The sequence below is a fragment of the Pogoniulus pusillus genome, chromosome 23 (genome assembly GCF_015220805.1).
Source record: "Pogoniulus pusillus isolate bPogPus1 chromosome 23, bPogPus1.pri, whole genome shotgun sequence".
NCBI classification, from domain to species: Eukaryota; Metazoa; Chordata; class Aves; order Piciformes; family Lybiidae; genus Pogoniulus; species Pogoniulus pusillus.
The window spans coordinates 15,063,244-15,205,978 of record NC_087286.1 but is presented as its reverse complement, the minus strand read 5'-3'; the positions used below and the strand labels follow the sequence as shown (position 1 = coordinate 15,205,978).

Below are 142,735 nucleotides of genomic sequence, written 5' to 3'. Positions count from 1 at the left end.
ACAATAGTTTAGGTTGGAAGGGACCTCAAAGATCATCCAGTTCCAACCCCTTGCCATAGACAGGGACACCTCCCACTAAAACAGGTTGCTCAAGGCCTCATCCAACCTGGCCTTGAACATCTCCAGGGAGGGAGCAGCCACAACCTCCCTGGGCAACCTGTGCCAGTGTCTCACCACCCTCACTGCAGAGAACTTCCTAACATCTAGTTTAAATCTCCCCTCTGCCAGTTTAAACCCACTATCCCTCATCGTGTCATTACAAGACCTTGTCAGTAGTCCCTCCCCATCCCTCCTGTAGACTCCCTTCAGATACTGGAAGGCTGCTCCAAGGTCTCCTCAAAGCCTTCTCTTCTCCAGGCTGAAGGGCCTCAACTGTTGTAACCTGTCCTCGTGGCAGAGCTGCTGCAGCCCTCTGAGCATCTTCGTGGCCCTCATGAGAGAACTTTCTGGAATCTCTTAAATGGCAGCCTGTTGGTCTGAAGAAAGTGTTGGTGTAAACTGGTGGTGGTAAAGCAGCAGCAGTTTGGAAAGCTCTGTGACCCTAACCCAGACCTGTAACTTCTAGTACGGACTCTATACGGTTTAGTCCAGTTGGAGGGCCAGCTGTCTGCTCTGGACGTCAGGCTGCTGCCTTTGGAGATGAAAGCCATAGTTTCACCAATATGAACTCTTTTGTATCTGCTTGCTGTGCCTGGTCTGAGGGAAGGAGCAGCTGTAGTGCGTTGGCCAGACCTGCGTTTGGCTGTTGCTGCCATTGTGTTGTGTGTAAACATGTAGCATTATTTTGGATCACATAGCAGCCTGTTCAAAAGGGTCTCACATTCCCCAGCTGTTCTGCAACTTTTCCATCTCTGAGCTTGCCAGCTGCTTAATACAGGCAACTGTAGCTGCATTTGTTTCTCTGGTGTTAAGTATTAGTGGAGATAAAATTGACTTGTTAAATGCTAGCTGCTGCAAGCCCCTTTCCTGCTTCTAGTGTGTTTAAATCAGAAGTAGACTGTTCTCACGGTATCAAAATTGTCAGAAGTTTCCTTTGCCACTGATTGGACAGGTTGAATAAAAATCTGGTTTTAGGTTTGGCATAGATATGAACTACGACTGTGTTTGCTTATATGTGTACATCCCTAGCCCGTGGTGATGACTAATCCAAAGAACTGGGGTATGAAAAGGTGCCCCTTAAAGCCATGCCAGCATCTCTTGTTTCACCCCTTCTCTGAACAATGCTGTTTAAGGAGGCATCCTCAGCTCTCTTGTCAACCAACCTTTCATTGGCCAAGATTTGAAGCAGTCTTATTTCAGTGGCAACACTGCTCAGATGGGATGTTGAAGAAAGAAGATGGGCTCTGGAGTGCCTTGTATCTGCAGTGAGTGCTCAGTCCAGGTGAGGGATTATAGACTGTGGCCTGCCTTCTGGATTTTTCCATCCAGCTTGCTGCCTTTGCTATGAAAGCAGCAGGAAACATCCAGAAAATGTTTTGCGTGGCTGAACATCTCTTTTCTGCAGCAATAAATGCATAACTGTCTCCTTGGAGATACACAAGTTAAAAGGAAGAGTGTCTTCATATGGTAAACTTCAGTGGAAGTTTTGAACTGATTAAGTTCAAGCACCTTTGGAAAAAGGAGGTAATTCCCTTAATGACTAAAGTTACTGTTCCAGACACTTAACCTGTTCTACAATCTCAGTTTAACACTTTGGGTGAGAAGGAGCTTGGGTGCTGCAGGAGGTTGCTAAAGACAGTGATAAAGCAAAATTTTCAGAGGCTTGAGCTGCTTTCATTAGTCAGTATTCCATAATCCTGTACAAAGGGACAGATCAGGCATTTTCTATTTATTGCAGTTTGTAGTTGAAGAATGTAAATTTGAATTTTCCTGGCTGTGTGAATCATTTCATAGTGAAGGAGATGGGAAGGGAATGACTTCTTGTGTATATTCTTGTGTAGATGGCAGAAAAGGCTGCCCCTGCTCCAGACTGATCTGAAAATCCTGTTATTCAAAAAGAAAAAAATCAGGTGACTGTAGATATATTTTTCTTCCCCCGCCCCTTTCACCAGGCCTACTTTATCCTAACTTTATGTTAAGCATCAATACTACCTAAATTATGCAGTAAGGATATGACTGGTGCTTAATAGGAGATCCTTGCCCTGCAAAAACAAAACCATAACAAGAAGTCTCTTGGTTTGAGGTAGCATATTTTGGGATCTGTTTTCCCTATCTCCAGATAGCTGAGAATTTTGACTTTTCCACTTTAATGCTTCTTAACAGAGGTTGAAAGACTGACTTTGGCTAGCTGCTTGCTTCTGTCTTCTGGAAAATTACTCTTGTGTTGGAGTACTAAATCAGTACTTGTCTGAAATCATAGCAGAAATGCCAGCTTAGGGTTTGAAGTGTTCATATGGGATACTTGGGTTAGCTGAGCAAAGTCATGGCTATTAGCTTAAACTGTGTAATTAATACAGAAGATGTAGAAATGAATGGGTATTCCAAATTTGCTAATTACATGTTGGAAAGGCTCTTCAGAAAACTGGTGACAGGAGACCTGTGCTTCAGAGATAGAAGAATACAACCAAGTGTGATACTGAGAGCAGGGAAAGAGAAGGAACATTTGTCATAGAGAACATTAAGGAGGGCATCTTAATTACTGTGGGGTTTGTTTGGTGTTTTTTGTTTGGTTCCCCCCCCCCCTTCTTTAAGTGTCACTGACTAATTCATAAACCCCTCTGGAGTGAGCCTAGGGAATGCAACGTATAGGAGACTGAGGGAGTGGAATTTGAGAAGTGTGAAAGTAAGGAGGTGTTTGCTCAGCTGAGCAGAGGATGATGGTATCTGATTAATAAGAGGTATTAAATAATTAAATGCTTTGGATGAAGCAAATATTTATTTCTCTTGGAAGATTGTGGGGATCATAGAACAGTTTGAGTTGGAAAGGACCTTTAAAGACACTTAAAATCAAGTGGTAAGACTAAATGGCACTAAATTGCTAAACATGTTTAAAAGCCAGGGAGGCCAGGGGAAGAAAGGGTTACTCCTTCACCCACTTCCAAACATTGTTTTTAACTGAGTTGGTGGAAGTTCTAAAACTAGAGCACTGGATAAAGCTTTTTGTTTGGGGATTTTGTTCTTTCTTTCAAACAAAAGGTTCTGACAGTGTTCTTAACTTGGCTTAAATTTGCTCCATCCCCTACAGGGGAAAATATTTATTTTAAAGTTTCCTTTAAAATTAAATTGGCTTCTCAAGCAATTTAAAGGCATGTCTGTATGTAATGCCTTCCAGCTCCAGGAAAACTGACAACTGTAAGGGTTAGTGGAAGAGGAGACCTTGTGGATTGCACAGGAGAGTAGCATTTCCAGCTGCAGGGAAATGGCTGTTCTGAAAATGTAACTCAAATTAATCCCTCCAACCTTTGTTTCCTTTTGCTGTTGTTAATGATTTCCTCTGCGCTGCTCCTGGTTAAGTGCTGCTTTGCCTGCCTGACTTCATTGACTCTTCCACTGCTCTCTGAAACAAAACAAAATTACAGTCTGTGTTAAGTGAAAAGCAGAAATGAAGCAGCAGGTAGAGTTGCTTCCCCAAGCCACAGGTTGATATGTGGTGAGATCTGGCAGCTCTAACTCGGGCAATTTAAGTTGTTTCTTTGCAGATTGGTCATTGCAGCTCTTAGCATGGATTGCCCTGCACACCGGTGAGCTTGGGTGGCTGTTGTCTGGTGGGGTGTGGGGCTGCTGACTCTGCCCTGGTTATGACAGATCAGCTGGGTGTGTGGTACCCCAGAGCCTACATGCACATGGTGCTGTCTCACTGGAAAGTTTCATGGGTTTGAAAGAAGCTTACTTAAGCAAAACTTGCAATAATCAATAAAATTACTGAAGGAAAACAATTTATCTTTACTGAGGTAGTATCTGTCAGTAAGGATCTGGCTTAGGCTGCTGTTATTGTTCTGGATGCTTTGCCTTGTTTGTGTGGTGCATGTGAAGCTGTAATCAGTGACAACTGCCAAAAAATAGCTGCTACTGCTTCTCTCACCTTATTCCACAGGACTGCTTAGATGAGGCACTTGGTGCCATGCTCTAGTTGACTGGTAGGGCTGGGTGATAGGTTGGACTGGATGATCTTGGAGGTCTCTTCCAACCTGGTTGATTCTATGATTCTCTGTGTTCCTAATGAGACCACACTGTTTGCTATAGGCTTAAATTACTTCAGTGGTCTATTGTCTGTGGTTTAAAGCATGTACTCTAGCAAATATTGCTTAAGAGGAGTTAGTACAAAACTTGATCCTTGCAAGGCCTGGAGAGTGAAGCCTCCCCAGAACTCTTATCATAAACACTCTGACCATAGGTTTGCACCAGACCCTTCCTGGATGCTCCTCCCAGTGCTTGTTCTCTTCCTTCCTGTTGCACTGTAGTGGCAATAGCTGCCAGGCAAAGGATTTGTTTCTTCTTAAATGCACTTGTTTGTCTTGTCTCCATAATGTTTGGTGCCTGCCTGACTTTGCAAACTGCACACAGATGCCTATTTTTGTATTGTTTTTGTGGGTTGGCAACAAAGTAGTTCTGGCTTCCTACTGCAGGCGAAAGCCTGGAGTATGGAAATAAGTTGTTTATATGGATTGCTGGTATGGAATGCAAGTTTCATTCTTCTAGCCTGAAATTAAGTTACATTGAATAAAATGAACTTTGAATTCAAGTGGCACAGAACTCAGCTAAACAACTTTTTAGGACTTAGATTAATAAAATCTAACTGTAGCACAGCTTGTGCTAGGTATGCATTTCAGGTTCTTAAAACTTGTGGGTTAAGAGGGGAGTGTTCAGCTAATACTTCTGTAAGAAACTCCATGTCTGAAAGGCACTGTGTAGTGTATCCTGCTGGGATACCACAGCCACAGACAAGAAGGGATCTGTGTGGGCAGGGAGATGGCAGATGAAGCATTCCAGGTGAGATATAAATTTCCATTCCCGGATTTGGGAACCTAATCTGCCTTCCAGTAAGTAGCTAGGGAGCTGTGAAAAAGAGGTTACCAGTGGTTTTGTTTCATCTGACCTACTATTGGAGTCTTGACCTAGTAGCCTTTTGAAAGAAATCTTCAAAGCAGTATTTGGTTGGACATGTTCTTTCTGACCTCCTAGGAGGTCCTTGCCAGCAACAAGCTGTTGAAATCAAAAGCAAAGCTCAAAAGACCCATATATGTGTGAAGCAAGGAAGCAGAGGACCAGAGTGGTTTTGTGCTGGACTTCAGCCTGACCAAAAGATTCTTTTCAAATGCAATAAAGAGAGTGAACACCTTAAATACTGCCTTGGGAATCAGGATTGCTTGTGAAATTCCTAGAGTGACGTACAAATGCACCTTCAGGGTGCAGTGCTAGACGCTGTCTTTCCAATGAAACAAACACTACTACATTAAATATCTCTTATGCAAAGAGTGACACAAGAACTTACAAACATGCCCGTCTCCACTGAAAGAAGGCAACTAATCTTAGTGCTACAGATGTTAGCTTCTTCAGGAAGCCCTGAAAAAACCTTTTTTCCATGAACAAGTTGGTATGAGTTGGCATTCTTGCTTGCACAGGAAACCGCAAATGCTTATTGTGGAAAACTTGTAACTTTTCTAAACCAGCCATTAGTTTTGTCTGTTAAAGTTGTTCAGAATGTTCTAGTTGTGTTTGCTGTTTGTTGTTTTGGGTTGTTTTTTTTTTGCTGTGGCCTCTAGAGAGCTGCTGTAAGAAACACAACTCTGCTGATAAACAGAAGATCACTTGCCCGAATGTTTCCAGGCACTTGTATTCACTGTGCGTGCTGCTGGGACTTGGATTCTTGTCAAATACCTTCAAGCCTGAGACTGCCTTTTTTCTTCAATTATTTTTACCCCCGTCAGGTCTCTGACAATTGTAGCAACTGAAAATGATGCCTGTATTAGAATCAGCAATGTGTTTGCTAAGTTGCTTTGTTAGCATTTCCGAAGCTCGGGGTACAAGTGCCACTGATGTGTGATGCCTGTGCTACGGGCTGGGAGCTTCAGGTTATGTGACTTGAAGAGTTATTTATTCTCTCACTTACCTGAGACTGTTGAGCATCCTTCTTTTTCTTTATACTAATCTCTTTCTTTATCACCTGGTCTTCTCAATCTCTCTTTAAAAAGAACTGGGTTTAATCCCTTATATGGATTTTCAGGTTTTCAGACTTCACTTGAGGTAAACCTCTCTAAACTGAGAACTACATCCTTGATTTGTTCCTTTCAAATACACTTTTGATAGCATAACTCAAATTGCACAGCACATTCTAGTTTTTCTTTTTAGTGAAAGAATTGTCAGTGTGAAACTAATGATTGGGCTCAATGTTCTTGAAGGTCTTTTCCAATCTAAGAAATCCTATGATTCTGTGAATAGAGTGGGTGGGGATATAGCAAATTATCTCAGGTAGCAGTGATGAAAGGTATTTTATTTTTTAATTACTTTGTTTGCAGAGCAGGCAATTTATTTGAAACAGATTTATCATGTTATTTACATTAATGGTTTATACTTTCTACTATTTTGGAGTGTTAACTGGGCTCCCAAGTACTGGAACGTTGCTGCTGCTATTTAAGGCAGGACATCTGTCATGATGTGTCTAGAATCTGATTTCCCCAAGCCTGAACAATTCTTGCCTTTATGCTCTACCTATATAGCTCTTGCTCTTTCTACAACCTAAAAGTACTGCAAATAAAGAAAGCTGCAGAGGGTGAATTGACTCTGAGAGCAGGAGCTTGCCAGCAGCTAAGTTCTTGTGTTGTCTGGACAATGCTTTGGCACAGTTTTAAGAATCTGCTAAACTAGGACAAATTAACTTTCCTTTCTGGTCAGGCATAACTTTCTGTGCTGAAGGGTGCACACAAAGTGACTTTGTGCTTCTCACAACCATGGTTGGCACTGCCTTGTGCTGTGCACACCAAGCTTCTGGGATCCAGCATCCTGTTGGTGTGCACCCCTTTGCTTGCTCCCTTCTGGAAACCATGCCTTGCATGCCAAGCTCCTTGAGCTTTGGGAATTTTCCCTTGCAGTAGCTTCAGTGTTGACTGCCCTCTCAGTCATGATTTATGTCCCAGCAGCTGTTCAGTTTGCACACTTTGATTGTAAATATTATTTACAGTATGATTAGAGTATTATTGGATATTCCTTGCACAGGATAGTGAAGGTACTCTGTGGGGCCTGAGAACTCATTTCTAGAAGGGACAGACTCTGCAGGATAACCCAGAGAAATTGTATCCTGCCTCCACTGAAACCTTTCTCTGAAAACTTTGGTTTAGAAGCAACTTTAATGAGCTTTGAAACCTGTATTGCACTTTTCAGACCCACTCTTTACATGTGGGTGGCTTTGCAATAATACCATTTTGGAGGTGAAGTTTTATGAGTCTTAACAGCTCCCCATTCCTCCCACATGCCTCTTTCCTTCCTGCTCCCAGCTATATGGCTGTGTTGGTTACTCTGGGATGGCTTCAGTCTGCTCCTTCAACTTCGTAAGATGCTTTGCTTGCTGGGTCAGCACATCTGTGTTCTACTATGTTAGTCAACCAAGGAAGCTCTCAGACCTCCAGTGCAGGAGGGAGCTGGTGGAGTGGGGATGGAGAAGGAAGTAAGAGCTGGTGGCACAAGGCCCCTCGGTCAGCATCTGGCTTTAGAGCCGTGGTCTTTGTGTTGATGGGGCAAGGTGTGTCAGGCTGGAACAACAAAAGATATGTTCTTCAATATGAATATGGAAGCCTGTATGAACATGGGTTATCTCACACAGTTGTGAGGACTGGAAGGGACCACAGGGATCATCTAGCTCCAACTCCCCCTGCCATAGGCAGGGACATCGCACACTAGATCAGGTTGCTCAGAGTCACATCCAGCCTGGCCTTAAAAACTTCCAGGGATGAGGCTTCTGCCACCTCCCTGGGCAACCTGTTCCAGTGTCACACCACCTTCATGGTGAACAACTTCCTAGCATCCAATCTGAATCTACCCACTTCTAGTTTTGCTCCACTCCCCCCGGTCCTATCACTACCTGACACCCTAAAAATTCCCTCAGCAGCTTTCCTGTAGCCCACTTCCAACACTGGAAGGCCACTATGAGGTCTCCTTGGAGCCTTCTCCTCTCCAGACTGAACAGCTCCAACTCTCTGTCTCTCCATAGGAGAGCAGCTCCATGCCTCTGATCAGTTTTGTGGCCCTTCTCTGGGCATGTTCCAGCATGTCCATATCCTTCCTGTAATTCTTGGAATTACTTTTTTTTCTTGATATTTGTGCTCTTTCTCACCACTATTTTTTAAACAGTTGTTTGGACAAAGAAAACTTTGTATTTTTCAGGGAAGATGACAGCTGGGAAAGGCCAGAAGCTATTGTAGTTTTATGATGTCATTTGGTTCTGTTGGATTGTAGCTGTGTGTGACTGCTACTATTCTAAAATTGCCTGATCATCAGATTGTAAAGATGCTATGAGAGCATCTAGCATCTTTTGAAGACAGCATGAGCTGCTGTGTTTTGGGTTTACAATAGTCATGGTGACAGCATTGTCTATTCTGTATTGATGGAGCCAATTAGAGTGGGAAGAGATGCTAGGGAAGAAAGAGCTTGCAAGTAACTGTATTTGGGTCAACACAAACAGCACAGTAGTTTGGGGAGGCTTTATGAAACTCAAGCTGAGTACTTGAAAGTGTACTAGAGAGTAATCCATAGCATTGAACCTCATTGCTTTGGCTTGTGGTCATCAGTGAAGGTTTGCTTTTTCACCTAGCCTTGCGTTTGGGGGTTTGCTTTGGCACAACAGAGACAAGTGTCTTGTTTGAGTTAGCAGAATGCAAGTGTCTGGTTGGAAAGGTTCCCAGCAGCGATCTTTTTCCTTGCCTTTCCTCCCACTGCTCAGTAGTGCCACCAAACCATATTTGGCAGCAAAATGAGTTATGACAACCTGCATAAACTCTGGGATTTTTGAATGTCTCCAAACCACTTGAGTATAGGGTAAAAGCTGGCTGTTTATAAACATTAACTTGAAACAGAGTAATTGAATTTAACGTGACAGCTTGCTGGTTGTCAGTTCCAAGTGTGTTGGCTTCCTAGCAGCTGCCTGCTGAGTTCAACAAAAACTCTTCCTCCTGCCTGCTGACTTTGTGGCATTGCAGGTGCAGCTTGGTGAGCTGGCCTTGCACTCCAGCTTCACAGTATAGGAGTCTTATATCTTAAGATGTCATCTTCCAGACCAGGATCTGCTAGGCTTTCATTTGATAGGGCACCAGAGTTTGCTCCCTTCAGCTGCTCCAGTGTTGTAGAGAAGGTTTCATTATACTGTCCCAGGATAATTCTTATATATATATGTATTTTTTTAGGCCAAAATTAAAAAGGCCTCATCTTCTACATCTTAACAATGGTTTTGTTCACTATAAAGTAGATTGGAGTAATTAACTTAAAGCCAAAAAAACCCCTCCAAACCCAAATCAAAGCTATGATTCCCCATGCACTCTGGCAGTAGATGTACATCCATGGTGCAACTAATGGTTGTGTTAAGCTGCAGAGGTGGGAGGCTGGTCTGCACTGCAGGTGGGTGAAATCAGTTTTGGAGCCATCTGGCAATGAGCAGAGCTCCAGTGCTTGACTGCCTTGAGCTTCACTTGTATGAGCAGACCTCATTCACAGTTTTCATTTTGGGGAGTATGCTGAATACATTCCAGTAATTAAACAAAAAAAAAAAGTATTGTCTGGTGATCTTCTTGTCCAAACTATTATGTAATTTGGATCTGAGATTTAAACTCAGTGAAGATCTGTCCATAGCAAAGTCCGCATTGCTAAGGGACATTCCACTGTTAATTGTTAACAGAAGTACCCTCACTGCTTAGCTGAGCTGCAAGGCTCACTTACTGCAAGCACTGCTTACAGCACTCTAACTGTTCAAGTACTATTTCCAACAGAATCATGGATTTTTTTTTGGTTGGAATAGACCTCTAGGATCATCAACTCCAACTGTGGCCTTTAAACCACATCCCAAAGTGCCATTTCTTGAACAGCTCTGGGGAGGGTGACTCCAGTACAGTACACCTCACAGCACTAGCATACCTAACAAATGTGACACAGAGGAGCCTTATCCCAAAATATGCTCCTGGGATGTAGCTGGGACTGTTTGGACTGTGCTCAGAAACGTGACTTCATCTTTTCTCCAGATTTAATTGCACATCTATTTGCTTCATTCTGTTTGAATGGTGTGCTTGAATGAAAATAAGGGGAAGATACCAAACTTGCTTTGATCTTTGGGTACAAGAGCTGATGTTGTTTGGTTGCTCTTGGCAACCTGAGTATTGTGGGGATTTTACTTCAATTCTTTTAATAGCTCTTGTATTGAATGCTGCTGTTTGGAACAAGGATGTGTTTGTGTCTGTACCTGATTCACAAGAATCACTCCTACATCTCAGTTATCTTTGGCACTTGACAGTCTTGCTTCATCTTCTCTACTGCCTTTGCCTCATTTCTGTTTCCCCAAAACTTTGGGGAGGAGTTTTTGACTACAGTTCTTGCTCAGAGTCAGTCTTGGCTCTTGTTCTGTAACTGCTCAGTGAAGAGAGCTCTCTTGATTGTTGTTGAGGAAGCTGAGATGCTTTGAGGCATTTCAGATCAGAAGATGACTGTAGTTCTGTAAGACTCCTTCTGTTCTCCGATGTAACATAATCTTGTTGCTAACAGATTGAGCATCTCTGAAAACTCCTATAGGTGAGCAGAAGTGCAGTGGGCTACATGCATCCAATACGCCCTTAATTGTGGTGTTTTGTTAGAAAAAGATCTTTTAGATAAATTGTGATAGTTCTTAACATTTATTGAATGTATTTGTACTGAAATGACTTTCATTGATAAGGGTGATTTGGTTTTCTCAGTTGTGCTGTCACAAGCTGCTTAAGCCCAGGAGATAAATCTAAATATATAGACTGTGCCTTGAATATGTTGTGGGGAGGGACTCTTTATCAGGGAGAGTGGTGATAGGACAAGGGGTAATGGTTTCAGGTTGAAAGAGAGTAGATTTAGGCTGAATATTGGGAAGAAACTCTTTACTTTGCATGTGGTGTTGCTTGCGATGAGCTGGAATTCCACTCCTGACACTGCTGTTGCCTCCCTTGCTACCTGCTGCTTTCTGTGCTTGATGCAGTAAGCCTGTTCGTCTGCCATCCTGTGGTAGGCAGTTGTGGTAACTGCCACATCTCAGTGTGTGAGAAGTTCGGCGTCTCTAACACAGGGAATCCATTATGCTTCTGATGTCTTTGGACTAACTAAATTAAATGGAAACAGAGCAGATACTCACTTAAAATGTGGTCAAGGTCTTGCTTGTAAACCCTCTTAGAGATGGATGTTGCATGATTTTCATCATTTATCCTATATTTAAGTGCTGAGTGAGACAGTGAAGTAACAAAATGGATGAAAGCAGGTGAAAGCTGATTTGTTTTGGAGAAAGGGAATGCACTCTGGATGGAAGGAAGGTTTCTTTAGACCTGGGAGGCATTAACACTGAACTGTAATGAGCTTTGAATGGCACAGGTGAGTTACAGTGAGGAGGAAACACAGGAGCAAAGGAAGTTGGAGAAATGAGAGAAACAAGGCAAATCAAAGGAAAGTTACCTTGTGGTCATGTAGTCTTGAAGATGTGTTTCTCTGTGAAGAAGTGGTTAAAAACTTTTGTCTGTAGCACAATTGAATGTGTTTGCTGAAGTAAAAAACTTGCTCGTGTTACAAAATCAGAACATGCAGATGACTCTGAGCCTGAAGGAGTGTTTTGAGAACTTGGAAGACAATCTAACGAGCATATGTGGAAATCTGCTCCATAGTACTGATTAGATTGGCAGCAGTCATCAGTTTACATGCTGATATCTCTTTCAGAAGTGTTGCTTCTTGACAAGTCTAAGAACATTGTAATTTGGTTTTGCAGCCCCTTCAGAAGAGGTCGTAAATAATTGATGCCTCTGTCAAAGAAGCTACATATTCTGCAGTGTAGTGGAACCACCTCTGATCTCACAATTTAGTGGCATGGGAAATTATTAAATAACAATTTTGACTAAGGTTGACATTTATTGAATTGTGAATGTGCTCTATTGCCAGGGCTTTTATGGGAAAGTGTTGAAAGTTGGCAATGTTCTTACTCAGAGAATCAGTTGAGCATGGCAGTTTACTGTGAGTCTCTGCTGGGATACCACTTCAGCATGGACTACTTTGACTTGAGTCAGTGGCAGCTGGTTTACAGATAGGAAAGGAATCTTCTGTTTGCCAGGTGTGTCTTAGGCAAAGCTGCTGAACTGGTGTCAGTGCAGTGTCAGTGAAACTGTACACAGGGTCCTGTGTAGAATTTGGGTTGTCACTGGGATAGCCACGCTTGTACTGTCTAGAGCCTATGGTAGTCACTGGACTTTCTTCTGTGATAGGCTTTGGAGGCTTAACTATCTTTTATTTTGGTATATCTAATCAATATGTGAAAGATGAGGAAGGAATTGAAGCTGAAGGCTGAGTCTGCTTAAGAGAGCTTGAGCAATGTGATTTGCCCTCTGACCTCTTGCCTGAAGCTCTAACTATTAAAGTACAGTTTTTGTCTTGGGGTGCTCTGTCAGCAGGGATTTCCGCTGCTGTAACTTTCACATGTCAGAGGTAACTCTTCAGTGAGAGTGCACATTGCAAATGTGTGTGTGACCAGAGTCTGGCTGAGCAGGGCTGTGCAAGTGCAGGTTAGAAGTCACTCAGATAACATAAATCCAGAGCACTTGGCTCTGCCAGTTGGCTGATAGATGAAGTGGGTATTTCAGCACACAGATTCTTTAAACTGCAAGGAAGAGATTGAAAGCAGTAGTTGATATCTAGGCCTGCAGTAAACCCAGTTTTAATCTGCTTGTTTCTATGGTTGGGTTGATGTTTGGTTTTTTTCCTGACTATTTATTTAAGCCTGTAGGTAGGAAAATTCCCTTGAACTTAGATGAAACTCAGAGATGATGCAGAATTAACTTTTTGCATTCACTGTGGTTCTTGCCCTTCCACATTCAGCACAGGGGGTTACCTAGCCAGGAGGGAATTGGCTTTCTATAGTGTGTCTGGCTTTTCAGAAGCTTGTTACCAGCCTAAAAACCCCACCTTGGTCTCAGTCATTTCAAGTAGCACATGGCAGCCTGGATCTCGGTTCAAACCAGAGATTAAGTTTATCCTGTATGTTGTAGTCCTCTCTGCATGTTTCAGAAAGTGCACAGAGCTGCTGCTGGCTAACTGGCAAAAGGAACATCTGCCCTAAGCGTGCAGGTCATGAATTTACATGGGGCTTGGGAAAAGCAAGAGAGCAGAGCTCTGCAGGGCAGGACCGAGCTGGTGTTTCTCGTGTGTCTTAAACAGGGAGATCTGCTCTTGCTCAGATTCTTCCCCAGCCGTGAGGCAGAAGAGGAGTGCTGGCTGAGCTTGCCAGCAGTGATAAGGCCTCCAGGTGGTGATTGCAGTAAACATGCTGTGAGAATCCCAGCCCTGCTTTCCCAGGACTTAGAGGAGGGAAGGATGTGCTTCTGTCACTTGTTCTGTTGGAAGCCTCTTGCCGCTGGCAGCTGAACAACACGCAAAGCCATCGAACTGGGGCTCCTCCAGTGCTCCTGGTGTCCAGGCTTATGGTGCTGGCTTCCACTTTCAAAGCTGAGTTTGCCAGCACAGACTACTTCACTCTGAACATGTCAGATCTTATCACAACTGCTTCTTGTGTAGTAATAAACACACAGAGCTTTCCTCTGCAACAAGAGCTGCGTATCATGCTTGCTTTTCCCCCCTGCTGTCTATTCAGCAGCCTGCCAAACAGGATGGATGTCTTCCGAGCAGACTTATGCAAAACTGGCAAACCAAGTGGCAGTGACATTGCTTCCATTGCATTCAGAGCATGGTACCCTACATGGAGTATCCATGGCTGCCTTACTGACTAACGAGGCTGCTCTTGGCTACAGAGTACACCACAAAATTGCTCTGATCTTAGACTTAATCTATAATTTGAGGCAGCTACCTTAACACAGAAGAACTTAAGTCTGTAAATAAACAAGGAACACAAACCTTTTAATAACAGAGACAGTTAGCAGGGAACTATGTGAATCCCACAGGGCTAGATAATCTCTACCATAATTATGCAGTCCACTGAGTAAGATTTCCAAGGCTTAGCTCATGAATAAGACCAGATTGTTTGTGATGTGATTTCATAATGCAAACAAGGAGACTAAAGGCTCCAGGGGCTACTTAAGGTTTTGCAGATGGGTTAATGGCTACTACTTGATTGTTTAAAGGATGCATGAGGAGATACATGGCAGTTGTAGAAGGAATGTCTAAGAAAGAAACTTGGCATTAGGTATGTGCTGGATTCCTTTAGCAATATAACTCTGTTTCCAACAGTATCACAGTATCAGCAAGGTTGGAAGAGACCTCACAGATCATCAAGTCCAACCCTTTAGCACAGAGCTCAAGGCTAGACCATGGCACCAAGTGCCACGTCCAATCCTGCCTTGAACAGCCCCAGGGACGGCGACTCCACCACCTCCCCAGGCAGCCCATTCCAGTAGCCAATGACTCTCTCAGTGAAGAACTTTCTCCTCACCTCAAGCCTAAATTTCCCCTGGTGTAGCTTGAGGCTGTGTCCTCTCCTTCTGCTGCTGGCCACCTGAGAGAAGAGAGCAACCTCCTCCTGGCCACAACCACCCCTCAGGTAGTTGTAGACAGCAATAAGGTCACCCCTGAGCCTCCTCTTCTCCAGGCTAACCAATCCCAGCTCCCTCAGCCTCTCCTCGTAGGGTTGTGCTCAAGGCCTCTCACCAGCCTCGTCGCCCTTCTCTGGACATGCTCAAGCATCTCAATGTCCTTCCTAAACTGGGGGGCCCAGAACTGAACACAGTACTCAGGTCACTTTTATGCTCTTCTGTTTGAAATGTAGCCTTTAAATGTCGAGTGAGGTGTTTTGCTGCTTGTTCTGGTAGGTAATAGATGTTGCTAAATATTTGCTGACTGCTGTATTTTAGTTGTGTTAAGGAAGTGAACATTTCAACAGGCTGCCCAGGGAGGCTGTGAAGTCTTTCTCTGGAGACTTTCAAGCCCTGTCTGGATGTGTTCCTGTGTGACCTGCACTAGATTCTATGGCCCTGCTCTGGAAGACGTTTTGGACTGAAAGATCTCTTCCAACCCCTAATATCCTGTGATCCTGTGATTTGCTGTGACGTTTCTGGTTCTACTTTGGTCCTGTTAACACAGGCTGTTCTGATCCCATACATCCTCATCATCCCACCAAAGACAGCTGTGCCGATGGAAGAACTGGGAAGAAAACAACACTTGCAGCAGTCTAGAAAAAATGCTTCCCAGATTACAGATGTTAGAGAGAGAGACCTGAGATGCTCTACCATGAGGTTGATGGTCTTCATGAGGAATTGTCTTACTTAGCCTTTGTTAGCCAGCCTGGAACAGCAACAGGGTACAGCCACTGCAGCTTCCCTTTTGGGGTGTTTTAAGAATGGATTTGGTCTCCTCCCCTTCTTGAAAGAGGAGACATAAGATTCATCTTTTTGGGACATCCTGAAGACTACATCTTGCCTTTTCTGTTTTTCTTCTTTTTTTTTTTCTTTTTTTTTTCTTTTTTTTTTTGTTGTTGTTGGCTAAATAATCAAGATAAAGCAGCAGACATGCTGCTGATACAGGAGTTTGCACTTGAGATAAATGTGCTGTGTGATGCCTCACTCCCAAATATAAGCATTGCAGGAAGAGCAGCAAATGGTGATCTTGTTTAGTATGCAGACTTATGAAGCTCTCCTATCTCCTTGCATCCCTTGTACTGAAGCTTCCTGCAGAATGGAGGCTTGTCTTGGAGCCTCCTGCCTCAGCATGGATCTCTCTGCAACCTTTATTGTACCTCAGTTAAGTCTGACTCAAAAGTCCCTGGAGAATGTAGAAATGTGGGTGGGGGGAGTCACAAATGTGTCCAAAATGACCCTTTCTTAGGCACATAGTCTGAAAAATTGCTCCAGTGAGTTAACATAAATCTCAGTGCCTTTTTCACCTTTAGTTGTTCATCCTCACCAGACTCCTGTGAAATTGAAGAGTTCATCTTGAATGATGGACTGGGAGCAGGGTTACAGGGCCTAACTACCATGTTCTCACCCACATGTACCAGCTTCCCCCTTTGCATCTCACCACTGTTCTGACCCCATACTGAGTCATCTGTTGTATGGAAGCAGTTGAATTATTTTTATGGTTGCTCTTCTGAAATTAATCAGTGCAGGGTCAAACAAGTTGTGGAGCAGGGATGGGACAGACTCATGAAGTCGGGAGAGAGGAGTGGGAATCTGGCAGCCAGTAGCTTGTTGAGGTTGCTGTGGAGCCACAGACCAACCCCAGAGACTTACCCACAGTTGCACAAGCTTCTGTCAAGAAGAAACCTAAACCATCTCTCTCTTGTGAGTGGAGTGAAGACCACAGGTCTGTGACATGGAATAACTGGTAGGAAGTGGCTGTAGATGTGATCTACTTGAATTTGTTGTTTGCTTGCACATAAAGAAGTATGAATTAATAAATGCTTTCTAATCTTTGCCCAAATCCAGATGAGCTGATCGTAACGGTAGCTCATCATGTGTAAGCTGAGTGCATTCCATGAGGAACACACAGTTAACTTTGGGTAACTTCCCCTTTAGAAAGGTGAGGTTTTTATCAAAGATGATCATAGAATGGTTTGGGTTGGAAGGAACCTCCCAAGGTCATATAGTTCAGGCCTCCTGCAGTCAGTAGGGACATCCTCCACTAGAACAGGTTGCTCAGAGCCTTGTCAAGCCTGACCTTGAATATCTCCAGGAATGGGGTCTCAGCTACCTCCCATGGCAGCCTGTTCCAGTGTTCTACTACCCTCATGGTGCAGAATTTGTTCCTAACATCCAATCTAAAGCTGCTCTTCTCTCATTTCAAACCATTGTCCTCTTTCCTATCACTGCAGGTCTTTGCAAGCAGTCCCTTTGCAGCTTCTTGTAGCCCCTTTGAGGTACTGGAAGGCTGCTATTAGGTCCCCCTGGAGCCAGTTCTTCTGCAGGCTGAACCCCAGCTCCTGTCCTCAGAGCAGAGGTGTTCCAGCCTCACACATTTTTGTGCTCCTCCTCTGGACCCACTTCGTCAGGTCCATGTCCTTCCTGTGTTGAGAGTTCCAGATGTGTTGACTACAGTGTGTTTAATTTTAGGACTACTGCCTTTTAATAAAGGTAGCTCAGGAATTAGCATCTGGAACAAATCCTGATGTGATATTGTCATAGAATGTCAGGGACTGGAAGGGACCTCGAAAGATCATCTGGTCCAGCCCCCCTGCCAGGGTAGGATCACCTAGAGCAGATCACACTGGAGCACATCCAGATGGTTCTTGAAAATCTACAGAGAGAGAGACTCCACAACCCCCCCTGGGCAGCCTGTTCCAGTGTTCTGTCACCCTCACAGTGAAAATAATTCCTCCTCAGGTTCACATGGAACCTCCTAAGCCTCAACTTGCACCCATTGCTCCTTGTCCTGTCACTGGGCATCACGCAGCAGAGCCTGACTGCATCCTCCTGGCACTCGCTCCTTACATACTTATAAACATTAATGAGGTCACCCCTTAGTCTCCTCCTCTCCAAGCTAACAAGCCCCAGCTCCCTCAGGCTCTCCTCACAAGGAAGATGTTCAGCTGCCTTAATCACCGTTGTGGCTCTGCACTGGACTCTCTCAAGCAGCTCCCTCTCCTTCTTGAACTTATGTTGCCAACTGGGTAAAGAAGAAAACAGTCAATATGCAACTGCCTGACAACTCACACGAGATCTACTACAAAATCTTAAATGCAGCACTTCACTAATCCAGGACACACAAATTTCTTAAGAGGCACAGTATTTTGAGACAGGCACCTTAACTTCAAGGCAGCGCTGAAGGAAAGAGTCTGAGGGCAGAGCTTAGGTCCTGTATTCCAGCAGCAATTTTTATGCCACGTTTTTCATTTGGGAAAGAACAAACATGGAAGCTTATTTTGAGTGAAGAGTTTAGAGCTGTGTGCTGGTTATGAAGCTGTCTGCTTCACACCTGTGGTTTCTACAGTTCCAAAGATGATTATATGTAGTGTGCCTTTTCACAACACTACAGCTAATTCCTTTTGAAGGGCTTTCTCCCAGCTCTGGCAGATTTTGTCAAGCTACTATTTGACTTGATTTCTCTGCTGGCTTTTTTGACTTGTTTTTCTTTCCTTCAAACTAAGGAAAGGTTATTGGATATTTAGAAACAAACAAACAAACAAAAGTTTTAAAAAAAGGGGTAATATTGGAGAAATGTCTCCTGTACTGCCTGATGTTCTTCTAGGAGCAATGCATCATGTGGATTTTTATGTAGGATGATTTTTAGCCTTTTAATGCTTGGGTGTTAGCCACAAGGTTCATGTGACATGACAAATGGGGAACATCTGTGTATTGATGCACATCACTGCTCTGAAAGTCATTCCCACTACCACATGTGTTGAATTAAATACAAGAATTTAGGGGGAAAGGGTTGGAAGAAAACATTCTGTCAAATGCAGTGGCAAGGATCTGTTGTGCAAGCTCTCTGAGCTCAGTCATGCACTTCTCTGCCTCTTATTCGGATGTCTGCTGTGCTCAGTGCTTTAACTTCTTGCCCCCTTTGGATTGGGAAAGGGGAGTCAGTGGCAAACTGTTTTCTAGATAGGAAGTATAGTTCAGCATGAGGGGTTCTTGTCTGAGTGATGTTTGGACTGTATGTGAGCTAAGTAGCTGGACTGAGTTGGCATACTTGAATTGGAAATGAAGTGTGGCTGAGTGGCTTTGACCAGGATCTCTCATATTAAACCAGGAATGTTATTCATAACTCTGCCTGAAGTGACCTTACTTAGCAAGTGCTACCCTGGTAAATCCTGGATGCTACCATTTAACTTCATGCTAGGAAACCTGTTTCTTCCAGACTGCTTACCAAACTGCAGGGAGGATCCTGTACTTTGTTAGGATTTGTGTGCTTGGTGCCATTACCTCGGTCTGCCAAGAGAGGCTGCCAGATGTAGGTTGCAGGACACAACACATCCAAAAGGTGGACTTCAGGATGTATGTTGGGGTGGCAAGAAACTCACTGCTATGCAGAAGGGAAGTCTAGCAGACAATAATAGTTGTGCTGTTAATGATTCACCTGTATTTCAGAAGTGGCCTGGAGCTTCGTGTTTGGGTTTGAACATAAGATGAATTAGTAGGATTTCTACACAATGCAAAGCTCTTCTGTCAGAGGCTGTCATTACAGGTAGGGATTTGTTCAGTTCTGGTTCCCAGCTAGAAACCAGTCTTAAGAGCTCAGACCTTGCTTTCTAGGCTGTCTTCCCAGGCTGGAACCTGGGATTGCAGACATTAAGGACCATCTTGAGTTGACTTAATTTTGATCAGCTATCTCTGAAATATGTTGAAATTCTGATAGCTGCTTTCATGCTATGCTTAGCTCCTTTTGGACTTAATGCTTCTGAAGCATTTAATATCTTATTCAAAAGAAATTTCAGTTTAGAAGAACTTCTACTCCAGAGGGCATGTAAAAGCTCTCATTCCAACATAGCTGTGTACACCTGCTTTTCAGGGGCAGTGTGTGCAGACATTTAAAGGGTCGCTTCACTGAGAAGCAGCTTCTGAATGGTGCCTTGATTTTAAAGGAGGCATAAGAAATGGTCTAATGTGAAGGGAACATCTCTGGGATTTGTGGTCCATAAACAGGTATTTAAGGAGTGGGTGGAAGTGGTGTACAAGCCCCTAATAATTAGGGCATCTGTTTCAATTGTCCTGTTCAGCAATGCTGTCATAGACTTTGCTGCACCTTTCAGTAAATCATTTGTAATCATAAAATCACATTTAGCTCATAGGGAAATTAAAACTGGGGGGAGGGGGGAAACGTTTTTGCTTAGGTTTTATGTTGATAGTTGTGAAACAAATCTTTTCAAAAGCTGCTGGTCAAAACCAAGAAGACACCCATCTCCCCAGGGCTTCCTGGGCTCTCAAAGAGCTCTGTGAGCTCTATGTCTTTAGTGTGCAAGTACCCAAGTGCATTTTTGTGCCCCATTTCCAGCAGACTTCTTGCCTTGAGTGCTGGCTGCAGTATTTATATGCAAGTCAGCAGCTCTGTCCACACACCTGCCGGAAATCTTAACACAGAACCTGGGCTGATCTAATTGGGATCTCTCTGGTACTGGACTCCCCCAAGCCAAATGTTTCTATTTGAAATGCTTTTCAATTGAGCTTTGTAAAACTGTAGTTAGGAAACAATTTTGTGTGTCCAGACTATTTAGGTGTGAAGTTAAGCTGGTGTTCAAAGTAGTTCAGTGCAGCTTTGATGTAAATTTATGTAAGCACAGCAGTAGCTTCACATCCTTCACATGATTTATGTAGCTTCTTTTACCTGTGCTGTAGTTTTGCTACACAGTTGAGGCCTTTTCTTGCTTCAGTCTGTTTTATAGCAAGAAAATGTCCTTCAGAGGACTGGGAGAAGAATTTGATAATTTTTTTAAGCTTTGAAGAGACTTCTCATGTCTTGAGTCTTTATTACACTAGAGGTCAGTGTATGACGGGAGCTGCTGTGAGCTGGTGTAGAGTTTCCTGCAGAATCCTATTTCATCAAGTTTGAAACCAGATTCTAAGAGAATTTGTCGCCTACTACTGTGGAAAAAACTTCACATTAACGTGTCTTATGACTTTCTTGGCTAAAGGGCTTTCCTGAGCTTCCTGCATTGAATTCTTCTTGCTTAGGGAGTGTTTGGGCAAGTATCAGCAACAGCACTTTAACGTGGTAAGCATGAATATAATATGCACGCTCAGTTGTTCCAACCTGCACCTCAGACATTCATCTTGCATTGCAATACCGTGACTTTTGGGTTCAGGTATATTCCTATTTGCCAGGCTATTTATAGGAGACAGCCTTAACTTGGGCACTGTGCTTGTTAAGGGCACAGAGGGAGAATTGCACAGTCACTTCTTATTCTTAGTGGAGATAGCAACCTCCTGGGCACTGAGCCGGTGCCTCCCAGGTGCGTGGCTTCGCTTTTGGGTGTCGAGGGAAGCACAGTCAGGCATGACTCTATCATGATACGTGGAGAGGTTGTCTTCTCAGCAGGCCTTCTTCAGTTCTCCAGAAAAGTGATTTCTTTAAACATCTGGAATGTGCCAAAGCAGATTCTTTCTGGAAAAAAAAAGTAACCCTAAGGCAGAGAGGGACTGGAACAGATGGTGAAGCTGTGGCAGTGCTATGTGAGGTCAGATGGGAGAGATGTGCTGAAGAGAGACCTGCTGACTGGAGTGGATTTCATCACAAATGACAATGTGAGGAAGGTAGTGGAATAAGAAATAACAACAGGGTGGATTTATCATAGAATCATAGAATCAACCAGGTTGGAAGAGACCTCCAAGATCATCCAGTCCAACCTATCACCCAGCCCTATCCAATCAACTAGACCATGGCACTAAGTGCCTCATCCAGTCTTTTCTTGAAGACCCCCAGGGACGGTGCCTCCACCACCTCCCTGGGCAGAATGTGTTTTTTAAGAGACCTGGCTAAACCCAAAAGTGGCTCTTGTCTAGGGCTCTTCTGAAGCACCAGGAAAGCAAGAAAAATAAGGACATGGGATATTAAGAGTTTACAGACTAGTACCACTGTAAAGCCACAGGCATAGAAATGATTTTTACTGTTCTTAAATGATTTGTTCAAGAGAGACCTGGACCAGTGAAGGTCTTTGTGGCCTTTCTTTTTAGTGGAGTGGAAAGGGAAGGGGATGCTAAAAGCATTACCAGCAGCCTGAAAATCTTCATTGTGCTTGGCTGCTACCCAGTATGGTTTGTTACATGCCTCTGGAGTGTTAAGAAAGTGACACCTCAGCTGAGATAGTGTGAAGGTGTTAGACTCTGCTTCAATTGAACTTACCTCTGAGGATTCCTGGCTTCACAGGAAAGTTTTTGTGTCTCTCTACCTCTTCCCCAGATTTTGCAGGTTGCATTTTTGTATTCTTTGTAAGAAGATGTACCAAAACTTTGCAGAATGGGTCATTAACAGAGTATCTTAAAGGCTTGTGGTGTCAGGCATCGCTGAGTTTGGGTTTGGGAGATGGAGGCTTTGCAGAACTGATGTGGTGTAAGCCATTAAGCAGCAAGTAAAACAGCCTAAAAATTTCTTTCCTTCTCCAGTCATTTTGCTGCTGGAGGGATACAAACAATTTCTTTCAGTGTGACTTTTTAAAAGCTGTTCTGCACATAAAGTTTCAGAACTTTGGGGCTTATCTTAAAGAAGAGAAGCTGTCACAGCTGTCCTGTAGCCAGGCTAGTGAATAACCTGATGGGTCACTGATAATTGTCTCATCTGCACATGGTGACAGTCTTTCCTGGTTTAACTGTCAGGTGATAAGTTAATCCAAATATTTGGTATTATCTGGATCCAGAAAAATCTGTTTAAAAAACAAATACTAAGTTTTATTATTATATTTATTATTCTAGCACTGGAGCCTTCAACACAGGAAGGACACAGAGCTGATGGAGCATGTCCACAGCAGGGACACAAAAATGATCAGGGGGCTGGAGCAGCTCTCCTGCAAGGACAGGCTGAAGGAGTTGAGGCTGTTCAACCTGGAGAAGACAAGGCTCCAGGGGGACCTAATAGCAGCCTTTCAGTACCTGAATGGGGCTACAAGAAGGCTACAGAGGGACTGTTTGCAAAGGTCTGCAGTGATAGCAGTGGTTTGAAATGAGAAGAGCAGAGTTAAATGAGATGTTAGGAACAAGTTCTGCACTACGAGGGTAGTGGAACACTGGAACAGTCTGCCTGGGGGAGATAGTTGAGACCCCATCCCTGGAGATATTCAAGGTGAGGCTTGACAAGGCTCTGAGCAACCTGATCTAGTGGAGGATCTTTCTGACTGCAGGGGGCTTGAACTAGATGACATTTGGACATCCCTTCCAACCCAGACCACTCTGTGACTGTAGGATTATCCTCCTGGATTAAAAATACAGATCTTTGTGGCAGAGCAAAAATGATTATTCAGTTGCCCCTCTTTTCAATTCACAATACCCACTATCCAAATGATGTTTTGATGCCTGTCTTTCCTTTGTGCTGATTCCAGCATCCCTCTCATGTATAATAAAGCAAAGACCATGAAAACCACAAAAAATAATCTTTGGATTGTCTTTTCCTGCTTTTGTTGTAAACTGTCAGTGTGTGAGCCCTATCAGATACAGGGTTCAAGTGGTTTGCCAGATAATTCTTCGATGAACTGGAGAAAGAGTGCAAAAAATGACAGCCAAGGTCAAGCTTTAGACGGTTGTGATAAAATGCAAGAGCTGGCAATTGTGATTTTGACCTCAAACATTTCCTGATGGGTGCTCTGTATTTGCTAGGCCTTATGTTTGTCTCCTCATCTGTTCTTGCCAAAGCTTCTTATAAGACTTCTAACACTAACAAGGATGTGTAGAATATAATGACATAGAATCACAGAATCATAGAATCACTCAGGGTTGGAAGGGACCACAAGGATCATCTAGTTCCAAGTCCTCTGCCATGGGCAGGGACACCCTACTCTAGATCAGGCTGGCCAGAACCTCATCCAGCCTGGCCTTAAACACCTCCAGGGATGGGGCCTCAGCCACCTCCCTGGGCAACCCATTCCAGCCTCTCACCACTCTCATGAAGAACTTTCTTCTCATGTCCAGTCTGAACCTCCCCATCTCCAGCTTCACTCCATTCCTCCCATGTCCTGTCACTCCCTGATAGCCTGAAAAGTCCTTCCCCAGCTTTTTTGTAGGCCCCCTTCACATCCTGGAAGGCCACAATAAGGTCACCTCAGAGCCTCCTCTTCTCCAGACTGAACAGCCCCAGCTCTTTCAGTCTCTCCTTGGAGAGGTACTTCAGCCCTCTGAGCAGCCCAGTGGCCCTTCTCTGGGCATGCTCCAGCACATCCACATATTTCTTCATCTCCAGAACTGGATGCAGTACTCCAGATGGGGTCTCAGCAGAGCGCAGCAGAAGGGGCAAATCACTTCCCTGGCCCTGCTGGCCACACTTCTCCTGATGCAGCCCAGCCTCTGGTTGGCCCTGCAGGCTGCAAGTGCACACTGCTGGCTCCTGTTGAGCTTCTCATCCACCAGCACCCCCAAGTCCCTCTCCTCAGGGCTGCTGCCCAGCCTGGATTTATGCTTGAGATTGCCTCGACCCAGATGCAGGACACTGCACTTGGTCTTGTTGAACCTCCTGAGCTTGGCTTGTGCCCACCTGTCCAGCTCCCTCTGGATGGCATTCCTGCCCTCCAGCCTGTCTTCTGCTGCACCACACAGCTTGGTGTGGTCAGCAAACTTGCTGAGGCTGCACTCAGTGCCTCTGTCCATGACACCAGCAAAGATGTTAAACAAGACTGGTCCCAGGACTGATCCCTGAGGAACTCTGCTTGTCACTGCCTCTGCTTGGCCATGAAGCCACTGACAGCCACTCTTTGGGTGTGGCCATCAAGCCAGTTCTCTGTCCATCTCGTGGTCCACCCATCAAACCCATGTGTCACCAGCTTGGAGACCAGGATGTGGTGTGGGACAGTGTCAAAGGCCTTGCTCAGGGCCAGGTCAATGCCATCAGTTGCTCACCCCTCATCTATTCATGTTGTGACCTGTTCATAGAAGGCCACCAGGTTTGTCAGACAGGATTTGCTCTTGGTGAAGCCATGCTGATTGTAGCCAATCGCCTCTCCACTATTCTTCTGTCTCAGTAGTGCCTCCAGGAGGATCTGCTCCATGATCTTACTGGGCTCAGAGGTGATGCTGCCTGGCCTGGAGTTCCCTGGCTCATCCTTCCTACCCTTTTTGAAAATGGGATATAGTATAATATGTATTATAGGCAAATAGGGGGGAAAAAATCACCCTTCTGTCAGGATAGTTCAACTCACACAAGATATTCAGAGTTGCTTCAACTCTGACAGACCTTCAAAACTGCATCATTGTGGTCTTGTCTCTCCTGTTCCAATGCACAAATGTAGCATTTGCCAAAGAAAAAAAAAAGGAAGAAATAATGAAATATGCTCGGGAGGTCCTGGCACTGTGCAGCAGGTTTAATGTGTGCTCTGCATTTCAAATGTCACTTTTTCCAGCCTCTCAAGTAGTTGAGTAAAACTGTAAGTGGATTTCAAACCCTTCCTTTTCTCTATAAAAGGCTGAGACAAAAGAGGAAGAAGGTAGCAATAGTAGAAGTCATCTGGCAGGCAGACAATGCAGTATGAAGGGACTGAGGAACTGAGCATTATGTAAAGATGGAGAAAAGAGTTTAGCTTCCTTTCAGCTATCCTTGCTGACCATCTCTTTTTTTTCTTCAACTTTCCCACCAGGCTGAAGTGAATCCTCACTCATTTACCCTTTTTAAGTGAAGGAATTCTTACTCGAGGTGAATGAAAGTTGGAAACAGAAACAACAGCTTGAGGTTCACTCTGTTCTGGGAACCTTAGTGTAGTTCCTACCTGAAATACAAAGATAAGTGTGGGTAGACCATAAGAACTGGCTTAGTTGAAATGTGTCAGCAGTTGCATAACATCAGGGAGAAGACTGAAGTGATGGATTGTAGGGTAGTCTTTGTTTGAAGGTAAAATTCCTGTTGTATCTGGCTTTCTGTCTTTTCAATGAATTATTTTTGTTCTGACCTCTTCTCTAGATGCTGTTATTAGTGTCTGACATGTTCAGCAGCTGCAGTGGAAGCAGAGCAGTGACCTGACTGCTCTTAACAGTTGTTGCTCTGATCATGTAGGATATCATAGCTTCATTTTGTGCCTCTTTAATAGATTTTTTTTTTTCAAAGAAAGGAAGTTTAATAAAGCAGCTGTGAAATTGAAAGCACTGTATTTCATTAAAGCACTGTATTGGCACCTAAAAATGTATGCAGGTTAGCTGAATCTCACCCCCTACTCTCCCCAAGAGTAGAAACTGTTGGTTTAGTTTCCAGATGTATTACAGTAGGCAGAAAATCTGCTCAGCAGCACAGATTGTTAGTGGAGTTCAGATCTGCACTGCAGGAGTCTTCATTGCCCAGTGGAAGGAAAGAACTGCATTGGTGGTATGGAATGGAGCAACAGGGACGGAGCAGTTGATTACTGTGGGGTTTTATTAGTTCAGGGGATTGGCATCCTTAAGGACAAGGTGGTGATGGGATAGTTCAGCTAGTTTGAAACAACTGACCTTGGGTACTGGAACAGTGTGAATCTCCACATGGGATAAACCATCTGGTAGGACAGCAGTTGGCTTTAGGGAGAGCCAGAGGAAAATAAAAGCAGCTGTGGTTCCAGGTATGGGGATCAAAACTCATGCCAAAAGAAAGGTTTTGTCCACAGAGCTGGACTTGTTTGATTAGGGCAATTGCTCTGCACTGGGAGATGTCTCAAGTGCTAGTCCCTGACTACTGTGGCTGTAGGAAGAGAGCTGGCTCTTCCACTTGTGTCCACTCATCTTCAAAATTAAAGATCTGCAGGGTCTTTGGTTAGCTGCTGTTGTGTTGTCTTGACCTTATCAAAAGGTGTAATCCAGACTGCTATTTGTGGAGTGGTTAAGGAAGGCTTGCTATTTCTAGAGAATGTGGTAGTTCAAGATGGTCTCTCATGTTAAAGGCTTACACTGTAGTAACCCAAGGGTCTAGTGCCTTGGGGTTCCTAGCAAACCTGCAAGACTTCTCTTTCCCTGTCCATATAGCTCCCATGAGTAGCTGGGTTTAGCAAAATGCTGTTGCTTGCCAAGATGCTCTTGCCTATGTGAATGGACAGCACAGCAAAACAAACTGCTTCACTCCCTGTGTTCGATCAGGTCATCCCTTTTGTGTGGCTGCCTGATAGTTCTCAGCTTGTTTTTCTACCTTGGGATGTGCATTTGTGATTCTTACTCACCCTGGTTTATTTCTTGTAGGAAGAGGACTGGCTTTTGGATTGTGAGCCACTTGGACACAGGGATGCAGATCTGCCTAGAGAGTCAGGCCTGGATGGTTGGGATTTAAAGGTGAGCCTGTGGTGAGAAATGGATGCAGATGAGAACCATAAACTGTGGGTGATTGGTATTGTTCTAGAGTTGTTTGTGCCAAACACCTGGAGAAGAATCTGTGTGCCTCCCACTACATGGTGTAGTAAAATGCAGTGAAATAATAGGACCTTCTCAGAAGCCACATCTCTTGCTGACCCAGAAATGATTATTTTTTTGTGTGTGTGTGTGCTGTTTTGAGAACAGTTTGCTTGAACTTTTGTGCTTTACTACTACAGAGCTGCAGTACCAGAATTCATGGAAAAGCCAAGCTTGCAAGGAATCTATTGAAAGTGATTTGATTGTATGGTAATGCTTCTTTGAAGATGGTTTTGGCTTAGTACCTGTTGTGCTGTACCTGGGTTGTTTGGCAAGTCACGCTCATTTCACCTGAGGGTGGGAGTGTTAGTGTTGGAATTAGCCTGGTGTCCTGTGTTGAGATCCTCAGTTGTGCCCAAAGCTGTACCCACTCTTCACCTTCTTACCCTATTGGCAAAACCTCAAAACTCTCTGTTTTGTTTTTTGTTATTGATTAGAATATTGGGGATGTTTAGTAAAGATGTTACCAGGTTAAAGAAGGGTGATACAGGGACAGTGCATCTCCCTTATTGCTGCATCTCTCGTCAGATCCCTGATTATTAACAAGAATGGAAGTTATTCCAGTTAGTTCACTGGAGCAGATTGCCCAGGGAGGGTTATGGATGCTCCCTCCCTGGAGGTGTTCAAGGCCAGGTTGGATGAGGCCTTGAACAACTTTTTCTAGTGGGAGATGTCCCTGCCTATGGTGGGGGCTTGGAACTGGATGAACTTTGAGGTCCCTTCCCACCTAAACCATTCTATGATTATGCCAAATGTCACTCTAAGAAGTTGCACATGGCCTGGGCTATTGCTGAATCTCCTTAGCTATTTATTGTGGTCAACAAAATAGCATCCTGGCTATATTAGAGATGTAAACCCTGAGCGAAGCTACTAATCCATTCAGTCTGACATCCTTTCTGACACTGCCTGCTTCTTCAAGCAGTAAGACTGTGGAGCAGACTCTCTACCTGGGTCATTTCTTCCTAATTTCCATTCAGTGAAAGATTTCAGTTTGTTTCTTCCCTAGGATCTGAGTTACTTGTGCCTCTTTCCAAAGCTTTTGTTGCAGTAACCTACTGAATGTCAGGAATTTTCATCTTCAGGGATGTTTTGCTTCCTCCAGATTGTAATGACTTGAGTGTAAGTGTGAAGCTGTGCAAAGCAAGAGGTCAAGAAATCTGAGAAGTGATAAAAGTACTGCTTTTACTAATTGCTAATTTCTTTCAATTGTGGATTCTCATTTCCATTAGTGACTCTAGGAATCCTGGTGTTTGAGACTTGCAACTGATACCTCTTCTAAAAACAGAGGGAGGAAGGAGAGGGAAGCTCTCTGTTTATTTCAACAACCACAAGCAACACTTCCAAAATACACTTGTGGTTGTATCACAGAGCTATGAATCTTAGGTTATCTAGCAGTGACTAACATGGTGAGACAGTAGCCTAATATGTCCATGCTTTATTTAGAAAAGGTAGTTCTTATCTGAGACAGGGAGCACCAGGGAGCTTGCTGTATCCCCAAGTACATGCATCAAATCTGTGGCAGCTCAGGCTGTGAGATACAGAAGCTTGCTGCAAGTTCTTAAGGCTTATTTTTTCAGTACAGAAAGAAACAAATTCCTCTCCCCCTCCACCTTCTTTGCTTCTAAATATATTTTCTTTTAGATCCAAGTTAGCAAAGGGTGATGGTATCTCTCAGTTAGATTTTTCACATGTATTTAGAATTTTTCTAACACTATTATCTCACTGGAGTGGTGGTTCACAAATCATAGAACCAACCAGGTTGGAAGAGACCTCCAAGATGATCCAGTCCAACCTTTCACCCAGCTCTGTCCAATCAACTAGACCATGGCACTAAGTGCCTCATCCAGGCTTTTACTGAACACCTCCAGGGGCGGCGACTCCACCACCTCTCTGGGCAGCCCATTCCAATGCCAATCACTCTCTCTGCCAACAGCTTCCTCCTAACATCCAGCCTAGACCTCTCCTGCCACAACTTGAGGCTGTGTCCCCTTCTTCTGTTGCTGCTTGCCTGGAAGAAAAGCCCAACCCCACCTGGCTACAGCCTCCCTTCAGGTAGCTGTAGACAGCAATGAGCTCTGCCCTGAGCCTCCTCTGCTGCAGGCTGCACACCCCCAGCTCCCTCAGCCTCTCCTCACAGGGCTGTGCTCCAGGCCCCTCACCAGCTTCATCGCCCTTCTTTGGGCATTAAGACAGCAATCACAGTCGTTTACTGTTCTGCTTATTTAAGAATCAAATGGAAGGGCAAATCCTATCTGGCAAACAGAGAAATCCTCAGTTTTGGTGTTCTGTGTTTTGCATGGTTGCAGGGTACAGACTTTGACACAAGTTTACTCCCACAGACAGACAGTGCAGCCAGACTGAGGATTGCTGAAGGCTGTGGGGCTGCCCTCCCTGACTTGCTACCTTCTCATTCATTCTGAGCACAGGGAATTGTTTGTCCCTGTGGCAGCAACACCAGCTGTAACGTGTCTTGGTGAAAGAATGAACAGCCTGATCTCCCAGAAAGACAAAGAGAGTGTGGTTTGGGTTTTATTGTTGTTTTGTTTGTGGTTGGGTTGTTTTGGTGTGGGTTTTTCCTGCCTGGTTGGTTTGTTTGTTTGGGGCTTTTAAAGAGAAATAAATAAATAAATAAAATCCTCTGTGGGTAATTTTAGGCTCTCACAGAAACTTGAATATGCTAATTGAGTGTGACTCCCTAGCTGAGCCAATAGGGATGGCCAGGCACAGGCAACACTTTTATCCTGGGAGAGGGAGGAGGGGTGAATGAGCTGGAAGATATAAGCTGAAACAAAGCCATGCTGTGGTTCTGAGTCATTCGCATGCACTGGATGGGTAAGGCTTCCTGCTTCCTGGGACACAGAAGTGGGGCCATGATTCTGACAATGGATGCTGGTAAGCCACTTTTTATTAGCTTGGAGTTTTGGTTTTCCTGGGCACTTTCTCCTTCCCCCCACAGCTGTCAACTGCGAAGCTGAATTGCTAAATGAATACAGGCTCGCTCCAGACTGGAGTGCACTTTGCTGTGTATTAGGCTGGAGTTGTTTCCTGACTACTGCAAATCCTCTGTTGCAGTGCCAAGACCTTGGTATCATTAAGTGTGGCTGTTAATTTGTACTTCTGTCTTAACAACAGAACCTGTGGTCTGAGAAGTACTTGATGTGTTGCTCTCTGATGGCAGAGGTGATAGTCTCTGGAAGGTACATGCTAGATCTTAACGGTGTTTGCAAAGGGCTAACAGTGAACTTGTGCATTGGCTGTGGCTCCTTTTCTCTGTGTACTGAGGAGGAAGAGGGAGAATCTGCTGCATTTCTGTGGTAGTCAGTTCTCTTTACGTGTTCATAGCCAAGGAAGTCTCTGTCAAAAGGGCACAGGGAGAAATTTCATTCTTTTATCTTTTAAAGCTGGTTGTGAAAGTGAAATCTTGAACACATTTCCCTCTGTGCTGAGGAGAACAAATGCAAACAGTCAGATGTAGAGTGGTTTCTATAAAAGAAACAAGCAGCCCCAGTCCTGCTTGTCGAGAGGGGGTGTGTTCCCATGTCATAACTTGCATCCTTCAAATTCCACAGTAATAAAAAGACCTCAGATTTTAAATGGTTATGGGTAGGGCATAAAGCAGCAGTGGTTGTGTTCTGGCAGCATGAGCACGACTGCACTTTCTCTTGCCAGTTGCAAGCATGCCTGCTGCATTTTTAAGAGCTCTGTTGAACTTCTCTTAGCAGTTGGTTCAGCTGCTTGCTTTTTTTTTCACCCCAGTGCAGAAGCTTAATATGACAAGTTCTCCAAGCCATGTTCAGAGTGATAAACTTACTTGGGCAGATCTTGCTGGTCTGTTTTATCTCCTTGTCACATGCTCAGTTTATTCCATGCTAATGAAAAGCTCACTGTCCCCTCTGCAATAGGATTGATATGCTTAGGCATTTGCTAGGGCCTAAAGGGAAAACTCTCTGTGACTTCTTCCAGCTCTTTGACTTCTCTGAGAATGCCAGAAGGTTACCCAGCTGTTTCCTTCATGCACAATTCAGAGGAGATAGCAAACCACTTCATTGCACCCACCCCACACTTAGGTAAAGATGATTTTGTCATCATCCGTGTAGGCAAGACCGAAACCAGTTCCTCTTTTTGTGTTTGTTGTATGTTGTGTGCTTTGCAGAGCAGTTCAGAGCCAGGCCTGGTAACAGAGATGAGGGAATGCAATGAGCAGGATGGCATATGGCTGGCAGTTTTCCATCAGGGTGAGCTTTGTATTTGGATGCTTTTAATTGAGTTATTTCTAGAGGAGCCCAATTCTCGGCCCTTCTTAAAGCATTTTGAATACTAGGAATTGGCAAACTCCTTCTCTTGCCACTTGTACAGTCAGGAGTGATGCCTAGATGGTAGTTGGCATGGCCACAATCATAGGAGGATGCCCTGGCAATGTTCTGGCTTTACCTGCTTATGGGAGGTACAGGTCCAGACTTTGCACACCAGACCCTTTTCCCTTTGAAGTGCCAGAGTTCCTACACTGGTATATTTAATCTCTTTGTTTTGGGAAGACTGTGGAGAGCTTAGTGTTAGACAGTTTAAAAAAAGAGGAAATCTTTAATTTCCATACCCTTACATACTCACATGGTGTGGCTGCTTTGTACTGTGAGGTGAACCCTAAAGATAATGCTGCTCACTTGTGCGTCTCTGGATCCAAGAGGGAATGATTGGAATCTGAGGGAGAGTAAGTTTGAACTGGATCTTAGGAAGAAGTTCTTCAGTAGGAGGGTGGTGACACCCTAGAATAGGCTGCTGTGGATGCCTCCTCCCTGGGGATGTTCAAGACCAGGTTGGATGAGGCCTTGGGCAGCTGAGTGTAGTTGAGAGGCTTCCTTGCCCATGGCAGGGAGGTTGGAGTAGATGAGCTCTTAGGTCCCTTCCAACCTGAGCCATTCCATGATTCTATAATCTTTTCCAACTAATTCCTCAGCAGTTGCTGTGCTGTAGTGTTTCTCCTGGTAATCTTCAGAGTCACACTGATGTGCACCATTATTCAACACACATTTTGGAAGCTGCCAGTTCCTTAAGAATTATGAAACTATAATTTTCATCTCTTTTTTTGTGGGGTGGGAATTCTAACTACCTGAAAGGAAACGTTGTCATACAAGGGTTTGTCACTGAGTTCTAGTAGTTCTCAAGTGTATTTAAATTACAGGGAAAAAAATGTGCAAGCAATTTGATTCCTTCTGCCTTAATCTGGGACACAGATAGTTTATCTGCTTGGGTTTGCCTCCCTTTTAAAGCTGCACTTGGTGTTTTTGCAACTCTTCACTTATTTCGAGTTGCATGTTTGCATCACAAGACAGGGTTGATGAGAACTTGATGCCCTTTAAAACAAAAAAAAAACCTCAAATTCAGCTGTTTTTTTAACAGAACAAAGCTTCTGTTCCTTCTGATAATCATCAGGCCATGCTTTCAGATTTTTATTAAATGCATTTTGTTTTGCTGCGTTTGTCTTTGCAGCTTTTAATTTCTCCCAGGAGCAGGACTATAAAAGTTTTGGATGGGGGAAGTAAGAAGGAGGGCTGCAAGATGGAGCTGGCAGTATAATTGGATTTGAGGCAGCTACAGGCTGGGACTGTTGCAACAGCTGATTTGATCCTTCTGAGTTTCAAGAGCTATTTATGGTAGATTAGCTGTATCGAAGCTCTACTGTTCCAACCATAAAAGGTTGGTCCTATGTGAAGTTGCCACACTGCATTTGGCTTAGTTCTCTGAGGTTGGAGAGCCTATAGCTTTTTATGTGGATAAATCCAGTCATGGATGGAAATACTAAAGGCAGATCAAGGAATAACATTGTTGAGGACTTCAGATGGCAGCGAACTCTTAAAAGGAGATTTCCTCTATTAAATTTTTGCCTCTAATGTTTGGAATCAACACTTGGATATAGCTCCTGCATATTTACTGCATTTGGTGAACGCATGCTTTTAGGAAAGCTCTGTTCTAAATTTATCAGACTTATCTGAATCATCTTGACTGCACATGTACTTGCCAGCCTTGCATGTTGATGTTTGGTAACTTTTGTGAAGTCAGTTTTCTGTTCGCTTAGCGAGTGAGTGTTAGGTGCTTTGGAAAGGAACCGTAGCTGGAGTGAGAAGCTTCTCTAAAAGAAGAATGATGAAATTCCTGGCTAGAGAGAGCTACACACCTTATCACTAACTACTCTGAGAAGACTTTGACCCCTTCTGCTGCATCATTCTCTTCTCCCTTGTGTAAAGGCAGACAAGTGGATTTTTAGCAGGACTCTGAAGTAAGTAGCACCTCATTCGGAGAGCTTGCACACAGTCGCTCAAAACAGTTGCTTGAAAGTATTAGCAGCTTTGTCAGGTTGAAATAGGAGTGCATTTATTCCAGCCTGTGCATGCCACTCATTCAGCCTTCCTTAAGGCATTTTGTGATTTTAGTCTTGTGGTTTTGCTGGGGTGGGGGGGATGAGTTCATTCTGCTATGAATGGAAAGTCCTCTGGCTGTCTGGTTTGTGTGAGAGGTGTCGCTCTGTTCTTTTTCTGTTTAAATGAGTTAACCTCAGTTAACAAGCAGCTGTAAGAACACTTTGGTGCAAACAATGTTTGTTAGCACTGATGTTCTCTTGTGTTGGAGAAGTTCCATAAGCAGGGGTGAATACAGTTGCATTGGATAACTCCTGTTGTGTTCTGAAGAAAGCTTTCTCCACCTTTCCATTCTCTTCTTTTTGAACATTCCTAGCACACCACTGGTGAAAGTTACTGGCACTTCCCTACCTTCCTTTCCTCCAGCAATATCAGCTGTAAAAGGAGGGGAGCACAAGGGGCAGGAGGGTGGGAAGAGGAGGTTTCTTACTTTGAGGATATTTCAAGTGTTGTTTGCTAATCTCCAGAAACACAAGAATAGTGCCCTTGCCAAAGAAAGACATTTTCAGGCTTTCAATTTCCCTTTCAGGAGCTAGCAGTTCAAGGCCATCTTCCATTTTCTTTGGCTTAGAAATCTCCATTTTTTTTCCAAATGGATCTAGAATTTTTATTCTGAAGTATGTAAACCTGTGTTTTAACCTAGAGTATACCAGGAGCCAGAAAATAACTGAGAGTTACCATTTAAAAGCTACTTCATCAGTTTAGGGGCAGGAATATTTTACTGGAATAACTTCCCCCCCTATATTTAATTCTGCTCACACAGACCTTGTTATAGATTTAAATACTCACCTTTATTTGCCTTTTTTTGTGGGAAATTGAATCCTGCCTTTAGAGGCAGTGAGGATGAGGAAGAGACTCTGATCAATACCCTCTTTCAGATAGCCTGTTGATTTTTGTCTTGGATTAGCAGATGTATACTTCAATTTGATAACTGACTTCAAAATGGTTTTACATTCCTAGCAGTAAAATATTAATAGGTATCCTGGTCTATATGATCAATTTAATTTTTTTTTCTCCTTTGCTACTTGCATCTTAAAAAGCAGGTTGACAGAAACTGCTCCACCATTTTAGCATGGCTGTGTTGTGCTCTTATAAATCTGTTAGATGTCAACGCCTTAAAAGCCTTAAAACAGACCATAAATACATCAGATGGGGAAGTTAGGTACCCCAGAGTCTGCACAAGAGCAGGAAGAGCTCTTGAGTTTCAGGCTCAAATGCACTAAGAATGTAACGCAGGAAACATTTTGATTGATGAGAAGTTAGCAATATCAGCTCCTCTTTGTGCAGCAGATGCCTAAACTTGTTGAAACAGGTAAACTTTCTTCCCTGCTATCTCTGGGGGATTAGTTAGTCAGTTTGAGGTTTAATTCTACTGTTTCCAAAGCTGCTTTGTGCTGACTGCATTAGTAAACTACATTCTTGGCAAAAATTTCCAGTGGTAAGGAGGAGTTGACCTTTCTAGGAGTTTAAATCAGACAGGCTGTAGCTTTGTTATTGGCATTTCTTTGCTCAATTCCATGTATTTGATGTTTTCTGTGGGATAAGGGTAGTGAGGGCAGGCAAGCAGTTTTAATCTGAGAGAAGAGAGATTACACTGAGAGCTCCCCCAGACAGTCAGACTGAAGAAAAGTGAAGTGTCAGTACAGAATTCTCCACAGCAAGTCCAGGGTAGGCTTGGAATTGAAGTTGAGTTGTTTGAGTTGAACTATTTGTGACCCAAGACATTTCTAGTCAGGTCTAAGGATTCTCTTGCCCACATTCTGTGTGGAAAGGGCACATCCATTCTCCTGCAAGCATCACTGCACATACCAAGCTGAGGTTTCCTCTTGTATAGATTTGGATTGGTGAAGAGGTCTTTTTTTATAGTCTCAGTATATTCTGTTTATGCAAAACATGATTAAGAATGTGTAGAATTTGTGGTTTGTGAGTTCATTGCTCTTCTTTTAAATGCAACATTGGAATTTTCCTTTCTTAGAACACCTTCACAAGACCTGTTCTTGTCTGTGAAGCTTTTCATATAATGAACATAGGTGAAAATTGCACGGGTTTGTTTAGCTTAAATTGCCATTGGGTTAGTTCCCTGGTGTTCTCCCCACTCATTAATTGACTGGTTTTGCTACTTCTCCAGCTAGTCACTTTGGCAGCATGGAGGGAATGGTGTGCTGCTCTCAAAGGAAGCAGCAGGCAAAATGCTCCCCACTAATTAATTCACTGTTTTTTGCTGCTTTCCCAACTAGTCAGTTTAGAGTTAACAGGCACATGGAGAGTCTTGATTTTTAATGAGCAAAACATGTCCTAGTTGGAATCTGCCTTGAGTAGATAAGAATGCATTGGGTGATTGGTGATAAAAATGCTTCTGATGTCATTTACACATGGTGGTGTGTTGAAGGGAGCCTTTCAGTAGGGCACTTATTCATCAATTATTCAGTCTTTGCTAATGTCTTTGAATGCAGTTGATGAGATGGTCTCTTTTTGCTTCCATGGTGCCAGTTTTCAGTGTTAAAAAAGTAAATAAAATGTAAAGCTAAGACCTCAAAGACACAGATTAAAAAAATTCACGTTTCTGGGGTTGCCTCTCTTAAGGCATACAGAAAAACCACTCTGATGGGCATAAAGCATCATTTGTGCTGACTGCATTAGTAAACTACACTCTAAAGGTACATTTCTAATGCAAGCTAAGTCTCTATCAGACCATTACACAGAGGTGTGTAGTTCCCAGCAGAAGTCAGCTGGTTGACACTGTTGGCTGCTGTGCTGTTACTGGTGAGCTGCTACAAGGAACTGGTTTCAAGTGCTAGCCCTGAGATTGCCTGCCAAAGTACTGTGAGAAGTTAGTAAGACTTGCCTGGAGTTAATGACTGCCAAATGTGCTCCTCATGGCTTATACCTATAACACCCTTGGCAGTCAGCTAAGAGCTGCAGCATTTTGTTCTTGTCCCATCATATCAGCCTTAGCTTTAACCAAAATGCCTGTCTCTTCTCTAAATAGAACAAAGCTACCACTGTCTCCTGGCAGAAGGAAGGGGGAGTGTGGATTAGTGCTTCAAACCAGTTGCACGAAATGATAGAGGCGATGTGCAAGTCAGATGTTCTTCACGTGAGACACTTTCAGTCTTGCTTTTTCTGACTAGAAGCCCAGTTAAGCCTCAGAGACAGCCAAAAGGGCTCTCTTAGGGTGCTGGCCACACTTCCTTGGCTGCATCAAGAGAAGTGTGGCCAGCAGGGCAAGGGAGGTGATTCTGTCCCTTTACTCTGCTTTCATCAGACCCCACCTGGAGCAGTGTGTGCAGTCCCCAACACAGGGACATGGAACTGTTGGAGCAAGGCCAGAGGAGACCACGAAGATGCTCAGAGGGCTGCAGCAGCTCTGCTACAAGGACAGGCTACAAGAGTTGGGGCTGTGCAGCCTGGAGAAGAGAAGGCTTTGAGGAGACCTTGTAGTAGCCTTCCAGTATATGAAGGGTACCTACAGGAGGGCTGAGGAGGGACTAATTACAAACTCTTGTAATGACAGAATGAGTAATGGACTTAAAGTGGCAGAAGGGAGATTTAAACTGGATGTTAGGAAGACATTCTTTCCAGTGAGGATGGTGAGACATTGGCACAGGTTGCCCAGGGATGCTCCCTCCCTGGAGGTGTTCAAGGCCAGGTTGGATGAGGCCTTGAGCAACCTGTTCTAGTGGGAGGTATCCCTGCCTATGGTGGAGGGTCTGGAACTGGTTGATCTTTGAGGTCCCTTCCATCCCAAACCATTGTGTGATTAACTCTCAGGAAATATTTGTCCCAGCTGTTTACATTACAGTGGAAACTATTGAAATTTTTCAAATGATTCCAAAATCATTTCCCATTAAGTGTGAACCAGCCTCAAAACCAAGGTGTGACCCTACTGGAAGCAACATTTGAGGCAACTGTTGGCAGCCCAGTGGCGACTAGGTGCCGGTAATCCTAACTCTGTAGCCACAAGTTAGCTCTGGGAGTTGAGACACCTGGGCTTACTGGGTGTCAGCCATTGTAACCCCTGCTTGCCTTTGGTTTCCAACAGGTTCTCTGAAGGAGTTGCAGAGAATAGGTTGTCTTAAGCATCTTTGAACTGAAGAGATTTGATGATCATGTGTTCACATGTAGGATCTTGTGCTGGATAAGAGATATAGGTGTTCAGGATCACAGAATGTTAGGTGTTGGAAGGGAACTCTGCAGATCTTCCAGTCCAACCCCCCCATCAGAGCAGAACCAGAGAATCTAGGTCAAGTCACACAGAGACATGTCCAGACAGGGCTTGAAAGTCTCCAGAGAAGGAGACTTCACAAACTCTCTGGGGAGACTGTTCCAGTGCTCTGTGACCCTTAAACTGAAGAAGTTCTTCCTCATCCTCATGTTGAGGTTCAGCTCAGAGTTGCTCTGGTGACAAATAGTCAGGAAGTTGAAACAGCTGCCATCCATGCTGGTATTGCTCTTCTGACCAGAAGCTGGGAGCCTTTGCTGATCAGTCATTAGGTTTGCAATCAGCCACAAATTGTCAGATTGCGTTTGGTTTCACAGGACTCAGAGGTCATCTTGTCCAGGGGCACCTTCAACTAGATCAGGCTGCCCAGAGCCACATCCACTCTGATCTTGCATGCCTCCAATGATGAGGTCTTAACCACATCCATGGGCAACCTGTTCAGTATCATATCACTCACGTTGTAAAGAACTTCTTCCTTATGTCCAACCCGAATCTTTTCTGCTCCAGATTCAAACCATTGCCCCTCATCCTATTGCTACAAGCCCTTCTAAACAGTCCCTCCCCAGCCTTCCTGTAGGTCCTCTTCAGACACTGAAATGTAGCTAAAAGGCCTCTCCCTTATATGTAAGAGTTCTGTGTAGGTGGGCACAGGAAAAATAATGAATCTTGTCACTTACTCAGAGCTGTGAAAGCTTAGTTTTTTCCAGTGTTAATCATGTTTCTGGCAGTTTGGATTAGGAATATTTGCTGGCCATAAGGATTTGTAGTGGTCAAGTCAAAGGAGAAAACATCATTGACACACTTCAGCCCAACATGTTGGCTGAGCTAGCAATGTGTGTCAGACCTATTCACTAGGAGGATTGAGAGCAATTAGTAATTGCAGGAAAACATAACCATCATCAGTAAGACTTGGGCTCTTCACAGCTGCCCTGCTTTAAACAAGGGAAGTCAAGAGCAGCCTTGCTGTTTGCTTGCTTGTACACTGGTGTTTAGTGGGCTCAAACTCAAGGCTGAGGAGTTTCAGATTCAAGTCTCCTTCTTTTGGAAGTACCTAGGCAATCTGAACATCATTTGATGAGGCCAATTGCATTCTTTTCTGCTGCTCTCAGGAATGCTGGTTGTTGTCCTCCTGTGATTAAATATTCAAGCACAGGTACTGGAACATATGTTTAAGGCTGGGGTACCAGCTTCTCCTGACTGCTTTAGGCCAGCTGATGGTTCATATTGGCAGATGATAACAGCAGAAGTGACAGCCTCACTTTAAAATACTGGTTTAGGTATTCCTCTCACTTGGCCTCCTGTTCCCAGTTTGCTTCCAAACCACTCTGTCTGTGTACATCAGTTGGTTACATGGCCACACAGATTGGAGAACTGCTCTGAGAACTTCTCCTGCCTTCTTCTCTGGCCCTGTGGGTTCCCCAGACTGGCTCACCATGGCTGTGCCAGTGTGGGTACTGATTTACAGGAGGTGGGAAGAGTGGCATTTGAAAAGAGATGCTCAGTGTGGGAGTGAGAATGAAAGACAGGTGAGCAGAGAACACTGTGTTGGCTCTCGTTAGGTGGCAGAGAAGGGACAAATGAGAGGAAAGGGAACTTGTGTTAAATGACAGAGGCTTATAATACTGCCTGTGCTGGGGTGCTGGATTTAAGTAAAGCTAGAGCATAATTCTGAAGTGCAGCTGTGGAAGACTCATGTTTGCTATCACAGGAACTTTACAGCTTGATGGAGGCCAGCACACAAGCAACCAGCTTATAGTGAAACATTAAAAGGATTAATGGAATTAAACCTCAGGCCAGTAATTGAGCAGAGTTTTATGAGACACTTGCAATTGCCTGTGATGATGTGAGCCTGAATGTAGACAATGAAATGTCATGACAACACAGCTCCGTGGAAGTAATTGTCAGGAAAAAAAGTGACTCCACACACATTCTTCCTGGCAGACACTTAAGATAAATCAAAAGCTATTATGCTCAGTTGCCCCAGCTTGTTTTCCTGGCATTGCAAGCAGCCACCCACAGCAGGTGACTTGCTCCTTGTGCAAGACCTTGGGAGGGAGAAAGAGAGAGGGAGAAAGGAGTGAAAGCAATTGAGGGAGTTCAAAGGTTATAGACCAGGATTTGAGACTGAAACATAGAGCTGGTTTTAAGGAGAACCAAGGAAAGTACTCAGAGAAGAGGAGCTCCCTCATGCTTTGTTTTTTCTCTCTTGATTGGATAAATGGACTAGTTTAAACAGGATCTTTGGGTCACCTGTCTAAGAACAGACAGAGTTGATATGCTGGGATAATAGCCTAAGATTTAATCTGAGTATTGCATCACAGGATTACACCCCAGGAGGTGTAAATGACTAGTTCTCAACATGACTTCACTTACATGTCGTGTACCCTGGTCTGTACTTTGACATAGCTCCCATTCAGTGGCTGTGACATGCAACCTGCTGCCCCACTGCAGAATGGAACAAATTGTTTAGGCTGAAATCACCTCTGGATTGAGTAGCACTCATACAGTTTTTCTTGCAGTGTGTGGTCATTAGTTGAGTTCTTGAGGGCTTGCACTGCTCCCACAAAGCTGTATTTTTGTTTCCCCTGTTAATATGGGAGCAAAACTTAAGAGCAGCCATTGCATATCCCAGGACTGGTAACTGAAACACTGAAATCTAACCAGGCAAGCTAATGCAGCCGAGACTCATCCTCCTGCCTGCAAAGGGATGCTTTCCTGCAGGGCAGAAGGGAGTGGATCTTCTGGTGCAGAGGAATCATTTTGTCCGTTCACTGGGAGTTAAGTGTATTCAGCAGAGTGCAGCTAAAGCAATGGAGCTGATGGGAATGTTCCCATGGCCAAGCTGTGTACTCCCTGTGGGTGGTCTGGCCAGGCAGGCAAACTCTAAACGTTTTGACATATTTACATAATTCAGGACCCCGACCCTGGCCAATGGGGATGTGTATCCTGGGAGACTATAAGATGCCAAAAACACTGGGCAGTCAGCTTTACCCAGCCTATCATATTTTCCCTTGTACCTAGAAGTCCTTCCCACAACCACCTGCCAAGTGTGGCTCTGTAGCTGAAGGGTTGACAGCTTCCCAAACCTGGTTTTATTGCAGGCTACTGACTTAGCTTGCAAACCACTATAAATAAATAGGGGAGTGGGAGTAGAGTTTTTCAGGGCTGACTTGGTCAGGGGGTTTTCCCCATATTTTGGATCTCTTCGAAAAGCAGAAATGGAGCTTTTTAGCTCAGAGGTTCTTGAAGCAAATTTTAATCTTCTGTCATTTTTAACAATGATAATAACAACAAACCCCCATCCTGCTGCTAAAGGAAATCTCTTACGAGTGAAAGGTTCTCCTTCCCCCTCCACCACAAAGGATCTATCTGTCCCTGTTAGGGCAAACGGACAGCTTCTGCCTTTGACAATAGGTCTTTGTGTTCTGAAGACAGAGCATAAACCAATCCCCCTGCTTGCCAAAGAAGGCTGGGAGAGAACAAAGCAAGATCAAACAGCCTGGTTTCTCTACAGAAGCAAAGTAGAGGTCCTGTAACTGAAGCGCAGTGATGCTGTGCTTGCTGTACCCTGCCCAGTGTCCAGGACTGCCTGTAGTGCTGAGCTTTTCACCAGGTTTTGGTAAGAATACACAGTTCTGTTCCCAAAGACCAGTCTCTGGTGTTCCTGGTGGAGGAAGCATCAAGTGAAGAACTATGAATGCTGATGGTCTGTAGTTCTGTTTTATGGTGCATCAAACTTTCTGAGCTGGCCAACAGCTCAGAAAGTCACAGTTTTTACCCTTGCCACTTTTAAAACAGGATCATGATCACATCCTTCAGAACATCTGACCTTTCTTCTTCACTCTCTGAGTTGTTGGTCTCTAATTTCCCTTCCCTTTCCCTTTAAGGATTATACTCTTTTATCTTACTTATTCTTTGTTGGCCTTTTTCTCTCCCTTTTCTCCTAGCTTCAGGTATTCCTTTAAATACCTAATTCCTTAAATACCTAAAATCCTTTGGGATGCCTTTAAATTTTGCATTAGCCAAGTGGTACTTTGTCATTGCTTTGGAAATATTTGGAGCAGAAACAGAAAGCAGAAACTTTGCTCAGTTATGATAAATCAGATCTCTTATCAAGCTTGTTCTGAAGTGGTGGTAGTGAGAGGAAAAAGCACAGAACTGTTTCAGTTGTTCTGAGGTAGGGGTTGGTGATGCCCTCAGAAAGATCTATTCAAATCCATTTTGTTGGGAAATGACAAAAGTAGTTCTGAGCTTTTTTGCCTCCGTGCTGCCAAAGGAGAAGGAAAACCGAGGCACAGGTGAGAGAGATGACAAACACTGTTTGGCTTTGCAGTTTGCCTCAATATTGGGAGGAAGCTTCTAAATAATTAACTAAAAATACACCTAGCTTAATCAATTTAATGTAGCCTTAAATTTCCAGTGCCTGGCAAACTGTGCTCTAAACATTTGTTGCCCAGTTCGAGCTTAAGAACGCTTTTGACCTGCCTGCACTATGAACTTCTGCTGAGTGCTTCTTTCAGAACCACAGGATCACAGGGTGTCAGGGACTGGAAGAGACCCAAAGAGATCATTGAGTCCAACCCCCCTGCCATAGCAGGACCACACAATCTAGCTCAGGTCACAGAGGAACGCATCCAGACAGGCCTTGAAAACCTCCAGAGAAGGAGACTCCACAACCTCTCTGGGGAGCCTGTGCCAGTGCTCTGTAACCCTCACAATAAAGAAACTCCCCCTTGTGTTGAGCTGGAACCTCCTGTGCTGCAGCTTCCACCCATTGCTCCTTGTCCTATCCCAGGGCACAAGTGACCAGAGTTTGTCCCCCACTCCTGACTCCCAGCCCTCAGATATTTATAAACATTCATTAAATCCCCTCTCAGCCTTCTCTTCTTCAAACTAAACAGCCCCAGGTCCCTCATCCTCTCCTCATCAGGGAGTGTTCCAGATCACTAATCATCCTCGTAGCCCTCTGCTAGACCCTCTCCAGCAGATCCCTTTCCCTCTTAACCTGGGGAGCCCAAAACTGAATGCAGTACTCAAGATGAGGTGTCACCAGGGCAGAGTAGAGGTGAAGGAAAATCTCCCTTGATCTGCTGGACACACTCTTTAATGCACCCCAGGATCCCATTAGCCTTCTTGGCCACAAGGGCACATTGCTGTCCCATGGGCATCTTGCTATCCATCAGGACTCCCAGGTCCCTCTCCATGCAGCTGCTCTCCAAACCAAAGATGCTTTACATCCAGGGATGGAAAGGCAGCCATGTCTAAAGCAATGGTTTAAAGCTGCAGCACTCTCACACTTCTGGAAAAACAAACAAAAACCAGCTGTCAAGCAGCCATCCACTTTGGTACTGAAGAGTTGCTTGTGCTTCTTGGTAATGGAATAATGTGTCATGAAGTTTATTTAGCTGTTGTAGTGTGTGAGGTTTGTCTGACTTGTGTCACTTGCTGAAGCAAGCTTACTGCATGTAGTTGTCTGTGCAGGCTTCAGAAAGCCCTTGTGGTTTGGGCAGCTCTTCTCTCACACAGGAGCAGCCTTTGAAGGATTGGTTATCTTGTGCTTGGCTTGTCATTCCAGTGGCATGTAGCAGGAGGGAAGCACAAGGAGATAAGGGAAAACAAGTTTTTATGGTCAGGAGCCAATGAGGAGTGTGAAGATGCAGTGCATCCAGAGCAAGGATTAACAAGCATCCTTAGGAGTTGCACTTGGATGTGTGGCTGTGTCTACTCATCTCTGTGAAATGACATAGCTGAATCAACTGCAGGCTTGAGGCAGTTTCAGTCAGCATAAAATTGGCTTGTAATAAATATGCTAAGGAAGCAGCAGGAGTAATGGAACCGATTTGGGAACTGACATACCATTGGGTTTTCAAAACTCCCTGGAAGTGTAATGCTGGCAAATGAATATTCATAAACCAGGCTGTTAAAATTTTAAGAGAACCTTGAGGGGGTGATGATGTCAGACTGCAAAGTTAATTATAGAGATGATCAAATTCTTGGCTGACTAGGCTGAACATACTCTCACAACAGTTTTTACACAATATAACAGTGAGTGACAGCATTGGATGCAGGCTCTGAATCTCTTAATATGTTCCCTGAACTGAAAGTCTAGCAGTGCAGAGAAGAGGAAGTATTTACATCCAGCTACTCTGGGAATACATTGGCTTCAAGCAGTTCGGTTGCTCATCATTTCTTTTGTGTTTGGTTGGGGTTTTTTTTCTGACTGAATTGGTCACAATTTGTGCCTTGCTTGCCATAAAGTGCCCTGCAGGGCTAGGAAGCATGAGGTGGCCTCCTTGGAAAAGTGCCAGTTGTTAAATGAACTTACTATGAGGGATAGTAATACTACAGTAGCTTTACTCACTCAAGGTAGCAATTTACTCTATTCCTCTCAAAAGGGTTATGAACAACATCTGATTTCTGTTCTGTAAGATGGCCTGATAAAATGCAGATCTCAAAACATTCTAAACAGAATCCTGAAGGTTTGGGAGGACTTAGAAATCATCTCAGCTTGTTTTGAAATGGAAATCTTTCTTCTTCAGAGGCAACTCTTCAGCAGTCAGTAAGTTCACCAGAGATGCTCTCTGGCCATGAAAATGCAAAAAGTCTTAAGTTTAGAAATCTGCTTGATCAGGAATAGTGCTCCCAAGAGCTCTCACCAGCTAGAGGAGCGCAACAGGAAATTGCCAATGTCTACTGGGATGTGCAGCAATTTTGAGAGAAGGAAAATGACTTCTTAACTTCAGCTTTCAGCAGCCCTCCTTGTAGGCTGGCTTAAGGGGCAGTGTCTGCTTTTGGGTGTAAAACACAAGACTGCCTTTTTGACAAGGACCTTTGGAGTCCTTGGAGTAAGAAGCATGTTTATCACTTACATAGTCTTGTAGTTCATGAGAGTAAGCATGACTTCTTCCACACTTGTTGCTCAATCTTGAGTCCTATTACAACAAAGGCACTTGTGCCATGGAAATTATCCTTCTTCTGCCCACCTCCTTCTGCTTTAAGCTTACCAAAGATACTTTAACTCTGGTCTGTCTCTATGAGATCAGACAGGAAAAATAAAAATGCATGCTCATTTGCAGGATGTGCTTTATGATGAAGACAAAGTTCAAGACTGCTCTGGGTGAAAGCTTTTTGAATGTTACTTGCAGGCAAAGCTGTTGACTGCATCTGTGCAGGAGATAGCAAGGTTACCTGGTCTAGTGGAGGATGTCCCTACTGACTGCAGAGGGCTTGGACTAAATGACCTTTGGAGATCCCTTCCAACCCAGGCCATTCTATGATTCTACTTGCTGTGGGTGGAGGAACTAACTGAATAGTTGACAAACCTTCATCACAAGTCTGTCTTCTGGGAAGGGAAGCCTTGTTTAAAGTACAGGCTTTTCCTCAGCAAATTAATGTTTTTAGTAGGCTTTTCCCCTTATTTCTCCTATAGTTGCCTTGTTGTTGCATTGCTACTGTACTTGCTTTGCTTGCTTAGTTCAGACTTTCTAGGTGGGCAGCCTGCATTTTCATGCAGATGCAGACTATGCCTGGTTCAAGAGTCTTTGGCCTAAGAACTGACAAGGTCAAATCAATCATTCATCAAAGGATGGATGCAAATGGTTTCTGTTATGGATTCCAGATGATTCCATGAACACTGTGATCTGCAAAGGTTGAAAGTAGAGACTGGCTTGGTGGTGATAGCCCAGCCATCACCTATGCTAGGCATCTGCAGTGAAGTGGACTATTTCCCTCAGCTCAGCAGCACTGAGAGAGTACTCCAGAAGGAGCATAGGGGATAACCCAAGCTAAAGATTACTCCAGATGTGAACTTTAACTTCTGGAATAAAAGTTCTTTTTGAGGAAGATGAAAGTACTTTTAAACAGATAACCTTCTCTTTCACACCTTTTCGTACAGTTCCTATCTCTGACCCTGGCAGTATCTGAGAGGAAGAAAATCTGAATTTAAAAAAGTGAAAAATTGCTGAAGATAGAGAAACTTCCCTAGCTGGGAGCATTTCTTGGTGTGAGGGAAAGAAGGCTGGAGAAAAGAAATGCACACACAACCTAATGTGGCACTTGAGATCAGGTTTTAACTTCAAGTTCCTCAGGTCTCCTCTTCTCACTTGGTCTCATCTGCTAATAATGTTCCTGAGGCTCCTGGGAGATGAGAGTATCAGGAAGGTAGCTGCTTCAAGTTTTAGTTCTGTTTATTTTGTCAAAGTGGACTGGTCAGCAGCTAGGTGAAAATAGTCTCTTCTCCCTCTCTGTGGGGATGTGATCTGCTGGAACAGTCTTGCCAGTACTGCAGTGAGCCTGAGCACTAACGCCGGGATGTGAGCTGCATCTTTGGTACAGTGGTGGTGCCCTCTGTGAAGCTTTGTGTCCAGCCATTTGGCAGCACTTCAGTTAGCAACCTGTCCCACTCTCATTGGTAATCAGCGCTGCCCACAGGAGAGTGCTCTCTTACCTGGAGCCAGCCCTTGCGCTTGAGCACACAGCTGCAGCCCTGAAGACATCGCTGTGATGCCGGCAGTGAGTGTCCTAAGTGCTGCGGGAGCTTCAAGCCGTGCAGGACTTGCACAGAGCTCTGGTCTCTGCCTAAAAGCGGAGACTAGAATTCCTCTCTTTCCTTTAATCGTTAATAAGCAATTAAAAGAGTATCATAGTATCATAGTATCATCAGGGTTGGAAGAGACCTCACAGATCATCAAGTCCAACCCTTTACCACAGAGCTCAAGGCTAGACCATGGCACCAAGTGCCACGTCCAACCTTGCCTTAAAGTGCCCCAGGGACGGCAACTCCACCACCTCCCCGGGCAGCCCATTCCAGTGTCCAATGACTCTCTCAGGGAAGAACTTTCTCCTCACCTCAAGCCTAAATTTCCCCTAGTGCAGCCTGAGGCTGTGTCCTCTCGTTCTGGTGCTGGCCACCTGAGAGAAGAGAGCAACCTCCTCCTGGCCACAACCACTCCTCAGGTAGTTGTAGACAACAATAAGATCACCCCTGAGCCTCCTCTTCTCCAGGCTAACCAATCCCAGCTCCCTCAGCCTCTCCTCATAGGGCTGTGCTCAAGGCCTCTCACCAGCCTCGTCGCCCTTCTCTGGACACGCTCAAGCATCTCAACGTCCCTTTTAAACTGGGGAGCCCAGAACTGAACACAGCACTCAAGGTGTGGTCTAACCAGTGCAGAGTACAGGGGCAGAATGACCTCCCTGCTCCTGCTGACCACACCATTCCTGATGCAGGCCAGGATGCCACTGGCTTTCTTGGCCACATGGGCACACTGCTGGCTCATGTTCAGGCAGGTATCAATCAGTACCCCCAGATCCCTCTCTGTCTGGCTGCTCTCCAGCCACTCCGACCCTAAAGAGGGGGTTGCTTGTTTGCCTTTTCACGCTGCAGAGTGCCCGTTTGGTGGTTGTGTACGGGGACAGTTAGAGCAGCATGTGGCCGCGCCGCTGGTGCGGAGCTGCCGCTCCTTTTGCCAGGCTGTCGTTAGTTTGCATGTGGCCAGGCAGCACTTAGGAAAAAGCCTTGCCTTGCCCTGCCTGCAACTGCATTGTTTCCAAATAAAGGCATGTCTGAAAGGGGAGTTCAGCCTCCAACTGTCAGACCTTAAAAAAAGAGAGACCTTTTTCCCCTGGATTGAAAAGAGGTGGTTTATCTGCGACAGACCGCTCCTTCCCCATTCTCAAGTGAAAAAGTGGCTTTTAGCTGTAGACAATGCAAAGTGGTTGGTTGATATTCATGCTATGAGAATTTAGGAACATAACCATCAGCCCTGAAGTCACCTCAGACTTATTAAAACATTCAATAGATATATTTAGTTTTTGCATTTAGAGCAGTTTAGCAGCAAATGCTTGTGTTCTGGGAAGTTAGTTAGCCACTGAACTGTTCCTTGCATCTAAACTCTAATCTGGGTGGAGAGGGGAGAACTTGAATGGCTGCCTTTATAGTGCAAGATAGCAGAGTGGGTGACTGTGTGTTTTATTATTTCCCTATGCCACAAGGGTTGGACTTGATGATCTGTGAGGTCTTTTCCAACCCTGATGATACTGTGATACTGTGAAGTAGTCTTTATCAGGGTTTAGTACCAGTGACATAATGGTGTTTTGCAGTGCATGATCTCAGCACATAGCTAACATGAGGTTGTTAGGAAGAATAATTTATTAGACCAACTGGTATGGGGGGGAAAAAATGAGACAAGCTCACAGGCACACCAGTACTTCACCAGAGCTGGAATAGGAGCACATTTCAAGGTTAAACAGAAGTGAGGAGAAAAATACTCAGTTTAATCAGATGTGAGTTGAACTGTCAAAGAAAGAGCTTGCTGCTGTCTTCCTTCACTGGAAGGTGTGAAGCTAATTGTTTTACTGGGGAAAGAAATAAGAACTTTTCCAGCAAATTAAACAGGAGGAGGCTATAAAGGCAGTGCCTGAAGAGCCTGTGGCTGTTCTTGCTGTCTTAGAGAATTGGGAAATTCTGCTTCTTTGGCTTCTCCTTGAAAGTTTGTATATGTGTCGGGTAGTTTTGAGAATCAAGATTGCAAGATCAGTCATTTGTAGACAAGTAGAGTTGAATTTATCTGAAGGAACTTAGTCAAGCAAATCATTTCAGGAGTTGTTCGTCAACTGTTTTTCATCCTAGTGGTCAGTTCGGAGTTGTAAAGGTAATGGCAGAAAACCCCCAACCCTCTGCTGTTGGCTTGGTTTTTTTTCTCCCTCTAAAAAGCACCAAGTGTTTACTTAAAAAATCAGATCAAATCTGTTCTAATCAGAAGCCCTGAATGCTAGTAAGTTGTTGGGTTTTATAAATGTATTATTTTCCTCAAGCAGAAACCAAGTTCAGCGTTCAGACATTAAACACAGTGTCAAGGCTTTGCAAAACAACAGATGCTTTACTTGTGCTGCTAGCAGAGCTGGCAATGTGCTGGGTTGAAGCTTTGAATTAGGATGTGTTAACAAGGTGGTTTCAATATCCATCTAGTGATGCACTGTCAGTGTGTATTGCACTGTACCCAGTGGAGAGCAGAAGGAAAGTATTTGGTGCTTTTTTTTTCTGAAGCATTTCACTGTTTTTCTGTTGTCCTATATCCTAAAGTGATTAATTTTGTAGTTGAAGCACTGTCAAATTAAAGATATTAATGTAGAAGTCATTAGCTTCTAACTTTGCTCTTTTGCTTTCTTAGTTCTTTTTTGATGGAGTGTCTAAAGAAGTGCTCTCTGAATTAGGCTCTGCATATAGCAACAGCTGCTTTTAAACTTAGAGTATCTGGCTTTATCATGCAAAACTGACTTCCAGTATCAGTTCTAATGCTCAGATTGATGCTGTTTGAGTGGTGTCAGGCATCCCCAGAACCAGCCTGTTCTTTCTTCTGAGTCCTGCTGCTGTGTGTTAAGAGGTCAGAGCTGTTTACTCAGCTGTGTTCTGTTAGTCCTGCAGGGGGTGGATAGGTAACCCTTGCATTTAACCCAGGCTCTGGGTAGGTGCAGGAGGTCAGAAAAGCTTCACCTAATTTAGATAAATTGCTTGCCAGGCAAAGAGTGTAGCTGTGCTAGCATTTGTCTGTCTTTGCCAAAAGAGAGCTTCCTCCAACCTACTGAACCAACACTTTGAAAGATACTCTCTTGTGGTTGGAGCAGTTTAACAGCAAGTGGACTAGACCAAAGGAGAGCCTGCAGCAGCACCTATAGAATCATGGAATCCAAACGATTTGGATTGGAGGAGACCTCCAAAGGCCACTAGCCCCATCCCCCTTGCAGTGAGCAGGGATGGTTCCAACCCAGCTGCAGGACCCTGCTCTTGGTCTTGTTGAACCTCATGAAGTTCATCTGAGCCTATCTCTCCAGCCTGTCCAAGGCCTTCTGGATGACATCCCATCCCTCTGACCCTTGATATTGTTGGATAGGGAACATCACTGCCTTTGCTTCCTTGAACTTTCAATGATTAAATACCACTTTGGTATGGTACTTTCTGAGTTGCATCAAGAGAAGTGTGGCCAGCAGGGAAAGGGAGGTGATTCTGCCCCTTTATTCTGCTTTCATCAGACCCCACCTGGAGTACTATGTGCACTTCTGGACTCCCCAACACAAGGACATGGAACTGTTGGAGCAAGGCCAGAGGAGGCCACAAAGATGCTCAGAGGGCTGCAGCAGCTCTGCTATGAGGACAGGCTACAAGACTTGGGGCTGTGCAGCCTGGAGAAGAGAAGGCTTTGCAGAGACCTTGTATCAGCCTTCCAGTATCTGAAGGGAGCCTACAAGAGGGCTGGGAAGGGACTAATTACAAGGTCTTGTAATGACAGGATGAGGAGTAATGGGTTTTAACTGGCAGAGGGGAGATTGAAACTGAATGTTAGGAAGACGTTCTTTCCAGTGAGGGTGGTAAGACACTGGCACAAGTTGCCCAGGGATGCTCCCTCCCTGAAGGTGTCCAAGGCCAGGTTGAATGAGGCCTTGAGCAACCTGTTCTAGTGGGAGATGTCCCTGCCTATGGCAGAGGGGTTGGAACTGAATGATCTTTGAGGTCACTTCCAACCAAAACCATTCTATGATCTTCTTAGTTTCCAAGCCCTGTTCTCTTAGTAAAGGTAACTGAAAGGAAGTCTAACTCTTGGTGTAGTCTCTAAGTGAAGTGTCTGTCCTATTTGGAGCCCACACTTGCTTGTTTTTTTCACAGTTTAAGATGTTAAGGGAAATAATGTCTGTGGACAGCAGCAGTAAAGCCTTTAGATAGCTTACATTTTATTTCTGTGCCCTTTTCTTTTTCAGAGAGAGGGACAGGTTAATTCCAGTATTTAACAATGTCTCTTACTGAGTGGTCCTGGTAAGATGCTTGCCACAAAACAGTGAACACAGAACACCCTAGGTAGTGTACTTCACCCATTATTAAAACCCACCACAACTAACAGTTTATTACTAACATAGAGAAACAGCTGCTTGACTTTTTAAACTAAGCAAGACAGTGGTCAACACCAATGTAGATTCCTGCTGCTGCTTCCCCTTAGCATCCCTTAGTCTCCTCCTTTCTCTTTCCTGCCATTCTGCCTTTGGAAGTAATTTTTTAAGGCTGCTTACCAGCATTCTGCTTTTCTTTGCTTCCCAATTTGAGGACAAATGATAGGATAGATGAATAAGACTCTTTCAATCAGAAGTTGTGTGTTTCTAGCAGAAAATTTTCTTACAGTCACTAGATGATTTTTTTTCTTTCAATTAAAAAAAGGACCAAACCAATCTTGTTTTTTTCCACTGAACTCTTTGTACAATTCAGGGTTTGTGCATGTGGTTTTTACACACCTTCAGACCCTTGAAGTATCAGAAACTGGATTGTCTCACATTGTTCCTTCTAGTGACTTGCAAGACTTAAAGATAACACTTGGCAAACAAAAAACTCCTTAAAAAAGCAACTAGTTGAGAATTTACATGTGCCAAACTATTTAATAGAATACTTTCACACACACACACCCCCTTGAGGGAAGAAAGTGAGAATTGTGACTATAAAAATGAAATTATGCTCTCCAAGTGAAATCCCAATACAGTGTCCTCTCTAGGAGTAATCCTCTAGTGTTGTTTAGCCTTCATGAAATAACAGTATTCTAGTGCTCCAGATCTCCTTGGATAGGATTTTGTTACTTTACTGCATATTGTGAGCTAATGCAGCTCTTGGACTTACTCCAGTCTCTGCTGTCTTAACATCTAGACTTTGGGTATAAGCTGCTGATTATGGTTTCAAACTTCCCAGGAAATGACAATAAAGAGCTGAAGCAAACACTGCAGCTTTTCAGTGATCTCATGCATGGCCACATGCTGTCAGGGTGGTTAAGTTTCTTGTACTTTCCATGGGATTTTAAAATGCTGCTGTAGTTTGACTTAAAGCCATTGGCAAGCAGTGCACTTACAAGATAGTCTGAATGTCTTGAATGGCAGCCTTGACTGAGCTTTGTTCTGTTTGTTTGACTGTTTAAGAACTGGATTTTTTTTTCAGGCAAACTGTGCTGAAGTGCACTACAAATTGTTAAATCATTTCTTTGGATTGCCTGGCTCTGCTGGTTTCTTTTATTCAGTTTTTCCATTAACACTTATAAAAACTGAGACAGGTGTAGAGGGGCAGTGAGAAAAACAAGAGTCTTGACTGGACTTCACAGTCTTTTATGTGGAGTGCTGGTACAGAACTTAATAGTGGATGTGCCAGTAGTGCTGAAATAAACCTCCCAGATGGCTCACAGAGGCTCCCTGCTGTAGGAAGGGCTCTTTTCATGTCATAAGAACATCTTTTCTGCAGACTCTGTGAGCTGACAATAAACTAGGTGTATTTCAGTGAGTATCTGGTGTACCTGTGCTGTTAGGGTGCTGAAGTTCCTGTGCAACCACCATTTATTGCTTGAGTCACAAACTGTGGCTCCAGCCTTACCTGTGGCTGTGGGTCCTGTGACGAACAATAAAGCTTCTTGGGGTCCTTGCACTCTAAAATCCCCCAAAGCTTCAACATCTGATTGCTCCTGAAAATGGCAAGGTTCTTGATTTGAAGGGAGCATAGTGCAGATGAAGTCGTCTTACTGTGGAAATTGCCTCTCTTCCTTGCTGGGTTTTACAGCTTCTTTGAGCCGTGTCCTCCTGCAGCGGCTGAAGGTGCTGCTGCTGCCTCCTTGGAGTTTGCTGAACGTTTTGCTCAGCACTAGTCTGTGCTCATGCTGTGGCAGGCCTCTTGTGACTGAAGGGTTTGTCACATCACCTGAGGCTGTGTCCCACCGTGTGCTGCTGGCTCTGAGGTGTTGTGCTGTGCGTGCTTGGTGATTTCGATGGTGATGCACTGTCCCTCAGCAGTGCTTTCACCTCCCTTATAGACAAATACCACTGCAGGTGTATTTTCAAAACCTTATTGTAAGGGCAGCTTTGCAAGGTTCTGGTTCAGCACTCGTTCTGTAACTGGATGTTGGTGTTGTTATAATAACCAGTGGCTGTCAAGACATCTAGGCAGTCCTTCATTCTTTCCAGCTCTAATTTGTTCAAGCTGCCTGTCTTTTCTCTCTGTTATGGGATGTCTCTTTTTTCCATTACACACACTTGGAGCCTTTCCTCAAACAGCACAGCGTTCCTTTGATGCTATTCATGGGACAAACAAGTTGACTGATGAAGGGAATTTACCTGCAAAAAAAAGTGTCCAAGACAACCAGCATGCTTGGCCTGCTCCACAGCGTGCTCCTGAAGTTAACTTTGCATGCTTCAGGTTAGTCTCTGACAAATGCACATCCTTAGTTCCCACATGCAGATCTTGCCTAGTAAAGAAGAGAGTATCAAGTCTGCTAGATTGAACAGCACTTTACCAAAGATTCCTGCAGAAGAAAAAAACAAAACCTTGCTCAAAAGCTGGCTTAGTTTTGGAAGAGGGTGAATTCTCTCGTAGGTGGTTTCCTCTTTTGTGACCACAGGCTGAGGTGGCAGGTGGCTCCTGTAAGGTCACTGAAGGAAATGGCCTGTTTGGGGGAGTGTGTGCAGGAAAAAAAGTCTTGAGCTTTGTAGAGGTCTTCTGTGAGCCATTACTCAGCATATCAAAGGTGATGCTGAAAGAGCAAAGATGACTTTTCTACCCGGTTCTTGAAGACTCAATGAGAACTTAACTCTGTAGCTCTGCAGCAGATGGATGTGAGTGTAGTAACTATGCTTTATTCTGAGCAATGAAGCCATGCTTATACTTCTTTGTGAGGGTGGCTTCTGTACCATTTAGTTTTCCTTTTGCACTCAACATATTCAGAAAACAGATTAAAAAAATATTAATTCTATTTTCTGAATTGTCCTAAAAATTCCTTCCTGAGGCCTATCTTTTAAAATTCTCCAGTTCTGTGGAGAAGGTAAGTGTTAGAATGGAGTCAGTTGGTGCTTAACCTCCCACTTAAACTGCCAAAGCACAAAGTGGGCATTGGCTGTTGTGTAGTTTCACAAGCAATCTTGGATAAACTGGTGTCAAAGAAATAGTCACCTGTGAACCTGCCACTGTGGGTTTTTTTTTCTTGGATATGTATGAGTTTAAGATTCTCCTTTGTAACCAAGAGGAGAGTGAGTGGTCCCCTGGTACTTTGAGCTTATGCATTTTGAGAGGCTAGAAATAAACTGGTGAAACTGTTTCCTCTAGCAAACAGTGCAAACCTGGTGGGTTTTCTCTTGTCCCAGCCTGAATGCCTGCAAACTGTGACTGGCTTCCATAGTTCAGGGCTATCCACATTTCTTCCTAAAATCCAGTTAACAGGTCTAATGCCTGAATGCCTGCAAACTGTGACTGGCTTCCATAGTTCAGGGCTATCCTCATTTCTTCCTAAAATCCAGTTAACAGGTCTAATGCACACACACCAAACTGTCTTTTTCCTAGGGTCTTGTTTAGCTTCCTCCAGCATTCATTATTGAGAGTAGATAGTCATAAGAGCACACTGTGCTGCTGATGGAAGCAAATCACAGGCAAAGTGAGTTAGCTGATTTCAGCACTGCTTGTGTCTGACTGGCCCTTTTTTCAGTGTGTGTGCCCCATTTCTTTCTACTAGTGAAGCATAGATTGGGTGGGAAACCACTTCTAGCAGAAAATTTGCAGTTCTGAGCCAGGATCTGTGTGTGCATCTGGGCACAGCTTCAGCCTACAGTGCTAATGGCTGAGCTTGCAAACTGCCAACGTGGTTCCCAGCTGTGTTTTCTAACATGCACTTGGCCATATATGCTATTGCTTTTAATTATAATGGTGTGAACCCAGGGTTCATTGCAGGAGCAAGATGGAGCTATGGTGGTTTGATTTCTTTTAGTGGGGCGATAATTACGGTTTAGTTTTACTCCCTGTGTGTTAGGGATTTTTCTAGCTGTGAGAATCCCTTGGTAAGAGTATTATTATACCTGGGTAAGTGTTTAAAGCCTTACAGAGAGGTAGCGTTTTCCCAGTGTTAAGGAGCTGCGATACAGAGTTCACGAAATGCAAGAGCTAAAAGTTTGTAGGGCAATGGGCAGCATCCTCTTTGCTCTCCAGTGCTCTCCTGCTGACTTGTGCTCTGTGCCCATCCCTGCTGACCGGGAGCAGTCTCCGCCAGCCCTCCGGCAGCGCGCTCGCTGGGGATGCTTCATTCAAGGCAGCAAAGCGCCTAGAAAACTGGATGCCGACTTCAGAAGTATCCGGGTACAAATAACATCTGAACTGCCCTGGTGTCATACTGTTCAGTGCCAGACACGGCGGGGAGTGAAGGACAGAAGTGCACGGTCCGTAGTGACCCGCAGGGAAGCAGCCTCTGTGACCGCCCCTTGGCAGGGCTGGCTGCGACGCCGCGGGAGGAGGTGACCTGCGCGGCTCTGCTCGGCCTGCCGGTTCTAGCCACGCAGCGGCTGCTGCCTTTCTGTGCAGGCTCTGTGCTGGGAAGGAAGACAGGATGGTGTCCAAATCTAGCAGCTTGAAAATACCTTGGGAAGGGTATAGAGGAAAGATCAGCCTGAATCACAGGAGAGGCAGCGAGCAGGAAGAGCGGGGGGGGGTTACCTGATAGCTATTTTGGGGAAGAGTAAATCATTACTTTTGAAACCATCTGTCTGAGTTGCAGTGAATCTCGCCACAGCTGATCAAGGCTGTTAAATAATTAAATAGCAGTGTTCAAATGAGTATCTGCAGCCTGCTTTCATCTAGCTCACTTGGTTGCCGTGTGTGACAAGTACCTGTCTGCTGCCTGGGAGCTGTGCAGGTGGCTGTTCATACCCCTGCTGCTGGCCTACTTTCCAGCGACTGCTGCAGTGTGAAACCCGATTACTTTTGCAGTCTACTAGTCCCAAAATGGGATGTGCTGAAAACTGAACTGGAACGCGCTGCAGTTCCGCTCTGCCTGTGCTAAAACTGAAGTTTGTCTGCCTCAGCTGTGAGCCGGCAGAGGTCCTTGCCCGGCGCCGGGCTGCAGCTCTCAGTGGCTCCGGCAGCGCAGGGATGGCAGAGCGGTGGCACAGCTGCCGAGGAGGGCTGGCCGAGCCTCCTCCGCAAGGCTGCCAGCTCGCAAGGTAAACACGGGGTGACCTATAAGCCAGCCAGTCAACTCGCCTGTAGCCTTATTAGGCAAGCTGCGGCGGTGCCTGGGGACGGAGCATGCTGGATGGAGGCGGGGAGCCAGAACGGATCCAGCCCAGACCCCGGGAGATGCGACCCAGTACTGCGGCGCTGGCGCCTGCTGCCGGGGAGCTGCGGTGGCCGAGCCCTGCCGTCACTGGGCTCTGCTTTGCGAAGAGCAGGAACCGTGCTAGAGACTTGAAGAAGTGCAATCCTTTTGTGTAAATGTTAGTAGTGTAGTTCACTCTCCTGATGTGTGTTTCATGTGCACGGTTATGCCTTTAGGACGCCGGTTCACGCTGTCACTGCGCACCCTGAAACCCTTTGTTGGTGGCCTTTGAGATGAGTGCTTTCGTTCCTTGTGCTGCCTGCTTACACATCTGACCTGGAAGGAATTAATATTTGGGTTTTTTTTATTCAGGAATTGTTTCTTCTCTCTTCTTGTGCAGTTTTATGCCCTTTATTGGAAGGCTGTTTCTCTTCAACCAAAACAATGATTTTGCTCCCAGGAGAAGGGGACTATTGGCACCCACAGCCTGTGTGCAGACCAGGACTTGATTAGGTTGCTTTATACTAGTAAAAACTGACTTTCACATGGGAAAAAAGCCTTTAAAAATATTTTTTTTTTAAGTCTGTGTATTTTTCCTTCAGTAAAAATCCCCATAGATTGGACAAATACAGTACAGGCAGATGCTATACCAGCTTGCTTGGGCAGCTCTGGGAAAGCTTTTCAGCTCTGACTTGTGATTACCTTGCCGTTAGTCACTGGTACCCTTCTGAGCACCTGGCATGTGGGTGATTTCCGCAGGGTCCTTTGGAGCGTATGAGGGCAATAAAGAGAAGAAAAGATTGTGACTGCTGTGAATCTGAGCTTGCTCTCTAGAGAGCAGGCTCCGGAACTGCACCATCACTCTGCTAACCAGATTTTCTTTCCTGATGAGTTTTTGCTTAGCCATGCTGGATACAAATTCAGCCTGGTACACACAGTTTTTCATAGTGACGTTATTTTCAGTGACAGTGCTTGCAGCTGAGCTACCCAGACTTGACCATCAGCTCTTCAATAAAAAGCACGTGATTTTTGTCTTTATTTCTTTTACTAAATATTTAATTTTCTGGGAAGGCATTGCAACATGCTGTAAACAGGATGAAAGCTGGGGTCATGGATTTGTTTTCGTTGCTGTCTGCCTCAGGCTTGAAACTGACAGTTATGTTTCAAGGTAAGCATGCTGGGTTATGATGTGGCCTGCAAAATGTCAGATCACAGCGGTAAACAGAATTGATGTTTTCCTTAGATGACTATCCTGAAGAGCCAAAGGACTTGGTTATAAATTCTTCCTCATGGTATGTGTGCCTCTCTCTGTCCCTATTTGGGCTCTTACACGCGTAGGGAGACAGCAGCGCAGAGGTGTTTGAGAGCAGCCAGGAGAAAACTCAGTTGCGTGGCTGGGCTGTTTGCTTTGCTTGACTCCACGAGGCCGCTTGGTGCTACAGGCAAGGAGACAGCCTTGTGCTGGTTGTATTGCACTCTAGTGGAATGTTTTCCAGAGACTGAATCATAGAATTAACCAGATTGGAAGAGACCTTCAATATCATCCAGGCCAACCTATCACCCAGCCCTGTCCAATCAACTAGACCATGGCACTAAATGCCTCTTCCAGTCTTTTCTTGAACACCTCCAGGGACAGCGACTCCACCACCTCCCTGAGCAGCCCATTCCAATGCCAGTCACTCTCTCTGGCAAGAATTCCTCCTAACACCCAGCCTATACCTCCCTTGGCATAACTTGAGACTGTGTCCCCTTGTCTTGTTGCTGCTTGCGTGGGAGAAAAAGAGTCTAGAAGTGCCAGAAGATGAGGAAGCCCATCCTAGAAACCCCAGCTGCTTGTTTGGAGGACAGGACTTCTGCAGACTCTTCCAGTAGTGGTTTCAGCCCTCAGTTAGCAGCAGTCAAGAAGAAGCTGCTGCTTGTCATGCCTTCAGTGAAGGATGTCGCAGAACTGTGCCTGTCCTTATGCCTTCACAATCTGAACTGCAAGTGATTTACCGTGAGGTGTGGTGTGAAATGCCCTCCTATGTTGTTTTGCTAGATAAACCCTCAAATGTCTTCACAAAGGCTTTGGGGCTGCTCGGTTGTTTAAATTGTACTTTCAGCTGGGAGATGAGTTCCTGCCTTATCCTCTTTTCCAACCATTTACTCAGTCCATGCTTAACCCTAGCCCTTTGCATGCCTGATGTCTTCTGTGACCACTTCAAACCCACAGACAAATGGGTCTGACTCAATTCAGATCTTGTGCTTCAGCAATATATCTGATTGCCACATATGAGAGGAGTGTATGACCTTTGACCTTTCTTTAAGGAGCTAGTCTGGACTGATCCTCCTCTGAAGAGAAAAACCTCGAAGATCTTTTAATTATGCTACAGCCTTGCCATACAGTTTTATGAACAGTGATGTGGGGTGTAGGAATGTCAGAGGGACATTGCCTTCGTGTTCCTTACTCTGAAAACATGTTCCGAGGTTGAAAGGCAACAGGGTTTCCTTTTAGGAGCAATTCCTTGCTAAAATGAATGTCTCAAGTGAAATTTCTTCAAATCTGAAATAGTAATCCAGAGACTGGAAGGTTTTTTTAGCATGCATGGAAGGATACCCAGTGTACTCCCTTTTTCCAGAGCACGAGTAAACAGCCAATCCAAAAAGACCCTCCAGAATCTTTTAACATGTCTGTCATCTTGTGCTAAAAGTCTTAGAGCCCTTTCAAACTAATGAGGTTGTTTTATCTCTTTGCCTGTGCCGTGTTTTAAAGCACACCACCCAGGCTACACAGTGCTGAAGTCTGCCTGAAGACTTAGCCAAAACACAGTCGTTAGCCAAACCAGAAGTGTTTTGGCAGGATCATTATGCAGAAACTGTTGCACAGTGAGAGTTGGGGAAAAAAAAAACAAAGGGGAAAGGATTCCATTTGTCTTCTACTGGAGGGATGATACCATGTCAGGAAACTTTATCTTAGTTTCAGAGGTTTTGACCTGTCTCTTAGCTTTGGGCTAAACTATTTCTTGAATACCTTGGCAGGAATGGCTGGAGAGCGGGAGGAAGGGGAAATAATTAAAAGGGAGACCCTTCTAGTGCTTTGCCTCTTACCTTCAGAAACATGCTTCTGAGTCAAAAAACCTGACAGGGTGGCTTGGAGTAGCCTGGAGCCTGTGGGGGGAGGTCAGCTGGAACAGTGCTTTAGCCCTCTCTTCTGACCTTCATTCCCACAATCATCCACAGCCTCTCAAATCTTGGTGCAGCTTCAACTTGCTATTCCAAGAATGCTCTCCTCACCTGGAAGAGCAATGGAATAAAATTCATGAGCACCTTTAGATCTGTACCATGGATGAAAATATGATTTAATCATCTTACTTATACAGATCATCTCAGGTTTTCCATGCTGCTCAAATTCCTGTTTACCTAACTAGCATATTTGCTGAAGGTTTCTTTGCAGTCGGTGTGGGTTTTCTTTCCTCTGCAGTCTTGGTTTTTTTTTTCCTTTAATTTTAACTTATTTTTAGGCTTTCTTCAAACAGCTGCCATGGGCTTCTTTGATTTTTTTGTTTTCCTGATAACTGCAAGCCACACCAAAGCATCTAGCTCTCCTTATCACAGAGGAGCGCTTCTAAATATAAATCTGTAAGCCATCAAATTCAGGAAGAAAAAAAGACTTGATCGTGGTAGGACCCAATTCATAACTATTCAGTGCTTTGGAGTTGGCAGCCTTGTAAGATAGGAACAAGCCATTTAAACTCCAAGTTTGATTACTGTGATTAGTTTTACCAGACAAAAGGGGAATATTTCCCTTCTCTTCCTGTGGGAAGCTTCAGAACATTTATCTGCCAGCTGGTCTTTCATGAGTGGTCTCAGATTTTAAATGGATGCATGCTTAACCTCTAGCTCTTTGCCCAGATGACTACAAACTTAACTTCCAGCTGGGCTGCCCCCCTTCCTAGGCTGAACTGATGTTCTCTCTTTGTTTGCTTATGTTGGAGGCTGCTAATGCTCAAGAATTAACGATGGTAGAGGAGGATGTGAACATTACTACCGATTTGCAACACAGCCTTGATAAAGCACTTTGGCTGAGCAAACTTCTGGGTCCTAGATGCTGGATCTCTCTAAAGGACAAAAATTACTCTTCCTCCTTCCCCCATCAAGTATTTGAAGATGGGTTGCTTTTCTTCTGGGGAAGCCTTACTCTTAAACCTACTGTTTCCAAACAGGCAGCAGTAAGCTAAATCTAAGCTTTCATTTCTTTATGCCATTGCTTGACCTTGCTGGTTTACTGCTTTAACCAAAATGTCTTCTCCACTGCCAGAGATGGTTAGGGGACAACTCAGAGATCTGCCTTGAAATAGGTGATCCCTTTTTGATGGAAAAGAAGGAAGCTGTCAGTTACCTGTAGTTACACCTTCCCAGTCATCCATGTGAAGTGTGTAGCATTGGCATAAGACCATCAGGCTCCAGCATGTCATGGATTTAAGAATTTTAATACTGGAAGCCATCTGGGCACACACCTCTCGTCTTGAATTGATGCTGAACAGGCCCTGGGGTCACAGATTCTGCACAGCAGCACAGTTTCAGTGTTAGCAGCAGTGACATTAATGTGAATTCATAGGTACCACATGTAGAGCTATGACTGGTGATTCATTTCCAGCCTGACATGAAGAGAGCTCGAAGCCGAGTGTGAACAGGGTTTTCTTGTGTGAACACTGATGAAGATAATGCTCTTGTTGGATATTTTATTTCCTTCTAAAGTAATTCTCTTTTGTTCCACAAGATGGACCTTATATTCTTGAGTTACCAGCTGTAATAGTAGATAAAGGAGTCCTCCTTGCAACAAAGTGTACCATTAGTGTTCCATTTCAGGAACTTTCTCTCCAGAGGTCTTGAAGAAACTGGCTTCTTCTGTGTTCTGTTAGTAGAATTTGAACCCTTCCCCTTCTGCACCTTGTTCACCAGGACAAAAAGTTGAAGTTGGAGAGGGTAGAGCAGAGGAATGTGGGAGCCTGGCTCCTCCTTCCACATACACAAACACACCTCTCCTCTCTGCCACTCAGGATGTTACCAGACACAGAAGTGGCAATCAAGCCAAGCTCCACTCCATTGTTAGCCGGAAGAATTGATCCCTTTACTGATTGTAAGATAAGTTGTGGCACCTTGTGAGAAGCCTACCCAGCAAAAATCAAAAGGAATATTTACTCCCAGTTTAGTCATCTGCCCAGGTCACCAGAGGGGCAGGACCTAGCAGAAGTTCTGCAGAGAAAAACAAGTAGGACTGTCTTTTTTGGAAGCTGTGAGCTATTGCATCAGCTCAGCTGTCAAGTCTGACTTCTCCTTCAACCCTGCTAAAGACTGCAGCCATGAGATTTATCAAATGAGTGTTATTTATCTGCACCTTATGAGAAACAGTCCTCTTGCTGTGTACCAGGTGAGTTACAGGTGCTTAAAAACACCCCAGGTAATAACACCTCTCTTCACAAGACTGAGTAAGCAGTCTTGACACAAGCAGGACTAGAAGGGAGAGACCTTTTCAGAACCAGATCAGCTTGATTGCCACTTCTGTGTCTGGTAACATCCTGAGTGGCAGAGAGGAGAGATGTGTTTGTGTATGTGGAAGGAGGAGCCAGGCTCCCACATTCCTCTGCTCTACCCTCTCCAACTTCAACTGTCTCTCTGTATTGATACACCTGCACAGATACTGGTCCAGAATATTCCCATTAGCTTCTTTGCTATTTCTGCACAGCCTCATTTTTGTGTTTTAAGCACACCTGTGCTGATGTCTAGACCATAAGGTGGATTTTCAGGTAAATGGCAAGCTTGGACCACTGTTGGCAGATGACGTTTCTCTTACTGCTTTGGAAGGGACTAGGCTCCAGTCAGGAGAGCACAGCAGCATTGGGTTTGTGTTCTGAGGGTAGTGTTGTGTGGTGGTTGTAACAAACCTGAGAGCCAGCAAAATTACAGACCAGGAAAAAACTGGGCTATGTACCATCAATTACATCTGAACAGAGGATCTTAATTGGTGAGTCAGAAACGTCAATGCCGTGTTCCTTACATCACTCTCATTCCGGGGAGCTCTGGGCTGTTGAAAGATGGGCTAATAAAAGGTGCTTTGGCTAAGATGACTCTCAATATTATTCATGTTTAAAAATAAATAAATGAATACAAATAGCAGGGCCTCAGACAAGACAAGGCACATAATCTTCTGTCTGTTGCAGGAACTTGCTACCTTGAAAACCAGGGGTTTGGTGACCTGGCAGGCTAAATACAACTTCATAGTGAGGCAACAGAAATTAATAGGGCTTTGATAGATTGTGTTGTTCACTTGTGGTTAAGCAGTCTCTTTCAAACCAGCATCGTTTATATTTCACCCATACATAGATCCAGCAGGGATCGGGGTCCTGTCGTACCAAGTATGATAACAACAGGCAAGAGAAGGAGGTGATTCTGCCCCCTTACTCTGCTCTCATCAGACCCCACCGGGAGTACTGTGTGCAGTTCTGGAGCCCCTAACATGGGAAGGACATCGAACTGTTGGAGCAAATCTAGAGGAGGGCCATGAAGATGCTCAGAGGGCTGGAGCGGCTCTGCTATGAGGACAGGCTACAAGAGTTGGGGCTCTTTGGTCTGAAGAGAAGGCTTCGAGGAGACCTTAAAGTAGCCTTCCAGTATCTGAAGGGGGCCTACAGGAAGGCTGGGGAGGGACTACTGGCAAGGTCCTGTAATGACAGGATGAAGAATAATGGATTTAAACTGGCAGAGGGGAGAATTAAACTGGATGTTAGAAAGATGTTCTTTCCAGTGAGGGTGGTGAGACACTGGCACAGGTTGCCCAGGAAGGTTGTGGCTGCTCCCTCCCTGGAGATGTTCAAGGCCAGGCTGGATGATGCCTTGAGTGACCTGTTCTAGTGGGAGGTGTCCCTACCCATGGTGGGGGGTTGGAACTGGTTGAGCTTTGGGGTCCCTTCCAACCCAAACCATTCTGTGATTCTATTCTATTCTAAAAGTCAGGAACTTTAGTCTTATGTTTCTAGGCTACCTTTTCATGGTCCTCATGAGTCCAGCCTTGTGGTGAGTTTTTCATAGGATCAACCAGGTTGGAAGAGACCTCCAAGATCATCCAGTCCAACCTATCCCCCAGCCCTATCCAGTCAACTAGACCATGGCACTAAGTGCCTCATCCAGTCTTTTCTTGAACACCTCCAGGGGTAGCAACTCCAGCACCTCCCTGGGCAGCCCATTCCAATGTCAAATCACTCTCTCTGTGAAGAGCTTCCTCCTAACATTCAGCCTATACTTCCCCGGGACAACTTGAGACTGTGTCCCCTTTAACTGATATTAGTTGAGATCTGTTTGAAGAGAAGAAGTCTGGTGAAGGGGAGCTAGTAGGCACTTACTGCTTTTGGTCAGATGGAGTTTAGCGCTACGAGGAGAGGCTGAGGGAGCTGGGATTGTTTAGCTTGGAGAAGAGGAGGCTCAGGGATGACCTTATTGCTGTCTACAACTACCTGAGGGGAGGTTGTGGCCAGGAGGAGGTTGCTCTCTTCTCTCAGGTGGCCAGCGCCAGAACGAGAGGACACAGCCTCAGGCTGCACCAGGGGAAATTTAAGCTTGAGGTGAGGAGAAAGTTCTTCCCTGAGAGAGTCATTGGACACTGGAATGGGCTGCCTGGGGAGGTGGTGGAGTCGCCGTCCCTGGAGCTGTTCAAGGCAAGATTGGACGTGGCACTTGGTGCCATGGTCTAGCCTTGAGCTCTGTGGTAAAGGGTTGGACTTGATGATCTGTGAGGTCTCTTCCAACCCTGATGATACTGTGATACTGTGAAGTGAGTGCATGGACCTGTTACAGCCTCATACATGTGACTTTGTGTGTATGTGTAGGAGACTGAGCTGTGGTTATTGTACCATTTTTCACCACATACCTCCAGATGTTCAAAATGAACTGTAAAGGGTTCTGACTTTTCAATCCAAACTCCATCAAATCCATTTAGTAAAACAATTAAATATATATAGTAGCTAGACAGTACTTTTGTGCAGTGTTACACCTTCTGTCTCAAATTAAAATATTTGGAGCTGTGGTGTCTGTTCTGAAATCCCTGCCCCCCACCAGTAATTTTGCTCATATGTGATCCATAAATCTTGTCTGGTTTAAATGTTCCAACTAATAGTTAGGCAAAACGTTTAACATTATGATATGATTAACAGAGTCCATGGTTTTGGCAGGCAGGATGCTGTTTTTCTTAGGCATTGCAGTTTATCCTGATTAGAGATATGAAGGAATTATTCCTTGTCTTGAAAGTTGGTAGTTTTTTTCCTTCTTCTTTTTTTTTTCCCTTATGAAGATGAGGATTTAGGGGCTGTGCCTTCATGTTACGGTAATATAACGTGTGATTTGGCTGGATGTTTGAAGTGGTAACGTTATAAATCTCCCAATCACCGTTGCCCAATCTGTTTTAGCATTCATGTGCCTAATTTCTGTTTGTAATCTGATTACTGGCTTGAGCTGCTCCAGCTTGCAGCCTATTGCTATGCATTTACTGTACTCCCCGGGACGCGATAGCCTGACAGCTCCAGTCGTGTGCTATGAAAAATCTCTACACAGTATTGCTAAGACAGGCCTAGGGCTGTGGCTGCTGGAGAATTAGCTGCTATTGTAGTTTCTCTTTGCTGAATCCTTTGTTTGTGCAACCATGTTCAGAAATCCTTGGATCTCCAGCTATTTGGGAAATGCTAAATACTCTGAGGAGCAAGGTAAGAGTTGCAAGCAGATAGAGGAAAATGCATTTGGTTTCTGCATGTTTAATCTCTCTGGGGTGTGTGTATCCGTGTGTAAATATTGTTTGACTGGATCTCCTGCAGCTACATTAGCTACTTTAGCAATCAGTATGCAGTTAGTCACCTAGGCTATTTCATTATTTCCTAAAGGACACTTTTGAAAGATCCGATTAGATGGAGCTTTTAATTAGCTTAGCTTGCCACCTACTTAGGGCCTTTAAATATACTAAGTAACACTGCAAGGTTGCATCTATATATTATTTTTTAATGTTTTTTTTTTCTTAATGCAGCATTTTTAATTTCCTCTCTTTTTTTGTTTGTATTTAAATTATGGAGAGTGCTTTTATCTGGTAGTTTGTACCGGAGAGGGAGTGGGGGGGGTGGGGGGGGGTGGGGGGGGAGCTGATGCAATGGTTAAACTTGGGAGCGAGTTTGATTTAGACTTCAGCAAATAGACCCTTAATTTGAAAGGCAGATGTTTAAAATCGTTGATATGTGATTATGAGCATGTTTAGAATGCTTCAGTGAAAAGAGGGACAAAATGCTGGTGCAGGAATTTGCCTTCTGTGTATCAGGTACTGTGGGGATGAGGGTTGTTCCCCCCCCCCGCCTTTAAGCACTGAATTAAGACCGTGTTAAACTGATGTTTCTTCTTGTGGCTTTATTCCTTTTCTTTTGAAGCAGAGTTGTTTTACTTTTTCTGCTGTGTTCGTATTTCATTTTAAGACTTCCATATTGTAGTGAGTAAGTTTTATTGGGCTTCAGTCCTCCCACATGGGGTTTAATTTGAACAGGAGGAAATACATAAAATATCAAAACTGTGTAACAATGTTAAGTGTCTGCTTGGGTTTGCTCTGTCTGGGGGAGGTGAGAGGGGAGCCTGCCTTCTGAAATACAGCAAAGTTTTCAGATGCTTTTGATTCTAGATGTGGTGTGTATCGATGTTACTGAATGTGTTTTTGTGGGTAGCAAGAGTCAGACCAGCTTCTGTGCCCCCTCTTTGCAGCCCCTCTCCCACCCATGCAGTGAAAGCTACTTTTTTCCCTTCATCCCCTCTCCAGCCTTGGCTAGGGTAAAGAGAATTTCTCTATGGTCTAGTTGTGGTTTTCATGGTGGACAGCTGTTCTTAGTGCCAAAAACTTTAGGATGGGTTATATCCTGTTAGAAGAGCTATAAATTCAAGCTATGCATGGTTCTGATTAGCTAAGCTGGGCTTTTAAAGTTACTGCACACTCTCAGTAATGTGAACCTGGCCTTTGTAGGGGATACTTAGGGCATGGAGTATTCTTTTTAATGCTGTAGTGTAAAACATAATGATTTATATGCCATTCGTGCTGGGTTTGTTACTGTACTGTTTGGGTCTGTGTAATCTGCATGCTTTATTCTCCATTTGTTTGGAAAGGCAAAATGTTAACAGAAACAGGAAAAACTTGCCTATTAAAGCTGAAGAATGCTGTTAGCAAAGCTACTTGAAATCTGCAGTGACTTAGAGCAGCTGCCTAAAAAATGCCTCTTTTGCACATTTTAAGCCTCTTTATTGAGCTGTTAAAATGTTGTTGTGGATTTTTTTTCTTTTACTTTGTCTTTTTGTGTGTGTGTGTGTGTGTATGTCTATATTTTTTTTAACCAGTTTCCCTGGAGAAGCAGTAGAAAGAGGTGGAAGTAGAGGGGGGAGGGTGAAAAGTTTTGCAAGGCACAAATGAAAAATGCATTCGCTAAATTAAAGATGCATTTTCACTAATTTGAGAGCCACCTTGTCAGCTAGAAGTTGCTTCATTAAAAACCTTGTTGGAAAAATAGGAAACATCCTGCACAGGTTTTATTTCTGAAAGGCACAAATGAAAAATACATTCACTAAATTAAAGATGCATTTTCACTAATTTGAGAGCCACCTTGCCAGCTAGAAGTTGCTTCATTAAAAACCTTATTGGAAAAATAAGAAACATCCTGCACAGGTTTGATAATATTTTGTGTAAGCAAATAATAATAATAATAATAATAATAATAATAATAATAATTCATTCCTTTTTTTTCCCTGTTAGCTCTTCTTTGAAATAGTTGAGACTGACTTAGAGTAAAAGAGACATTGCTGCTTTTGAATCATTCTAAAGTCCATCTTGTGTAATACTGAGGTCTTTTTGGAAAATAAAAAGAGCACTGCATCAGTGACCAATTGTTGATTAATTTAGGGTCTTGGGGCAGTGGTAATACAAATGAGGATGGAAGGGCAATTTTCCCATTGCAAGTTAATTAGTAGTAGCTTCGTGTGGTTTTCAGCAGCAGACCCAGACCAGGTGCTTCCATGCTTACTGGCTGGCAGCTCTCTGTGGTCTCTTGATAGCATCTGAATGAAGGGAGATGGTACTTGAAACACTGTACCTCATCCCTGCTGGTCAGTGGTTAGATCCTCCTGGTTGTTGGTTAGATCCTCTGATTACACTTTGTGATGGTAGAAATGAAAAAGTTAAATTTGGACAGGGAGAAGGGAAGCTTACTCATGTTCCTCTCTGAAAGTAAGCATTTTCTAAGGCTGCTGAGAATGAAGTGGAAGCTTCCAAACAGTAGACAGCCTTCTGAACTGTTTCTGTCATGGATGGTGCAGTACTGTTTCTGCAAGAAATCCTAAGCTGGGCATCTCTGCCTTCTGCAGTGAACATGCAGTTGTTATCGTATTGCTAGGCTGAAGCCCAAAAGGCTCTTGCTGCTTGCAGCCAATTCCCATTTGCAGAGTGCTTATAAACAACCCATTTCACCCAGTTACTGCCCATTTTATAACCTGGCAAACTGAGTGAAGGAGTTTAAATGATAACCTCAGGCTGCAGTGGTAAACAACGAATAGTGGGAGCAGAGCACAGCAGTTTGTGAATGCTGATGCTTTAATGGGTTTGCTGTCTGTGCTCATTTCTGCAAGGTCTTGGTTTGTCAACATCTTGGACATGCCAGCTTATGCTCCTTTGACTAGAGGGGAGACCTTCACCTGATTTGCTGAAAGTTTCCCATTTCTTGCAGCAGATTCACTATGGTGTGCTTTGCTCATTCCACAGATTTTGACAAAGAGAACTCGGTCAGATTCAAACCTTCACGATTGCTCCAGAGGAAGAGAGCGCTAAGGTAAGGTCCAGCTTTTCTTGTCCACTACACGTCGCAGGTTGCACAACTGTAACTTGCAGTCATTGCTTGAATCTACATTTATTCTTTTGTCAGGGAAAATTAGCATTGGTCCTCTTGCAGGACCAAATCAGCTGAAGAGGTGTTAAAAACACTGTCTCCTAAGGAATGTGCGTGTTTGTAACTGGCATTGCGAAGGCAAAAGTCCCACTCTGCGCGGAGCCTCCTGCAATGCCCATTTTGCCTCTCATGGCAGACACAGTACAGACATTCAGTCAGCTAGCTTGGAAAACTGATCTGTCTGAAAAGAGAAGGTGGCTAAAGTTGGTGAATGAATGATAGAGGCATGCAGAGAGCATTGTCAGTGTGTGGGAGGGGAACACCACAGCGAAGAATGGAGAGGTGATGTTGCTGCTTCCTTACAGGACCTTGCAGTTTTAAAGCACAGTTCCACAAGACTGAGTTCAGTGAAGCAAGGTGACAGGTTGTTCCCCTTCTCTTCCCATCCTCACTCCAGCTGTTTGGTGTCCACCCTTGTGCTTGCTGGATTCATTCATAATGACACAGAAAGGAAGTCAAGGAGCTGGGAGCTGATCCTTGCCCCAGCAACCAGCTGCTTTGTTGGTCCAGCTGCACAGAATCCCCAAGCCTTAGGCACTCAGGCTCATCAGTCACCTTCTGGAGCACACCTAATTCTCTGTCAGACTGTTTCTTAGGTACTGTAGAGAGATAGATGTAACAGGTACATTAGACACATTGTGTTATGGAGGGAAGGTAGGGGAAAGTAAGAGATGAGGTTAGGAGAGAAAGATGTGATTGCAGAGTGGACCTTTTACATAAGAGTCCAGGAGAGGAAGTCCTAGAAGCAGAGGGAACTAAAATGAGCAGCAAGCACCTAGCTGACAGGTACAAAAGCAGATTTTCATGCGTTTTGATCACAGTCTCAGTACGTCCTAAAGCTTTCGTCTAGGTGGCAGGGCAGTGATCCAGGGCATCTGCATCAAACTTCTGCTTGCTTTTGGGCATGTAACTAGGTTAGTGGGACAGCTATTTAGAAACCGTATGCTGCTGCTGTTGCAGCAGCAGATGAAGTTTTCAGCCTGGAGTCCCTGATGTATAGAAGCAGCCCACAGTTACTCTGGAAGCTCAAGACCAGTATAACTATTAAAGCTGTCGATTTACTCTACTAATGCAGCATTATGCATTGCTTTGAAAGAAGAACTACTGAGGTTTTGAAAGATTAGTGCCTGTGTTTTAGTAGTAATCATATGAATTCCTGAACACTGGAGAGTGTAACGAGTTTGTTTGGAACCTGAGGCCAAACCACACACAAATCCTGTGTGAAACAAACTCATAGACCATCATCATCACAGGCTGTATTTCAGGCAAGTAAAGGAGAAGTTACTCTTTCAGTGCCCAGGGACTTTCAAAAGAAGGAATTCTTGTGAGCTTCTACATAATTTTTTTTTTTTCATTTAGAGAAACCCATGTATGCCTTAAATTACATTCATATTGTGCATAGCTGAGCTGTAAAGTGCTTTGCATGGAATCTCCAAATAAATTTATGGCATCACTTGAGAAATTAAGAAAAGCAAAGTTAAGATCATAGAATCATAGAATCAACCAGGTTGGAAGAGACCTCCAAGATCATCCAGTCCAACCTAGCACCCAGCCCTATTCAATCAACTAGACCATGGCACTGAGTGCCCCATCCAGTCTTTTCTTGAACACCTCCAGGGATGGTGACTCCACCACCTCCCAGGGCAGCCCATTCTAATGGCAATCCAAAGATGTAGTTGTGATACTTCTAGAACAGGGTTATGGATGAGTTTGAAGGTCCAGGTTTGACTCTGCTTAAGCAAATACATTGGTGCTGCAACTGCTTCTTTAGCAGAGAAAGTAAAAAAGTAGGGAGACAATCTGGATAGATCCCTCTGAGGAAACAGGAAAATCTTGGTGAGGAATTACTGAAGGGATTTATTAAAATGCACTCATGAGTAGCATCTATAATGTTTTATCTTTTTTTTTTATTATTATTATCTGCAATTTCTTTACCATCATTGCAGCTCAACTTAGATTCCTAATAAACATTCTTGTTGAATACTGTAACATGCCCTAAATGTGCCTGCTTTCATTTTTGGAACTGATTTTATGTATGCATCTGTAAATAACCCACTGTTAAGCTTGACTGTGTCAGCTTCTGCCTCTGAACTCTGTGCTAGTGAAAGCAATGCAGTTGTTACAGTGGTTTCTTGTGCTTCTAAGGTGCAATTATCATAACCAAGCAATGCCACATGCAGCTTGTGAGAAAGCAAAAACCTTTTCCATTTTGGACAAAACAGTCCTTAGAAGATAGTAAATGGAAATTGGCAGTCTACAGGGAAATGGAAAATGACATAACAAGGGGACACAGTCTCAAGTTGTGCTGGGGGAGGTCTAGGCTGGATGCTAGGAGGAAGTTCTTGCCAGAGAGAGTGATTGGCATTGGAATGGGCTGCCCAGGGAGGTGGTCTAGTCACCATCCCTGGAGGTGTTCAAGAAAAGACTGGATGTGGCACTTAGTGCCATTGGCATTGGACAGGGCTGGGTGATAGGTTGGCCTGGATGATCTTGGAGGTCTTTTCCAATCTGGTTGATTCTGTGATTCTATAATTACCTGAAAGCAGATAACTCTGATGCTGTGTAGCCCAGCAAGAGTTAATCTTAAGAAGTTTGTTGTTATTAAAAGGATTTTAATGCAGTCTGCCAGTGAGCAAACGTTGGAAGCCACCCTCACTACAAAGGAGAAGGGAGCTCACATACAGGAAGAGCTGGATGACCTTGAGGAGCAATAGAAAAAGGATGTAATGTAATAATACTAAGTGCACAGTTGTGCATTGGGGACTGATAAATTTTGCTGTCACTTGCAGCTGATGAAAGCAAAGCTTTGGCATATTACTTTCTCATGCAGGACAGAGCAACCAATACAGTGTTGACAGAAAAAGACAACTGTCTTGTAGATCCTGACGTGCATGTGGCTGGTCATGTAGTAATGCTTTTTCTATTAAAAGGCCTGGTTTTATGAGACATTGCTAAGACCCAGGTCAAGGAATCAAGACTATCAAATTCTGGTCACCATCTACTGAAGAGATGACTTGAAACTGCCATAGTTAGAGAATGTTTTTGCAGGTAACCAATGAAATTGAGAGCCTGTCTTGGGGAAGCTTAGGAGGCGTGAAAAGCATCTGTTAAGCAAGATAAATATGGTAACCAGCAATGCTGGCATGAGAACAACTGGATGGAAACCCACTGAAAGAAATTTAGATTGGGTTTAGAGGGTCTTTGGAACTCCCTGGAATTTGGAGGAAGGGCTAGGAGTGAATCTAACCACTTGGCAGCATTTAAGTTTGCTGTGCAGTCCAAAAACACAGTTCTTTTTAGAAGCAGTGAGCTAATGCCAGTCCTCATTTTCTATGATTTCATCCTTGGAAATTTGTGGACTGAGGCATAGTTGGGGATGTCAGTGCCCAGGATGTTGCTGTAGGAGTGAATGCTTTGCTGTACAGAGTCTTGTGTTTATGGAAACTTATGGTGCTGCACACAAGCATTATGGAAGTGACTGGAGATGCTGCTACATAAAGCCCAGGTATTCAGAAGTGCTGACCTAGGTCCCTCACTGCTTCTAAGACAAGTCCTAACTAATCAAATCAATTTGACAAAATAAATTGGGGGTTTGATTTATAGCCTTAGGCAAATATTGTTCACATTTGTCAAATTCATCCTTAGCCAAAAGGAGTAGAAACTGCTCTCAAATGGAAAATGGGAATCTCTCCACATAGGGGCTCTCCAGAAGCTGTATCTGTATGAAAATAACTTATTGTGAAGCTAATAAGAATGATGACTGTTGGCAATGTGGGCTTAGGCACAGAAACATGCAGTTCACTGAGCCTCAGCTGACACACTCACCCATTTGGTTGTGGCTGCTCTGTGCTGGTTATATGTTTTACTTTGTTTTTTGGCTAGCTCCATTAAAGTGTTTTTGCCCTGCAAGGATACACAGTTTTCTGTAATGGACAACTTATTGCAGCTCTTCATCTTCTATCTGCTGTTTTCTGCAGTGGCTAACGTTGCTTTTCTTGGCAGTACCTGGGATAATTTCTCTAAGTGCTGTTGTTGGAGACAATTTGCAGCAGGTGGCACGGTGCCCAAATGTGACACAGCCCAGTTTCTTTATTGTCTTTTCAAGGGTTTTATTCTGTCCTCCTCAATGTCTTACAAAGGAAGATTATTTATAAATAGTTAAGAAGGAAGAAAAAAAACAACTCTTGGAGTTCATGTAAAATACTACTGGTCATTATATGCTAAAACTCTTTTCAATGAGAACTGTTCTTCTGGAATACTGAGCACAGAAATTTTTTTTCCTTGCAATTTTCTCTGTTCTAACCAAATAACCTCAATCCTTAGGGAAGGATTTTCCAACTGTAAGGCTGTGCAGTTTGTGCAGGATGACACTAAATAGTCTGGCACAGTAACTGCCATGGCCTAGGATCACTGTGGGGATTTGTGTCTGTTACACCTCTCTTCACAGATTACTAAAGGTTTCCAGACTAGATAAGTGTTTTTCTGCCCAGTTGGGATAATCTAGAAGTTATTGCACCTCACCTGGAGCACTGCACCCAGCTCTGCAGCCCTCAACAGAGGAAGGACATGGATCTGATGGAACAGGTCCAGAGGAGTGCCACAAAGATGAGTGAGGGGGTTGGAGCACCTCTGCTAGAGGACAGGCTGAGGCAGTTGGGGTTGTTCAGCCTGGAGGAAAGAAGGCTCTGGGCAGACCTAATAGCAGCCTAGTAGCTGAAGGGGTCCTGCAAGAAGGCAGCAGAGGGACTGTTTGCAAAGGTCTGCAGTGATAGAACAAGGGATAGTGGTTTGAGATGGGAGAAGAGAAAGCTGGATGTTAGGAAAAGTTTCTTTACCATGAGGGTGGTGGAACCTGTAGCAGGTTACCCAGGGAGGTAGCTGAGGCTCCATCCATGGAAATATTCAGGTTCAGGCTCAACAAAGCTCTAAGCAACTTAATTGAGTGGAGATGTCCCTGCTGGCTGCAGGGGGTTGGACTAGATGACCTTTGAAGGTGCCTTCCAACCTAAACCATTCTGTGATTCTGTAATAGCAGAATGCAGCAGCTGGAGAGAAAAATCTCTCTTTGTTTACCCTGAAGGAGGAACACTGTAGATGGTATCTGCTGTACTCATAATGGCACCTACCTGTTACAGTTACAACTTCTACAGTTAATGAGCATATTTTAAAAGAGAGTTTGTTTCATCTAGATGGGAATAACTAAATGATCTACTGCTCATATTAGCATGTTATAAGTCACAGAAGATGCAAAGCTCAGGGCAATGACAGCAACAGGGCAGTCATGCAGAAGGCTTCTAGGTGGAATGTACACACAGTCCTGAATTTGATGAAATGTGTTTTTATGGGGAATCATTTGGTATGGATTATTTCAAATGTAATTGCTAGTAGAGGGGGTTGAAGGCAGTCTCCAGTCAGTTACTCAATGCAAAAATGTGTCACAGGCAGTTCCAAACAAGTTTCAGATTGTGTTAGGTTTGGCTTTGTGAGTTTCTTGGGGTTATTTTTTTACTTTGTTCTTATGGAAAATATTTTCATTGGTATCTCTGTTAGACTATCTTGCAGTAAATTGGTTGCATCTTGACTCTATTTGATTTGTAGCAGAAACATCCACAGATCTGTAAACCAGATGTTGCTTTCAGTTTTCAGAAGGAGTTCTCATTTGGCGATAAAGAAGACCTTGCAAACAGCACAAAGGATATTGATGCTAATCTCTTAGCAGTACTTCCAAAAGGTAGGTAAGGAAGATACATTATGGGCATAAATGGTAATGTAACAGCCTGTGAAGTTTAATCTGTGCAAGTGCAAGGCACAATTAAAATCACTTAGACACAGATGTTTTGCAGAGGAGTTTTCTTTTCCCTGTGAAGTATGTATGGGGGCTAAAGCAGGGGATGAACCACAGGGCTCTTTTACAAGGCCTTGGTTTCATCTCTGCCCTCATAAACTTCAGCTTTGTTTACCTAGTTTTTAATAGGCTAAGAAGTAGTTGAAATTCAGAACTTCAGAGAAGTTTCCTTATACAGTTGGATTAATATTGAATTCAAACTTAGTCACTTGGCTTGTAGTCCTGGCACTCTTTAGTTCCCATGGGTGGTTGGTAGAATCATTGCTTGCAGGACCAGCTGAATACACTGAGTTTAGTCTTGCATGCTAAAGGACCTGCACTGCCTATGGGCTTTGGGATATTATATATTTTTTTAACTTCAGTCTTAGTCTGAACAATCTATAAACAAAACAGCAGTTCTGTCTTTACCTTTTGACACAGTTGAAGCAGAGAACTGATTCCTATGAATTATTTAGATGAAATCACAATCTGCTTAGAAGTCCTTCTTGACCAGCAAAGGATTACATTTGACCTGAAATCCACGTGGAACTGACGTAAAGATGCTCCCTTTGTTTGGGGGTGTGGTGGATCTCAGAACTCAGATTAGGGTTGTGTGTATATCCTGATGGTATTTACCCTTCTCAGACAAACTGCAAGGCTGGATGCACTAATCCCAATGTAAAGAAAATGTCACTGCTTGTGGAGTCCCTTTAGAAAGAAGGGTTTCTTTCAGCATAGCGTTGATATTTCGGTGATGTGCTTGCTTTGATATAATGTCATACCAGATGTTCAGAAGGAGACTTCATCTGCACAGTGATGGACTGGAGTGATGTGCATTTATACAGTACTGCCCTCACATAAAAAGCTCTGCAGATGTTGGCCAACCCAGCTGAAACTACTGTCTGGCATCTCAAGTGTGGAAAAAGTGTAAGGCATCACAGAGTAGTCCCATGCTATTTTTGTCTCATCTTGTTTGGGAAGGTGTTGGAGAGATGCTTCATGAGGTTAGTGCTCTTTTTAGGGCTGCAAAGCAGTAGTAGAATCTCTGGAACTTCAGCTAACAGGCAGCAAGAGAGTGTTGAGCTAATGCTGCTGGGAGTTCTTTGGATGTTCCACATTTCTTGTGTGCAGACAACTTACAGTCAGGTTTCCTTTTTTGGGGTGGGGAGGAAAGAGAACTTTAGTACACAAAGCCAGTGCTTTGGAGCTTTACTGGCACTGTGTGTGAGACCTTTCCTGATGGTGGTTTTATGGTAGTTAAGGAGGGAAAATGTTCAGGATTTGGATGGAATTGTATTGACTGAGTCATGGAGGCCTTTGACCTGTCTGAAGTAGCAGAGCAATGACAGGTTTTGTTTTGACCATTTTACGTCTGTGTAGTCAACAGATGGAAGAGAAGAACTGACAGCCTGAGGAGCAAAAAACAGAAGTAGATTTGACAGAGGTGGGAGCAAAATATTTATGGGAAATGATTTGCTTTGGTGTGAATGTGAGATGCAGGCTGGTTTCATGAGTTCTGTTTGTGCTAGCAGTGGAGCTGTATTGAGTAGGCAGGGCAGCAGTGGGAGCTGCTTCTGCAGTGAGGGAATGCTCCTCCTTTGCTTTGGTACTGGTTCAGGATGCAGACTTTTTGCAGTTCTCAGCCATGTCCAGAGATCTGTGCCTGGAGCTTGGTGACTTTCAGTGGCTGTCTGACACTGTCAGCCTGGTCAACAAAGTAGGTTTTGCTGAAGATGCTGAGTCTAGGCACGGAAGAGGCATCCCTTGAGTTAACACTGTTAGTTACCTGCATACTTAGCCAATTTTCACTGCTAGTTGCAGCAAGTGTATATGTAGTAGATTATTTTTTTTTCCTGGCATGATCAGAATCTGAGCTAACCTGGTTTGAGAAGTTGAAGTGGGTAGCTTGAGTCTGCTTTGTGTAAAAATGTAGCCTGAAGAGGTTGTTCAGGAGAGTGCCCCAGATGATCTCTGATGTGTTAATCACACATTCTCAGTAAGCACTCTTCTGTAGCCTCAGATGCTCAGGCATTCCTGCCTGGTTCATTTGCCTCTCTGAGCAGTCATGATCAGAATCATTGATTCCTGCTGGTCCAAGACATTTCACCTAGAGTCCTAGTGGCTTTTTGGCACGCCAGGTTGATATGACAGCTGACGTCAGTAGCAGCTATCTGTGTCTGTGAGGGGTGTGCACTGGGACTGATGAGAGCAAACTTCCTGGATATATGTCAGTGGAGATGAAACCCTGACTTAGCTGTGCTTGTAAGCTCTGGCAGTAGAGGAAAGGGAAAGGTGTATCTGACTTTTAAAAGGATGGTGTTTCAGTGATGATTATCTGCTAAGTATCTAAGTCTGTTGGGGGAGAAAAAAAAGCCTGATAGATTTACTTCTGTGGTGATGTGGCAGTGTCTGCTAGAGACTCCTGACTCATCAGGCATTTCTGATGGCAATCCAGGGCTAATTTAGCCAGATGTAGACTTCAGAGTGCTTTAACTTTTGATCTCTGGGTCAACGGGATCAGAATCCCAGAGATTCATTGCATCAGAATAGGTGCACCACATCTGTGTCACAGCAATGATATGGGAGGTGTGTTTGGGGAGGGATTGTTAGGCACAGACCCACCCCTCAGTCTACTGCCTTCTTTTAGCAGCCTGGATGGTTTCTCTTTCCAGCGGTTAGAAGTCACATCACACGTGTTTGTGTAGCACTCCATGCTCCAGTGTGGTTTGCAAACATCTCTGGTGCACATGTAGCTTTGTATGGAGGGATTACCTCATCTGTCATGACTCTTGTGGGTTCACTACTATTTTGTCAACTGGGACAGCTGTCTACTGGCACATAACACCACCTAAGAGTATAGGGGGAGAGAAGGAAAGTATGTTCAATTAAAACGACGAGGGATGATCAGCGAAGTGGAAAGTGATTAGCCACGCAGGCTGTCATGAGAGTACATGGTGATTTCCACTCCAGTGGTGACTTGCTGGGATTCTGGGGACAATATGAGGAACTGGAGAAAATTAAGGAATAAGAAACAGTTTCTCTGTAAACATAAGTCAGTCCTCAACCTGTTTGCCAACAGAGTAAACAGTAACTCCATACTACCTGCTTTCAAAACGGGTTACTCCAGTGTGTAAACTTGACCTCAGCTAATGAAAATAGAACTTGCCCAGTGTATACAAGATCTTGCACAACTGCTGGGATGGCATAACAGAATCTAGCCTAGCCTGAAAATACTGGGGGCAGAGGACACCTTGGTGTTCACACCTTCGTGTCTAATGCACTTCTGACAAGGCAAACAATACGCTAAGAAAACAAGAGGAAAATGCTTGTTCCCCAGCAAAAGCTATTCCAAACCTCTTCATTTTACTCAACTGTTCCTTCTTATTCTAGAGTAGTTTAACTTGGTAGTTTGTAAAGTGTATAATCTTTTGTTGTCTCAGTTTCAGAATTAAGAAAACTGTTTGAGCCAAACAACCGAGATTTTTTGGAAATGAAAAGGTAAACAGCACAAAAGTCTTTGGCCTGTAAAACAAAACACACAGCTTGTTTTGTTCCTTCCTCTTAGAAAAATCTCCCCTCGGATCTTAGGAGGTGCCAAACGTTCACATTTCTCACCTCTCTTTTCAGGAAAGAGAGAATAGCCAGGCGCTTAGAGGGAATTGAGAATGACACACAGCCCATGCTCCTTCAGAACTGCCCAGGATCGGTCACACACCGGCTGCTAGAGGAGGATACGCCAAGGTACATGCGTGCAACTGATCCCTACAGCCCCCACTTAGGTGAGTGCTGCACAGCAGTCAGTCCTGCACTGCTGAATTACTTTGTGTTTACTATCCTGGCATTGGTGCAGTGAATGGAAAAGAGTTTTACAGGAGAGCTGTGGGTGTGGAACTAGTCCTTTGATTCTCCAGTTGGCTTATGGATGATCAGCTTCTTTCAAATACTGTTTTAAAACAACAGTGATTTGCTATGAGACTTAAAGAGTTGCAACCAGACAGCCAAATGTGTGCTGGGCTGCGTCAAGAGAAGCGTTGCCATCAGGGCAAGGGAGGGGATTCTGCCCCTTTACTCTGCACTCGTCAGACCCCACCTGGAGTACTGTGTGCAGTTCTGGAGCCCTCAACACAAGAAGAACATGGAACTGTTGGAGTGAGTCCAGATGAATGCCACAAAGATGCTCAGAGGGCTGGAGCACCTTTGCTGTGAAGACAGGCTACATGAGTTGAGGCTCTTCAGCCTGGAGAAGAGAAGGCTTTGAGGAGATATAGTGGCCTTCCAGTATCTGAAGGGGACCTACAGGAATGCTGGGGAGGGACTACTGACATGGTCTTATAATAACGGGATGCTGAGTAATGGGTTTAAACGGGCAGAGGGGAGATTGAAACTGGATGTTAGGAAGAAGTTCTAGTGGGAGGTGTCCCCGCCTATGGTGGAGGGGTTGGAACTGGATAATCTTTGAGGTCCCTTCCAACCTAAACCATTCTATGATTTTTATGTGTGTTTGGAGACCTAAGTGCAAGACAATGCCCTGTGTGCAGTCACTGGTACACTTGGATTTGCAGCAGTTGGGAAGTTTCTAGTTCACTCGCTGAGAGTGGTGGGCAAAGCAGGTGGAGTTTTGGGATGGACTTTCTCATATATGCTGTGCTTTTTACAGGAAGGTCAAATGAAGAGGAGGAAACATCAGATTCTTCGGTAGAAAAACAACCCAGATCATCCAGATACCGAACAGAGATCACAGGAGGTAACACAGAGCCCTTGTATAGCACAGGAAACATGGATGTCCAGGAGCTAGAGTCCAAGGCAGAAAGAATAGCGAGGTACAAGGCAGAGAGGCGGCGCCAGCTGGCAGAGAAGTACGGATTATCTCTCGATCCTGACTTGGATTCTGACTACTCATCCAGATACACGCGGGCAAGGAGAGATCCTGACAGTGTAGAAAGGAAGGGAGTGAAAAGCGAAAGGCAAGATGATGAGAACAAAGACTGTGCCTCCCTGTATTTGCCCAGGACTGAGACAAAGGAGTCAAAGAGTGTGGTTTCTGAATCCAAGGAGTACTCCAGCCATGAAAGAGATGGTGTTCCAGCTAAAGACCTCTCAAATGAGAAAAGTGTTAGAAAAACAGATGATGACAGTCCCATTAGACAGGCACCTGACCCCTCAGCAACCTTGGGTAGTTCTGTCTCCCTTTCACTTTCTGGACGGGAATCTTCCTCCTGTACCGAAGTGCCAATATCACCAAAGCAAAGCCCCAGAGAGTCCCTTTCTTCACCCAAGCGGGCAGCCTCACCCATCCGTGTGCAGAATGACCAGCCCTTGCACAGTAACATCAGACAAAGGTGAGCATCACTTTGACTGCTTTGTTTATGCAGGACATTCCTTCCCCTTAAACCAGCTTCTGCAGCAATGGCTACAGTATGTAGGACAATATTTATTGTCCTTGGAGAATGTATTTAGTGGCTTTGGTTGTCTCAGGCTGAGCTGGTAGGGCTGAATCACAGCATGTTTCTGGTACAAGGAAGTGGGTATCTATTTCTGTGATTAGATATGTCCTTGGTTTCACTTTGTATTTATAGACTTACTGCTAAAATTAGGCCCTTTGGGGGGGGAGTGGAATAACTGATGTTTAAGATATTTATACAGGCTAGGAATTGAAGCAGTTAGGGTTTCAAATCTGCTACCTTTTTTTTCCCCATAGCCTGTTAGAACAAACCTTTTATATTATTTTTCCCCCTTTATATCCTGTAATTGTTTGGGTGAGAGTTTCCAAGTACAGGCAAGTTGTTTCTCAGTGAGGATTTAAATAGCTTCTTGATGGCTTCAACCAGTATAAAATATCCTCAGAGTTAAAAGCTGAAAAGTGTCTTGGGTCAGTTGAAATAAGTCAATTTTGTTTTCCTGCTGTGAAAATGTAAAAAAACCCTTTTGAACTGTGATAGTTAATCTTTCAGATAATATCAGGGTGATGTGTGTGAAGGGGCAGAGGGGACAGCTAAAATTCCATGCTGAATTTGGAAAGTGTAGCCTCTCACATGGTGTGCAAAATTACTTCAGGTCTGAAACATTTACTCCAGTAGTAGAGTAACCAGAGCCTTTCAGAAGGGAAAGAAAAATGAGTTTCACTCATTTCACATTGCAGCTTCACACTGCAGTGCAAAACTAGGCTGGCAAAGAGTTGTGGTGACTGAAAGCAACGTGTGGCTAAGAATGTATTTGAGAGAGTAATTTGCCATTGGAATGGGCTGCCCAGGAAGGTGGTGGAGTTGCCATCCCTGGAGTTGTTGAAGAAAAGACTGGATGAGGCATTTAGTGCCATGGTCTGGTTGATTGGACAGGGCTGGGTGCTAGGTTGGACTGGATGATCTTGGAGGTCTCTTCCAACCTGGTTGATTCTATGATTCCATGATATTTTTTTTAGGAGGATGAGTTTCTCTCAGTGTCATTCTTTTATTTCTAGGTAGGTGGATAAAAGGAAAATAACTGCAAAAACTTAACTGTTGCAGCTAAAAAATGACATAAGCTGTAATGAGAACTCAACGGTAAATATATCTGCGTCACACTAAGCAGTGCTGCCTGCTGTCCATTGTTTGGATACATTTGCCATAGGTTGTATTTTAAAGGTGAAGATGCCAAGACCCCATTCTTCATTTTAGTACCCCTGAGAACTTCAGTGCCAGTGCATGCTCATTGGTGTGATATTCAGATTAAAGAATAACCTCTCCAATATTCCCATTTGTGAATGGTGAAGAGGTCATTGCATGTTTCCATGCACTCTATGTCTAGAGTTACTGTGTAGTAGTCTCCTACAAGCCATCTGCACAAGGAAAAGAAGGGCTTACACCAGTTTTCCAGGTGGCTGCTGTCTTCACAGATTCATAGAATAGTTTAGGTTGGAAGGGACCTTCAAGATCTTTCAGTTCCAATCCCCCCTCCCGCTGGACCAGATTGCTCAAAGCCTCATCCAACCTGGCCTTGAACACCTCCAGGGAAGGGATTCTGTGACCTCCCTGGGCAGCCTGTTCCAGTGTCTCATCACCCTCACTGTAAAGAATTTCTTCCTGATCTCCAGTCTAAATCTCCCCTTTGAAGCCTACATCCATTCCCTCTCATCCTGTCACTATATGCCCTTAAAAAGTCCCTCTCTGGCTTTCTGTAGATGCCCTTCAGGTACTGGAAGGCTGCTCTAAGAGAGCCTTCTCTTCTCCAGCCCCAACTCCTTCAGCTTGTCCCCCATAGGAGAGGTTCTCCAGCCACTGATCATTTTTTGTGGCCCTCCTCTGGACCTCCTTCAGCAATTCCATATCCCCCTTATGCTGGGGACACCAGCACCGTGCTGCAGGTGAGGTCTCACAAAGTTTTGAAGTCAGTTCCATATTATATAGGTTGCAAAATCAGTTTTGTTTAAATTTGCTGATTTCACATTGGAAAGTAAATGCAGCTTGGCTTTGGAATACATGCAAAAGCTTAGTGCCTTCAGTCCTAAGAAGATTAACAATTAACCCTGTTATCCACCACTGAGAAGACAACGAAGTGCTGAGAAGGTATCATTTGACATTGTCTGCATTTGTCTGCTGAAGTGGCTGATTAAATTCAGAACATGGCTTGTGCTCTCCTGACTGCTCTCTTCAAAGAATGAATGATCAAGTACAAGTGATTGCTGCCTGGGCCATGCCCACTATAAAAATGTGCCAAAGTACACATGAAGAAATGAGAAGGAAGTTTGCTTGCTTCAAAGCAGTTCCAGCTACCTGAAAGGTTTTTGCCTCTTATTTCATCAGTTCCTTCAGGAATTCAAAAACATCTGGCAAAACACAAAGTGTTTTGGTCTAAGATGGGTTTGGATTAGATGACCACTCTAGGTGAGTTCTCAAATTTGAAATGATTTGCAGTAAATGCACTTATCTTAGGAGAAGTTATACTGATTTGACCTTTTTCCAACTCTTTTTACTGAAAGAAAAAAAAATTGAAGCAGAAGACCTGGAGCTTAATTTGGGATTTTTATCCTACTGTAGTGTGAGGATTCTTTCAGATGCTGCAGGTGGTGGAAAGCAGCCTGGGTTGAGTATCACCTACAAGGAGTTTGTAAACAATTAGCGTGGCCAGTCTGTGCTTGTGAAGCTGAAAAGTATTTGTTGTGGTCTGCTGTCTTTCAGGGACTGCAGATGAAGGTGGACTTCAGCACAGCATCTGAGAAACTGTCTGCAAACGTTTTTCTGGCAGTTTGCAGTGTTCTTGTCTCTTTCTGTGCTTTCAGCTCCCAGTCAGAAACAGAGTAAAGTTGAGACAAGACACAACTGGGAGTTATTTGGGTTTTTATAAGCTTTTCCTTTCCCCTGTCACCCAGTGACACAAGGTGTTTCACTCGTGTCAGACCCAGTGACACAACATGTTGTAGTTGAGCTGACTGGCTTTACACTTCTGAAGCTTTTGTGCTACAGGGCTAGGAGAGGAGAGGGGGATGTGATATAGCCACCTGAATTGCTGACTTCATTCAGTTCATAGTACTACTGCATTTTGGGACCAGCAGCCCTTACCACTTTAAACCACCAATTAAAGGAATGGTTTTAGTGACTTTTCCAGGTGTCCTTACATAAACCCTGACCTGCAGTAGCAAATGGCTAAAATAAGTTTGCAGTTACCTTCCCTTTCCCAAATTCTCAACAATGTGCACTTAGTAAAGTAGCTTTTGCAGAATGTTTAATGTCCTGAACGCTTTTTAAAGTTTTTTTTGGAGTTAATATGATTTTTTTTCCACAGTTATCACCTTTCAAGTTGATTCGTGTGTTGTGCTTTTCTTTCCTTGCACAGTTCTCTGGCACTGAGTAATCAGAAAACAATAAAAAGCGGTGGGGAGGGAGAGCTGGGAGAAACAATGGAAGCATGTCTTGAGATCTCAAAAATTACCTCCAGTTCTGTTTTCTGTAGTAGTGCAGGGAAAGCAAAACCTGAGTGGTTTCTTCAGAAAGATTCGGAAGGGGACACACCTTCACTTATCAGCTGGCCCTCCAGGTATCATAAAACACAGCTGTGTGGCTAACATCAGCTCACAAACCTCCCCGTTCTTTCCCTTTACTCTGTCTTTAACCCTTGCCTTTACTTCTCCTTTAACAGCAGCAAGTTAGAGGTTGTTTCTTGTGGATAAACAGCTGTTGGATCTTTTCTGAAGCACCTGCTCTTATTGTAACTTAGGACCAATTGGTATTTTGATGAAGAAGTACAAATGCCTACTTCTTCCATAGCTACCATTCTGCCTCCCAGGACTGTTTTTGTAACTACTTCTTTTATCTCACTTTGCACTCTGCAAACCAGCAATTTTGGTCTTTTTTATACCATGCACCATTCAAACTTCGCATTCCCTGCAGTTAATGCCTTGAATTTCAAAGGAGATGATGCAGAGAAATCAAAAAAGTTATATTTCAAAGTAAAGATCTTGATCAGAGCAACGAGCAGCTGCTTTTTGCCAGTTTGGTAACAGACAGAGGTAGCCAACCACGAGAAACATTGCAGGAAGCCTCTTTTCCGTGTTCCTGATTAAAGTAATTCTTATAATCCAGTACTAACATCAGTGTGGATGTTCTGCTCAATGCTTGGGACATGTAGTTTACAGAACCACCCTTTCAGACTGAACACACTTTCTGTGCTTAAGCAACTTTGAGAAGCTTCCTTGGTAAGTGTGCAGAGAGAAGAAGCACCAGAAGTTCAGAGAGGCTGGTGCTGCAGATAACACTGGGTCTGCTGAATTATTCTCTCATACATTATTTACCCTTCTTTTTTCCCCCTAAATCTTATGTTTGCTTTCTTTTTTTAATCATGGAAACTCCACAAAGTCTGCTGGTAGTGCACATTGAGCTGGATTACTCACTTTCAGATAAAGAGCTAACCTCCTGTTGAGTTTCTCTCAGAGTTGAAGTGATTTTTTTATACCCCCTTGGGAGGGGAGGACGAAGCGCAAGGCTTTCATTTTCAATTCTATGATATTTACAAACACTCACCCTGTAAGCTGTCCAAACACAGCAGGCTGTAAAACTGCTGGAGAGCTTACGTGTGGCTGTAGTCAGAGAGCAAAGGCTGTTTCTGGCTGCCAGCACTTGCCTTCCCCTGGTGCAGCAGAGTGCATCTCTGTCCTGCACGGGTGTTACACAAGTCTAGAGGTGTTTCTAGAAAATACACCGAAGTAAGGTAACTTTGAGGAACATTCCTATAAGTTTTGCATGTTAGAATGTAATGGAATGTTTCAAAAGAGGATGCCTGTTTGAAGTGGTTTGGGGTTTGTTTGGTTTTTTTTGGTTGGTTCGTGTTTTTATCCTTTTTGTTCCCTGCAAGCCATCTGCAGATCAACAGCCATGCCGTAGCTGTACTTCACGCTTTAAGGCTTGTGCTTGCAACATTTTGGGTTTGTTCTCTTTCTGTCACTTACTGACACAAGTTACACTGTGTGTGGCATCTTAGATGTCTTACGTGATACACCAAAACAGAAGTGAAAAACTCTCTGGGAAAGCCTCTGAAGGTCTAGGTGAAGATAGCAATGTCTTTCCTCATCCCTTTGCCCAGTGCAACAGTACCTTGATATGACATAAGCTGCTCAGTGCTAAGACATCTTCAAAAGCCTGACTAAATGCAATGGAATTTGCCATTTCAGGCTAAGCCCAACACTTTGACAATTGAAAAAGCCATTTTAATCATCTTGTTTATTTGAGGCTGTTTGACAGACACAGTTCCCTCATGGGAACATGCTTTAGGCTTTCAGAGCTTGCTCAGCTACCTTCTCAGGAGTAATGCATGTTCAAGGGCTTGTGAGTCACTTGAGCGTTTTTGAGCAGTGTTACCAATAAGGTGTGGAGGGGAGGAGGGGGCTGCATTGTAAGAATGCTTTCTTCTGTGTATTGACTGCTTTCTGTTTTAATCTGGTGTTGCTGTCTGTACCCACAGTAGGTGTCTTTGTTCCTGCCCAGACTGGGTATTGCTCTTCACAGCTTCAATCCTCTTTTCTTTCTTAAAGAGTAAAAGTTAGAGAGAAACTGGTGAAAGAGGAAAGTGCTCGTGGAAGCCCTGAACTTGCCACAGACACAGTATCTCAGAGAAAATCCCATCCAGCGGCAGCCCACTACATGCCTCTTCAGACAGAAACGTCTGCCTTTGATAGGGTCATAAATCAGCCTGGCAGCTCAGTCCGCCAACCGATCCATGGCTATGTTCAGCCCGCTGGCATTGCTCACACAGCTCAGCTGATGGCAACAGAAGAACCAGCAAACATCTCTGTTGGCAGCCTCCTCCTATCAGACAGTGCCAGCCTCTTAAAATCCTCAGCAGCCACTGCAGCAGAGAGTGAAAAGAAAGAGGCACTTGGTTATGGAGAAAAGCCTGATAAAGGTTCCTTGGAGGGCGAACAGACTTCCAAAGGCAGAAGACCAATTTTGCCATCTGAGATTCGCAAGCAAGGGAAGAACCACGAAGGCCTCTTTGCAGGGGAGTTGGATACCCCTGTGGGGAGCTCCTCTTTCACAAGCAAATTGAAAGTTAACTCAGAAGTTCAGAGAGAGCTGGAGTGCAATAAGAAACAGGCTTCTGAGCAGCAGTCGAAGACCCCTGAGAACATCGAGAGGAGCGAAGCTGTTATGTACATACAGAGCGGGTCTGTGTCGCAGCCTGCCAAGGCAAAGCCTCCTGTTTGGAAAGTGTCAACAACAAAGCATAAAGTCCTGACCCGCTCAATGTCTGACTATACTGTGGCTCCTAAGCTAGAAGCTTTCAAAAGTAAGGAGAGCGTGGAAGCAAACGCGCCGAATGGTGAGATTGGCGTGGTTGACACCAAAGTCTCTGTTGCCCAGCTCCGTAATGTCTTTCTGGAGACCGCTAATGCCAACAAGAAAGCAGAACTGTAGGTGGCATTTCAGATGTATTTTCCTGTGACACTTGCACGTCCTTGGCAAAAAAAATTACACACACTCAACGGCAGTCGTGTTCTGCACTTAAAGCACACAGCTTAGCTCTCACCAGTGCGTACTGGAGGCTGAGATGGTTTGAATCCCGCTTTTGTGCTTCTGCTTGCTGGCACAAGTTGTGGTGTGGGGTAGCTGGAATGTGTCCGTCTGCGCATGTCAGCGGAGGAGCATGCAGAGTGGTCTCTGGTGGATTGTTGAGATGCTTACATCTGTGCTTTACTTCTCTCTTCTATTTTCTTTCCTATGCGCTTTCTATCGTGTGGTTTAAAAGCGAGTCTCGGTTTGAGACGTCAGCGGCAGGTAGCGCTTTGTCTGCCAATGGTGACCATCAAAGAGGGCCACGAAGGCCGAGGCGCTATTTTACTCCTGGTGAAAATAGAAAGACTTCTGAGAGATTTAAAACCCAACCTATAACGTCAGCAGAACGAAAGGAGACAGATAGGTAGGCACTTGACGTGGCTCTGCGCGGCATTCTGGTGCAGGTAAACGCGGAGGACTTTGTGAAGAGACTTTGTTAATCTATCAGCATAAACATTGTGCAAGGTTGTTTCCCTTTAAAAACAATCAGGTGTTTGTTGTAGCATCTTCTAAAACAGACCTCACAACACTGTCAGCAAAACCAGTTCATTGTAGATCCTCTCAATGACAGGGAATCATCATAAAGTGTTGGAGCTGTCTGGTTCTGTCTAATGCTAAATGCCTTTGGGTTTATGTTTAGAGTTTCTTTTCCACATACTCTGCTTTATCATTTCCCTTTTTTCATGTAAACAACCAGAGCTATATATTTAATTTTAATGGAGCAGGCAGCACATCTTAGACTTCTATCATCTGCGAGATGAACTGGAAATCGTTTTCCTTGACTACATTGAAGTTTGGCTGCAATTGCTTGCCTTACTGCTTTATTAAAGGATGCCCCAGTGGAAACTGTTGAAACTTGAACATAGATACTAAGTTGTATCACTCTGTAAGACTTTTGAGATCCCACTACTGCAGCTGGAGTTTGAATTTAATCTTTTGATGCCTTGTCTCTAGCTAACTTCTGTCTCTTTTTCTCTAGGTCAATTCTGAGTGTAGAAATCCCAACAGCTGATGGTATGTTACTATTTTCTAACAAAGAAATGGGAGCAAAAATGTTCTAACTGAAGAACTATTTAATAATGCAAACAAAGTCCACTCAAAAATGTCTATCCTTACCTATGTTATGTTTGAAGTACCACTTCCCTTTGGATCATATCTGCTACAGACTCGATTTCAAATTCATTTAAGTCCCAAAGTCTGTCTGTGGATGCCTAACTTCATGTGGGTGGCAAGGAGGGGAGTATCTTGATGCCTTTAAACATAGGTTTGTGTGAAGGTTTTTACTACTTAGACAAGAAATAAGTTAGTTGGAAGGAAAAGAAAACGAAACCAACCACATTTTAATCATTGATCTAGGACTAATAAAAAACCCTTTATTGTGAAACTGATAATGGCAATGTGTTTGCTAGCTGAGGCAGTTGCAAGACACTGGTTATTATCTAAGTCAGTTGCCCTCTTGCTTCTCTTTCCCTCTTGTCACTCTCGGCAAGTCTGGCACGAATTAAGTAGGTAATCTCATGAGCAGCTAAATTTAGATGTAATGCCTTATGCTATTTGAAAGCTGATACTCTCTGCAGCTTTGAGATGCTGGCTTTTGGATCTGGAGGATGCTGATTTCAGCTCCTAGGGATACCAGTTGAGCCTCTGGAAAATGGGGACACAGAGTGGTGATCAGAATAACCAGCTTCCAGGAGAGACCAGGTCATGGTCAGCTAGGAGATAATAGATGTTGTGTACAGCAGGATGAGCGCTGACCCTTTGTGATGGTTTGGGTGTTACTCCCACACACACACTTTGGAGATAACTTAGACTAGACTCAGCTGGCTCTGGAAATTTGAATGCAGCTTATATTTACAACTTAGCTCAATATACAAGCAGATAGTTACAGTATATACAGTTATATACAGAAATATACAAGGTAAAAGGTAATACAGGAACAGCCCTCCCAGAAACCTGAGTCCCCAGGAGGGGCTCCCAACCACCCTTCCACCTTCTCCCCACCCCTCTACCTTACCCCAGACATTGCCTTGTGCCCCAGGGAAGAATGGAGGGTCAGCCAGGGGAGTTAGGAAGCAAGTGGATTAATCAGAGAGATGGCAGCTGAGGTTAGAGAGAAAAATGCAACCCAGAGCCCACTCGAAGAGCGACTCTCTTATCTATGTTGGGTTCTTGTTCTTATGCATCTCAGCAAGCCTATGAGTGAAGTAGACATCACCCTTGTTTCTCTTTCTAGTTCTTCTAGTAATCTAGTTCTTCTCACCAAAATATTCTAGCTAGCTTCAAACTAGCACACCCTAAAGGAAGTCTTTCTCTCTAGCTATTTCCTTAGTCTGTGTTATAGACTAATATAGTAAGTTTGATTATTCATGAAGGATTGTTTGGAAGCACATGAGCTGTCCTGAAGGCAAGTCTTTGGTTCTCAAATCTTCTTCAGACCTTTGCAATGCATGTAAATAAAAGCTTATGAAATCCAGTTCATGGTAAGCCTTCCGTTAAAAGTAACAGTCAGTTTCTTTGCCCTTGGAAGTTCTTGTTGTAGTAAACCTAATTTTTAAGGTGTTCAGAAATCATTTAGTGAAAAAAATAAACAAAAACACCCCTTGCACTTGATGTTTGCTTGACTCAGTACATTCAGCCTTCTTTTTCCTTTGTGTAGATGAAGAAAAATTGGATGACCGAGCCAAACTAAGCGTAGCTGCAAAGAGGCTGCTTTTTAAAGTAAGTATTGCACTTGCTGAATAGAAGCTTGAGGTAAACATTTCACATACCAGACACTGAAGAACTCAAGACGATGTTAGAAGGAAATGTAACATAGTTATCCAAGCCCAAGCTACGTGACATTTACTTCATCTTGCTTAGCTACACAGTAGACTTGTTGGCTCTAAAGCCTTCTTTAAGAGCACGCTTTAGAGAGATGTGTGGTTAGCTTTAATTCTCTGACACCTGCTATGCACTTGCATCCTGCTTCTAACTGGAGGTGTTAAAGGGAAGGTTGGATCTGACACTGGTGACATGGTCGGTTGATGTGGTGGTGTTAGGTCATAGGCTGGATTTGATGATCTCAGAGGTCTATTCCAGCCTCAGTCATTCCGTGATTGGGGAAACTAAGGGCATTGTATGCAAGAAAGCTAAAAAGAAAGTACTGGCTCAGAAGTTTCCTCCCTCCGTTTTAATTATGACCTATATGTCCTCTCAGGAAATGGAAAAATCATTGGAAATGAAAAATATTCCTAAACCACCTGCAAGAAGTTCTGCAGTAGAGAGAAGACTGCGGCGTTTGCAGGACAGGTCACACACACAGCCCATTACCAGCGAGGAAGTGGTCATTGCAGCCACGTAAGTCTTCTGCATCTGTTGGCTCTACCTTTGGTTCCTGCTTTTGAATCTGGAATTAAGCCCCATATATATGTGGTGTTTACAGCTTTGGAGCAAGGAAAATATTTATTGTTAAGGGCCAACTTCCTTGAGAACCACGTGGGAAACTCTAATGAAATTCCATTCTAGAAGTAGAGGGACTAGTAAAACGTAACTTGTATGAACTGTAATTTGGCAGAAAGAGCATGAACCTGCAGATGAGGTAAATGGGGTTAATCATAGCACAGGTTTGTAACTCAAATGAAAAAGACACTTTGCACTGAAGGAAATCTGCAGGATTTCTTATGGCTTATTTTTGTCCTGGGGAAAGTCTTCTGCGTTCTGAAGTCTCCAAGGTACTTTTTGGAAATGCATTTCTTGTTGCACTCTGGTTGTACCTCATTGTGGTGGTCTGGGTGTTACTCACCCCACCCCCACACTTAAGAAAATCAGTTCAGCAGCTGGAAATTTAAGAATTAAGTTATATATACAGCTTAGCACAATGTACAAGCAGATATTTACAATATATACTGCTATATACAGAAATATACAAGTTAGAAAGGTAATACAGAAACACAACACCCATCCCAGAAACCAGAGTCCCCAGGAGGGGCTCCCAACCAACCTTCCACCTCCTTTCCACCCCTCTACCTTATCCCAGACTTTGCCTTACATTCAAGGTGAGTTTGGAGAATCAGTTAGGGGGGTTAGGAAAGCAGATGGATTAGTCACACAGACAGCAAGTTAAGGAGAGAGAAGTGCAGGCAGCCAGAGCCAAAGAGCATCTTTGTTATCTATGTTTGTGTTCTTATTTGTATACATCTCAGCAAGCCTATGAGTGAAGCAGACATCACCATACTTTTCCTTTTCACAGCCTATAGTCTAATTCCCCTCACTAAAATATCCCAGTTAGGCTCAAACTAGCACACTGATGAAATTTTCCTAAGAAAAGGAAAGTCATCTGGGGGGGGGAGAATCAAACAAAGATGAATGGATGTTCTACTAAAAGCTTCTGTTATGGATAATGAGTAGCTTCAGGAGCCAACCTGTTTGCTTCTTGGCATTGTTAGCTCTTTGAACGTGTTCGAAGCGGTTTCGCGAGGGTCGCAGCAGATAACTCATTTAACCAAAAAACGTTGCTGTTTGTATTTTTTTTTCCCCTGTTTTGTTTTGGTTTTGGTCTTTTCTGTAGTTAACACTTAATGTACTGCTTTTCTTAATGCTTTTTTCTTCTCTCTCTCCCTGTGAATTTTCCCTCCTTGGCAATTCTTTAAAGTGAATCTACCCCTGCTTCACGTTCTGTGAATACCCACACAGTAGTGACAAGAGTACCTAGTCCCACTGTAGTTAAGAGCACTGTACAACCTATCAGGTACTGGGGGGGATAAACGTGCATGTTACATGGAGCACAAGATTCCTCAATAGCAGATGCATCTTTAAAGTCTTGAATGCCTTTGCAATGTGTCAAGTCAATACTTGTTTCCAGAATATTTAAAACCTTTGTCAGTGTCATTGATGTTTGCATGATAAAAAGAAATGCAGCTTTTTTGTTGTTGGTTTGGTTATGTTTTGTCAAGCAGCTGCTTTCAGGACCTTTCTAACCACACTTAACCTGTTCTAGAAGCACATTCTTTGTGAAAGAAAAAAAAATGCATGTGAACAAACCTAGCAGAGCCTTCTTTGCTCTTGTACTTTTATTTTTTATATCCAGTTATGTCACCTTGAGATGAAAATATCAGCGCTGGGTGCTTGATTTCACAAGCAGAACATACTCTCTTTATCTGTCTCTACATGGAGCTTTGGGGTTTGTTTTTTGACTTGCAAAATTAAAAGGAAAGAACAGAAATTGCACCACCTATGGGTAAAGTTGCAGAATACCGTTTGCCTGTTTTGAATGAGGGAATTTTAGCCAAGACCACTACAAGATTGTGAAAAAGAAAAAATAGAATGTTACTAATGCCATAAATGTGGCAGAAGATGTTTAAAAGATGTTAACTGTAGAGGTGAATGAAATATATTATTGTAGAGACAAATGCAGTTGCAGCTTTAATGAACAAATGCTTTTGCCTTCAGCATTGGTCAAACGATCTTCAAAATCAGTGGAGTATATTTGCAAAGTAATTTGTGTTGTTTTGCTGAGTTACCTCAGGTAGCTCAAAGCAAAAGTCGGTCTGAATTCTGTTCCTCTGAAAACCATAAAAGGCATTGAAATTGATGCCAATCCAAAAGCAGCACTAACTTGGAGTGTAAATCTGTCTTTTAAGTGTTTTTTTGTCTTGTATGCTCCACACATTGTTTCTAATCAAATTGAATTTGATGGAAATTGCACTTCAGGACCTGTGTTTGCTCTACAGCAGGCATCTTAAATGTCTCTCTGTATTCTGTATAAAGAGATTGGTCCACAAAGTCTCTCCTCAATATTGAATTCCCCTTTTTTTATATTAAAAAAAAAAAGGTTATGTTCCAATCACATGAATTTGGGAATGAAAATTTAACTTTCCTTTAAATCTTCAGCTGTTGGATTAGAATTCATCATGCCAATGTTGAACCACTGCGTAACCACTTAGGCTGCTATAGTGCTTCATGCGCAGCTCTTCTGCTTCTGTCAGGTTGAGATTTTAACACGTCCTAATGGCTTCTTTGAAACTCATTCCCAATTCTGTTTCCTCAGCTTGCAGGCATCAGCACACCAAAAAATTTTAGCTAAAGAGGAGATAAGAGCAGCCAAAGAGGCAATGGAGCAAGACCAGTCTGATGAACCAGATTCTTCCACCTTAAGTTTGGCAGAAAAGATGGCTTTGTTTAACAAACTGTCTCAACCAGTATCCAGGGCCATCTCCACAAGGAGCAGAGGAGACATTAGGCACAGGAGAATGAATGCTCGTTACCAGACTCAGCCAGTCACTCTTGGAGAGGTCGAGCAGGTAAGTTCCATCTTAGCTCTTTTTTTGTCTCCTTTTATTGGGGAAAGCACCTTTGGTGTAAGGAGCTTTAGCAGCTGGCCGCCTCTTTGCGCTGAGCTGCACGCTGCAGTCCTGAGGTACCCACGAGAAAAGCCTTGTCAGGAAGCAGACTTCTGACAAGGAGGAACAACATCCTCTAAAACATTCAACTTCACTGGTGTGCTTTTCTTTTCAAGTAGTTCTGGAGCACACCATCTTCCTGGTTAGTGCATGCTGTACCTTTCACAGTGCCTCTTCCAGTAGAATATTACCTGTCTTCTAAAAGTCAGCTCCTGACTGAAACACATCATCAGCCTTTAGATGTGTTTGCAGGGAAGTTTTGAGCTTTCATCTGCAACTTTCAGGCTCTTTTCTGAAAGCACTTTCTATTTCCATTATTAGTCAGGACATATTCTGTCATCTTTCTCCAAGTGGAGGCATTGATTATTTTATTTTCATCATTATTATTATTTAAGGCCTTCTTTCCTCTAAAAGCAAAATCCTTTTGAAATTCAGAAAGCCATGGTCACAATAAAGTTGTTTACCATGTGTTGTGGAATTGGACCTCCTGTTCTAGAATCCTTCACATAATTGAAACTGCAAAGGAGTACTTACTAGGGAAGTTTGATCATAGCATGGCCCAGCAGTGGTCTTTCAGAACTGATGTTCAGAAACATCAGTTCCTTAGTGTTACAGCTTTGGAAGGCATCACTTCAACAGTGAATTCTATGCATGTGGTATTTGTAGGGATTTAAATTAGTCTGAGTGTTAGAAAATTCCTACCCTTCTCTTCCTATGTGCTTATAGGAGGGAGAAGGCAGGAGTTCTCTAATCATGTTGGTGCCAAGCTGTACAGATACGTTATTATACTTTATGCCTACTCTACTACTACTTCACATCTAAGTATTTGGCAAATATATTTTAGCAAGCTTTTCAGACCTTATATAGTCCTCTTGCCACATGTCAACCGCTGGCAGAGCCATTAAGGCATCCTTAATGATCCTGTTACTAACTTGTCTGCAGGCCAGGAAGGTGAGCAATAGAAATGGGTGAAGCAATTGGGAGAGACGTGACAGTCACATTGGCTTGTCAGACTACTATGCAGCACAGTGGGAAGTACAGAGGAAGCAGCTTTGTCATCTCTTCCTCAGCCTAGCAAAAGAAGCTAGAGTTGACTATGAACCAAGTCTGTTTCCAAAAAGACTTTGTAGAGTGAACTCCTCTGGATTGTTGGGGTGTTTTGAGGTGCAGTTAAAGGCTTTCTAGGAAGAGACAAACAAAAGCATCAAAATAAATAACTAGAGGTTATGTTATCAAGCTACAAAATAGCAGATGTAAATATCTTGTACTTAAAGCTGAAATCCCTTTGCTGATCTCTTCTAAATTTCTGCTTCTGATAGATGCAATGGAAAAAGAGTCAACTGGTAACTACTTCCTTTTTTCTTCTGGAATCTTTGAGCTTGTGTAACATTCTTTGCTTCCCAATTTGTTTAATGAATGGCCATGTTGTCCATGTGTTATGGAACTTGCATGCTCACTTGAAGTTGCGATTAATTTCCTCCTCTGGGTGTGATTTTGCCTCTTCCCTTTGCATGCTGCCCTGCAGTTTAAGAAAACAACAGAAATAGTCACACCAAAGAAAAACGTCTCCTTGATCTGTGCAAGGACAGGTTTGTTAGTCTCTGTCATAGAACTGGTCAGGGGTGGAAGGGACCACAAGGATCATCAGGTTCCAACCCCCTGCCATGGGCAGGGACACCTCACGCTAGGTCAGGCTGTCTAGAGCCTCGTCCAGCCTGGCCTTAAACACCTCCAGGGCTGAGGCTTCCACCACCTCCCTGGGCAACCCATTCCAGGGTCTCAGCACCCTCATGCTGAAGAACTTCTTCCTAACATCCAGTCTGAATCTCCCCATTTCTAGCTTTGTTCCATTCCCCCCAGTCCTATCACTCCCTGACATCCTAAAAAGTTCCTCCCCAGCTTTCTTGTAGGCCCCCTTAAGATACTGAAAGCTTTTGTCCTCTTTGGAGAAGACCAAGCCAAACAAAATTGTATCTTGTCTCTCTCTAGGAAAGCTTTATAAAATTGTTACTTTAGAAGAGTGGAAACGCTAAATTGTTCCACTGTAAGGCCAGCAAAGCAGTTTCTACAGCAGTTCTGTCTGAGGGTGATTTATGTGGCAGAAGTGTCAGGAACACGGGATGGCACAGAGCAGAGTCCCTCTCTGGCGCTGAGCTAGCTCCAGAGCTGGAAGCTGCACGACCATATCAGAGCAAAGCTGTGCCAAAGCTAATTAGTCTTGCTGAGATGCAGAGTTGATTAGCCTGCACACATGGCATGGCATCCGGTGTCTGGAACCTGTACTCATTTCCTTCCCCAGTGCTGTGCAGCGCCGTGCCAGGAAGAGCCTTCCCACAGAGCCTTGTGTTGCATGCTACACACGCACCCTTTGCTACTGAAGATGTTGCTGTTCACATGCAGGCACTTCTTCCCTGGCTGCAGTAATGCCTCTGCAGCCAGGTTCTGGAGGCACTGTTGCTCTCCTTCATCTATTTCTAGCCCACTTTCATAGGGCACTACGACGCTGCCAAAGCACACCTGAAGAGCTGACGTGAGGGGACTGTTCTCAGAAATTAATGAGTAAAAAAACCTCAAAGTTGGGCTTTTTTTTTTCTTTCTTTTTTTTTCCTCATAGGTACAAAATGAGAGTGGAAAAATTGCTCCCCTGCCACCTGCAGTTGCAACCTCAGTTTCAACAATGGCATCTGTCCTTTCTCCCTTGTATGCTGGAGACCTGCAGATGAAGCCAGCTGGCGATGGGAGCGCGAGTGGCGCCGCTAGAGCTGATCTGAGGTTCCACACTTCAGCAGAGGCCTCAGACTCTTCGGGAAAGCGCTCACAGAAGTCAGAGCAGTGGCAGCCCTCGGTGGAAGCGCTTGAAAGCAAAAGAGCATCAAAGAAGCAGGAAGAAGAGAAAAAGAGATTCCTAGCACATGAAGCTAATGAAGTTACAAAGTATGGCTCCTTTGAGGAAGAAACCACACATCCTGTTCCTGAAAAAACAGACTACCATAAAGAGACAGCATACAGCTTCCTGAGGAAGGGCAGCGTGGAGCTGTTTAGTTCTCAAGCACTTTATCAGCCTCTGGAGCAGAAGGAAATTGATGCTGGCATGCAAGGTAAATGGGAAGTCAAAGGAGGCCAGTCCTTTGAAGAAAAGATGGATTTGGAAAGTGTTAGGAAAATCAAGGCTTTGCAAAGAGCTGCAGTATATGCATGCTGTTGGCAGGGCCTCCTTCAACAAGCAGGGATGTTTCCCTACTTTTTAAGTACCTTCATTTCAAGCATTGTCAAGGCTGATTATGTTTCCTTTTCTTCACACTGCTTAAAAGTAGAGAAATACCTCTGAAATCCTGAGTTTTACAAATACAGTTTTCTCTTTGTTGTTCTTTTAATTTTCCACCCTTTAAGGATGGCTCAGGTCTTCTTCAGGTTTTCTTACTTTGAAGGGCATGATATTAGATGCTGAAGCTAAGATTTATCTTTTCCTCTTTTACCCTGACCTTCTCAAAGCTGAACAGCCAAACCTTGCTGCTGTGGGTCAAGTGTCTGCTCTTAATTGTTGCCTTCTTGGGCATGTGTGGTTTAACAACATGTGTGCCCCCAACACCCTCAGAGAAGAAAAGATCTTTATAAAGCTGTTAAATGTGCTCCTAGTGTGCTAATTATGCCTTAAGCTGTTTTACCAATAAATGAATTTCTTATTTAAATTTTGCCTGTTTCTCTTGCCCTTACTCTTTGTTCTGCTCTTACTTTGATCTGTCCATTTTTCCTGCTGCTCTGATGACAGGAGCAGCAGTTTGTGCCTTGTCCATTCAAGTCCAGAATTGGTATTAAACATTCTGCGGCTTCTCGAACTTCAGTCACCAGTGGTCAGTCTGTGTAGCAGATAGCATTCCCCGAGGCATCTTTATGCTCTAGCTCAGGCAGAAGTTTTCCTCTGGTAGGACAGCACATGATTTGAATGTTAAAAAACAGCTTTGCTGCTTCAGCGTTAGTAATGGCAAATATATTTGAGGACAGCACTAAGTCTAACCCAGCACTTCTCTTTCGAATGGGCAGACCACGCAGAGCCTACTCCTGGACTCACCAGCACATCAGCCATGAGGACAGCTTCACACACTGCAGCTGTGGCATCCTGCAGGCTGCAGGAGCTCTCGGATCAGTTGGAAGGCAAATTTTATAAGAATTCCTGTGAGGTGTTTTCTGTGGGAGAGAACAAAGCACAAACAACTGAGGACGGCCTTGATAATTCCAGCAAGACGATGTCAATTAAGGAGAGGTACTTCCATTTCACTTCATTTAAAATGATCTTTACAAATACAGATGATGGTGTAAAAAGAGGCTTTAAACCTGTCTCTGCAAAAGCTAAGCAGTGATTATTGGGCATTATTAGATGTCAAATACTAGCAGCAGAAAAATGCAGCTAATCTGCCTGACGTGCTTATAAAGCAGATGGTGGTGAATGAGAATTACTGCTCAAGAGAATGTGATAATCTGATTTTGAAAGAGCCATCTGAATAATCGAGAGGTAGTTCAGAGAATTCCAGTTGTCATGATACCTGTTCTAGTTACATTCCATAGTCAAGACACTTCCTCGGGTTCTGCTTTCAATTACAGTAGGTACAGTGGGATTCATTTCTTCATAGCCCTTTTGGTATTGGATTATGGAAGTCTCTTGTAATTAAATTCAGTACAGGGAGTCCGGGATAGGTTGTGATTGCTTCCCTCCCTACCTCAGAAGGATATGGTTGCCATTTTGACTATCAAGGACTTGCTGTAGGGATTTAATAAGGGCAATAAATTGGACAGGTTTATGGGAGCGTTAGAAATACTTTTTCCAACCCTGATCTGAAACAAAATGTTAAGTGTTCTGTGCTTGTGCAGACAGTAGGAATTCATGGCTGGAGCTCCATGAGCTCCTGTTACACTTGTAAAAGTCATTCTAATGTAGTTAAAACTTTAAGAGTATAAACTCAAGCCCAAACTATAGCAGTCTAGTGAGTAAAATTCACAATTATGTGCTTCAGGTTGACAAATAGGCCTATATTTGTTTCTTTCTACAGGGAAAGGAGAACCAATAAGTAAAAATAGCTGCTTGGTTAAAGTTTCACAGTGTAAAAGTATTCCCTCATTTGGTGAGGTGGGTGTGGTATTAGAAACTCCTAACACTTTTTCTTGGTTTAAATAAGATTTCAAAGGGTGCTGCTTTAAATGGCTGTATTTCTAGCAGGTATGCCAGTCATCCTCACTTACAGAGCATCCCCACTCCCTGTCATCCCCCTAACTTAAAGAGGTGGGGCAGGGGCAGCTGCAACAGCTCTGCAGTCTTGGTCCCCCTTCTGAAGGATGTGCTTTGTTCATTTTGCTGCTGTTTGGTTTAAAGCAGCTCACATCACATGCCCTGTCTGTAAATATGTCAGTTGTCTGGGCAGGTAAGGTTTAAGATCAGTAACTTCTAGTTTATAGGTAGGAAATTATCTGCTTTTCCTCATCCGGTGGGGAAAAAGAGGTTGAAGGGAAGGTCCAAGTATTAGCAGCTGTTTTAGTACTAAAAATGTACTAGTGCTTCAGTTGAGTTGAAGAAGCTGATATTAAAGGCTGTCAGTCACACTCCAAATCTGGAATCACTTTTGTTAGGTCTCCAAGACTGTCTGTTCAGTCCCAAAGCTGACAAGAGAGAATAACCTGCGCTCTTCCCAGGAATTTGTGTGCCCTTATTCCACAAGCATCTGCAGAGCTGGTATCAAAAGGTTTTAGCCTTCCAAAATACCACAGTAGTCTACTTCTTGGCCCAGAATTAATGAACTACAACCAGCCATTTTCTTTTGGTTCTGGTTAATGCCAAGTGTGCATAAACCTCAAAGGCCATTTCTGCTAAGAAATAACTATTAGACTTTGGATTTTTAGTTTTTTTCCTTCCCTTTTACATTCACTAACTTCATCTTCCCATCCACTGGACTTTTCTGGCTGTGTCAAACATTCTTTCACCTTGTGGAAGAACAGCTTTTTCACAGATGTAATGAAACTTGGGCAGGATGCTTGCATGCTGGTCTGGATGAAAGTGATTTTTCCACAAAGGTTTAACTACACTGAACTAATATTATCCTAGTGGAGTTGAGTGCATGCCTGGCATTTTCAGAGGTGCCTATGTGATGTGGAGGAATGAAAATCATGATTTTTCAAGGAAGGAGAAACACCTATCCTCCCTTCTTTAAACGTGACTTGGAGGTGAAGCAGCTGCAGAGGTTCATGTCTTAGAGTACTTTTGGCTGTGTTTTGTTTTGGGCAGCCAGGACCAATCCACTGATGTGTTCTATGAGTTGTGGAAAACCTTTTCTAATTGTCTTGCCTTCAGGAAAAGCAATGCCTTGGAGGACTTTGAATGGCAGTTGCATTTAACTCCCCATCATTTCGTACATTTATGGAGACCAAAGTTGCCAGAAGGCCACCCTGTCAGCTCCACTTCAGCAGTCAGCTGCATTCCACCATCACCCCTGTAAAATCCTGTGGAGAGCTCTGCCTTTCTGGTGGGCATCTTACCATCAGTATTCTTTTCTCAGGAAGAGCCCAGCCTAAACTTAATTTTCAATCTCTCTTGATGTATGGCCACCAGAGCAAGGCTTTCTTACACAGCCTGGGCCCTGCTCTAGTGAATTTATGGCACTCCTTAACAATCAGCTTCCTTTCTGTACTTACTAATCTGATATTGGCCTCCAGGATTTATTGTTTAGCTGAAGAGAACTGGTCAAGTGCAGCCAATGGAGAAGGTGTAAAAGCCAAGTCCGTGTCCAGTTTAATCTTTCTCAAGACTAACACTAGCAGCTCAGGACCTGAAATACTGGCACAGAAGAAAGATGTCTCATTCTGGACAATTTTGGCCAAGCTTCTTCCAAGGCTTTTCATAGACCATGCCTCGTTTAGGCAAAGCCACTGTTCAGATCTTCTTTCTCTTTCCCTTCAGTATTAATCCAGGGTTTTGCCTTCAGCTGCAGAAGCTTTTGCTCTGAGCCCGTTCTGCCACCTCTGTGCTGACAGTCAATTCTGTCTTGATGGCAGATGGTTCTATCTGAGTAGCAGATGACAGGAGGATGCAGAGCAAGCTGTGAAAGATGGGCAGATACGTGAAAAGCTGTTTGCTTTCAAGAAGAGTACAGCTGATTCTTTTTTTCTTCAGTTTGGGAAAGGAACTTTGGGAGCCAAAAGCAGTATGAACAGAACTGTGGAAGTGGCTAATGAATGATTATTCATTATTTATCCAAAGTGGAAAACTAGAGGTAGGCCATGAAACTAGGAGGCAGCAGGGCCTAAATCCAAGGGTTAGACCAAATAATTGCCTTATTTTTGCAGGCATCCCAGAGAATCAGGTGCTTTGAGTTAAACTGCTGAGCTGCTGGTTGTGTTCATGTGAACCAAGGCAGTATTCTTGCATCTTTATTCAGACAAGAGTCCTCCCCCACTTGTTGCTGAAAGGCCGTTCTGTGTTGATTGCTCTTTGCATTGATCAAAACAAATGCATGGCTCTAGGGTTGGCCACAGCAGTGAAGTTTTCACTGGCATGCAGCACATGCATTTTTCTCTAAGTGCTGATGTCCTCACTCAAAACACAGGCTTGTTCTCGTGCTAGAAACAAGTTCTTTCATTACCTGTACAGGTAAAGAGTAGAGGGATAATGTGAACCCATCCTTGTGACAGAGGAGGAAGCAAAGTCTCCAGAGATAGAAACATTCTTAAAATTACAGACTTTTCTCCTCCTGATGGATCAAGCTGTTTGGGGCACAGGTCTAGGGCAGACAGGGGTGACCTCATTGCTGTCTGCAACTACTTGAAGGGAGGTTGTACCCAGGTGGGGGTCAGTCTCTTCTGCCAGGCAACCAGCAACAGAACAAGGGGACATGGTCTTAAGTTGTGGAGGTATGGGCTGGATATTAGGAGGAAGTTCTTGCCAGAGAGAGTGATTGGCATTGGAATGGGCTGCCCAGGGAGGTGGTGGAGTCGCTGTCCCTGGAGGTGTTCAGTAAGACACTGGATGAGGCACTGAGTGCCATGGTCTAGTTGATTGGACAGGGCTGGGTGCTAGGTTGGCCTGGATGATCTTGGAGGTTTCTTCCAACCTGGCTGATTCTATGATTCTATATATCTAGTAAACATGTCGTTTTCTTGTCTTTCTTATCACAGCTAAGGATTTCACTTCTCTCAGTAAAATATTTCAATTAGTCTCAAACCAGCACACCCCCCAGATAGGTTCTAGTGCTAGCAAAATAAATCTGCATGCTGTCCCTAGATCCTGTCAGTGTCCCTTTGTGCTTTCAGCTTGAGGAGGCGAGATGTAGACTGGGGATGAACAAGGAATTCTTTCCAGTGGAGCAGGTTTCCCAGGGAGGTTGTGGATGCTCCAATCCCTGGATGTGTTCAAAGCCAGGTTGGATGAGGCTTTGAGCAACCTGGGCTAGTGGGAGGTGTCCCTGCCCATGGAAAGGAGTTTGGAACTGGATGATCTCGAAGGTCCCTTCCAACCTAAACCATTCTGTGAAGCTGAGCCAAGTTACTAGTTCACAGTACCACTGATTTGTGTCACAGCAGTGCCTGAGCTAAGCAAGGAGCTACTAAGTGATTCTTAAGGGCTGCCTGATAATAACTTTAGCAACTGGAGTTGTAGTGAAAGAATAACTGCAGAGTCATTCATTGTGTCTTATGAGACCTAGTTGGTGGGCACCTGTTGAAGAGACCTGTTTCTTTTTGAGCTGTAAAGAAAATTATGCTTTTAGTCTTTTTCTGTTCTTATTAACGAGTGCAGTAAAGACCCAAGGTAGGATTCATCTTACTGACTTTGGACATCTGCAGCACAAACACCCATGGCTGAACTAGTCACTCTGTGCCTTGTCAGTGGAAGGGACGGAAAAGAGCAATGATTTAACCAAGCTATGGGTATGTCTGCTTTAGGATTTTATAACTAAGTATTCCTCAACTCTATTGGCAGTTAATTAAATTCACTGGAGTGCCTGTCTCAGCTCTAGATATCTGTGTTCTGACAGATGATTCCCACTCACCATATTCAGGCATTCATTTGTGAGCTTTGTGTGTGTGTGTGAAGTGTAAGTAACTATGGTTAATGTTACAAGACTTAATTTCATGTTCTCTTGAAATGCAGCATTAGTGAAACAAAAAGGGTTGAAGGTAATGGGGACTACAGTGGCTACCTTTTGGCATTTTTTTTGTCTTCTAGGTTGGCATTGCTGAAGAAGAGTGGTGAAGAGGATTGGAAGAGCAGGCTGGGCAAAAAGCAGGAGTATGCAAAAGTGTCTGTCACAGATCGGAGTGTGCAGGTGCAAGAAGTTGAGCAGCTGTTGAAGAAGGTAACTCTCCACTTGTTTGGAAAAAACATCCTGTTTGAAATGCTTCAGCTTTTTGAAGGTGTATCCAACTAGACAGGCGTGCTTAATATCACCTGCTAGTGCCTGCTGCCCCTCTTCTTGTCAGGCTTGTTAAAAAAAACCAATATGAGAGCTATTCAAATGAAACTACCTTCACTGTCTTAGGACATGAATATTGATTCCAGCAGGTTGTGAGCCAGTGGGGGGGCCTGTAAGGCTTCTGCAATGTTTATGGATATAATGATGCAAGACTCTTCCCCCCAGTGAAACTGGCTTAAGACTTCGGTATGGATGAGACTGTAAACGTTTCATACTCCTGAAACTGTGTTGCCTCTGCTTTCTTCAAGCAGTAATTTTGGATCCTAAAACACTGAGGAAATGCAGATGTCAGAGCATCTGTGAGCCAGTTGGCTTTTGGTTCTTTTGCATGATCTCTGGTGTTTGTGAATAGTCAAAGCCATCTGAACAAGGGTTTCCTGTCTTGTTCAGTGTTAGGGAATAGAGTGGAAGATGGGTAGGAAAGGGTAGAGGAACGGAAAGTCCACAGTGGTAGCACACTCTGGCTGTGTCTGTACATGAGGAAATCACTGCCTAGCAGCAGTGGACCTGCAAAGAAAGACAGTGGCTGATGAGGAGCTGCTACCCATGCTGCACTTGCTTGTTTCCCTTTGGGCTACACTTAGTCTACTGCTGTGGCCCAACTGTCCTTAGCAGCTGTGGTGTTACACAGGAATCCTGGAGCGCGCTTCAGGACTTGGCTTCACCCAAACATTTGTGCACTCTACAGTGTGAACCAAAGTGCAGGAAGTGGAGATGACTGGGAAGTTCCAAAATGGGCTGCTGGTTCAAACCACAGCACTGACGTGGACTTGTGGCCCTTGAAGATGTCAATGTCAGTTAAAATAGGCTGTTTCCAAAGCCTTACATCTGTTGACAGTGCATTTTCACAGAGGACAAGGGAAGACAGAATTTGTGTTACAGATTTTACTAGTGATGACAAGAATCTTCAGGTCCAATTACTTCATTGATTCATGAAATGGTTGGGGTTGGAAGGGACCTTCGAGGAGACTTTGGGGGCACTTTAGAGCTGCCTTCCCCCTACCTGAAGGGAACCAACAGGAAGGCTGGAGAGGGACTTTTATAGGGGTGTCTAGAGATAGGGCAAGGGGGGATGGTTTGAAGCTGAGAGTAGGATTAGATTGGATCTTGGGAACAAGTTCTTCAGTACAAGGGTGGTCAGACTCTGGAATGGGCTGCTCAGAGTGTGGCTGCCTCCTCCCTGGAGCTGTTTAAGGCCAGAATGGATGAGGCCTTCAGCAACCCAGTCTAGCTGAGAGACATCCCTGCTCATGGCAGGGAGGTTTGGCGTAGATGATCCCTGAGGTCCCTTCCACCCTAAGCCATTCAGTGAGGCTATGAAGTAGTGCTGTTTCATCACTTCTAGTCAAAATGCTTCTGCACAGTTGCCTGCATGGTGAGATATCTCTCCAAATATGTTATAATCATTTCTATGTAAGTTAAACTGCATAAACCCCACCATTTTTTGGAAAAGCTGATGGAGCAGTCTCAAATGGGGTGAAAGAGGAACTAAGGGATTAACTGAGGGAGATACAGATGAGGTGGAAGCTGAGGTTTACTTGGAATTCTAGCATCTGTTTTGATGATTGCTGCACATAGGAGGAAAAAATTGTTGGAAGCTGTGAGGCTTCTTAAATTATTTATATGTAGGGTAAAACATCCTTGGACAATCAGAAGAATAGCTCTAACGTCAGGGGAGCAACTGTACACTGAGGAATGTCTTACAGGATAAAGAGAAAAACAAAACATTGGTGAAAGGTATTTTGGGTTTAGTATATTGGTATTCATCATCCTGGCTTGAATGGAAGACTTCCAGTTTAGGGCTGTTGTTTTTTTTATGTGTAGAAGAATTACCTAACTTGAAAAAATCTTTCCTTAGCTTCAAAACAGCAAGATTTACTGGAATGAAAATTGCTATTTTATAGTCAGCCTTTTAAGAGCCCCTGATTAATGTGATTACCAGCTGCACTGCAGTCACATTAAAGCAGTGAATGACATTTGAAATGGGCTTAATTCCTACAGCAAGTTCAGACTGCAGCTCAGCGCTAGTGTTAAAGGCTGGGGCTGAGTAGTCCATTCAGAATTACTCAGAGATGAAGTGGGTAAAAACCTTAAAGGGGGCAAGCCCTCAAAAGTGCCCTTCAGGCAAAGCAGTATTCTCTCTCTTGCTGTGGTAAAAGCTTTATCTGTTTCATACATGGCATCCACCAAGTGCTGGAGCTCTAATGGTCAGGCTTTGTTTTGAGACATTAACAAGCTGCATTTCACAGAATCACAGAAACGTCCAGGTTGGAAAAGCCCCTCAGGATCACCAAGTCCAACCTTTAACCCTACTCTCCAAGATTCACCTTAAACCACATCCCCAAGCACCACATCCAAACGACCCTTAAATACATCCAGGGTAGGTGACTCAACCACCTTCCTGGGCAGCTCATTCCAGTGCCTGAGATATTTACTCGTATTCTGTGCTGTAACCTGTGGAAAGGGAGAGGAATTACAGATGATAAAGCCATGTCTAATCAGCTTTGGGTAAGCCCAGCTCTGAGGCAGGAGTTACTTGTAGGCTTTGTTTAGAATGGTGAACTCACCTTCGCCGAGGGCTGCGGGCTTAGCAATTCCCTCCAGATGGCTGTTTTAGTGCACATTCTTGCCTTTCATCCAGAAAATAGATGGCTTGTTACTGATTAAACTTGCAGCAGAATGATTCCCCTTGTGGTTGACATGGTTTATCAATTTAATGGTGCATGAAAAGGGAGCCATAAAAATTATCAGCCTATGAAAAGTGAATCTTCTGGCTGTGCTTTTCTTGTTCTGTGTTGAGTTGTAACAGTACCGCCACTAACTTGGTAAAGCATGGAATAGCTTTGGGAAACATGAGGTTGTATGGTGGCAACTTTTTTTCATCTCTGGCTTTCTAATAGGGAAAAGTTTTGTAGAAGATTAAAAAAATCAGGTTTATTTCATTTTAAGAAATTAGAGATGAGTTATTTCCTCCCCCTTCATGTCTGACAGTCCGGTTCTTTTCTAACTCCTTTGCTTTGCTTCTGTCCTTGTCATAGGAACCTGTATATGCTTCTACTTACTCTCCTGTCATATCTGCTCTCCATAAATTTCATCCTTTTCTACCTATTAATCAGGTGAGCCAATGTCTGCACAATTCAAATGCTCCACAGTTTCAAGTAAGCACATTTTGGCAGTTGTTAGTTTTTCTTTTTAATAGGAAATTAATAATCCTCTTAACTTAGCAGCTTAGCAAATGCTGCTCTAAAGAAACAGAGTACACAGCATGGTGCCATAACACTTCACCTGCTAGTCTGAATGGTTGCTTTTCTGGCAGCTTTCTGTCTGTTAGGCTCTGTAGGTGAGGAAGTCAATGGAGGGAAGATCAGTGCATTGATTAGAGCGCTGGAAGCTTGCGAGTTGTTCACAAGGATGTATAAAAGGAGCAATATGTAACTGCACAGCAGTTAGTTGAGAAGAAGATGCTGTGTACCCTGCCTTCTCTAAATCATGCACATTTACAAGCTGAGACATAAAATGGTCAAGTTCATTGACTGTAAAAACAAGCTGCTTTTTTTTTGGAGGTGACTTTCCCGTAGTACTTTTCCTTAGTCCCTGTCTGAAGGCTTTTTGCTTTGGCGTATCCTGCTTCAATTCTCTGACTGTCCTATCTTCCTGCTTCTCTATTTTTTTTCTTCTTCCTTCCTTTAAGGTCTGTACTGCTAGCTTGAAAGAATCAAGCTCTCTGATTTCTGATGATCGTCATCCCTGGAGATGGAAGGTGAAATGCTGCATAAGCTTCATGTTTAATTGTTGCATTTGGATCTAAAATGCACGTTCCCAAAGAACCTGTGATAACAGTTAACTCTGTGTTTGCTTGGGAATAGAGTTCTGCTGTGTTCTAGTAAATGTTAGAGAAGCTTCATGTGATGTGCTCCTCAAAATCATGTCCATACCACTGCAATTCCATCATGGCACTTAGTGCCTTGCTCTAGTTGACTGGATAGGGCTGGGGGATAGGTTGGACTGGATGATCTTGGAGGTCTCTTCCAACCTGGCTGATTCTATGGTAACCAGTGTGAAGAATTTGCTTACAAAGATTTAGTAGGTTATGAAAAGCACAGACCTAAACAAGTTGTCTTTTAGAAAGACAACTTTATTGTAAGCTGTTAACGTGCAGAAGATTCACTGTAACCTGAAGTAATTTTTTGAGTGGCCAAGAGGGCCAGTGGCATCCTGGGGTGTATTAAGAAGAGTGTATCCAGCAGATCAAGGGAGGTTCTCCTTCCCCTCTACTCTGCCCTGGTGAGACCTCATCTTGACTACTGCTTTCAGTTTTGGGCTCCCTAGTTTAAGAGGGATCTGCTGGAGAGGGTCCAGCAGAGGGCTACAAGGATGTTAGAGGACTGGAGCACTGCCTGATGAGAAGAGGCTGAGGGACTTGGGGCTGTGTAGTCTGGAGAAAAGAAGACTGAGAGGATAATAAATTAATGAATGTCTATAAATATCTGAGGGCTAGGGGTCAGGACGGGGAGAGAGGGTCTGCTCACTGCTCCCTGGGACAGGACAAGGAGCAATGGATGGGAGCTGCAGCACAGGAGGTTCCACCGCAACACAAGGGGAAACTTCTTTACTGTAAGGGTCCCAGAGCACTGGCACAGGCTCCCCAGAGAGGTTGTGGAGTCTCCTCCGGAGACTTTCAAGGCCTGTCTGGATCCATTCCTCTGTGACCTGAGCTAGATTATGTGGTCCTGCTGTGGCAGGAGGGTTGGAGTCAATGATCTCTTTAGGTCCCTTTCAGCCCCTGACATCCTGTGAGCCTATGTAATTATTCTCACTGGGTACAATTTAACTCTTAACCCTCTCATCAGTAAAAACATTGAGCTCATTTAATCTGAGCTAGTTTTCTTTCTCTTTATGTTTAATCTTCCAAAAATACTTTAGCTCTTCTCTGAAACCTTTCCAAACTGTCATCATCCTGGATAGAAGTGTAGCAGCTTTTGCAGTACAAGTTCTGCCACTTTGCTCTGGAGAGACCTCACCTGGAGTAGTGTCCTGCTCTGGAGCCCTCAGGACAAGGAGGGATATGGACCTGATGGAGCAGGTCCATAGGAGGGTGACAAAGATGATCAGGGGGCTGGAGCACCTCTGCTGTGAGGAGAGGCTGAGGGAGCTGGGGGTGTTCAGCCTGGAGAAGAGAAGGCTCCATAGAGACCTAATAGCATCCTTCCAGTAGCTGAAGGGGGCTACAAGAAGGCTGCAAAGGGACTGCTTGCTAAGGCCTGAAGGAATAGGCTGAGGAGCAATGGTTTGAGCTTACAGAAGAGCAGCTTTAGGTAGAATGTCAGGAACAAGTTCTTTAGCATGAGAGTGGTGGAACACTAGAATAGATTGCTCAGGGAGGTGCTTGAGGCCCCATCCCTGGACGTGATGGAGGGTTGGGCTTGCAAGGCTTTGAGCAACCTGCTCTAGTGAAGGACATCCCTGCTTGCTGTGGGGGTGTTGGTCTGGATGACCTGTGGAGGTCCCTTCCAGCTCAGACCATTCTAGGATTATCTGTTCAGAACAACTGTACCATGAGAATGTTTCTCATCTTTTTCACATCTTCTGAACTGATTGGTTTTAACTTGTTCCTTTTTACAAGTAACACTGCTCTTAAGCACTTTGTTAACCAGCTATTTCTGATTAAAAAAAGGTTTTCTATGTGATTATTTCGTTACCTTCATCACTCTTCTGTGTGTTGGTGTCATCCCAAGAGGCTCTTCAGCAGAATTGTGTCTTTATTCCATGTGCATGAAAACATTTTGATCTAAGTTGAGATGAATCAGATCCCTTTATGGCTCTTTTCTCTTCAGAAGTAATTTCCCAGTCAGTTAACTAGTTTGCAGCCTGAAAGCTGCACTGATGTTTTTCTATTGCTCAAGAAAACTCAGAATGTCACCTGTGATTAAGTCAAATATATTACAGAAATCAGAAGTAACTGTGTTAAGATACTTAATCATACCTGATCTCATCAAACTTACCATTTTGATTAAACCTGTTTTCCATAATGCCATGTGGAATGGCATTAATTATGTGCCTGTGCTTTAATTCCTCATTGATTGTCTTACAGCAGTCTTTGCCTGAGCATCTGGAACAGCACACAGTTTGTGTGACCTGCACCTACACATTTTACTCTTAACTTCTTCTAAATATTGTCCCCCCCTGAGCCTTAGCAGTGCTGTACATCTCCCCTCCTATACATTTTCCCATTGTAAAGGCTTTTTTTGTAATTCATTGCTTGTGCTTGAGGCATCTCCTCTTTCAGTTGTTTCATGCTGGTGGATGCCAATTCTTCTGAGGCTTTTTCTGTTTCACTTTGTGTTAGGGATTTATCCTTTGTCTGAAGCAAGAGATATCAATGAACCCACAGCTATGTTTTTCCTAATGAATGAGAGTATTTCCTTGGCTGTAACCACCTCTGTTTTTGTGGTTTAATGAAAAAAAAATGCATTGGAGCTGTTGTCTTCCCAAGCATTTGTTTGGTCTTGATACTCAAATTCTTGTTTGGGTTTTTTATTGGGCCCTTTAACTCCTCTTATCAAAATTATTGCAATTGGAAGTAAACTTTGCACTTTATAGCTTGTCAGGTTTGCTTTCCTTGCCATATTGTCTCCCAACCAGCATGTGCTTTGAGCAACTCAGTTCTTCATAAGTGCTGCCATTTGGCAACTGTGAAAGCTTTCTAAGCCATTCCCAATTACCAGGTGTATGTTTTCTAGAAGTTCTTTTGGCAGTTCCATTGACTAATGTTAGTTTTCCAGCTGTAGAAAACTTATTCTTTCTCTTAATCATCACACAGAGATAGTTTTGGGTTTCACCAGAATTGTTAGGGCAAATTAAATGGGTTAGGGGTTGTTTGGTGTTTATCAGTTTGTCCTTTAGTTCATTAATAGATGAAGGTGGAGTCTCCAAGCATGAGGAAGAGGTTAATAAGGGAATGCTCCAAGTTTTGTAACATATGCATCCAGTCTGATTGATTTTTATTAGTTTTTTAGGAACTCAAGAGATGTTTTACCTAACAGAGCAGCTTGAAAGCTTTCACATGAAGAAAATGCCTGTTTCTGCTGTTAGACAGCTGCTCTCTTCTGACTTTTGACACAGCTCCAGAATTGCTCAAAAGCTTTCACAGACTGCATCAGGTTGGAAGGGACCCTCAAAGGTCATCCTGTCCAACCTCCCTGCAGTCAGCAGGAACACTTCAAAATAGATCAGGCGGCCCAGGGCCACATCCAGTCTGATCTTGAATGTCTCCAGGAATAGGACCTCAAACACATCTCTGGGCAGCCTGCCCCAGTGTTTCACCACTCTCACTGTAAAGAACTTCTTCCTTTGTCTACCATCCTATCACTACAAACCCTTCTAAACAGTTCTTCCCCTGACTTCATGTAGGTCCCCTTCAGATAGTGGAATGTAGCTCTAGTGTCTCCCCATAGCAGTTTGTGTGTAGTGATTAACAAACACACCTTGGAGGTCTGTGTCTTCAGAGTTTCCAGGGTGTCTGCAGAGTTTGGGCCTTCAGGTTTTTGCTGGAGACAGAGTTCAAAATTAATCTTCCTGTCACTTAAAGAGATATCAAAGAACCCATCTGACTCTGCTTCTTCCTGCCTCTCCCTCACTTCCCCTCACACTGTAATGAAAGTCAGCATCCTCACTACCTTAAAACTATTTGGTCTGCCTATGAAATTCACTTCAGTTTCATTAGGTCTTTATTAGTTTCCTGCTAAGATCTCCCTCTGTATGTTGCTGTGGGTTTTTTCTGGTTCCTCCTGGAGGTGACTGTGCTCACGCTGCGGTGGGTAGTGAACAGAGATTATTTCCAGTGGTTCTCTTTAAAGCATTTGGGGCTGTCACAGTTTGAGGAGGTGATGCTGAATAGACCTGCATCTTCTTATTTCTATTGAATCTCAGAGTTCTAGGGGAAAATCTGAGGGGTTTATCTTGATTATTGTGACTTGCAGTCACAGTGCCTGGCTGCCCAGCTATCTGTCCTAATAAACTGAGAGCAAGCCTTACTGCAGGAGGCTGCAGAGATACATGGAGCTTGAAGGGGGAGTGAGGGCTCTCATGTCTTAATCCCTGTACAAGCCGCTGCATGGTTTGTCTTTTACTCTTCTGGCTGGTGGATTCTGCTCCTGGTAGATGCTAAAAGCTGTGAAATCTGTTTCAGTATGTCCCCTGCAGTCACAATAGTTGCTATACAAAGTGACTGATTTCTTTAATCTCTTTAATGTTGAGAAAATAATTAGGCTATCTGGGTTTATATCTCTTCTTTGTGTCTTGAAAGGAGAAGAGTGTTTATGTTCACAGGCTTTGGCATACTGTTCCATTTCCTCCCATGGCTGTATGAGCTAGAGGTGTGATAAAGCTTTGGATTTTCGTGTGCTTTGTCAATTCTAGCAGCTAGATTGTGAAGGAAAATGCCAAATAGGAAAACAACTTGGAAGTAATTGTAGAGTCACCAGTCCTGTGCATTAAAAAGTACTTTCCTAGTGGATGTCTCTACACTATAATCACTGAAATGTAGCTCCTTTTGTTGAAGGGCATGGAAACAATATTTCCTTGGCCTGACCTAGCTGCAGCAGAGCATGTAGCTGCAGCAGAGTATGTAAATTCAGTTTCTTTCCTCTTTAATGTACCATCATCAATCCTTTCTGTTAGGCAGTGCTCCTAGCTGCTTCTAGACACTCAAGCTGTTGGTTGCTACCCTTTAAGCCAAGCACAAAAAGCTGAGTGACCTTAAAAAAAGTTCCAAATAAAAATAAATAAGAGATGCTTAATGCTCACAGTCATTGGAAAAACATTCAGTAGAGCAAGCTGGCATGGGAACTGAAGTGAGCAGCCTCTGGAGGGAAAAGGCTGCTAATCCTGCTTGGAGAGTTGAGTTGCTGTAAGAGAGTGATTCAGAACTCCCCAGCTGAAGTTGTATTTCTTCCTTGTTATTCCCTGTGCCACCTGCAGAATTGCACACTTGAAAACAACTCTGAAAGTCCATTTGGTGACCTCACTAGTGTAGCAAGTCATGCTTCAAAAGAACAAGCTCTGGGAAGTGACAGAATAAGCAGTTTGCTTGGCTGAGTCCATTTCTTGAAACTAGCAGACATTTGCCTTGGCTGCTCATTTCAAGAGGAGGTTAAAAAACATAGACCAAATCCTGATGTTCACTTTATAACGGGGCAGCAAGACTATGAAGCTTCTCAGGGTCAGGCTCATTAAGCTGTATGTGTGACTTCAGTATCTCGTTCCCCTCTTCTCTTCCCTCTGCAGCTGGCAGTCGAAATATTCAGCCAGTCTCTTCCTAGACCCTGGTTGGTTAATCTATCCTTAAACATCTCTTTCTCTCTCTTTCCCCCAAAAAAGCAGAGAATGGCAGATAACCAAGAGAGTCAAATGACCATTGAAGAAAGGAAACACCTGATCACAGCTCGAGAAGAAGCCTGGAAGTCCAAGGGTAAAGGAGCAGCCAATGACTCCACACAGTTCACTGTTGCTGGCCGAATGGTAAAAAAAGGTCAGTGATGAAATGATCCCAATATAAATAAGTGACTGCTTATCTGTCTAGTCAAAATAAAGCCAAGCTAAAGCTATGCAGAAACAGTATCCACGTTTAGCAAGAGGAGGACTGTTTATCTTCCACTGAATATCATGTCATGAGGCTGTTAACTCCAGCTTCTTGTGGCCACTGCTATTGATCCATTTTGTTCTGCACTGTTGCACTACCATGCAGTTAGTACTGGGCTCTGTCTCACTGGTGGTAGTCAATCACTCAAACAGTCTTTGTTTTGGTTTTGCTTCTAATACAACCCAGAGGTCACAGTTGGGTTATTCACTCTTATTTATTTCTTCCTTTGAAAAGCCAGATGGCTGCTAGAGAAAAGTTGTGAAATCTAGTTGTTGCTGTTGCTGGCACTTCTCTCACTCCTAGCATCCCTGGGAATATTTAGCAAACACATGTTTTTTTATGGATGTTGGTTTGGACAACAAAACAACTTGTTGTGTTTGGGTGAAAAAATCACTGAAGCCATTTCTGTGCAGAATCAGGGAGTAGAAGAGACAGGCAGTGTTTATGTCATTGGGGATCTCTTGAATTCAGTCGCTATTTCCAGATGCTGTCATTCTTCTGAAGGGGAGTCTCTGAAGGCTGTAATATGGTGGAAACAGAGCTGGGCATACAGTGAGCCTGCCCAGAGTGGTTGTGGTTGTCCCTTCCCTGGAGGTGTTCGAGGCCAGATTGGATGAGGCTTTGAGCAACCAAGTCAGAGTCACAGAATCAGCCAGGTTGGAAGAGACCTCCAAGATCATCCAGTCCAACCTAGCACCCAGCCCTAGCCAGTCAACTAGACCATGGCACTAAGTGCCTCAGTCAGGCTTTGCTTGAACACCTCCAGAGATGGTGACTCCACCACCTCCCTGGGCAGCCCATTCCAATGGCAAATGACTCTCTCTGGGAAGAACTTCCTCCTAAAGTCCAGCTGATACTTCCCCCAGCACAACTTGAGACTGTGTCTAGTTGAGAGGCATCCCTGCCTGTGGCAAGGGGGTTGGAGTAAATGATGTCTGAGGTCACTTCCAACCTAAGCCATTCTTCTTTGGGAAGCAGGCACCTAAACTGATCTCTTGTGGTTAATGAAGACAAACCTTTGCTTTGTTACATGAACTTTTGTTCCAATGAACCTTGAGTTAAATGACAACCTCCAACAAAAATCATTGTGAGATGGGAGCATTATTGCCCCATTGGGGAAGTGCATTTGCAATCCAAACTACATTTTGTTGGCCTAAAAACAGATACATGGTATTAGGAATTCCAGATATTAGTGATATATTTGAGCTGCTGCTTACATTGATTTGCTGCTAGAAGCACCAGTGGCCAATGTTGAACCTATTTTGGAGGCTTGCCATTAAAAAAGTTAAGTTGTCCACAGCCTGCTTTTTGAGATTCATGCTCCACCAAATAGATTGATCTTTGGGAAGGAATAGAAAATTATAATATTTGCTCTTTTTAATGGAAAAAAATACCTTGAAAGGATCTTTTCATGTGCTGCAGTCATTCTTTTAGAGAAGCAAGGTAACCCAGTGCCAGTGGCATCAACAAAAGTAGCCCAAGTGGGATTTTATTCAGATGTGTGCTATTTTTATTACCTAAAAGGATAAATTATCATTATGAGTTTTAAATTGAAGAGCTGATGAGAAAGCAATGCAAAATTAAAACCCTGTTATATAGATGTGCACAGATGCTGTGTTTTAATTGCTTCTTAGGGCTGAAAATGTTTCACTCTTAATTGGAAGGTGATCGTTTCCTAGCAGGTGAAGCAGTTCTCAGTGTGGTCTTGTGGATTAAGTCCTGGGAGAGCTGATTAAGAGATGTGTCCTCTCAAACACATCTTGATGAAGGCTTTACCAGCTGACTTAAAACCTGCTGGAATTTTGAGTATCTTGGGTCACAGGGGAGAAACACCTGTTTGTGGAAAAGCTATTTGATTATATTCCAAATCTGTCTTGGTATTTGGTGGTTGTGACTTGCTAGGTGTTGGAGTAAAGACAGTGGAAATGTGGTGCACAGTCTTTAATCCCATCAAGATAACTGAAGGTGGCTCAGTAATTGGTAAGTTAAGTGGGAGACAGCTAAGTGTTCCCATTTACTGAAGACTTAGGCAGCAAGAGGTAACAGACACAATTCTTTGCCTCACCAAGTGAAAACCATGGAACCTGTAGAGCATCATTTCTGTTATTGGAGCAACATGGATCCACAGGATGAAAAATGAAACAAAAATCATCTGATTTTATCTACTGGGTCCAGAATTAATTGCTTTTAGTTACTGAAAAGAAGGGAGAAGTGTACAACCAAAGGAGGGAGTAGTTTTTTATGTGGTGGGGACTCAGACTTCCATTTCCACTTCCATTAAAAACACAAGAGCCCAAGCATTACTGCTTAATGCAGGGGCAGCACTCACAGGTCAGCTGCATCCTGCTCTCTGTATTAATAGAGATGGGCTTAAATGAAAAAAGGAGTGAGGGGGTGGCTGTGGTGATGGTGGTGAGGGTTCCCAGCCAGGGTGATTTCCCTGCTACCCATATCTTTCTGTTCAGAACACTTGCATGTTTTTAAACTGTGGCTTGTGGTTGAACTGGATTTGAGAATGCAGACCAAGGCAACTTGAAAACAAGCAAAAGGAGTGAGTTCAAAAGAAAGGCTGTATCTTGTGTGAGGCTGCTTACAGACACTTGGAACTGACTTTTTCCTTGTGAATGAGACACTTCCTGCTGTTCTGAGGAGCAGGCAGGGCAGTGTGTTCTGCCATCTCTTAATATAAGAGTTGTGGAGGCTGGGGAAGTGTGAGGCACCATAAGATGTAGCCAGGCTCATCTGCTTTCCCTAAATAGCTTCCCCTGTCATCACTCCTGGACACGTGGGCTGACCTGGGACTGCATTTCCTGTGTTCTCTGTTCTTTGCAGGCCTGGCTTCTCCAAGTGCCCTCACACCAGTAGCATCCCCCTTCAGTAACCGGCACAAGCCTACCACTCCAGTTACAAAGCCCTTGGAAGGTGAGGAATAAAAATGAATTAAATACATTCAGGTTTCTTGACATCCTGACAATTAACAAGTTTTACTTTATGGGTTTTTGTGCTTAGAAATTGAAGCCAGGCCTGATATGCACTTGGAATCAGATATGAAGCTGGACAAGCTGGAGTCGTTCTTGGGAAGGCTGAATAACAAAGGTTGGTAATTCCCACAGGTGGCCATCTGCACACTCTGCCAGCTCAGTGAATCCCTTCAGGTACCTCCTAGCTGAAGCAGCTGGTAACAGAAGCCAAATGTTTCTTTGTTCAGACTGCACTCAATCACACAGCTTACTTTTGTGGTTCCATCTTTGCTAAACTGGAACAAAAAAGCCTTATGCTATTGTGTTGGAAATGTGCAACAACATAAATCACAAATGCCAAAACCACTTTCATCTTTCTCTGATGTGGAGATTCTTCTTGAGAGCAAAATTTCTCAAAAGCAGCCAGCCAGTTTGAACCATATTGCCATAGCCAGTGAAACAGCTCTGCATGCAGTTTAACCTCATTAAATCAAGATAGGTCACTAAGCCACCCACAAGCACAGTTCAGGCATCTCCGTACTTCCTTGTAGAGCATGTTCACAGAATCACAGAGTTACTGAGGCTGGAACAGAAGCCTGAGATCAAGTCCAGCCTATGGCCTAACACCACCACAATGACCAGACCATGTCATTAAGTGCCGCCTCCAGTCTTTCCTTAAACACCTCCAGAGACAGTGACTCCACTACCTCCCTGGGCAGCCCATTCCAGTGTCTAATTACCCTTTCCGTGAGGAAGTGCTTCCTAACATCTAACCTAACCCTCCCCTAGCACAGCTTCAGGCCATGCCCTCTCATCTTGTCACAAGTTGCCTGGGAGAAGAGCCTGACCTCCACCTATGAAGCTCTGGTGTTTCCATCTCATATGTCTGTCCTCTGTTTGTAAGGCCAAAATCATGCTGTAATTCATAGTGTGTCAAATGCCAGGAGCAAACATAGTCACATTTCAGCAGAGAAGGAGGCTGGGAGAAGTAACTCTTCCACTAGTGGTTCTAGTAGATCTTTTCAAAGGAAGGCTGGAGGCAGGATGGAATGTGCAAGACATTAAAATGTTTATATTACCCTACCAAAACAACTCTTTCAGGCCAGATTTCCCAACCATTTTGTAACAAAGATTATTGCACCAGTAGCAATTACAGTGCTCCACTTTTACCATTCTTTGCCAACAGGTTTTACTACTCTTTCCTTACATTCCATTAACTAAAAAAGAACAACAACAGAACAAACCAAACACAACCAAACAAACAACAACCAACCAAAAAAACCCAAAAAAACAACCCAAACAAAACCCACTGACCAAAACCAAACCAAAAATGGCCAAACCAAAAACTGCTACCCCAAAAGAGCCACCTCAGTAGCTACCAAGCAAGCCATCTTTACTTGTTCTAGAGTTAGAAACACTAGTTTGATGTGTTTGTTTTATTGGGTGAGGTATCTTTTTCCTGCAGTTGCTGGGATGCAAGAGACAGTGCTGACAGTTACAGGAAGGTCTGTGAAGGAGGTGATGAAGCTGGATGATGACGAAACCTTCTCCAAATTTTATCGCCATGTGGATTTCCCTTCCTCTAGAGTGCCTTTGGACCTTGATGAGGACTTTGATGCCATCTTTGATCCTTGTGCACCAAAGTAAGAACTGTTAGGCTGGTTTTGACTTTTTTTCCTCATCATTATAAATCACAGAAACATGCAGGTTGGCAAAGCCCCTCAGGATCACCAAGTCCAACCTAGAACCCTACTCTACAAGATTCACCTTAAACCATATCCCTAAACACCACACCCAAATGACCCTTAAACACATCCAGGGTGGGTGATTCCACCACTTCCCTGGGCAGCTCATTCCACTGCCTGAGCACTCCCTAAGAAAAACCTTTTCCTAATGTCTAATCTAAACCTCCCCAGCCTCAGCTTGAGGCTATTCCCCCTTGTTCTGTCTCCAATTACCTGCCAGAAGAGCCCAGCAGTAGCCTCTCCACAATGTCCCTTCAGGTAGTTGTAGACAGCAATGAGGTGTCCCCTCAGCCTCCTCTTTTTCAAACCACCTCCAGCTCCCTCAATTGCTCCTCATAAGATTTATTCTTTAGGCCTTTCCCCAGTTTTGTTGCACTCCTCTGGACCTGCTTCAGCACCTCCACATCTTTCCTGTATTGCAGTGCCCAAATGCAGACATAGGGGTGGTGGTCAAAATACCCATCTCAAAGTCCTCTTAGGGATGTCTTAGTACTGGGAGATGTCTTTTCTTCTACATATTCTTGTAAATCAAGGCACTGACCCTGCTTTGCTAGCAAATGCCACAGCCAAGATCAAAGCAAATCTCTTGTCCTTAGCTGATTCCAGCTGGGAAACTTTCCTGATTGTTGTAAACACGATTTGGGTTTTTCAGGTTAATATCTTCTGTAGCAGAGCACAAACGAGCAGTTAGGCCTACACGCAGGGTCCAGTCCTCCAGAAACCCCCTGAAGATGCTGGCAGCAAGAGATGACATCCTTCATGAATACACTGAACAGAGGCTGAACGTTGCCTTCATGGAGTCGAAGCGAATGAAAGTAGAGAAAAGTAAGCTAACAGCATCTTTTTTTTTTCCACAAGAGACTATTTTAATTAAGAGCAAAGCAACACCAAGCCCCAAACCCCACAGCTGAAGGAACAGAATATACTCTGAGAGGCAGTAATTTCAGTTATGAGGCTTGGATGTAGCCTGTCTGGGAGGTCTGGGGTGAAGGGCATGTGTGACTTCAGGGAAAGCTACCTACAGCCACCTCCTGTGCTTAGACTTAATTATTTACTTTTGTCACAGTCACCTTGTGCAGCAAGGGGATGCCACTGTGCCTGCAGGGTGAGGACAGGAGGTCAAGGAAAGCACAGCTAGCATTATGTTATGCTGCAGGGAGGAGCTGGCAAGAAGAGATAACCTTTTGTTTTGGGTATGCTGGTCTCAATCTGGGCTCTTAGTTTTCTCCCAGAAACTAGAACTGACCTTCTTGACTCCAAAGTTTAATTTCCATAAAGGGTCAGTGCTCTGTGGCAGGGCTTTGTGTGTGACTTGTGACCTGGCTTTCTCCTGACAGCAAGAGCTGGGACTGTAAAATTTAGTCAAAGGTTTGTCAAGCCACTTCTACCATTTTGAGTACAGGTTTTCCTTCCTGCATTTGAATAAAAGGAGATCTTCTTTGAACATTGCCTCTGTCAATGCAAACACAGATTACATCTCATAGAATCATGGAGTGGATTAGGCTGGAAGGAAGGATCCTTAGAGATGATCTACTCCAACCTCAGGCAGGGACACCTCTCCACTAGACTTGGCTGTTCAAGGCCTCATCCAGCCTGGCCTTGAACACCCTCAGAGAGGAGGCAGCCATAACCTCCTTGGGCAGCCTATAAGAGTCTCACCATCCTCATACTGAAGAAGTTCTTCCTAAGCTTCAAACCATTCCCCCTTGTCCATTCTCTGCACACCCTCATGAAAAGTCCCTCTGCAGCCTTCTTGCAGGATCCCTTCAGGCACTGGCAAGCAGCTCTAAGGTCCCCCTGGAGTCTTCTCCGGGCTGAACAACCCCATCTCCCTCAGCCTATCCTCGTAGCAGAGGTGCTCCAGCCCTTGGATCATCTCTGTGGTTTGACTGTAACTCATTTTCCTGAGTTAGAAATTCGTGAAATGCTTTGTCTTTGGTTGAGAAGCAAAAGTAGCCAAGAATTAAGGTTGAAGTTTACAGTAAAACATGACTAAGCCTCTGAAATGGTAATTATAAGCCTTGGCTACTCTGCTGTCTTTTACCATGAATCAATTATAAGGCACTGAAGATCTGCAGAGTACTTTACAAAACTCTGCTTCCGAGCAGAGTTGCTCTTTCTGCCAAATAACATCACTCTGACACTGGCAGTTGACTCCTGGATGATGTTTAGAAACTCAGGTACTACTAAATGCACAACTGCTACCTTTTGGGCTAGCAGTTAATCTGGGTTCAGCCTGGTTTTGCTGTGGAGAAGGAGAAAAAACTGGAAATCGTGGGGGGGAAATTAACTTTGTTTGTTTTTTAATACAAGAACCAAATATTTTCTGTATAATTTTGTTAGGTTTTTGTGTGTTTTTTTATCTATTTTTGTGTTTTCTTTTTGTGTACCAGTGTCTGCAAACTCCAATTTCTCAGAAGTAGCACTTGCTGGCTTGGCAAGCAAAGAGAACTTCAGCAACATCAGCCTGCGGAGTGTGAATCTCACAGAGCAGAACTCCAACAACAGTGCTGTGCCATACAAGAAGCTCATGCTGCTGCAGATTAAAGGTATGCTGCAACTGCCTTTACTTCCCAGACATGACAGACTTGATTCTACCAACAGGATTGATTTTAATGGGTTTATGAGGGGCAGGTCCTGCCTGACCAACCTGATCATCTTCTATGCCAAGATCACCTGGCTACTGGATGAGGGAAAGGCTGTTGATGTATTCCTGGACTTTTGAAAAGCCTTTGCTACTGTTGCCCACAAGTCTTGTAGACAAGAACTGGCTACTCATGGCTTGGCTGAGCACACTGTCTCCTGGATCAAGCACTGGCTGGACAGGAGGGCCCAGAGAGTGGTAGTCAGTGGAGTTGGCAGCCAGTGGTGTTCCTCAGGGATCTGTGTTGGAGCCACATCTTTTTAACAGCTTCATTGATGACCTTGATTCAGGCATAGTGTCAGCAGTAAGTTCACAGATGACACCAAGTTAGGTGGCAGTGTTGATTTGAATGAGGGTAGAGAGGCTCTTCAGAGGGACTTGGATGAGCTGGATCAATGGGCCAACATTAAAGGGATGAGCTTCAGCAAGGCCAAATGCCAGGTCCTGCACTTGGGTCACAACAGCCTCAAGCAGTGCTACAGACTCGGTGCTGTGTGGCTGGAGACATGCTGTCAGAAAGGTATCTGTGGGTTGTAATAGACAGGAGCTGATTATGAGCCAGCAGTGTGTCCAGGCAGCCAAGAAGGCCAGTGGCATCCTGGCTTGGATTAAAAATGCTGTGGCAGGCAGGAGTAGGGAGGTGATTGTCCCCTTGGACTTGGCTTTGGTGAGGCCACACCTTGAGTATTGTGTTCAGTTTTGGGCATCACAATACAAGAGAGATGTGGGGGTGCTGGAGCGGATCCAGAGGGAGTTCCTGCCACAGCTTGTTCTTGGTCTCCAGCTCAAGGTTTATGTCCAAAACATTAACAAAACGAATGAGAACTGTGTGACAAATACAAAAGCTTACAACTAGGTTTGCACTGTGCCTGCTGGTGTGTGCTTGCAAGGGAGGAAACCAGAATGCATCAGAAATTTTAGCTGTCTCCTGTAGAAATGTTTTGGCTGTCCCATTCTCCCAGTGCTTGGTGTAACTTGGCAGTGACACAGCAGTGTTGTTGCTCTGCTTCCCCTTGCAGTGCCTACTGATGTATCCAATTCTGCACAACAATAGCAACCTTTTTTTTTGGCAAAGGAAAATCCTCACAACTTTTTACTGCCTGCAGAAACTGTGCCATAGCTTCGCTTAAGCAAATGTAAAGGATCCCAGGATTTGAAAAGGATTCTAGAATCTGCCACTTACTTAATTCATTGCTTTCCAGAAGGACAGAAAGCTGTTAAAGCAAGAGCAGGAAATAATAGAGATCTTAGGTGATAGCAGGAACACACATAGGTATCTATCTGTTTCTTTTCTTTCCCTTTTTCCCCCAGTAGTAGACTTTTAACTCTTCTTTAACAGTCTATCTGCTAAAGGTGCTGAAGTTGGTTTGTATGTCATTCCAAACAAATTAGGTCTTGGCATTTGATGGCAGCAGTCAGAGGAATATAATTAGCTTTGTTTTCTCTGTAGGAAGAAGACATGTCCAGACGAGATTAGTGGAACCGAGGGCCTCGTCGTTGAACAGTGGAGACTGTTTCCTGTTGTTAACTCCACATTTATGTTTCTTATGGGTAGGAGAGTTTGCAAATGTCATAGAAAAGGCAAAGGTTAGTACCAGCTTGGGGGTTATTTGTTTATTTTTAGAACTTGTTGCAGTATCTGTCTCTTTGATGTCACTGAGCCTTGGTGCCAGCTGTCTGAAAAGGCAGCACGTAGCTGCTAGCCAGGGGCAGGTAGATGGGCAGGGTTCCTGTAGCTGTGTTGCAGCCTGTGCACTGAATGAAGGCTGACGTAGGAGTGTGTAGGCTGTGAAGCTGCAAGAGAAAAGAGGATATCCTCAGGAAACAGATTGGTACTCCAACAGAAAATAGTCTGAATTGCAGGATGTCCTTTTTATTCCCATGCTCATTAAGATCAAGTCTTGTTTTAAGGCAAATAAAAGAATGAATGTATTTTTGTAACCTGTTCTCTGATGTCTGCTCAGTGCTGCAAATGACCATTTCTCCTCCTATTTGCTCTGTTATATCCTCTCTGCTTTTGCCTTCTCCCTGAACAAGATATAAACAAGTATTCCAAAGGCTTAAGCAATCCTGTTCAGATAACTGTTAATCTCTTAGGCTTCAGAACTTGCAACTTTAATTCAGACAAAGAGGGAACTTGGCTGTAGAGCTTCTTATATACAGACTATAGAAGAAGGAATAAATACCCATACCCATGCAGCCAAAGACTTCTGGAAACTCCTTGGTGGACAGACAAATTACCAGTGTAAGCATCCTTACAGCTACAGTATCCAATCTTTTATCACAGTACCATAGTCGACTCTGCTCTCTTCAGTAAAGGTATTTGGATGTTAATTTTTTGGTTGTCTTTTACAATCTCTTCCTTAAGCTGCTGGAAGTCCTGAAGAAGATGAAATGTATGAAGCTGCAATAATAGAAACCAATTGCATTTACCGCCTGGTAGAGGATAAGCTCATTCCTGAGGATGACTACTGGGGAAAGGTGCCAAGATGTACCCTGCTGCAACCAAAAGAGGTAGGGTGCCACTTAATGCTCCTGTGGTGAGTGCAGGAACGTAGAGCTGACAATGCCTTAGCAACTGCAGATGCTGATGGAGAGGCGCACTGAAAATAAGGTCTTCTGTCTCTGGGAAGCTTCTGAACTCTTTGCTGTGTAGAGTGTGCTGCAGGTCTCAAGAAATGAGATCGTGTTCTTTTTAAAGTGGAACTATTTTAGGAGGTGTAAATTCTTTTGTAAACAGTGGCTCACTGCCAAGTCATGAACTACAGAACAGGTACCACTTGGAAAAATAAAACAAGAAAAAAACCCACAACTGTTTTCCCTTTCAACCCTTCTTATCTCTCTCCTTAGCAGACTTTTCCCTTCAAACAACCATTTCCCACCCAAGGAGAAATGAGAGTGAATTTCCAAAGTGAAAAACATCTCACATGATGCCTTTTCCTGAACATAATCAAAGTTGTTGCCTGTTTGCTGAGCTGGTTACCCGCACTGTGTTCTGTCAGCCTTCCTCAGCTGCAGGACAAAGCATAGACCGAAATGCCAGGAAGTGGACAGCAACCAGTCATGTAACAGAATCAGTTTTTTAGTAGTAAGACCTCTCTAATCTGCTGGTGTGACCTGGCTGTCACCTAAAGATACACCTCACAGCATGCCCCATTGCTTCTAGTCATCCTCGACCATCAGATGTCACAGTGCAGACCACTGCCCTGGCTCTGCTGACACTGCAGTGGAGGTTGTTAGTTCTACTTCAGAAACTCAGATATTTGGGGAAGTTTGTGTCCAGCCCTCTGCCATCCTGCAGCACTGGGAAACTGGAGGATAAAGGCTATCACCTCACCTAATTGTAGGTTGTTGGGTGTTTGTTTGTTTGGTTTTCAGGTGCTGGTATTTGATTTTGGCAGTGAAGTATATGTGTGGCATGGGAAGGAAGTTACTTTGGCACAAAGAAAAGTGGCATTCCAGCTGGCAAAACACTTGTGGAATGGCACTTTTGACTACTCCAATTGTGACATAAATCCTTTGGACCCAGGAGAATGCAATCCCCTCATACCCAGGTAGGAAAAGCAAGTTTGGGCTCCTTGCAAATGTAGTTGTTTTGCCTTCATTTCATAGCATTTAATTTGATTTTATTTCTTTTCTCCCCTCATGCAGAAAGGGACAAGGACGCCCAGACTGGGCTGTGTTTGGCAGACTCACAGAGCACAATGAGACTATATTGTTCAAAGAAAAATTCCTTGATTGGACAGAGCTGAAGAAACTCAATGAGAAGAATTCTAGTGAATCCCTTCACCAGAAGGTGTGTGTAACAAGCATGCTAGGTATTTCAGACTAGGTGACTCAGCTGGCATGGAAGCCAGGGAAGCCTGTTCTCCAGGATCCAGAGCACTTTATCATGCAGGCTTTGACCTAGAGGTCAGAATATCTCCTCCTACAGTGAGCCTGCAGAAGTGCTTTGTATTAGTGCCAAGAAGCTCAGCGCATGCTGCCAGGGTGGCCTTGACAAGGCATCAAGTGCTGACAACATATCAAAGTGCTGAAATATGCAGGGCTCAAACTTTCTGAGTGGAATTGTGGCATAAAGAAGAAAAAAAAAACCAACTCTATGCTCAAAGAAATCTCTGTGTTTTTTTTGGCAGGAAGAGTCCAGATCTGACTCTAAACCATATGATGTCATGCTGATGGTACCTGTGCCCCAGACAACTGTAGGCACAGTCTTGGATGGAATGAATATTGGCCGGGGCTATGGACTTGTGGAAGGAGAAGATGGGAGGCAGTTTGAAATCATCACTGCATCTGTGGATGTCTGGCACATCCTGGAATTCGATTACAGCAGACTGCCAAAGCAAAGCATAGGGCAGTTCCACGAGGGAGACACATACGTGGTGAAGTGGAAGTACATGGTGAGCACTACAGGTTAGTGACCAGTCCCATGGCGTCCTGCTGAAACTGCTGCTGTTACTGGTGAGATACAGACCCACTCTTCCTTGGATGTGGAACTGGTTTAAAGGTTCATAGATTTTATAAGAATGGTCTGGGTTGGAAGGGACATTAAAGATCATCCAGTTCCAACTCCCCTGCCGTGGGCAGACACCTTCCACTAGACCAGGTCATTCAAGACCTCATCCAACCTGGCCTTCAACACCCCCAGGAAAGAGAGGGCTTCTATGACCTCCATGGGCAACCTGTTTCAGTGTCTCACCACCCTCACAGTAAAAAATTTCTCCTTAGTATCTGGTCTAAATCTCCCTTTCTCGAGCTCAAAGCCATTGTCTCTCATCCTACCGCTACAAGCCCTTGTCAAAAGCTTTCTTGCAGGTGCCCTTCAGCTACTGGCAGGCTGCTCTAAAGTCTCCCCAAAGCCTTCTCTTCTCCAGGCTGAACAGCCCCAACTCTCCCAGCCTGTCCCCACAGGAGAGGTTCTCCAGCTCTCTAATCACGTTTGTGGCCTCCTCTGAGCCCACTCCAGCAGCTCCATGCCCCTCTTATGCTGGGGGCACCAGAGCTGGATGCAGTCTCCAGGTGGGATCTCACCAGAGCGGAGTGGCAGAACCACCTCTCCTGCTGGCCACATTTAGGTTATAAATGCTAATTTAGCCTTGCTAGACCAGCAGGAAGTAGATTCTTATTTTATTTTGTTTAAAAGAAAGTATTATAAAAATATATATTAAGAAAGCAAAGCTGTAGTTATTACTCATATGTCAAATGTGACACTCTGCATCTCTCCTTTCACCCAGCAGTACTGCTGTATTCACAGGACAGCTCATTAAGCCAGAACTGTGCTCCCCAGCTTAACACCAAAATAACTAGGCAGCTGGACTGAATGTCTTGCAAGAGAGGTAGGCTTAGTAACAAGGAAAGCTTTTGCTGGGTAATGGAGAACAGCAACAATGACAGGAAAGGCCCTTGCCAATTCATTGCCCTTGCTGTCAGTTTTACTGTTTCTGGAAACTCCTGGCTATGGGTTTCAGTCTCAAGTGGGAAACATCAACAGTGTTCTGACAAAGAGCCTGAGAGCAGCAGGTAAAATGCTGGGAATCAGTCAGCTCAGTATGCTCATTGGAACTCTCCCTTCTGGCACTAAACTAAGAATAGGTGGCTTTTGTGGTAAGTAAAGTAGAAATAGTCTGAAAGTAATTGTTCCAAACAGGGAAATAATAAAATTGGTTGAAGCACTGTAACAGCTCTTCAGCCTTGGGCTTTTAGCCAAGAAATGCAGGCAGGTCTTGCTGGGGATCCTTGAGTTCAGATACTGACAAATCCAATAAAAGCACAAAAGCTTTGTGAGTCCTGTGAGAAGTGGGTAATGCTAATAGGGAACTGTAAACAGGCTCCTAATCCAAATGCAGGAAAAGCTTTTCAACCACTCAGAGTAACTTGTATGTAGAGGGCTGAATGCAGATCAGAGTGAAACCCATAAACTTTAGAAGTGACCAGTGGTTTGAGAATTCTCAGCTTGAAAAACACAGGATGCTTTCTCCTAAGTATTTCAGTTGGATGCTGCTCAGCATTGCTGAAGTCAAAGCAGGAGGCTTAATATTTTTTTAAGGATCTGGTTTAAAGCTTTTGCTTGGTTTTAGGGTTTTTAGTCTTTGATTTAATTGTGCCTGTTCAGCCAGCACTGGAGGGAGTAAAATACTTTATAACTGGTTGAGTGGTTGAATTTCACTTGCTGTAAACACTTATAACAACTAGATACCAATCCTCAAGACCAAATCCAAGCAAGTTGCTTCTAACCCACATTATAGACCAACATGAAGAACTGAGTTAGTTTTGACACACAAATAAAGCTTGCCTAATCCTGAATTTCCTTTTCTCTGATGCAGAATACTGCCTTGGTGTTCTGTTGTTCTGTATGTTTCCTTGTCCAGTATCACTTTATACCAAGAAAGACTTCTGTGCCTGTAGCTTTCTCAGCTGTTGCTGTTTGCAGTATCCCTCAGCAGCCAGCTCCTCTGCTGCTGCCAGAGAACAGTGTGTAATGTGGAAAATGAGCTGTAACACTCTTCTGGTAACATGACTGGACACACCATTTCACATGCAGATTGGCTCAAGTCATGTCAGTTATTTCTCTCCAGATAGTATCAGTTCTTTCTACATCTCCTTCTGTAGCCAACTCAGGCACCTCTGCCTGTGGGCTTACATCCACCTGATGAGACAATGCCAACTTTGCACAGGGAACAGACTGGCTTGGAGACCTGATGTTCCTCCAAGTGGACATTTGTTCTGGATGGGATAGTGCTGAGCTGGCAGATGACATTAAGCCACGTGCAGTTTCAACCTATAGCCAGGGTACTTTCTTCAGCTTGTGCTTTCTGTCTTGCAGTTGGAAGCAGGCAAAAAGGAGAGCAACAAGTAAGAGCTGTTGGAAAAGAGAAATGTGTGTATTTCTTTTGGCAAGGAAGGCACTCCACAGTGAGTGAGAAAGGGACATCGGCACTGATGACAGTGGAACTCGATGAAGAGAGAGGAGCACAGGTGAGCTTCCTGCAGACCTAGGTGGTGGTCTGGGTGAGACTTTCCTGCTCAAGTAGCCACTAGTGGTACATGAGGATTGTCATCTTTTGCCTCCTCTCTTTCTGTAAAGGTGTTCTTGTCACTACCAACAGCCAGCCCTCCAAATTGTTTTTGGTTTTATTCCACCTTCAGAGACACAAAAGCTCCTTCGTGGATTGTCATTCCCAAAGGCCACTTCTAAAGATGATATTTCTGAGAATGGCTGAAGAATGACTTCTCTCCTCTCCCTGCAGGAAGAGGTGAAGCACAGTTAAACAAACTTGTCTTCACTTCAACTACAGGTTCAGATAACAGGATTGTCTTCCTAGTGCTGAGAACAGGTGAAGCACTTTCTGCCAGGCCAAGACATGAAATACATTGGGAATTTTCACTTTGGTTACTCTGGAATTCCATACTAGACTGCCTTGGCTCCCAGAGAATTTAGCAGCTGCAGTTTCAGCTAATTTGAAGCTCTGACAGAGGACAGGCTAGCTTGTTACCTCTTGATAATGCTGTGATTGGTTTAACAGCAGCATAGACATGACCAGCAGGAGAGGAGTTCATAGAGGAGACACAAAACTACACTTGATCCAGACTGTGGCATTCTGTGCCATGTAGCCCATTTAGCAGTTGGCTATATCACTTTCAAAGTCACAATGCAATGTTTGATGAAGCAAGGACATGTATGTTGTCATGTACACCACATTTTGAACTCAGTTCAGTTCCTGCATTATCTCCATGGTAGTTTTAAAGAACATCAGGCAGCAGAACCCAGTCCTGTGAAGAATCCAAGTAATGGTTAAACTGATTTAAATTAAAGTTTATTTGATGGTTTGGGGTTTTTTTAATCTTGGTTGTTGGATTCCAGCTAGAGGTTTCTTGTAATATGCAAGTCACATGAAACCCACTGCATGCTGATCTATATGGTAATTGCAACTAGAGTCAGCAGTTGTGAAGTAGACAGAAAGCCATCTTCATGGATGGCAATAATGAGCTCATCTTTAATGATCCACAGAGACTCATTTCCCTCAGTCTCTAGTCTTGCTTCGTGTTTTTAATGAAGAGTGGTGCTCTCCATTTCCAGGTACAAGTGCTTCAAGGGAAAGAACCACCATGCTTCTTGCAATGCTTCCAAGGAGGAATGATTGTGCATGCTGGAAGAAGGGAAGAGGAAGAAGAAAATGCACAAAGTAAATTACTGTTAGTTAAGAGCTTCTGTCCCCAAATCCTTTTTCACCTGTTGGGAAGGGCTTTGGATTCAGTCTCAGCTTCCATACTGTGTAGAAAAAGAAAATGGATGCCATGAGACCCATGAGACAGCTTTACAGTGCTCGTTTCAAGGTAGCTTGTTGCTTCTTTGAGCACAGAATGGGTTTTGACACCCTGGAGCAAGGTGGCTTTATTGTATTGAAATTGTTCTAGTTGGTTTTAACTGTGACCATTTGTTTGAAATTGTGTTCTTCTCTCCCTAGTCTGGGCAAGAGAAGTGTCTTTATGAGCAGTTCTGCCCCAGAGAGAACACTAAGCTTTTGTAACCCGTTCCTTAGTCTTTGCAACGTGGTCCTTGAATGCTGCAGTTGAGGTGGGAGAATTTCAGAGCAGGTGCAGCTTGCATATGTTCCAGTTTGCATCTTAATATGGCTTCCTGTGTTTAAGGTGCACAGAGGAAGAGAGCTGAATTGAAGGACTACAGTGTTAGTTTCCCCTTTTTTTTTTGCCTGTATGACACAAAGTAGAAACTTGGCTTTTGCTGAGTGAGGCTCTTTAGCTCTTAATACTTGCAGCAAGGTTTCAGAAAGACATCCTGCCTGCACAGCAGTGTTCACCAAACCTGATGCTCAGCTAGGTTTATTCCGGGACATACAAACCTGTGACATGTGACATTCATCCAGTGTGAGCTGTCGCAGAGCAGGAGTCTTGAACTGTCAATCCCATGTGACTAATACTGCTGCACTGTTTCTGTCTGCTGCAGGTGACTGGAGGCTCTATTGCGTGCGAGGAGAGGTTCCCAGTGAAGGGAACCTGCTGGAGGTGGCCTGTCACTGCAGCAGCCTGCGCTCCCGCACCTCCATGATCGTCCTCAACATCAACAAAGCTCTCATCTACCTGTGGCATGGCTGCAAAGCACAATCTCACACCAAGGACGTGGGAAGAACAGCAGCCAATAAAATAAAAGAACAGTGAGTATCTGAGCTATGTTTTGGAGACGTTTGTTCACGCTAGCAAGTGGCTTAAAACAATCTGCTTCAAAGAAAAGGTGACATAGAACTGTCCTCTGGGTAGCACTGCAGCATGTGCATGCTTGGAGAGGAGGAATGGTGAGTGGAGTGAGGAAAACTCGTGTTCTGCAACCCCTGTCACTTAAGATCAAATGCCTTTATTCCCCCTGCTGCACTGCTAATTACAGTTGCACAAAGCCAGTCCCTTTGGGAGATACTCCTGGTTGGACCTGATGATCTGAAGTGTCTTTTCCAACCAAAGCAATTCTGTGATTCTATCTGAATAGCAAACTACATCTCAGATGATAGGAAGGCTGGAATCAAACTTTGAGAATAAGGAAGAGCAAATTAATTTGGGAAAGCATGCAAGGAGGACAGCAGCAGTTACAAGAACAGGCATTGAGATTCTCTTCTAAGCACTCGTGTCAGCATCTCCTCCCCTCTGGATCAGAAGTGGTATGAGGGTGGCTGCTGAAATTCCATCTCTTGCTTACTCACAATTTTTGCCATTGTTTTCAAAAAGCCTGATGACATCAAGTGTGCAACAGGCCTGAAGGGTGCTTTTGGGTTCTAATAATGCAGCGTTGAGCTAGCTGTGTGGAGGGCAGAAGGCTGAGTTCCCTCTGTTTCTCTGTGCTTTGTAGATGTCCACTGGAGGCAGGGCTCCACAGCAGCAGCAAGGTGACCATACATGAATGCGATGAAGGATCAGAGCCTTTGGGATTCTGGGATGCATTAGGAAGGAGAGATCGAAAGGCCTATGACTGCATGCTGCAAGGTAGACCTGCACTCCTACATCTGGCACTCCCATTTCACTGGTCTGTGGTATTGTGAGATTTAATGTAAAGCTTTCTAAGAACTTCTTGGTAGTTGAGATGATCCCTTCAGATAGAGGCTTCCAAAAATCTACTGAGTTCAGTAATACTGTCCTAGAAAGGAAGTGCTGGGAATTATGTGTTTCATTTTGTCCTCTCCCCCTTCTGCAGCCCTTCTGTAGTTGTGCAGCAGAGAGCAACAGTTAACATTGTTGCCAACACATTTTGCTTCTCTTCTGAAGGGATTTAGGAGGCACTTCTGAACACATTCTTGTCCAGTCCTTGCTTTGAAACTGCCAACAAGGGTAGCAGGGGGATTGATGTACCAAGTGGAAAATAAAACTTGGATGGGCTTGCTTCCCTTCAGCTGCAGAGCAGCCAGTTATAAAAGGGCTGAGAGTAAGCAGCCAGGATCAGGTTCAAACTGATGGCTGCTGGCCTTTTAGGTCCAATTCTTAACAGCTGCTGCTAGTCCCCCCCAAGACATCTGCTTGTCTTCCTTGAGTTTTCAAAACCTCAGGAAATTCAGTCACTCTAAAAGTTGACTTATTTATCTTTTTTATTTAATTTCTTTTTTTTAACATTCATCTCTGGCATTTTCTGTTGGAACTATTCTTAATTTTTGTTCTTTAAAGATCCTGGAAAGTTTAACTTCACCCCTCGCCTGTTCAGCCTCAGTAGTTCATCAGGAGAATTCTCAGCCACCGAATACGTTTACCCTTCCAGAGACCCTGCTGTCATCAATTCCATGCCATTCTTGCAGGAGGATCTTTACACTGCCCCACAGCCAGGTATATGCTTTCAAATACCCAAGTGATGAGCAAACAGATAACTGTGTCCTGCACTGGGCAGGGATTCAGTAACTAATCACCTTTAGCTTGATTTATCCCAGGAAAATGTGATACAGCATTAAGCAATAACAGTACTTTTTCTGTGAGAAAGATACTGAGAGCTAACCAAATGTACATGTTTCCCAAAAGCCTCCTATAAAAATCCTTTGTTTATATCAGAGACTCTGAGTTCAGCTGAGGTTCAGCTGGATGAATAACAACAGGCAGTTTAAAAACTGCTCTTGTCCTGCTGCTGAGGAGCATGTAAGACTGGGCTTGTTCGGGGCATTCTGACAGCTAGTAAGTGGCTGATAATGGATTTGTTTTTCGGCTGTGTAGCACTGTTCCTTGTTGACAATCACCACGAAGTGTATCTGTGGCAAGGCTGGTGGCCTGTGGAAAACAAAATAGCTGGATCAGCTCGAATCAGGTGGGCTACAGACAGAAAATGCGCCATGGAGACTGTGCTGCAGTACTGCAAAGGTAACAGTGCTGTGCCTGGCTGCTCTGACTGTGACAAACCCTCCCATGCCTTACTGTCTGGAAGCTGTTCAGGTGCTACTCCAATGTAAGCATCAGTATATCTGAAGATGCATTCTCCACTCTCTCCTAGCAAACCTTTTGTCTAGCAGTGCCAGTGTTCCCAAACTGCCAAATTATTCAGCCAGCTCAGTTCTCAGAGGAAAAAGGCTTCCATTTCTCATCAGATTCCTAAAAGTGAATTCAGAGAACACAGCCTCTTAAACCTGAATGCTTTCTGCCTAGCTCCTCTTCAATTTCCTAAGCTTCTGTGTATCAAAAGACTGAATGAAGACAGTGATTGCTGGTGTAGCTGGGTTTTGATTGAGTAGGGGAGCTAGAAAGACTTTGAAGATCAAAATACCTATCACACAGAAACATGTGGCCATTGGAAATGCTGGAGCAGTTCTGCAAGACAGTGTTAGAATCATAGAATCAATCAGGGTTGGAAGGGACCACAAGGATCATCTAGTTCAAACCTCCCTGCCATGGGCAAGGATACCCTCCCCTAGGTCAGGCTGGCCACAGCCTCATCCAGCCTGGCCTTAAACACCTCCAGGGATGGGGCCTCAACCACCTCCTTGGGCAACCCACTCCAGGCTCTCACCACTCTCATGGTTAATTGCTGTGAACTATGTCCTCTTGCAAGCAAAGCCTGAGCACTCCTTGAGACCTCCCCATGTCACTGATGATTTCAGCAGCAAAATAAACTTTACTAGCTGTGACTCACCTGATGGTGACTGTCCTCTTCTGCCATAGCCATATGGCTATACATGAAGAGGGAAATCAGTGCCCTTGTATTCCACCCCCATGAGGCTAACCCAGTCTCTCTTTACCAGCCTGCCGGCTGAGGAACAGGAGGAAGTGTCTTTCTGCTCAGTTGTCTCATGTCACTGACGGAAGGTGGTAACACCTGGCAGGAGTCAGCTGAAAACCACTACTGGAGGCTCTGAAATGTGACCTTTATTTGACACTGTTATTGCTGGGCAAGATTCGTCCTCTGGTGTCCCTGGCACTGCCCTGCCTAGCAGCAGCGTTTGTTTGGGAATGGGGTGCTAAGGACAGTCTTTGGCAGTGACTGCTGAATTCCTAAAGAAGAAGTCAGTTAGTTGTTCTCCACCACCCCCAGTTTTTGCAGTTCAGAGGAGTGGTAAGCTGCGTTTCCAGGATGCGCTTCACAGCAGGAGTGGCAGCATGGAAGGACAGAGCCCCATGCACTGCAGTGCCCAGAGGGGCTCAGCAGGCCACTGAGAGATGGAAATAAGGTCCTGCTCTCAGTGTTCCCGATGCAGTGCTGTGATCATCTGCTTACAAAAGCCATGTTTTCTGGCGCCAGCAGAGATGGAATCAGATGCAGATCCACATGACGAGGTTTGGATACTGTTCCAGATTTCTTAAACGCCATCAAAGTCAACGGTGGGAAGAGGGATTATAGTACCTTGTGTGCTGTGAATGTGCTGCATCTGACTTCGATGCGCGGTGGAGAGCTCTTCAGTGACTCCTCAGGGCTCTGAAGTTTAGCATATGTATGGTGGGATGAGTTTTTTCACTGGGTGCTCACTTCACCTGTGGTTATGACTTTGCAGCAGTTGTGGCTTTATCCTCTTTGCCACGGGGCAGGTCTCAAGAGCTTTAGGTTGTGTGGTTACACAGGTACAGAACAAGTTTGTTGCTGTTCAAGACTGATTCTACTTGGACTTTTTTTTATGCCAAAGCTGATGTGAACTTCCTTAGTAGTTTTTTACTGTTCAGGCTGTGCTGTTCTGGTGATCTATCACTTTCAGAATCTAGGATTCTGTCAACCACTTTAAAATTTCATTGCATCAGGCTGTCAGGGCTGATGAGCTTTTATGTGTTATTACTTAGCAAGGTGGAGAAATTGAATTTCAGGAGATACCAGCGCTGCTGCAAGTATTGTGCCTCCCAGAATATAGCTGAGTGATCAGAAGCTTAAAACACTTCTCTTTGATTTTTCTCTGTTTCTCTCCTTGTCTATTTCCCTCTCCCCAGGTGCACCCTTTTCTTTCTTTGTTCTTTTCGTGGTTTGTAGTGTTTAACTACATGATTGTTTGAAAGAGATTGATTAGCAACTTGAATATATAGAGCAGTTTCTCCTTGTGTGTACCTCTTATTTCACTTGTAAAAATGTCTTGGAAGTTTTTTCTGTGGTTTTATCTGCTCAATCAGCAGTCTGGAGAGCTGAGCTGCAGGCTGTTAGGAGAAGCAAGAATCCAGTTTGCCCTTCAGTGGTTCTTATGAGGGAGATGAGCTTGTGCTGAGGGCAGAGTTCATGCAATGACAACTTCTCCACTTACATACAAATTCACCTTATCTATACTGGAACATTAGCAAAGGCCACTCTGGTGTTCCTTCTTGGCTGAATTGCTGAGGTGGATCAGCATAACTAGAGCACATTCACACTTTTTTTTTTTTAATGCAGTTTTTAAGTGCTTGTTGAATTGTTTGTGGTAGAATAAACCACTGAAAATATGTGGAAGAGAAGGCTTCAAATACTCAGATGATAAACCTGTCTAAATTGCATAGCTAAAGCATTCACATTCTAACACATTTGTTGGTCTACTACTAGAGCTTTTACCTCTAGTATTCAACATTTTGTGTGGACTTATTCCCTCTAATCAGTTTGCTCTCAATATCTGGTGTGAAGCTAAACCTGTGTGGTTCAGGTTTTGCAAACCTAATGCATCAAGGATGTCCATCCAGGCTCTGTTTGCATTCAGCACAGGTGTTGCATCAGTTCTTGGGGAGCTGTGCTCTTTTAGACCCTCCTGCCCAATAGCCCACACACATCAAGTGCAGGTAGGGACAAAAAGCAGACTTGTAATGGATTTGTATGCCCTGGAGGAAACCTTAGTGCATTAAAGGTGCTCTGAGATTGAATGGAGGAAAGAAGCAAATTTTGAAAGCAGCAGATTTTAGGGAAGCCTCAGCCCTCACAAGGGAGGTCGTTTCATGTTGCCCTCTTAGTATCACTTGGTTCTGGACTTTGCAACATCCTCAGCTTTTCCCCTGCCTGTGTGGAAGGAAGATTTGATTAGATTGAGATGTCTGAATCCGAGTAAGATGAAGACCCATTTGAGTGATAGCTCCTCCCAGTTCCTGACTGTCTGCCTCTCCCCAATATTTGGAGTTTATCAGTGCTTTCCAATCCATGGGGAATTAAATCGTTCAACCAGTAGGCTTTTTTTTCCCACCAGTATGTGGTGCAAATGTCTTCAACCACTTAGTCTGAAATGGCATCACTCCTAGGCAGGGTTATGTCTGTGTCCTATATAGTGTGCACATGTCCCTGTTTTAAAGAAGCAGGACTGTCTTTGAAATCATCAGTAATTATCACCCAGCTATTGCAGTGACCTCAGGTAGCTTTCAGTTCCCATTCCTTTGGGTTTGGAATAACAAAATGATTGTGCTAGGCATCAGTACCTAACTTCAGCCTCCAAGCTGGATGATCTTGGAGGTCTCTTCCAACCTGGTTGATTCTGTGAAGCTTAAGCTTTATTTATTGCTGGCAGAACACTTCTGCTGAGCATACCAGAAGGCTTCATTTACCTGATTTTTACTAATTTCAGACCATCCCACTCTGCTTTCTCTATTCTGACTATGGTTTTGTAAGATAATAAATACCTTGTAGTAGGAAGTAACTTGGGTTGGGGAGGATTTTCAGCATACGAGATTTGATCTTTGTGGTCAGCTACAGTAAGAGACAGATTTCAAAATCTTGGGAAATCTGTTAAAAGGTGTTATATTTTTAAAAGCCCTGGTAAAATGTATTCCTGCTGCCTTCAGTTACTTGGGCCTTGCACAAAAGAATCAATTGAACATGCCTGTGAAGTAGCTTTGGAGGGTGAGCAACTGCAAAATAAGGGACTGCCTGTAATGCCTCTCTTTTTTGGTACTTTGACTGTTTCTAGGAAAAAATGTGAAGAAGCCCCCCAAATCCTATCTGATTCATGCTGGCCTAGAGCCTCTGACCTTCACTAACATGTTCCCAAGTTGGGAGCACAGGGAGGACATCGCAGAGATCACAGAAATGGTAACTGTTTTCCTTGCACAGACTATTTCTTATTGCTAGCAGCTGCCATTTGTGGGTGGTTGCTTGTACTGTGGAGCACCCAAATGTGGAGGGTGAGCTTACAGAGTGCAATTTAGGAGTCTGCACAGGATGATGGACAACATAGCTGAGTTCTGACTGGCAGTGTGAAGAACAGAGGTATTCCTGGTTGTTTTTTCCTGTGATTTCTCATATTCTTTTTTGTTCAAAGCAGAAGGAGGTTGTGATCCAAATCATCTTTCATAGAAAGAGATCTACCAGAGTTTAGCAGAACAATGGTTTCAGTCCTGTGAGACAGGCAGCAACGTACAGTTCTGGGCTGGGCTCCAGGTGCTTGGGAGCAAAACACCTCACAAAGGATCAGCTGGCTCCAAGAGCTCCAGCACTGACTTTCCCACCAGCCGTGGCCAAATTACCTGTGAATGATTTAGAAGCCTTCAGTGAAGGAAGAGGCATCTTAAGGCAAAAGGCATTTTCTGTTTTGCAAGTCCTCTGCAACTGTCCTTCATGGCTCCATGACTAAACACAGAGCTCAGCCTTAAACTGAGAGTACAGGATGTCCTGCTGCAAAATGCAGACCTTTTTCAGGGCTGTGCTCTTATGTGAGGAAATGGATGGACAGCTGTGGGCTCTGTGGGCTGGGTGCACAGGTTGGTCCCATGCCATCTGCAGACTGCAATTGGTGGTTTCAGCATTGTGATACTCATCTCTTTTCCTTTTCTCCCCACAGGATGCTGATGTTTCTAACCAGATCATCCTTGTGGAGGATGTGCTGGCCAAGCTGTGTAAAACAGTGTATCCATTAGCAGATCTCATAGCCAGGCCTCTGCCTGAGGGAGTTGATCCACTGAAGCTTGAAATTTATCTCTCAGATCAAGACTTTGAGGTAAGGAGAGAATAGATGCATGTGTGTTTAACCATGCTGTGAAGGGATGTGACAGTTCACAGAATCACAGAATGTTAGGGGTTGGAAGGGACCTCAAAACCTAATCCAGTCCAGCCCCTCTGCCAGAGCAGGACTACCTAGGGCAGGTCACACAGGAACGCATCCAGGTGGGGTTTGAGTATCTCCAGTGAAGGAGACTCCACAGCCTCTCTGGGCAGCCTGTTCCAGTGCTCTGTCACCCTCACAGTGAAAAGTTTTGCTCCCTGTGTTTTTTACTAAGGGCTTACCCTCTGGTTTGAAACGCAGGTTGCGCTGGAGATGACGAGGGAAGAGTACAATGCGCTGCCATCATGGAAGCAGGTTAACCTGAAGAAGGCAAAAGGACTTTTCTAAGTTGTGTTTATTGGAGTGAGCACTAAAGGGATGTTTATTTTCACTTTCTATGCCCTTTAGAAGAATTGTTACCCCACATTTACAGAATAAATAGAAGTAATCTGAAGTTACTAGTGACTACCTGTCTGGAGGTGTGGAATGTTATAAAAGGCCAAGAGAACTCTTTAGAAATGGAATTCAGTTTTGTCTCCTGAAGGTAAAATGTTTTAAGCTCTACTCTCCTATGCACTTAAACAGTAGTTTCTTGAGCTACTGCTGCAGGTGTCCTCTGGCTAGATCCAATACTTGCCATTTTGGTTTTTGAAAGAAGTTCTCTTTGTAAAGTGTTATTTTGTTAGTTTGTGGATGACAAAGAACTTTATATTTATATAAACACATAGAACAAGTACGTATTTAACAATGCAATATATATTCACTTTCAAGACTTTCGTGTCCAAAACTACAGAAGAGTAGCTGGATAGCAGCTGCTCGTACTGAATTAGCTAGACCACCACTATGTATCTCCTAAAGCATTCTGAAAAGTTTCTCTTTGCAATAGCTAAAGAATTGTTCTCAGTGCTGCTTCAGGTGCTAAACTGAACAAAGCATTTGTATTTATAGCATGGATTTCCTGAGAAACTATGCGACTCGACCTTTCTACTTCATTACCCAAAAATGTATAGTGCCTTGTTTTTTTTTGTGTACAGTTTGTATACAACAACAACAAAATAGAGAGATTGGTCTGCGTTCTGAAGGTGGCTTAGAATGGTCTCCTCTGTTACTTTTATAATAGTAGAAATAAAAACATCTCAGTTTCTAATACTTGTTGTAAACATTAAACATGTCCTTTGTGATATAAGAACCAAAAGTAAAAGCTTCCGAATAAACTCTTAGCGATGCTTCGACTTGTCGTTATTTTGTACTGTAATGGGTGCTGTGTCGCTGGAACCTTCCAGAACATGCTCTTTTATCCAAATATTTTAACCTTGCCTACCTGTGGGTGTTGTACAGTCATAACTTGCGACGCAGGTTAACGTGGAGAAACAACCGATGTACGGGATGCAGTCAGTTGCGCAGCACTTGAGTGCTGAAGGTTGCAGTAGTCACGCAGCTCCTGTGTCCTTTGGGGTTTTCCCTGCTTTATACATGAAACCAAAATTATCCTGCTGGTTTTCAAACTTTGGAGAAAAATCTTTTCAACCTTTGTGCAATTGGAAGTAAAACTTGAACTGAAACTAAGTACAGCATTGTGTCCGTTTCTTTCAGTAAGCACCGGAGGTAAAGGCGGGTTTAATTTGGCTAACTGGGACATTGAATAGTGCAGTGAAATTGTGCTGCTGTTTTGAAATGACTTTCAAGCATCTGGCATTTCTATCAACACCATGCAGTCTTCCCTTTGCTAGCTTTGTGGATTTCACATTTTCACTCCTGCCAGCCGAAGTTTTCTTCTGCCCTGCAGCCGTTCAGAGCTCCTTCTGCCTCCATAAAAAGGATGCCCTGCAGTGGTGCTTGCTGCTGCTCTCATCATCCCCCTAGGCCCAGGGAAGCAAAGTAGGATCTTTGAATGTGCATTAAGACCTGCAGTAAATGTTGCTCCATAGTTAACATTCTAATTTGTTTGGGTTTTTTTTTGATAGATCAGTTAATAAGCTGTAAGGTAGTCTTTAAGTAAACAAAAAGCCTAGAAATACACAAGTACTCTTCACCTGACCTGAGATATTGCAGGTGCATTTTCAGCACTGGTGTATTCCGTCTCATTACTGGTTTCTTCAGGAACTGAAAGGAAATAAGAAAAAGATAGCAACAGTCTTCAGAGCCAGGTTACAGGATCACAGGGTCACAAGATGCTGGGGGTTGGAAGGGCCCTCTGGAGATCTTTGAGTCCAACCCCTGTGCCAGAGCAGGACCATAGAATCTAGTGCACGTCACACAGGAACACATCCAGACACGGCTTCAAAGTCTCCAGAGAAGGAGACTCCACAATCTCTCTGGGGAGCCTGTGCCAGTGCTCTGGGACTCATACACTAAAGTTCTTCCTCATGTTGAGGTGGAACTTCCTGTGCTGTAGTTTTCATCCATTGCCCCTTGTCCTGTCCCAGGGCACAAGTGAGCAGAGGCTGTCCCTGTCCCTTCCTTCCTGACTCCCAGCCCCCAGCTATTTATAGACACTGATCAGATCCCCTCTCAGCCTTCTCCTGTCCAGACTAACCAGCTCCAGGGCTCTCAGCCTTTCCTCAGCAGGCAGTGCTGCAGTCCCTTCAGCATCCCTGTAGCCCTCCCTTGGACTCTCTCAAGCAGATGCCTGTCCCTCTTGAACTGGGGAGCCCAGAACTGGATGCAGTATTCCTGGCGGGGCCTCACCAGGGCAGAGTAGATGGGGAGAACCTCCCTTGATCTGTTGGATGCACTCTTCTTAGTGCACTCGGGTTACTTCTTCATAGGCTCCAGCAAAAGCATGTTGAGATGTCTGAGTGGTGCTCAGCTGTCTGCATGGAATACACTGTGACTTTGGAAGCTCAGGACTGAATGGTGACAAGCTTATATTTTCAAGCACTGAGAGGTTTCCAAAGTCACTGCTGTATTCAGCAAAGTATTTTTGCATCTATATAAGTCCCTCTTTCATCCTCTCTGGTGATAAAATCAAGCAAGAATTAAGTTTTATTTATTCATGTTCAATCTGTAGTGTGGGGGTAGCAGGCTTCTCTGTTTTGATTTTCCTCTCCAGAAGAGAGCTGATTTGCATAGCATGATTGACCTTGTTTTTCCCTCTGGCAGGGTAGTATCATTTGCTTTTCTGTTTTGAAAACACCACCAGTCCTCCAAGTGCTGCTGAAGGGCAACATCCACTCACCCTTAAAGCCTTTGGATCTCAGCTAAAAGACAAGACAAGCCAGCAGCACGTGGAGCTGCAAGCAGTGAAACACTTCAGCCTTGTCAGCTCTCAGAGTTCTCATCAGTTTTATGCAATTTGCTATCTCATGTCCTAGTGCCAGGAACCAGGACACAGAACCCAGCTTCCTCCTTCAGTGCTTTGCTCTTAAAGCTGTCTAGGAATGCTTCAAAGCTTCGCAGAAAACAGAGCATTTTATTGTCCTTAATATGCCTGCTGTTTTTCAGAATGCTTTCCTGAAATGTGAAGCTGACAACAGAAGGCAGGCAGGTGTAGAACCTCAGACAAAACTGTGTGTTATGATTTGCCCTTCTGCTACCTTCCCTCTCCACTGTGGGGATGCTATTTATGGGTTGAAATTGGAAAGAGCCATTAAAAAAGCTGCTTTGAACTCTTTGTATAGCTCTTCATGGAAAATACAGCTGAAACAGGTTCTGTCTGGGTGTGAGGAGGGGGTAGGTTGCTTGCGTAAGTTATTTGGTGGTGTTTGCTTGTTTCAAATAGACCCCCAAGAACACAATGTCTAGGGTGAATTCAAAGGCAAAGTATCTGGGGCAGGGACTCTGTATGTGACAAAGGCAGTACCTGGAACATGGCATTCTGCATTTTCTGTTGATCTCACAGCTTCCAGGGCTCAGGCCATGATTCTTATCTCCTGTGGTTTTAAACTGCCAGATCCTGACTCTTCAAAGTATTGCTTTTTGGCTGCACAAGCATTCCTGCATAAGTAAGCAGAGAAAGGGACTGGGAAGATGGATACATTCGTGTGCCAAACCAGCTAACATATAGCTACAATATTCTGAGAGTATTTCCCCTCTGGTTAAGCCTTAGCATGTTTGCTGTACCAGCTTCTTGCTAGCAGTGTTCTTCTGGGCATTGACTTCAGAACTTGGAGGTGAACAAGCACAAAACCTCTCCACAAACAGAAGCACAGCCCAAATACTTAAGTGCAGCCAATCCCAGAAAGAAAGGGATGAAGTAGTAGCTGGTCCTGCTGCTGGGTAATGCCAGGGTGCAGGCAGGTGGGTTACACAGCCTCTCAAGACCCCTAACAGTTTGTTTGGATTGGCTGCAAATATTACCTAAACCACCCCAAACTTCTGCTCCCCTCTACAGGGACCTGTCTGTGGAACTGCTCACCAAGTCATCAAACCAGAGAGAAGTCCTAGAGCAGAATAAGCAACAGCAGTGTCTCTCTTTTCCCTGTCAATACCAGATAGCTTCAGTGTTAAACTCCCCAAAAGGGTGGTGTTAGCTCAGCCTCCCCCTCTGCAGCCTGTGGCTTCCAGGCTGTGCTAAGCAGCACATTGGTTTTCCAGCGGCCATTGCTCAGCCACTTGTGCTGTAATAGCAGCACTCTGATATTTAATCCCTTTAGTTTAAAAATGTGCTGTAAAAACTGGTAATTGTTTGTGTGGGGCTGTTGAACGTCTTTATGTAGCCACTAAACATATAGTAGCCCCAGCATGATTGCTGCTCTTGGCAATGGCAGCTTGCTGCAAAGAAAGGCAGCTGCTCCCTAGCTCCAAGTGCTGCATGCTGCATGTAATAAAGCTGCTGAAGTGGTGACACTTTATTACACGAGCCTCTGTTTGTCCACTCTGTGCTTTATGAATTGCTCATGACTTACAGACAGAAAAGTAATTGATTTGGCTTGGTTTATTTATGGGGGCCCAAGCAGTGTTTGAGCATTTTCACTTCTATAGCTTTTCTTTGAGCTCAAGTCATTCATGTCAGTAGTGTCCAAGCAAAACCTCAGCTAGTTGTAATGATTTTTTGTTTTCCAGCACTGACTGCTACCTACCTTTCACTGAAATCTTAACATTTTTAAATGTGGCTTATTGGGTTTTTTAACAATTCCAACTTCTGTCTGTCAGGAATAAGGTTGTCGGTGCACAGTTGTGGGGTATTTTCCCTCTTCTCCTCATTCTTTCCAAGTGGCTTATTAGTGACCTGGGAAAGATGATTCTCTATGTCAGAAAAGCTTTTCAAAGTCTGGCTGCAGACCAGAAGCAGAACCATGCTGCACCAGTGGATTAAACAGTAAGAAACGTAGCACACTGCACAAAAGGCAATCTACCAGAAAGAGTCTGAAGTGCTGACTTCTGAATGAAGTCTCTGGTTTACTTTAGTACCCACATTTCCATCAAAAGAGACCTTAATTTTTGCAATGCTTTTTGCTTTAGACAGAGCCATGTGTTCTGCCAATCTGTGCCTGCTAGGTGAGCGAAGACTTGTGTAAGACACACTTCATAGAAGCTCCCGCAGCATTTAAAGCTGCAAGCAACATGAAGCACCGGGCAGAATTACACAGGGCAGCAACAGGGATGGGCTTTGTGTGCCTAGAGACTGAGCAACAGAGGGACAAGCTCTTCAGAAATGGCCTGTGAAGATGAATCCCCTGGTACCAGTTTGGGCAGTGTAGATACCAGAGAAGATCTATAGTCTGCACTTAAAATAATGCACAACTCCAGAAGGTAAGGTTTATGTAAGACCAAGGGCCAGCAGAAATACAAAGCTACGTCCAGGGTCTTACTGCAGCTGCCTCATTTCTGATGACACAGAACAGACACTGGTCTGTGAGAGCCTGTTAGCAGGAGACAGACCTTCAGATTCTAGCTCTACAGTGAGATGGCCCGTATCAGACATAGCTGAGTGCCAAAGGGGGGATTCTGCAAACACACTCGCACATATAGCCTCCTCACTCTGTCTCCTGAGGGCTCTCTTACGGGTTTCTTTCTTTCTGAACACCAAACCTTCCCCTTTCCTAGCCAACCTCATTAAGAAGCGTTGGAACCCTTAAAGCAGCATTTTCCAAAGCAAGGACTGGGCCATGCGTGGGGAAGCTGGCAGAGCCCAGGGAAGGCAGGCAGAGGATGTTTGCTAATGAGAAAGTGCTCCTGGTAGATGGGATAATGATTGAGCCTTCTTGGAAGGGAAAGGACAAGGAAAAACTGCTGGGGGAATGCCAATGCAGTGATTACAATGTCTTCTCGTTTTATATTAAGAAGTGGCTGAGTGCTGTCAGCCTTCTTTGAATTTAATAGGAGCTTGTCTTTATTCCATGTGCACATCACCTCAAGCGAGCCACAGGATCTTGTGAGGGCAGGTGACTGGCTGCCGCACTACAGCAAACACAGCTGGTGAGCACTGTGCTTTCTTTTCCCCAGGAGTACCATAGGTAACACAGGTGTTACTGTGCTCCTGCCCTGTTAACCACCTGGGCTGGCTGGTGCATGCAGCCTGCTCACACTGGGCTGCCCCCTGCTGCTTGCTTGCATTGCCTCAGGAGGCTTCACCAGGTGCCCTTCATCATGGCAGGTGTTTAAAAAGCTCGAGATGCAGAGGTCAGGCAGGGGACAAGAGAGCTGCCTGCCCCTGGGGCAGGCTGAGGACCTCACATAGCAGCACAAGATGTCAGCGTTTGCAGGACTGAGTGGCTGCTTGCTCAGGCTGGGTGCTGGCAGCCTGAATCTCCCCACACAGGTGGCCCATGGCACCTGTAATTCATTGCTGGATGAGCGTTGAACCATGGCCAGAGGGGAAAGTACCTGCAGGACATGGAGTAGCAGAGCACTGCTGCCTGGCTGTCACCTCTCCTGCCCTGGTGCTGACTGCAGTCCTTCCCTTCAGTGCCAGCTTCAATGAGAGGACTGTGAATCTGTCACTGCCTGATGCCTTGGGCCAAGGTGTCCCCAAGGATGCCCCCCAAAGCCAGGGCTGCAGACCTGAGGAAAGCCTTGCCTCTCCTCACCTTGCCCACTGCCAGTATGCCCAGGAGAGCCTTCACAGAGTGGCTTGGGTTGGAAGGGACCTGTATAGTTCCATCTAGTCCAAACCCTCTGCCATGGGCCAGGACATATTTCACTAGATCAGGTTGCTCAGAGCCCTCTCCAGCCTGACCTGGAATGTTTCCAGGGAAGGGGCTTCTATCACCTCTCTGAGCAACCCGGGCCAGTGTTTCACCACCCTCACCATAAAAACATCTTCCTTAGTGTGAGTCTTTCCTCTTTTCATTTTAAACCATCACCCTTTGTTTTCTTGCAACATATCCTCTTAAAAACTCTGTCCTCATCTTCGTTATCAGCACCTCTAAGTACTGGAAAGCCACAATAATGCCTGCTCGGAGCCTTCTGTTCACACTGAGCAACCCCAGCTCTCAGCCTGTCCCCACAGCAGAGTTCCAGCCCTTGGACCATTCTTGTGACCTTGCCCTGGACACGCTCGAGCAGTTAGGTCCGTGTTCTCCTGACGAGGACTCCAGAGCTGGACACAGCACTGCAGGTGAGGTCTCACCAGAGCAGAGAGGCAGAGCCATCTCCCTGGGCCTGCCGCCCACGCTGCTCTAGATGCAGCCCGCGATGCGCCTGGCCTGGCCTGTGCGCAGGTACTGCGGGATCATGCCCACCTCTTCATCCGCCAGCACCCCCACTCCGTGCGAAGGGGCCTCTCCGCGGCTCTCCGCCCTGCAGCGAGTGGCAGTTCCCGGCACTCGGGCAACTCGCCGAACGGCGGACTCGGGCGCCACGGGTCAAGCCCCCGCCCGCTGCCGCCGCGCCGCCTTCGCGGGCCGCCGCCATGGAGCCGCTCCGCCGGCAGGTGGCACCGCCGCCTGTGCTGCCGCCTGCGCCGCCGGCCGGGCCCGGGCTGACCGCGGAGCGAGCGCGGCCC

General features: G+C 44.2%; 1 protein-coding gene across 11 annotated transcripts; it reads left to right on the top strand.

Annotated features, from left to right (window-relative positions):
- The first annotated feature begins 26,974 nt into the window (after positions 1-26,974).
- On the top strand, positions 26,975-136,413 carry SVIL (supervillin). Of its 11 annotated transcripts, none has more exons than XM_064162650.1 (40): positions 26,975-26,990; positions 67,626-67,692; positions 73,449-73,540; positions 77,074-77,131; positions 77,261-77,412; positions 78,291-78,972; positions 84,633-85,511; positions 85,847-86,017; positions 86,633-86,667; positions 88,310-88,371; positions 88,850-88,989; positions 90,284-90,379; positions 91,679-91,931; positions 93,350-93,373; positions 94,645-95,128; positions 96,072-96,291; positions 101,236-101,365; positions 104,521-104,598; positions 105,174-105,242; positions 110,861-111,011; positions 113,955-114,044; positions 114,132-114,218; positions 115,548-115,725; positions 116,480-116,652; positions 118,221-118,376; positions 119,922-120,058; positions 120,569-120,716; positions 120,840-120,985; positions 121,850-122,025; positions 122,123-122,267; positions 122,608-122,884; positions 125,295-125,446; positions 126,549-126,654; positions 127,437-127,644; positions 128,328-128,461; positions 129,134-129,289; positions 129,668-129,811; positions 133,777-133,898; positions 134,647-134,802; positions 135,109-136,413. In XM_064162650.1, exons 4-40 carry the CDS (start codon positions 77,124-77,126, stop codon positions 135,193-135,195), a joined length of 6,612 nt encoding a protein of 2,203 aa, XP_064018720.1. In that variant the 5' UTR covers positions 26,975-26,990; positions 67,626-67,692; positions 73,449-73,540; positions 77,074-77,123; the 3' UTR covers positions 135,196-136,413. The 11 variants fall into 11 exon arrangements, with proteins under 11 accessions (XP_064018720.1, XP_064018712.1, XP_064018711.1 ...); XM_064162642.1 differs by lacking the exon at positions 26,975-26,990 and adding an exon at positions 29,927-29,999 and having other exon boundaries at positions 110,864-111,011; XM_064162641.1 differs by lacking the exon at positions 26,975-26,990 and adding an exon at positions 29,927-29,999.
- Positions 136,414-142,735: the final 6,322 nt, after the last annotated feature.

What these genes read in the sequence shown, in the direction of transcription:
- SVIL (XM_064162641.1), top strand. Translation starts at nt 29,927, where the DNA reads ATGCACTGGATGGGTAAGGCTTCCTGCTTCCTGGGACACAGAAGTGGG. An exon ending in CTTTTCTACCTATTAATCAG is followed by an intron (nt 104,599 to 105,173) that starts GTGAGCCAATGT and finishes CCTTCCTTTAAG; the next exon opens with GTCTGTACTGCTAGCTTGAA. An exon ending in GGGAAGGCTGAATAACAAAG is followed by an intron (nt 114,219 to 115,547) that starts GTTGGTAATTCC and finishes TTTTTCCTGCAG; the next exon opens with TTGCTGGGATGCAAGAGACA.